Genomic DNA, 144,179 nt, shown 5'->3' with positions numbered 1-144,179 from the left:
TTCTTCATCTGAACTCTATTATCATTATTTCCATCTGAATCATAACCTGGGTAACACTGTAACAGTGGCGGCTCATTCTGCAGCAGTGAACTGTGGCTTTGGTCCCTTAAATAAACATCTACATCAGCACCCAGTGGAGCATGGTCACCTTTTATGACTGGGGTGTTGTTTCCCTGAGTGCCTCACACTCCAGGACACACACACACACACACAGCACTGCGCACTAATCGAGTCTTTACAGCTCAGAAAGTGACGGTCGGTAGTATCAGTATGTGTTTGAAGGACAGTCAGGTGCTCACCACAGAGGAGAGGAGAGATTGTAGCTGATTGTTAAAGCAACCGAAACTAAAAGGCTGAACATTCCAGTGGCATCTTTAAGCTGTTTATAGGGACAGTTAGAATGTTAACAGCTGAGGGAATGACAGCTAGAAGCACGTTGACCAAACACCCCAGTTGATTAAAAAAAACACAACATATATATATATATATGTATATATATGATGTGAAATGATGTGTAAGGAGGTTATGTTCAATAAGCTGCAGTTCCACCAGAGGGCAATATTTCAAGGGTCTAGGTGCAATTATGCAACAGAGCACTTCACTCATTTTCTATATTGGGTTTATATGTATATGTATGTATATATATATACATACATATACACATACATGTGTGTATATATATATATGTATATATCTATATACATATATATATATAAACATATATATATATGTGTATATTTATATATATACACATATATATGTATATATATATATATATATACATATACATATGTGTGTGTATATATATATATATATATGTGTGTATATATATATACATATATATATATGTATTTAACCTATGATGTTTTTGTCAAATTTTGGACGACATACTAAAGTATAACTTTTTTTGTCTATGTTTGGACGACATACTAAAGTATGACGTTTTTGTCACATTTTGGACAGCATACTATACTATGATGTTTTTGTCAAATTGTGGACCACATACTATACTATGACTTTTTTATTAAATTTTGGAAGACATACTATAGTAGGACGTTTTTTGTCAAATTTTGGACGACATACTATACTATGACCTTTCCAAAATTTGACAAAAACGTCATAGTATACTATGTTGTCCAAAATTTAAAATTTTCTGGAGAAAAAAACTTACTATGTCGTCCATAATTACAAAAAAAAAAAAATTTGGTCCAAAATTTGACAAAAAACATACTGTACTACGTCGTCCAAAATCCCAAGATGGAAGGCTGCCCCTTTCAGTTATTGCTGCATCTGTTGTTTTTGAATCCAATATTCATCTAAATGTAAGATCACGTGTGTCCACTGGAGGGCAGTTTCAACAGTTGAGCAGCCATGAATGATGTAATATCATGTTTGTCCACCGGAGGGCAGTTTCAACAGTTGAGCAGACATGAATGATGTAATATCACGTTTGTCCACCGGAGGGCAGTTTAGATAAATCCATTTGGAATCTTCCACTTCCTGTTTGCCATTTGGAGCCAGCAGGAGCAGGAGGAGACACATGGAGGTGGAGGAGCAGCGAGGACAAACATGTGGTAACTGCTGCTTAAAAATGATCTACACATTTCTTAGATGTTATGTTGACGCTCTGTTTACAACTGTTGTTAACATCCGACCTGAGTGATCTGATCACAGGTGTTCACATGCCACCACGTGCTGCTGCTAATGCTAATGCTACCTAACCCACTGCTCCACAGTAAACAAACACCTTTCATTTCATTTGTCTTCACATACAAATGATGTTGAAATCATCAGAGACAACATGATACGATTTATCACAAAAATCATATATTGCATTATACTGACAGTGCTAGTGAAAGTGAGCACTTGGCACCATCTAGTGGACTGAACTATTACACTTTACACTTCTGTTCAATATTGTCACAGTGTGTCTCCGACCACCTCCTGTCGTGGTTTGGCAGATCGGTTAGCAATCTGGTTTCTTGGTTTGTGGACAAAACAAGACATTTTAGAACATCATCATTTTAGATCAACATTTTCTGACATTTTATGGACCAAACCATGAATCCAGTATTTGTTTATGGAGCAGTAAATTAGGATTCACCTGTGATTTCATCACCTCAGACGGACGTTAACAGCACTTGTCAACAGAGCCTCTGTTTAATGTGTCTGCATTGATTTCCATTGTTAACATGTGACTTTAGTGAAAACCACATTCACCTGTTTGCTGCTTTTTCAGGCTGAAGCCAGTCCAAGTCAACTGCAGCTTAAGAGCTCTTCATTGTTGGGATGTTAACACAGAAACTTGATCAACACTATTATTTGTCCAAAATGAGTGTTGATCAAGTTTATGTGTGAACATCTCAACACTGAAGAGCTCCAAACAGCTGCAGTTGACTTGGACTGGCTTCAGCCTGAGAAAGCAGCAAACAGGTGAATGTGGTTTTCACTAAAGTCACATGTTAACATGTAAAAAATGATGTGCACACATTACTCACACAGAAGTCTAATTAATGTGTGGATGATTTTTAAGCAGCAGTTACTGGACACCTGGACCCCAACTGTCTGGTGGACTTTCCAGGGAGTGAACCCCTGTCATTTTTTTATGTTTTTTTTTATGAATTTTGGGGGAAAATGTGTGAAATAAAATGACATAACCCCCTCCTGTCATGTCTGTGAATTTCCGGGGGGACACAAGCCCAGCCCCGTTTCCCACCACCACACCAACACCAGTGAGTAATCTCTTGGGACTGCGAGGTGGAATCGAACCAGCCACCACCAGACTGATACAACCTTACGGTTGTGAATGAAACCACTACGCCACACATCCCTGTGAGATTTAGTAGCTCTTGGTGTACTTCAGTGTTCACTTTGGATGTGGACCCTTAAATGTTGGACTATAAGGGAATTGAACCCATAACCCCAGGATTTCAATGACTGCTCCTAAACCAGTTGAGCTAAGTCCACACTCTTTTTCCCATCATTCGAACTCCTATTTACTCTTTTTGGTTGAATAGTGTATTTAAAATGCAGTCCATGCAAGATTTGAACCCATGCTCACAAGAACCTCAGGAACTTGAGTCATTCTCTTAGTGCCGTGTGCTATCTGTCCTTGTGTGATTTTCCTAAAATTTGGAAGCATTCCAATAATAGAACCCATGACATCAACGTATTTAATTATTTTAAAACGTCCATCAGGCACATGCAGCCAAACAGCACTTGTCTTTGAACCAGGAGAGCCTGGTTCAATTCCCACTTGGAGCAAGCACCTTTATGCATGCACATTTTCTCCCCATGTGATTGACACAAACACTGAGGTCTGGTTGTATGACCATCAACACTAACTTTGCATACACACACAGTGATTAACTGGGGGGGAGTGGTGGTGTGGAGTCAACCAGACCTCAGTGTTTGTGTCAATCACATGGGGAGAAAATGTACTAAAGGTACTTGCTCCACGTGGGAGTCAAACCCAGGTCTCCTGCTTCAAAGACAAGTGTGTAAACCATTACACTACCTTATTGGATGCATGTACCGGACGGACGTTAATAAGTAGTACAAGACGTCGACGTCATGTTCCTTTATTGAAAGGCTTCCAAATTTTGGGAAAAGGCACATAAGTACAAACAGCTCACCTGGTAGAGCACTTGTGTAGCGTGTTACTACCTTGTCTTTGGACAGGGTTCAGATCCCGGTTGGAACATGGGCTTTCCTGCATGCTGTTTTGCATGTTCTCCCTGTGTTTGTGTATTACCCCCCTCACTGCCCCCACTTCCCCCCACTCCACACCACCACTCCCCCACAGTTAATCACTGTGTGTGGATGCAAAGTTAGTGTTGATGGTCATACAACCAGACTTCAGTGTGTGTGTCAATCACATGGGCAGAAAATGTGCATGCATAAAGGTGCTTGCTCCAAGTGGGAGTCAAACCCAGGTCTCCTGCTTCAAAGACAAGTGTGTAAACCATTACACTAACTGTGTGGCAGCATGTGCCGGACGGACGTCACTAAGTAGCACAATACGTCAACGTCAAGTTCCATTATTGAAAGTCTTCCAAATTTTGAAAACAACTCACAAGTACAATAGCTCACCTGGTTGAGCACACTTGTGTAGAGCGTTGCAACCTTGTCTTTGGACCAGGGTTCAAATCCCGGTTGGAACTTGGGCTTTCCTGCATGCCATTTTGCATGTTCTCCCTGTGTTTGTGTATTACCCCCACTCCGCCCCCACACCTCCCCCACTCCCCCACTCCCAAGCACCCAATTTCCCCCCACTCCCCACTCCAAACCACCACTCCCCCCCAGTTAATCACTGTGTGTGTATGCAAAGTTAGTGTTGATGGTCATACAACCAGACCTCAGTGTTTGTGTCAATCACATGGGGAGAAAATGTGCATGCATAAAGGTGCTTGCTCCAAGTGGGAATCGAACCCAGGTCTTCTGCTCCAAAGACAAGTGTGTAAACCATTACACTAACTGTTTGGCTGCATTTGCCAGACGGACGTTATTAAGTAGTACAATACGTCGGCGTCATGTTCCATTATTGAAAGGCTTCCAAATTTTAGGAAAAAGCACATAAGTACAAATAGCTCACCTGGTTGAGTACTTGTGTAGAGTGTTACTACCTTGTCTTTGGACAGGGTTCAGATCCCGGTTGGCACATGGACTTTCCTGCATGCTGTTTTGCATGTTCTCCCTGTGTTTGTGTATTACCCCCCACACTGCCCCCACTCCTGAGCACTCCACACCACCACTTCCCCCCACTGCACACCACCACTTCCCCCCACTCCACACCACCACTTCCCCCCACTCCACACCACCACTTCCCCCCACTCCACACCTCCACACTCCACACCACCACACCCCCACTCCCCCACAGTTAATCACTGTGTGTGTATGCAAAGTTAGTGTTGATGGTCATACAACCAGACCTCAGTGTTTGTGTCAATCACATGGGGAGAAAATGTGCATGCATAAAGGTGCTTGCTCCAAGTGGGAATCGAACCCTGGTCTTCTGCTCCAAAGACAAGTGTGTAAACCATTACACTAACTGTTTGGCTGCATCTGCCAGACGGACGTTATTAAGTAGTACAATACGTCGGCGTCATGTTCCATTATTGAAAGGCTTCCAAATTTTAGGAAAAGCACATAAGTACAAATAGCTCACCTGGTAGAGCACTTGTGTAGCTGATACTACATTGTCTTTGGACAGGGTTCAGATCCCGGTTGGAACATGGACTTTCCTGCATGCCATTTTGCATGTTCTCCCTGTGTTTGTGTATTACCCCCCACACTGCCCCCACTCCTGAGCACTCCACACCACCACTTCCCCCCACTCCACACCACCACTTCCCCCCACTCCACACCACCACTTCCCCCCACTCCACACCACCACTTCCCCCCACTCCACACCACCACTTCCCACCACTTCCCCCCACTCCACACCACCACTTCCCACCACTTCCCCCCACTCCACACCACCACTTCCCCCCACTCCACACCTCCACTTCTCCACACTCCACACCACCACACCCCCACTCCCCCACAGTTAATCACTGTGTGTGTATGCAAAGTTAGTGTTGATGGTCATACAACCAGACCTCAGTGTTTGTGTCAATCACATGGGGAGAAAATGTGCATGCATAAAGGTGCTTGCTCCAAGTGGGAATCGAACCCTGGTCTTCTGCTCCAAAGACAAGTGTGTAAACCATTACACTAACTGTTTGGCTGCATTTGCCAGACGGACGTTATTAAGTAGTACAATACGTCGGCGTCATGTTCCATTATTGAAAGGCTTCCAAATTTTAGGAAAAAGCACATAAGTTCAAATAGCTCACCTGGTAGAGCACTTGTGTAGCTGATACTACATTGTCTTTGGACAGGGTTCAGATCCCGGTTGGCACATGGACTTTCCTGCATGCCGTTTTGCATGTTCTCCCTGTGTTTGTGTATTACCCCCCACACTGCCCCAACTCCTGAGCACTCCACACCACCACTTCCCCCCACTCCACACCACCACTTCCCCCCCCTCCACACCACCACTTCCCCCCCCTCCACACCACCACTTCCCCCCCCTCCACACCACCACTTCCCCCCCCTCCACACCACCACTCCCCCCCCCTCCACACCACCACTTCCCCCCCCTCCACACCACCACTTCCCCCCCCTCCACACCACCACTTCCCCCCCCTCCACACCACCACTTCCCCCCCCTCCACACCACCACTTCCCCCCCCTCCACACCACCACTTCCCCCCACTCCACACCACCACTTCCCCCCACTCCACACCACCACTTCCCCCCACTCCACACCACCACTTCCCCCCACTCCACACCACCACTTCCCCCCACTCCACACCTCCACTTCCCCCCACTCCACACCTCCACACTTCCACACTCCACACCACCACACCCCCACTCCCCCACAGTTAATCACTGTGTGTGTATGCAAAGTTAGTGTTGATGGTCATACAACCAGACCTCAGTGTTTGTGTCAATCACATGGGGAGAAAATGTGCATGCATAAAGGTGCTTGCTCCAAGTGGGAATCGAACCCTGGTCTTCTGCTCCAAAGACAAGTGTGTAAACCATTACACTAACTGTTTGGCTGCATTAGCCAGACGGACGTTATTAAGTAGTACAATACGTCGGCGTCATGTTCCATTATTGAAAGGCTTCCAAATTTTAGGAAAAAGCACATAAGTACAAATAGCTCACCTGGTAGAGCACTTGTGTAGCTGATACTACATTGTCTTTGGACAGGGTTCAGATCCCGGTTGGCACATGGACTTTCCTGCATGCCGTTTTGCATGTTCTCCCTGTGTTTGTGTATTACCCCCCACACTGCCCCCACTCCTGAGCACTCCACACCACCACTTCCCCCCACTCCACACCACCACTTCCCCCCACTCCACACCCCCACTCCACACCCCCACTCCACACCACCACTTCCCCCCACTCCACACCACCACTTCCCCCCACTCCACACCTCCACTTCCCCCCACTCCACACCTCCACTTCCCCCCACTCCACACCACCACACCCCCACTCCCCCACAGTTAATCACTGTGTGTGTATGCAAAGTTAGTGTTGATGGTCATACAACCAGACCTCAGTGTTTGTGTCAATCACATGGGGAGAAAATGTGCATGCATAAAGGTACTTGCTCCAAGTGGGAATCGAACCCTGGTCTTCTGCTCCAAAGACAAGTGTGTAAACCATTACACTAACTGTTTGGCTGCATGTGCCTGACGGACGTCCTAAAATAATTAAATACGTTGATGTCATGAGTTCTATTATTGAAAGGCTTCCAAATGTTAGGAAAATCACACAAGGACAGATAGCACATGGCACTAAGAGAATGACTCAAGTTCCTGAGGTTCTTGTGAGCATGGGTTCAAATCTTGCATGGACTGCATTTTAAATACAATATTCAACCAAGAAGAGTAAATAGGAGTTCGAATGATGGGAAAAAGAGTGTGGACTTAGCTCAACTGGTTAAGGAGCAGTCATTGAGATCCTGGGATTATGGGTTCAATTCCCTTATAGTCCAACATTTAAGGGTCCACATCCAAAGTGAACACTGAAAAACACCAAGAGCTACTAAATCTCACAGGGATGTGTGGCGTAGTGGTTTCATTCACAACCGCAAGGTTGTATCAGTCCGGTGGTGGCTGGTTCGATTCCACCTCGCAGTCCCAAGAGATTACTCACTGGTGTTGGTGTGGTGGTGGGAAACGGGGCTGGGCTTGTGTCCCCCCGGAAATTCACAGACATGACAGGAGGGGGTTATGTCATTTTATTTCACACATTTTCCCCCAAAATTCATAAAAAAAAACCATAAAAAAATGACAGGGGTTCACTCCCTGGAAAGTCCACCAGACAGTTGGGGTCCAGGTGTCCAGTAACTGCTGCTTAAAAATCATCCACACATTAATTAGACTTCTGTGTGAGTAATGTGTGCACATCATTTTTTACATGTTAACATGTGACTTTAGTGAAAACCACATTCACCTGTTTGCTGCTTTCTCAGGCTGAAGCCAGTCCAAGTCAACTGCAGCTGTTTGGAGCTCTTCAGTGTTGAGATGTTCACACAGAAACTTGATCAACACTTATTTTGGACAAATAATAGTGTTGATCAAGTTCCTGTGTTAACATCCCAACAATGAAGAGCTCTTAAGCTGCAGTTGACTTGGACTGGCTTCAGCCTGAAAAAGCAGCAAACAGGTGAATGTGGTTTTCACTAAAGTCACATGTTAACAATGGAAATCAATGCAGACACATTAAACAGAGGCTCTGTTGACAAGTGCTGTTAACGTCCGTCTGAGGTGATGAAATCACAGGTGAATCCTAATTTACTGCTCCATAAACAAATACTGGATTCATGGTTTGGTCCATAAAATGTCAGAAAATGTTGATCTGAAAATGATGATGTTCTAAAATGTCTTGTTTTGTCCACAAACCAAGAAACCAGATTGCTAACCGATTTGCCAAACCACGACAGGAGGTGGTCGGAGACACACTGTGACAATATTGAACAGAAGTGTAAATGCAACTCTGAATTAATAGTTCAGTCCACTAGATGGTGCCAAGTGCTCACTTTCACTAGCACTGTCAGTATAACGCAATATATGATTTTTCAAATATCGTGATAAATCGTATCATGTTGTCTCTGATGATTTCAACATCATTTGTATGTAAAGACAAATGAAATGAAAGGTGTTTGTTTACTGTGGAGCAGTGACTTCACATTAGCATTAGCATTAGCAATAGCATTAGCAATAGCATTAGCAATAGCATTAGCATTAGCATTAGCAGCAGCATGTGAACACCTGTGATCAGATCACTCAGGTCAGATGTTAACAGTTGTAAACAGATCATCAACAGAACATCAGAGAAATGTGTAGATCATTTTTAAGCAGCAGTTACCACATGTTGGTTCCAGCTGCTCCTCGTCCTCCATGTGTCTCCTCCTGCTCCTGCTGGCTCCAAATGGCAAACAGGAAGTGGAAGATTCCAAATGGATTTATCTAAACTGCCCTCCGGTGGACAAACGTGATATTACATCATTCATGGCTGCTCAACTGTTGAAACTGCCCTCCGGTGGACAAACATAATATTACATCATTAATGGCAGCTCAACTGTTGAAACTGCCCTCCAGTGGACACACGTGATCTTACATTTAGATGAATATTGGATTCAAAAACAACAGATGCAGCAATAACTGAAAGGGGCAGCCTTCCATCTTGGGATTTTGAACGACGTAGTACAGTATGTTGTTTTTTGTCAAATTTTGGACCAAATATATATATTTTTTTTTTATTATGGACGACATAGTAAGTTGTTTTTGGTGAAATTTTGGAACAATTTTCTTTTCCAGAAAACTGTAAATTTTGGACAACATAGTATAGTAAGACGTTTTTGTCAAATTTTGGAAAAAGTTTTCTTTTCCAGAAAATTGTCAATTTTGGACGACATAGTATAGTATGTCGTCTAGAAATGGTCCAAAATGGTCCAAAAACGTCATAGTATATGTCATCCAAATTTGGTCAAAAACGTCATAGTATAGTATGTCTTCCAAAATTGGCCAAAAATGTCACAGTATAGTTTGTTGTCCAAAATTGGCCAAAAACGTCATAGTATAGTATGTCGTCCAAAATTGGTCAAAAACCTCATAGTATAGTATGTCGTCCATAATTGGTCAAAAACGTCATAGTATGTCGTCTAGAAATTGTCCAAATTTTTTTAAAAATGTCATAGTATAGTATGTCGTCTAGAAATTGTCCAAAATTGTTTAAAAATGTCATAGTATAGTATGTTGTCCAAAATTGGTCAAAAACATCATAGTTTAGTATGTTTTCCAAAATTGGTCAAAAACGTCATAGTATAGTATGTTTTCCAAAATTGGTCAAAAACGTCATAGTATAGTATTCACATAAAACTGTAGTAAATTGTTTAAGTAAACATCGGTTCAGCACACATATATAAACAAAAAGGAGAGAGAAATGACATTTATTTGGCAACTTCCTCCACAGAGACCTAACAACAAGTGCGTCAAAACCACATGGAAGCAGGTGACAGAAATATCACGTCCCAGTCGGTGATAGAATCAGACAGTATTTTACCACATGTATGTGTATATATATATACATACATACATATACATATATATAAACCCAACTTAGAAAATATAAAGTGCTCTGTTGCATAATTGCTTTATTGCACCTAGCCCCTTGAAATATTGCCCTCTGGTGGAACTGCAGCTTATTGAACATAACCTCCTTACACATCATTTCAGAGATTTATAGATGGTCTATATATATATATATATATACGTATATATATATATATATACATATATATATATATATTTTTTTTTACATCACAAGTCAAGCAGGGGTCACACAGGGGTGAAAAAAGCAACACCACAGGCAGAACAACGACTGACAATCGATAAATCCACTAACTTTAGTGTGATAGAAGCTTTAGATAATGATATGTGTTCTTCACATGGCCAAATGTTCTAGGATACCACATGACATTTAAGCTTTTTTTTTTTTTCATTTTTGCAGCATCATCTCCAGCACTGAGCAGTTTATACTCATTGCACTGCAGTTCACATTATTATCTCCATGTTTAATGTTTGTACTAGAGCTCTGTCTTTAGCGTTTGTTTACTGCTTTGTTATTTGCACAGTGGCTTCACAGGAAGGAAAAGGATTTTGGTGTTGGCTCAAATGAGCCTTTTGGGTTCATCAGCTGCTCTGCTTACTCAGCACACACACTCAATCACATGTGGTGCTCAGATCCACCAAAAAACAAAAAAGGATGGACAAATTATAAACCTATCCTTCAACTGGCATGAAGGCAATTTATTAGCCGAAATTGTAAATATGTCTCTCCATTTTCAGAAGAAGTTGGTTGTGTGAATTCAGTCTTATTGAAGTAAAAAAGAAAAAATGAAGTAAAGTATGTGTACTTTGTTTGTTTCACAGTGAGCTGTAATCAGATCTCAGGGAAATGGATTTGATCCAAGCACATGATGAGAATGACAGGAAACGGGCAGAAGAGAGAAATCAGTAGGTTTTTTAGACTATTTCCGCGAGGCCTCGTCCTCTCTGTCGTCATCACCGACTTTGGAAAGTGAACAAATTAATTTGTAACGATTAAATTGCATGTTGTCGCTGAGGCAACCCACCTGATTCAGGTCAAAGAGACAAGAAAAGATCCCAGGAAAGTGTTTGATTTCAAACAAAGTGCCAGCTATTGACATTTGAAAGACACTGATCCAGTCAAATAATCACATTAGACTCATTTTAACAAGATTAAATAGTGTCAGCATGACACTGGCTGTGGCATGCAATTTATTTTATTTATTATTATTATTATTATTATTATTTTTAGTGTTGTAAGAAAAAGAAATCCAAATGAAATAGAAAAACTATAGATTAGAGGTGTCAAACTTGCAGGCTGTGGTCATTTGGCCACCACTTTATAATGAAAGTCATGAAAGTGCCATGGCAAGACCCAGGATCAGAAAAGGGCCTTTCTGCATAAAGTTTGCATGTTCTCCCCGTGTGTGCGGTTCAACATTTTGCTGAAAATATCAGGAGGGTAGTAGTAGTAGTAGTACTTCATTGTCAGCAACAGCATCTGCCCCAGGGCCAAGCGGGGGATAAGCGTGGAGAAAGTGACCGACAGTGTACTAAACAAACCACGGAACAAAGAACAAGTGTATTTTCAAACAATAAAATACAATATTTCTGAATGATTTAACAGATATTTTATTTGCTTCTTAAAAAATTTGAAATATTGACACAAATAAAACCAGGTACGGCAAACAATAAGTGAGAATATGCGCCCAATAAGTCAGATTAATACAGATACAAATATTCTCAGCAAAAACTTGGCGTGAAGGCTAGAGGTTGTTCTTTCAAGTATTGAGGGGGATAATCAAAATGGGTTCATAAAGGGCAGGCAAGGGTTCCATAATGCAAGACGTGTCCTCAATATCATACATAACCAAAAAGGAGAAAAGGATACAGGCCTTTTATCATTGGATCCAGAAAAGGCCTTTGAAAAGGTCGAATGGCCCTATCTTTTTAAGGTAACAGATCGATTCGGATTTGGAGAAACTTTTTATAAGTGAATTAAATTACTACATCTAAACCCTATGGCTGAGGTGCTTAGTGGTGTCTAAATCCTTTAACATAAGATGATGTCCTCAAGGGTCACCTCTATCACCACTTCTTTTTATTCTAGCTAAAGAACCTTTAGCAATAGCAGTCAGGACTTACAAATACAGGGAAAATTGTTAAAGAACACAAAATAACTCTCTTTGCAAATGACGTAATTGTATTCTTTAAACATTTAGATACCTCTATACCTGCACTCTTAGACCTGATCAAAACATTTGGCAAAGCATCTGGATATAAAATAAATGCATCCAAGTCTTCACTTATGTTGCTTAATGAAGAGGAGAGTCAAGATCATGATCGATGTACGTCTGCCTTTAGGATTTCCAACACTTTTACATACTTGGCTATTTAACTCCATCATGGGTGGATATAGAGGCAAACTCCCTCCAGTTACCATTAAACTTGTATCTTTACTCAGCCAGTTTAAAACATCTACGAACTCACACCATCCTACCCCAACTTCATCCTATAGTGCTTTTATATATATATATATATATTTTTTTTTTTTTTTTACCGTCAATTTTCTTAACAGTTGAAGCAACAGACAAATACATACATATATAATAAAATAAATAAATACCTACATAAATAAAAAATAAGACATTTTGACACCTGTTTAAAAAGTACACACAAAGAGGCTTAACATAGTATCAGAATTAAATGGGAGTAACATTTCTGACGTTTATAAAGAAGGAGTTTTAATGTCATTTGAGAATTTATCCTTAATGTTTAATATTCCCGAGGAAGCATTTCTTTATTTCTTCTTCACAGAATCGGTCAATAACAATCCCGACTTTATCGTCGTGAGAAATTATGATCAAAAATTGTAGAAGCAACAGATTGACTTCATTAATAATTATTATACAACTGGCTTGTGTCTGGTTCTGGCGAATCAGCAATATCCAAACATGACGCATGGACGTTAGACCTTCAAGATGACATTTCAAACGACGAGTAGAACAAAGTGTGTAAGGAGGCTCAAACAAAAACAGCCAGCACAAATTAAAAGCTTCTTCAGTATCAATGGCTGATGAGGTCCTAAACCACAACAGTGAAATGGCATAAATATGCATAAATATACAGTAACATACCGGACGTGCGTTTTAAATGTGAAGGAAATCTAGGACCATGCATACACTGTATATGAGAATGCAATCAAATAAATGCATTCTGGAAGGAAGTGGCTAATAAAATAACATCTATAAATATCCCCAGTATAACTCAAACATTATACTGTTGCATCTATAGCTGGCAAAATGAAATGAAGAACCAGAGAATATAAATGTATTGACTTCACTACACTACTGGCAAAACGATTAATAGCTCTCAATTGGAAGAAAACTGTGGCCCCTACTATAGGTGTTTGGATTAATATTATGGCACAATGTAGGTCAATGGAGAGGATAACATACATTGTGAAAAATAAGTTGGATGTCTATGAGAGAATATGGAGACCGTTAAAATATATAAGTATAGTGGCCAGGAATTGATGAGAGCAGAATATGGAATTATATGTAACTTATGGTTTATGTATGTGTGAAATTGTAGATATATATGCTTGGATAGGCACAACATGTGTATCTTTGATTTGTATTTTCTTTGAGGTACCATTGTCTTGAAATATTCAACCATTTTAAAGGACTTGCAAGTGAGTTTTTAGAGAGAGCAAGGGATAGTTGGGGGTGGGTGAGGGGTTACAGTAAGTGTTTGTCCTTTTCTTTATATTGTATTTAAATATGTACTTCATTTGTTAAACTGCATATCTGACTATGCTTAAAATCAATAAATAATAATAATAATGATAATAATAATAATAAAAAATCACTCCCACATTTGCAACTCTCTCTTTCCCTCTTTAAATCCAGACTCAAAAACAAAATAGTTCACTCCCTGTAATTTCAATATTAATATGTGTATATGTATATATATGTGTGTTATATTGTTGATGTTGTTCCTTTTACTTTTTACTTTGACTAACAGTTTCCTATAGAAAGAGAAATATGTTGAACTACCATAACAGTTGAATGAAGACATCTGTCAAGACAGAGCCCACACACACACACACGAACAGAAAACGTCTCGGAAAGAATGAAGGTGTGAATGTGTGAAATGTTCACAGGTTCGGGACGACAGGACCGAGCTGACGATGTTCAAAGTGATGTCACAGCGTCATTACCACAGAAAAACCTTTGTCAGAGTTCCTACAATTTTCCATTTCAAAATTCCATACTTTTCCAGACTTCTTGGAGGATTTTTCAGTCAATATTAAACATCTGAATACCAATTGTTAGATGCTTATTATGTAAATAAATGGTTTTAAAACCCTTCACTAATTTTTCATGAAGCCAGCCCTTGCAAAACTTGCATCAACCGATGACACTGTCGCGGCTGACTATAGGTGTCTGGCTCCACGACACGTATTGGAAAATAATAAATAAATGACAATCACAGTCAGTAACAGTAACCATGGTAACTCGACACCATTCTACAGTCAGCTTGAGTAGTTTCATATCATCTACAGGTAGGCCATGTTGTGTTAGTAACTTGTTTTGATTTGTATATATTAATATATTTAATTTTAGAAAGTGAGATAGTATGGAAACTTTTTTCCCTTTTTCCATACTTATCCAGACCTGGAAATTACTCAAATGAAATTCCATACTTTTCCATGCTGCGTAAGAACCCCGCTTTGTCCTTCACATGATGTTTGTCCCTGATCTGCTGAAGCTGCGTCACAGAGCAGGACTCAGGATGAAGATCATCTTCACTTCCACCTGTTGAGAGAAGACAACAGAGGAGAAGAGTCAGAGTCAAAGCAGCAGAGACTTCAGTCCAGTTCAGAGCTGCTTCATGTTCATCACTTTACTTTACATTCACTCATTGTTGACATGATGTCATCATAAAGTAAGGTCAGAGTCTGGTCTGGCTTGTCTCGACCACGTGTGAAAATAACAGCTGTGGAGGAAAATGTCAGCAGATATTTAGCTGTGTTTCCATCATGGTACGGTTCAGTCCTGGGTCAGGCTTGTGTTTCCACTGAGAGCAGGACCTTTGGTTGGTAGGTTGGGGTGTGGCCTGTGCCAATCAGTTGAATGTCGAGGGTGGAGCCGGCTCCGCCCTGACCATTCGGTTGGGCCTGGTTATTTTGTCACTATTCCTAATGGAAAACTAACTAAAAAGCGGTGGAAACAACACGGTGGAGCAGCACTGTTGCCTTGCAGCAAGAAGGTTGGTATATTTTTTAAGTGTCCGTCACTCCGTCAAGGGACAACGGAGACGGCAAGAGCTGTGATTTGTCTGTGCCGGCTCACAGTGTGCACCGAGCGTCCACAGAGGTGCAGCTGTTAACCGCTGACAACGTCGCTGCCAAACTATAAATACGTCATATCTTAACACACACAGCACATGTTTAGACTCTAAATGGCCAATTTCTCGCCTCAAATTATGTTAAAACTGCATTCCGTGACACAGAAAAGTGGGAAACGTCCACTCTTTCAACAACAACAGTCTTTCTCTCTCGGACGCCATTGCTCACTGTAGCCAGAAGCACAACAACCTTGCGCAGCGACCCCTACTGATCGGGCAGGAAATTGCAGTGCGTATCCGTCACCAAGACGCAGAAGTATGAAGGCGCGAGGTGTCTCCGTGGTTACGCAGTCGGATAACGCATTACGCAGTCGGAGAAGTATAATGTGGCCTTAACTCTACTGACCTCACAGTCTCCAGTCTGTAGTCTGGACTCTGCACAAGATCACACAGAGGCTTCACTCCTGAATCCTGCAGATAGTTGTAGCTCAGGTCCAGTTCTCTCAGGTGGGAGGAGTTTGACTTCAGAGCTGAGACCAGAGAGGAACAGCTGATCTCTGACAATCTGCAGCCACCCAACCTGAATAAAGAATAAAAGATGAGACTTTAGACATCGACTGTGTGTGTGTGTGTTTCATTCATTCATCAAATGAGATTAATGCAGACTTGGGTGATATCAACATTAAATATCTGGATATTTGATTATTTGATGATATAAATAAAAAGTGTCATTTTGGATTATGTTTTTACAACCGTATGAAAAAGAACCATAGCTTTGACAAACTAGCAGGTTATATTATTTTATATTTGTGCTCCTAGTATTGTCAGTAAGCTGCTCGCAGTGCTGCTGGAAGTTTCCTCCCGAGCTGATGTTGTCAACACGGTGACCGTTCAATATTAGATATCGTAAAAAATATCAAATCTGACGGCAAATATCCTGATATACGATCATATCAAACATCTAAAGACTAGTTTAATGTTAATGAAGTGAAAGTTTAAAAAAAAACAACAGCAGCTTCAGTCAGTGAACTCACCCCAGAGTCTCCAGTCTACAATGTGGACTCTCCAGTCCAGAACACAGCAGCTTCACTCCTGAATCCTGCAGATCGTTGTTCAGACTCAGGTCCAGTTCTCTCAGGTGGGAGTTGGACTTCAGGGCTGAGGCCACAGAAGAACAGCTGATCCCTGACAAACTGCAGCCCTTCAACCTGAATAAAGAATAAAAGATGAGACAAAGACTGTGTGTGTGTGTGTGTGTGTGTGTGCGTGTGCGTGTGCGTGTGCGTGTGTGTGTGTGTGCGTGTGCGTGTGTGCGTGTGGGAGAGAGAGTGTGAGTGTTGTTGGCAGGATCTAGAAGTTGTAGAACCGGTTTTGTTCCTTATTATGAGGTCAAATTTAAAAACACTCTACATAGGCTGCTTAAAGAGTATTATAGATTGTTTTTGTCTCTGTTGTTTGAGTGATTTGATATCGTCAGTTGTTTGATTCATATCTTGTGTTTTTTGCTCGGCCCAAGACTAGTTTAATGTTAATGAAATGAACGTTTTAAAAAACAACAACAGCAGCTTCAGTCAGTGAACTCACCTCAGAGTCTCCAGTCTACAATGTGGACTCTCCAGTCCAGAACACAGCAGCTTCACTCCTGAATCCTGCAGTTTGTTGTAGCTCAGGTCCAGTTCTCTCAGGTGGGAGGAGTTTGACTCCATAGCTGAGGCCAAAGAAGAACAGCTGATCTTTGACAAACTGCAGCCCCTCAACCTGAGTAAAGAATAAAAGATGAGACTTTAGACAACAGCTGTGTGTGTGTGTGAATCAAATGAGTTTAATGTTAATGAAATGAAAGTTTAAAAAAACAACAGCAGCTTCAGTCAGCGAACTCACCTCAGAGTGCTCAGTTTACAATGTGGACTGTGCAGTCCAGAACACAGCAGCTTCACTACTAAATCCTTCAGATCATGGTTGTCACTCAGGTCCAGTTCTCTCAGGTGGGAGGGATTGGACTTCAGAGCTGAGACCACAGAAGAACAGCTGATCTCTGACAAACTGCAGCCCCTCAATCTGAATAAAGAATAAAATATGAAAAGTTGGTTGTGAAACCAAAAAGAATCCAAGTCACATGAAGAGAAAGTTAACAATGAAACATTAACAGTAACAGACGTTCAAAGCAAGAATCACACGCAGCTGATAAATCTGCATCATTTAAAACATGAAAAACAACACAGCTAACTCACAACTAGAATAATAGAATATTTGATCAACCATTACTGATTGATGATGTTATTGATCATGTCTGAACTTACTTGGCCTTCCTGCAGTTCCTCACAGCTGGAATCAGTCTGAGTTTTCCCTGGTATGATGATATCATGTACTTGTCCAGGTCCAACTCATCCAGAACCTCCTCAGACATCTGCAGCATGTAGGCCAGAGCTGAGCAGTGGATAGCAGAGAGCAACTGTCCTCTGTCCTTTGACTTCATGAACTCTTGTATCTTCTGATGCACCGATTGGTCGTTCATCTCTGTCAGACAGTGGAAGATGTTGATGCTTCTGTCAGGTGAGATGTTCTTTGTGTTCATCGTCTTCAGGTTCTCGATGACTCTCTGGACGATTTCTGGACTGTTCTGAGTCTGACCCAGCAGACCTCCCAAGAGACTCTGGTTGGACTTCAGACAGAGTCCATGAAGGAAGCGAACAAACAGGTCCAGGTGACCATTTTCACTTTGAAGTGATTTCTCCATGGCTACTTTCAGGAAGACATCCAGAGAAGTGTAATCATCATCATTATCATCGTTTTTTCTGAAGAAGTCCTGCAGTACCTCTATCTTCCTGTTGGTGAAACAGTGGAACATGTAGACTGCAGCCAGAAACTCCTGAACACTCAGATGAACGAAGCAGTAGACTGTTTTCTGGAAGATCACACTCTCTCTTCTGAAGATCTCTGTACAGACTCCTGAGTAAACCAAGGCCTCTGTCACACTGAGACCACACTGGTCCAGGTCTTCTTGGTAGAACATGATGTCTCCTTTCTGCAGATGTTCAAAGGCCAGCCTCCCCAGCTTCAGAACAACATCCCTGTCTGCCTCCATCAGCTCCTGTGGATTCGTCTCACGTCCTTCCTCGTACTTGTTCTTCTTCCTCTTTGTCTGAACCAGCAGGAAGTGTGAGTACAGGTCTGTCAGGGTCTTGGGCAGCTCTCCTCTCTGCTCTGTGGTTAACATGTGCTCCAGAACTTTAGCACTGATCCAGCAGAAGACTGGGATTTGACACATGATGTGGAGGCTCCTGGACGTCTTGATGTGTGAGATGATTCTACTGGACAGATCTTCAGTTCTGGATCTCTTCTTGAAGTACTCGTCCTTCTGGTCCTCAGTGAAGCCTCGTACTTCTGTTACCCTGTCAACACATGTAGGAGGGATCTGATTGGCCGCTGCAGGTCGAGAAGTTATCCAGATGAGAGCTGAGGGAAGCAGATTCCCCTGGATGAGGTTGGTCAGCAGCACGTTGACTGATGACCTGTGTGTGACGTCAGAAACCAGCGTCCTGCTGTTGAAGTCCAGTGAGAGTCTGCTTTCATCCAGGCCGTCAAAGATGAACAAAGGTTTACAGACAGCGAGCTTCTCTGCTCTGACCTTCTCTAATGTTGGATGGAAAACATGGAGCAGTGTGAGAAGACTGTGATGCTGATCTCTAATCAGGTTCAGCTCCCTAAATGAAAGCAGAATCAGCAGATTCACATCCTGGTTTTCCAAACCCTCGGCCCAGTCCAGAGTGAACTTCTGCACCGAGAAGGTTTTTCCAACACCAGCGACGCCGTTGGTCAGGACGACTCTGATGCGCCCCTGCTGGTCAGGTAAGGCTTTGAAGATGTCACAGCACTTGATGGGAGTATCCTGGAAGATCTTCTTCTTAGAGGTCGTCTCCAGCTGCATCACCTCATGTTGAGTATTGACCTCTTCACTCTGTCCCTCTGTGATGTAGAGCTCAGTGTATATTGTGTTCAGGGGCGTTCTACTTCCTCTTCCTTCAGTTCCTTCAGTCACATGTTCAAATCTCCTCCTCAGACTGATCTTATGTTCATCTAGAACCTCCTGCAGACCAACATCTGCTGGAAAACAAGAGACAGTCAGACTGAAGAAAGAATCTGAGCAGCTGAGGATTATTTTCATGTTTTTCTGTGACGTTTTCTGTGACGATGTTTTATGTTGTTTGTTGTCAAATGAAAAACTACATTTTCACTGTAATGACTTGAATAGAAAAGCAGGAAAATGAGGGTAAACCTTCATTTCTTAAATCTGCAGGGGGCAGCACAGAGTTAAACTCCATCATCTTCACGATCACGTGAGTAACATTTTTAACTTTTAAACATTTTTCTCCTGTTTTTCCATTTCTAAAGTCTGCTTGTGCATGTGATGGGAGCTGCTCTCCTTACGAGTCTTACCCTGTGGTCCACATCCAGTCCTGGGTCTTTTCCCAAACTGAGGACAGCAGGAGTCTCCCGGTGGATCAGACTGGTCCCAGTATGAGGAGATGCAGCGTCTGCAGAACCAGTGACCACAGCTGGTGGAGACTGGGTCCTTCAGGACGTCCTGACACAGAGGACAGCAGGACGTCTGCTCGCCCGCAGGAACAGCAAACTTGTCTCTGTGAAGACATTTCTTTATTATTAACATGTCAGGGACAGGTGGACATGTGTGGCTGATTCTGATCTGAGACACTTTATTGTCTTACAGTTTTGTCTCACTGTGTTGTTTGTGTGTCTTTGTGAGGACACAGAGGTTTGGTTGAGTACCTACACTTATAGTGACAATCTGTCTCTTACTTTGTCTCTGAGGCTCCAGGTTCATGACTGAAGACGAAAGGTTGTATCATAGACTGGTTACTCTTCACAGACAGACAGCTGGGTCCTGGAGTGTCTGCTCTGCGTCTCTGGTTGTGACCTCTGCAAACACAAAACAGGGTTTTATATAGTTTAACCTACACTTCCCTAACCCTCTTTTTGGAGTCCCTACTCACAAATGATATGCCCAAACTAAATAGAGTACATCTCTGCAGTTACAAGCTCTATGTGGATTATATTGGTATCAAAATAAAGAGGACACTTGTGAGATTCACTGTAGATGCCACAGTGTCCGAGTAAATGGATGGAACACAGCGTGACACAGAGGAGAGCAGGGCGTCTGCTCGTGCACAGGAACAGCAAACTTTGTCCCTGTGAAGACATTTCTTTATTACTAACATGTCAGGGACAGGTGGACGTGTGTGGCCGATTCTATCCAAGACACTTTATTGTCTTACAGTTTTGTCTCACCCTGTTGTGTGTGTGTGTCTTTGTGAGGACACTGAGGTTTGGTTGAGAACCTACACTTTTATGAGTCTGACTCCTTCACAGGACAAGTGTCTTACTTTGTCTCTGAGGCACCAGGTTCATGGCTGAAGACGAAAGGTTGTATCATAGACTGGTTACTCTTCACAGACAGACAGCTGGGTCCTGGAGACTCTCCTCTGTCCTTGACTTCCTCCACACAATCACTCATCTGCTGGACTTCAGTCATTCTGAGAGAGAAACAGACTGTGAGACACTTACAGAGCTTGTTTTACCCTTGTTTTCTCCCAAAGAACTTCATATTACTTGTGAATTAAGTGCTTAAAACTAAATTATTATTAATTTTTTTTCAATTAAATAATAACATTTTAATAATGCGTTTCATTTGAAATAATTATTCAATTTTAATCACAATGATCATTTATAATCGTTTGGATAATCTAATTTAATATTGTGTGTGGAAAAACAAATGACGACTGACTCAGTTATGATAGGCTGAAAATTCATTATAATCTGTCGGGATTAAGCAGTGTTTCAAGTACTTAAGTATAAAATACATGCGTTTGTACTTTCTTGCAACATTTACTTTGAAAACGTAAGTATATTTCATATCAGAAAATTACTTCTGATACTAAAGTACAGTAAATGTCATATAGGAGACTGGGGTAATTTGAGCCAAAGGGTAGTTTGAGTCACCCCTTGTTGCTAGGAAACGGTACAAAATAAACATTGATCATGTGACCAAATATTTAGGAGGAAGACATCATGGGGTCTGTGAAAGTAAGAACCACATGGGTTAGACATTTCCAAAAAATACATTTTTCACTCTTGAAAGTTAATTTATTCTATTATACGTTTCATGAGAATTGTGTTTAGACCAAAAATAGATACTTTATAAATGTTTTACATGTTTGTTTTTTTATATTTTATACATCAATTGTGGTATCTATGTGCTAAAACACAAGGTCATAAACCTAGCATAAAAATGCAACACTTTAGCTGTGGGGACTAATAAAGTCAAAATGCTAATATGCATACTAGGCATATGGCACTTTTCTGGACATGCTATATGTTATGAAGGGGTGCACAACATCCTGAAATACTAAATATATTAGTTAGCGACAAAGCTATGATTGCCTTGATTTAGTCATTATCCTAACTGTGCAAAATGGCTAATTTTACCCCAGTCTCCCCTAATTTCACGCTACCAAAGTCATTTCCTGGTCACATACTTGTACTTTAACTCAAGTATCGCTTTACGGTACTTCACACATGCACTAAATCATTATATAATCATTTATAATCACGTCAACACTCACCTTTCTGTCTTTGTGTTGCGCAGTTAAAAGGGTGACTCAAGCAAAGTCACAGTTTCACTTTCACTCACTGCTCCACCCTCTGGAGTACGCAGTTCAGTCATTAACAGCCTCTGAACGTGAGCTGGAGCTTCCTCTAGCTACCTAAGAAGTTGTGATGTTGGCTGAAGGCTGGTGAAGACAAACGAGGAGGTCAGGGTTCGTGTTCATGAAGCTTTGAGCCCTTTTGGAACCACCGGAGTAAAAATTGCGTCACTTCTCGAAGCTTCGTTCATTGCGCGTGGGCGACCTCTGCTGGCACGGTGGTGGTTGTACAGTTACTACCTTGTTATGACTTCTTGATATGATTTCATCGAGTAATCCAGGGTCAAAGTTCACTTTTGGCAACAATCAATTAAATATCATCATCATCTTTGAAGAGGTATAATCCATCATTTTTATTATGCAAATACAACACGTATTAAGTCTAAATCAGAACTGAAATCATAAACTACTACTAATTATTTTCAAATAAAATAAGACAATATAAGATATTCCTTTATTCCTCCGATATTTTTTGCAGTGTTACAGCAGCCAAAAATCACATGGTAGAAATAGAAAAAAAATATTAGTAGTATTAATAAACATATGCAAAGATGTGTTGGTCGCTGACTATGACTAAAGCTCCACTATATGCATTATTATACAGCTACATGTCATCACAATGAAATCATATCACTGTTTTCATGTATAATTTAAAGATCCATTATGTAATAAATCAAAAGCAACTGGCTGTAAAATCCTCCTAATATGTCACAGAGACTCAGGAATAATGTTCATATAACAAACTGAACTCACCAACAACAACAGTACAGACAAAATATTTGCCTTAAAAAAATATTTTGCAGACTCCAAATCATGTTTATGTTTTGAAATCATGTTTTTACATGTGGCGCCACCTACCGCCGTCTACCAATCGTTGCAGTCAGTAGAGTCTCAGCTGCCGAGCAACCACGGGTTGCCAGTTACGTCAGAAAACAAAACCTAAAAGACCTCGGTATTTTGAATTTGAATGTAGTAACCGTTTTTGGCCACATTCTTACATATGGCACCTTTAACATTTTTCTTTTCAGTAATAATGATAGGGCCGACTCAAGCATTTATGGGGAATTTGATTTGGAGGAGACCCTCCCACCATCTGAAATGTACCTCAATAAATTGCATCAACTATATTATAGTTGTGTTATTTATTTACTCTTTTGTTTCGGTTGTTTTTGCATGATGAAAACTGAAACAACCCTGCATACCTTTACTGCTTTACATGGGGACACTATATATCCTGAAACAACATCACCTCGTTCTCCTTTCCCCTGTTTAGGGAAATAAAATGCCCAGCATGCACTTGGGGACAGAGAATGTGGTCTCACCTGCATGTTGAGATGATCTTCATACGACTATAAGTGTGTGAGGGTAGAGAAAAAAAGAAAAAAAACCTAAATCACAATTGAAACAATTAAAATTACATATTCAAATGCAAAAAAATATTTTTTATTAAGTAAATTAAAATTTGTAAATATGCATTCCATTTTAAAAGTAATACATGCTACAACCATTTACATCTTAATATATGTATGTATATACATATATACATACATACGTATATATACATATATACATATGTATATACATACATACATATGTTATATATGTATGTATGTATACTGCACTTTAAACACTGTCATTTCAAATCATTTTACCTGATTTAACTTTGTCCAACCTGTGGCGTTTCCTTTAAAAAAATATTTTTTTATGAGTCCACACTGACCCCTGGTGGCTGTCCGTTGGAATTACACTTCTTGAAAGTTGTATTTTGATCGTTTCAAACGGAAGTCTTACTAGAGCCTCGCTGAAAGAGTTGCCATTAAAGGTTTACCGCCACCGAGTGGTCACAGTGAGTAACTGTACAGATTTAAACAGTTCATGAAAGGTTTCAAAAGGTGCAGTTACTTAACCCGATCGCTAGAGAAAGCTCTTGAAGCGCCAGGGACAGCACCGACACGGCGACTTCCGGTTTTAAAATAAAATAAAATAAAATAAAATAAAATAAAACATTTCCATAATTAATTAATTAATTAATTAAAAAGTGTGGGTTTTGAGAAAAATAATAGTCGTTTACCACATAAAAAATGTATGGTATGTATTTCTGATTCATTTAATGTTATATTAATTGAAAAAATATTATACATTTTCTAAGTGACCCCAACCTTTTGAACTGTAACAGTATCTGTATATGATAGTGTTGGTAGTCACACACACCTATGTGTGTTTGTTTTTTACTTCCTGGTTGTAAAATAGAATTGATTGACAGAACACAAGAGATTGAGGAACACTTGAATTCAATTGTTTCCAACCTTTTGAAAGATGATATTGCTGCTGCTTGTCTGTCCAGTTTGATGAATCACTGCACACAATCACTTGTGCACGTTGCATGTCTTTTTTGTTTTGTTTACCACACACATATGCATCATTTTCATATTCATGAATGATAAAATACATTTGTAAATCCATTTATTTGAAACTTTTATTTTATATATAGACAAACGGAATGAGAAATTGGCTTGTGACCAAAGGGTTGCCAGTTTGAGTGGCAGACAGGTAAAGGTACCCAATCCCCATTGCTCACATCTCATGTACTCCTTATGTCGGTCCCAAGTCCAGATAAATGGAGACGGGTGCATCAGGAAGCGCATCCAGCATAATCCTCTCTGCCATTTCAAATGTTCAGATCATCGGCTGTGGCGACACACAGAGAGAGTGCAGCTGAAAGACATATTATTACACATATTTTATTTTAGTCATTCTGATTGACTTTCATTGTTTTTTACTCATTATTTGGTCTAAATTTGAGTGAATTTTGATACTGTTACATTTTATTACACTCTTGTAGATCACACTCTTATTTTGACAGCTTGATCATTATTTATAGATTTTTTTTAGATATTAACAGTTTTCTCTGACTGATGATGGTGAAGCACTGTATGAAACGTGATTGATTGAATTATTCATCAGGGGCAGACACAATACGTTTAATTAATAATTATATTTGTTTGTGATCAATTTGTATATGATTGGTGATATGTTATATGATATTATATCATATTGATGATACAATATGATCTATGAAATGTTCTTTATCATTGGATTAAGAGGTTTTACATTTTGATATTTTACATTTCTATGAATAAAAACAGTTATTAAACTCCATCACATCACTGACATTTGAATAGAAAGAAAAGGAACAATTCCAAGTTGAAAATGATTTATTTTTATTATCATCATTATTATTATTCATTTTAAATTAACAAACACTGCTATACATATTGCTTTTTTTTTTTTTTTTTTTATTAATTTTGAATCATTTTGAACAGTTAAAGCGTTTGGAAAATAAAATATAAGTAATAGTAGCTGAAAACAGGCAACAGACAGTAGATGACATGTTCAGTAGAAGAAGATCTACAGTCAATGGCTTTCCTATGTGAGTCGAGGGGCTTCAGGAGATTTCCACAGATTTGCCCACGGTCATGTTTTTGGTTATCATTTCACCCTTCTTTTTTTTTTATTTCTTCACTCAGTCATCCTGCTGCCTGACTGATGCTGACGTCAGTGAAATAGAAATATCTGACAAGTAGCAGCAGCTTGAATCAAATTTCAGAAAGTCTGTTTTTCTGCATCCAGCGCAACAAACGTCTTCCAAGCACAACTTTGATAACGAGAAAGGGTTCAAAACATGACACCCACTTTCACCCCTGACATTATATTCATTAGGAATGTTTGAAGTAAAAAAAACAAAAAAACATATATATATATATATATATTTATCACTGTTGTGTCCTTCTCAGTGCACGGTCCCTCATCCCTTTTAAAGATACACACATGTACAAATAATGAAAAAAGAAGTGCTTCATAGAACTTCAGAATATTACATCTTGTCTTCAAGGTGTGTCCTCTTTCATGTCAGTCCAGCTGTAGAGAGAGTCTTCTTGTTTCCTTCCTTTAAAGTAAAAAAAAAAGTGGACTGCGTCAAGCCGACTCCGCTTCTGCCCAGTACCTCCACGTTAGCGTACGTTCATACACCCATAAATTAGCACATCTGACTTGAATTTAAACATCATTTCTTGACTAAAAGTGACAGATTTACAAACACAGTATAAACAGGGTTGACATCATTGGCAGTTGGCGACAGTCTAGACCACAGTGGCTTATTTGAAATCTGAGCAAAAAAAAAAAAAAAGAAAAAAGAAGAAAAAAAATCTCTCCTTTTCAGACAAAGACGGACAAATTACAGGATTACATGTGTCACACAAAGCTTTTTTTTTTGGCTTTTTGAAAACCTGAACCGCCCACAGAGGAGAGAGGCAGTGTTGGAAAACGAAAAAAAAAACTTAGAAATAAAGAAATACAGAATCCAGTGCAGGAGGGAGCGAACATATTGATCATCATCACCACCCCACCAGACCATAGACATGTACCGACAGTAGCCTGCAGTCCTGTGACGCTCTTAACCACAGGGGTTTGACTACACCAGAGACGAATCCCTGACATGAATGTAAATCACATACACAGGTTGTACAGTCCAGGTACAGAATCACTGAGGAAAAAGCACAGCAATACGACTATAAAGTCAAGCCACTATGGCAAAAAATAGAAGGTATATAGAGTATTAGATCGATTGAGAGTTGGCTCGTGTGGTTTTGTCCGTCGCCCTGTAGCTGACAAACACTCTGCAGAAAGTGAATCAGCACAGTCCAGAAATACAGTTTAAAAGATGGAGATGACAGCAGAAATGTGCACACACACACACACACATACACACACACACACACACACTCATGGTAGTGATCCCATCGAAGCAAAGACAAATCTAGATGGTAATAAAAAAAAAGACAAGAGGAAGTCTTTGCTCATTGTCTCCTTCTCTATTCAGAAAGACCTCGTTCAAAGATTTATTGATTCGTCTTGGCAGAGTGCAAGCGTCGGCATGGCTTTATTCAACAGGTTCAGAAAAATATATATTAATTCAGAACACACGCTCTGGTTTTTAAGTCACTTAACTCACAATTTCAGCTAGTCACAATTGTCTGGCCCCGGTAAACAAGTTGACACTTGAGTTTGAAATGGCGAAGGGATGACACGCTTCAGGATTGGTGCACGCACTTCTACAAATAATAAAAATAATAATATATAAAAAAAAAAAAACTTGTTTACACTGAAGCAGAACAAGAAGAAACACGTAGCCCTTGTGGGTCTCCCCCGCCGAGGGGGAAACGGCTCACATGGTCAGCTTGGTCTGGACTTTTTCAATGTGCCCTTCAGAAGAAACAGAAGGGGAGGCGAGCAGTCGCTCCGCCTACCGCAGTGTTCGTTTCTCAGCCGCGCATGAGTCGAGTCGAGCCTGGGCCCTCGCTCAGAGAGCTAGGAGTGTGGGGGAGTTGAGGGAGTCTGAGGACTGGTCGCCGCTGCTGCTGCTGCGCCGGTGAGCCTTTGAGCAGGACTCGGAGGAAGGCGACGGGCTCTCGGGCTCCAGCATGCTCGGGTAGGTGAAAATGAGGCTCGGGGCGTTGGGCGTGGCGGCCGGGGTGGACGCCGCCACCACTGGTGTGTTCAGGCTGTCGCCGTCTGTGCAGTATATCCCGCCACCGCCCAGGCAGATGGGTTTGATGACCGAGCGCTGAGGTTTACCCATGTCCCCCTCGTCGTCGCTGTCATCGTCGTCGTCGTCGTCCTCCGGCTCCTGCTTCACCACCACGTGGTTCATGCGGCTGACCATGTTGTGTCGCATGGTCAGAGGGAGTGGGTTGCACTGCTCCTGGTGATGTTGGTGTCCCGATGACTGGTGGCGATCCTCGATGGGCAGCTTGCACACGGGGTTGTGGGCAACAAGCATGAACTCCAGCTTGTCTTTCTCCTTCTGTAGGGTCTCAATCTCCTTCTGCAGGTCTGCCTTCTCCTCCTCCAGCTTCTCCGTCTCCTGTTCACACACAAAAAAATACAAGAAATGAGGGCATGTACTTCAGCTGAACTGTGAGCATGTTTTTTGCTAACTAAAGATGACCATGAGGGGGCATCTCATTTAAAAGGTATAGTTTGGATTTCATGAAGTGCGGTTGATACTGACTCAAAGTCAAAGAAGGCACTGGCAGAGGCGATTCTAGAGTCTATAGGGGCCCTAAGCAAAAATTCCCAGGGGGCCCTTCCTTCCAACCAGTGTTTATCACCATTATGTTATAAATAATCTGACACCAACGAAAAATGTATGATATTCAAAATATTTTTTTATAAATGTAAAGAACAATAAAATACTGTAAATAGCTTTTAAAAACTAACTTTGTAAAAAAAATACATTACACTTTAAAGAACCCACATTATAAAACAATATAAATATATAGAACAATAAAATACTGTAAATAACTGAAAAAAACATATATAAACTGAGTAAAAAAAGATATGTATTACACTGTAAATAATCCTCTTTATTTTCCAACTTGCAGAACGATAACTTCACACAGGTTAAAGTGAGGTGGGGCCCCTTTAGGGAGGTTTCCTACTGAGATGTCATTGCAAATCACCCATTGTTTTTTAAGGGGGACTGGGATGCAGCTGGTCACTGCACATTTCAGTAAAAACAGCCCTCAGGCTCCGAGTGTCGGGGCCCCCCTATCAGCTCGGGGCCCCCAAGCAGTTGCCTGCCTTGCCTGTTCACAAGCTGCGCCCCTGGGACACTCTATGAAACATGGCTGCCAGCAGGGACACAAGAAAAAAGTATTTAGCCAATGAACAAAAGGCTCACCTAATACATTCTTTGCCAGTGTATGTGTTTGCTGTCTTAAGAATATGATCGCAGCTTAATATCACTGTCACATGAGCTGCTTCCTCGTTGGTAGGTTTGTGTCACTTAGGCAAATCTGTATGAACAATTTGCCTTACAAGTTTGATGCAGGGAGTGAGTGATTTAAGCCACAGAAACTTGTGTTTCGAGTCAGAAAAGGCCATGCATTGCTGAGAAAAAGCAGCAAATGTATTGTGAATTTATCATAAACTTAACCAGGTGCAGATTTGATTAAATCATCAAGTTGAAAAGAGCCACTATCCAGTCAAATTTGAGGCAGGAACTCTGCAGATTAGTGTTGGGAACATGGTCATGTGCTTAAATGCATAACTTTGCGTCTGATTGTGCCCGCGTTTCTCTGTTAACAATGTTGTCAAACAGTGTGTGTGTGTTTATGTGTTGTTCCTCCAACGTGTCAAAAGAGGGCACTGTTTGTTTGCTGTGGTTTCAAGACAGTGGCACAAGCAGCACATTAAATCAAGAATTTGTCACGGGCCATTTAGACTAACAATGTGTAATCTCTGAGCCTTCTGCTTGAATTTGAGCTTTTACATAATGACTTCACTGCTTGTGTCTGTGAGAGATACAGGATCTGCAACAGCGCGTCATTATTAATGTGTCACATAAAAGAAAAAAAAAAGGACTGATCCCGTAAAAGCTGTTTGTCAGGCTCAGACACCGGGGCTGATAATGATAAGCTGACATGCTGTCTGAGAACTTTGACTCATGGGCAAAGGTATGAGGAAGTTCTTAAGAAGAAGCACAGGGAGGAGGAGGAGGAGTAAAGTGAGAAACATATGTATAAGAATGATATCAGTAAATCAAATAGGAGTGTTTTTTTGCAGGAAAAACTGCACTTCCTTCTTTGGATTTAAAAAAAAAAAAAGCTGGCATGTGAAGAAGGAAGGGGCTTTTTTTTTTCTCCAATGAGTGAAGGCGTATGTGTGTGCGTGCAAGCAGAATTTCTTCATGTGCGATTGTGAGACAAGCAATTTAGCCTTTTTATAAAAATGTCCTGCATTCATGGAGACAGCTGCCTGCAGCAAATTCCATTCCTGGGGTTTTTTAATGCCCGACAAGCTCAACCTCACTGTAATTCGGCTAATTAGTCCATTTAGATGCCGTTACTGTCTTCCAGGCAGGGCCAACGAGACAGCCCTACCTCTGTCTACAACTACCCGAGACAAAAAGCTTTTCATCGCCTCACTCAGATCTTGCACTCAAGCGACGCGGTGAGAGTCAAACCAGTAATGTGAGGTTGTAAATTTAGGTGTGGAGTTCAATCACTCATCAGAAATCTGGACTGCTGCCAGGCTTCTGAATAAACTCCAGCTCCTGAGAACTGTGAGAATAAAAAGAATCTTTTCATTTTAGTTCTTCTGAATTTCTGCGACAAAAGAGCTAATTTTGCCAAAGAAGAAAAAAGGGAAGCAGGGTGCAGGGAGTTTTTTGGAGACCCACTATTTAAAGATGACAACCCACTTGCTGCAGCCCACTTCACATTATAAAGTATTTTTATGGCCATGTTATTATTATTTTGAATTTGTAAACCAGGAGGACAAATTCCCTGACCATAAAAAACTTTATTCAGCAAACCACTCTGTGGGTCCTGATCCAGACTGTAGGACAGACTGCGCTAAAAGATAAATTTGTTTGAATTTATTGAGATTGAGATTTTGGACTCACCCCTTGCAGCATCTCTGTGAGCTCCCGTCTGCGGTTGCGGCATTTGGCGGCGGCTAACTTATTCCGCTCGCGCCTCACCCTCCTTTTTTCCTCTTCCTCTGGGGTGAGCTGAGGACAGGCAGAGAAAGAACACAGACAGGTGAGGAGGGTTGTTTTTGCAGACATAATATCGATTAAAACAAGAACAAGAATGTAAACAAGAGGTGGGTGATACTGCACAGAGAGAATAACCAAAACAAATAAGAATTTAACGGCAGGATCAAATAAAATCAATGATAAACAGATGCTGGTTTTTTTTACTGTCTCACCTGCTCATCCCTCTTGCGTCGGCCTCTGGTGTCCCCAATGGAGCGGATGACCCCGGGCCGGGCCAGTGTGTTGTGTCCCAGCAGCCCTGGCCCACTGGTCAGGTGATGGCCGTACGGGTGTGAGCGGGAGTAAGGGTTGGACATGGAGGTAATGACTGTGGGCTGCACCATCCACTGCAAGTCTTGGCTGGTTGTGATTGCATTAATGGTGGGTACGAAGGCACTGTTGGAGCCGGGCATGTCGACCCTGTACTTCTGCAGAAGAGAAGGTATAACCCGTGATGATTCACAATAACACAACAACAACAACGTCACTGCTGCTCCACTGTCTTAGACATCACGCGTTCTTAATAAATTCACACTTTTTCCACTTGTCAAGTTTACAGTCATGGTTCAGTCCACAGGGGCAGAAATGCTGTGTGTGTAAACCTATAGAGTGGAACGGTGACACATGCTGTGTGAATCATGTGGGAAAAGCCCAAAGTGTCCAGTGCATATTGCTCCACTACAATAACCAAAAGACATCAAAGGTGTTACACTCGTCTGGAATGGAAATGACAGAGTGGTTTAAATATTCCATATGGAATCATTAAAAAAAACAAACAAACAGGAAAAAGCACCTCGAGATTGCAGTTGAAGTTGACATTTTGTTTGCAAAAAAAGATCCTGAACCCAGATTTGAATGTTGATCATCACTAAAGTCTATAAATGTCATCCTTGGGTCATAACCTACATCCTCAAAATCAAATATGGCCTTTATTTTATGTTCTGCTGCTCACAGACAAACAAATAATAATCATTTAACTGCTACAATCAACTTTAACCTTTAAAACACACACAACATATTGTGATCTCAACTGATCCATACTGATATGTCATTTATATTATTTATACAGTATGTGTGTATACTGAGAGTTATATTGCCATATGTAACCAACGTGGTGATATTATTATCATTATTACTGCAACAACATAGTGCATATTTATCATCTGAAAAAGTAAAATGTTTGTGTATAGGATACAAATGCGCAGTTAGGACTGTAAAGTCACACATCCCTATAGCAATTCAACATATGTATGTATTTGTTTTACTAATTAAGTGAATCCATATGATTGTATATATGAGTGAGAATGACTATGGTGTCTCATTAGTATTACTTTAGGTCTCTGGGGTCCACACAGACAGACGGGTGTCTCTGCCTTTGTGCGTAATTTACGCACGTCCCCATATGCCCGTTATTCCCGACTTTCCGTCGGATATCCTAGCAGTCTATTGGAAGTTTTGTTTATCTGGTGAGTCATTGTGTATGGGATTTGTTAAGCACATGCGGAACGCAGTCAGTTCCAGTAAAGGGGGAAAGCAGCCAGCTGTAACAAGCCAGTTAACCAGAATTATGAGAGGAAGTTTCCTCATCTTTTTTTTTTGTCTTGGCTTCCATAAGCTAAGAATTTGTTGTGTACATGCATATAAGTTAAAACAATAAGTAATAAAAAGAGAGACCTTTTGACAATTATGGTCTAAGACAAATTCAATTGCTCCAGTAAAAGAAAAAAAAAAGAACGGAAAAGAAAAGAATGCCTTGTTTTGAAATGTCTCCATAAAACCTAACTAACACAGAGGTCATGTTCCAGGCGGCTGTAATGGGAAACATGCAGCCAGTCAGTGTGTGATTACAGGGAACCGGAGTAATAATGAAAGATACGAGCCAAGAGTCGTTTACTGTAAAAATGTTGCGTGAGCCTGACGCAGCTTTTCCACGGAATTTCTCTCTGCACGGACTCAGTTTTGCGGGGGAAGCAACGTAAACACCTCCACCCGGATTTATATCCTATTATCGATGAACATGAGGACACATAACCTCACAGAGTGACACACACACACACACACACACACACACACACACACACACACACACACACACACAGTGTTCGCTATGTCTCATTCCGAGTGTGTGAAAGCAACAGCTTGTGGTGAAATCGAGGGGAGGATTTTCAAGGAACTGAGTTTTTGTTTCTTTTTACGCAACGCCAAATTGTTGGCATGTTCTAGGCATGTGAAGAAATAGATAAATAAATGTGGCTTCAGATGTTGCGCGATCCGCACAACAGTGCCAAGTGCTGAGCAAACCATCCTAAAAATCTGTGAGTTTCATTTTGCAGCTGCACATGTCCAAAAAGCACAAATCCAAAAGAGCTTTCTTTGTCAAGCAGCGCATACCTGTTGCATTCAGCGCCATAAAAACTTTATCTCTGCTCACTTTACTATCAGACTAAAGTGTATCCGCTCATAAAATACGCTCTGTAGAGATGCATCGTCCTTATAAACCAGGCGCGTAAAAGCGCAGCTTAGCAAAAGTGTGGTACTTTTACGCACGCAGAGGAAAAGAAGGGAAAAGCCATAACAGATTATCGGGATGTGAAATTGTAATTTCAGTCTGTCGCTTTGCACATAGAACAACTCTGCGTATTTACGCACACTCCTGCTCCATGGTGGATGGAATCTGACTCTGTCAACCAGGCGTGCACGGTTTGCGCACGAGCTGTTGGTTTCAGTAAAACCTTCATAGGCTACTGTGTCGACTTACTACTGCACCCTGCGTGACGGAATGCACATGGTATATGAGTCCAGAAACACTTGTGCGGAGATCTAGTGGATCTTGCGTGTTTTTCTGACTCACTGTTTCTGTCTGTGTCAACGGGTTCATCCGTGTTTTCCCTCAATAAGTAAACTATTGTGTAACAAAAACGCGATATCATTGTAAAATGAACACACCCTGTACTTGAAATCAAATGCAACACATGAATAAGTTATTTATGAAGCAACGTGGCAGCGCTTCCTTAGTTGTTTGTACCTGGTAACTTGAGGTAGAGATCGGACTTCCGATCGTGCTGCTGCCGCTCGTGAAGGAGTCTGGCTGGGCCGGAGAGGTGCTGCTGCCGCGGGACGAGGTGTCGTAGTTTCCGGAGTAGTCCTGGTACATGATCCAGGAAAGAGGAAGAGTTCGGTGGATAGTTTGAGGTTTTTTAATTATTTTTTTTTCAAAAAAAAATCCTCGCCGATAAAAAGGCACGAACAGAAAAAATATATATATATAAAAAAAATCCCCTGACTTGAGACGCTGATAATTTGATCCAGAGAAGAGTTGGCAAAGACAAAGTGCAATTACGCTCCTTTCAGACTAAATTAAACCATGTTACAGATATTGCGACTTAAAATCGATATGTTGCTGTTTATTGTTATTGAGCCACAGGCGTTTAAAAAAAATTAAACTAAATTTAAAAAAAAAATGCTGAACTAAACTAAAGATCCTCTCAGGTTGCGCAAAGTTCAGGCAAAAGTCAGCAGCTTCACACCTTGAGCAGTCAAAATCCAGCCGAGACAAGTCAATGTGCAGTTACAGGAGTGAGTCAACCTCCGCTCTAAAGCCTGATGACACTCTCTCTCTCTGCTCTGTCTCTATCTGACGATCACGGAACAACAACTCGGACGTTTTTTATTTTTTTTCTCTCTCTCTCTCTCTCTCTCTCTCTCTCCCTCCTCTTCTTCTGCTTCTTTCCTCTTCTTTTCCTTTTCACCACTCCACCAACAGATGACTCACTTCAATGGCACTATGAAGAGAACTGCAACGGCTTTTCAACACCAACGACACGGGCCTACGTCACTGTCTGGGCGTTGCCACTTCCATGTAGGGGAGAGGGGGGGGTTCGTTTCTGAAGAAGGCAGAGGGAAATAAAAGCTCCTGCTCGCGAGCGCGCGTCGCTCAGCGGACACTGGCGATAAAGTGTCAGCGCGTGGAAACGGTCAAATCAGTTAAAACACACAACAACAAAAAAACGCGCGTGGAGAGGAGTATTTTTTGTTTTGTTCCGGACGTCAGCGCCTGCTGTGGACTTCACTGTTTGTCTCACTTGCTTCGGTCCATTGACGCATGTTTCCTGAAATGGGCAGTTGCGTCAGAGAGCGCGCGTGTGGGTTTCCTTGGTAAAGAGAGCGTCAGACACTGGAGGGATTCCCTCCCCTCGCGCCGCGAGCTGCTGTTCCGTCTTCACTTCTCCGAAATCGGAGCGCACGGTCCGGTTCAGTCGCCATTAGTGTATATGAGTGTTGTTTTTTTTTTATATAATGTATGGAAGTACTTTGACTCTGCATTGGACAACGTGACCTATATCCGTTTAATGTCAAACTGTATGTTAATCCTTTAGCCAGAGCCGCGTGAATAAGCTTGTCCCTCATTAGGACCAGGGTTAGGACAACTGGTCTAATATAACTGAATAAGTCAGTGTTTTTTACGAAAACAGGTCCTAAAGAATTCGCACAAACAACACTCACAGAACTTGGACGACTTGACCCGAATAAGTGCGTGTTTCTGCCATTATAGGTCCTCCACGACAGAGGATGTTCCATTTATTTCCTGTAGACTTCCTCTAACGTGGCGTCTGGTGATAAACAAAAAAAAAAACAATTTGGAAAAGAGAGAAAAAAAAGGAGACCCTAACCCTAACAGGTCTTGTATAACCCATGTCATAATTTACATTTGGGGGACTTGCATTTGTCCCCATAATGTGTAAACAGATTTAGGTCCCCACAACATGAGTTATACCTGGAACACACACACACACACAGAGAGAGAGAGAGATAGGCTTGCACATCTATTAACTCATTTGGACAGACTAAACACAGTCTACCACTAACCTTAACCATAACCAGTTCAGGTCTAACCCTAACCTTAACATAACCACAATATAATAATGAATACAGGGTTCCTTCACAGCATGGAAAAGTATGTAATTTAATTTGAGTAATTTCCAGGTCTGGATAAGTATGGAAAAAGGGAAAAAAGTATGGAAAAATGTTTGTGTTGTTTCCAGACTATTATCTCACTTTCTAAAATTAAATATATTTATAAATAACGCAACATAGCCTACCTGTAGCTGATATGAAACTAATCAAGCTTACTGTAGAATGGTGTTGAGTTACCATGGTTACTGTTACTGACTGCGATTCTCATTTGTTTATTACTTTCCATACGTGTAGTGGAGCCAGACACCTATTGTCGGCCGTGACAGTGTCATCGGGTCGATGCAAGTTTTCCGAGGGCTGGCTTCATGAAAAATGGGTGAAGGGTTTTAAAACCATTTATTTACATAATAAGCATCTAACAATTGGTATTCAGATGTTTAATATTGACTGAAAAATCCTCCAAGAAGTCTGGAAATTTGAGTCTGGAAAAGTTTGATGTCCTCCCTCATTTAGACCAGGTTTTGGTCTCTAACCCTAACGATAACCAGTTAATGCTTAACCTCGACCTTAACCTAACCACAAATTACATACATTTTAACCCTAGAACACTATATCTCAAATTCAAAACACCATCACTAACGCTGGGTGATTTTTACCCGAGAAAATAAATATATACTTGTCATCAAAATATATCAAAACATGACAATACATGACAAATTTGAGTAGTGTTCTTTTATTTTAAACTGTGTCATGTCTAACAAAATGAAAGAAAAGCATCATGAAGGGACCATATAAAAATGCTCCAAAATTACTGGAAAATTAAGAATCTGGGAACAAAAAATGTGTAAAAAAAATAAAATGATGAAGATGAAAACTTAGTTTTCATGAAAATCACATTCATTTATTTGCTCGGGTGAAAACCACGCGGCAATGGTGTTCTAGGGTTAACCAGCACCTCAGAAATGAGGTTCTATTTCATTAGGACCAGGCTTAAGTCTCTTTAATTGACCCGAAACAGTCAGTCAAGACAAAATGTCTCACACACAAAGGTTTGTGCATCTTTAAGCAAAGCCTCTATTAACGCTCTATTATCTCTCAATTCACAAGTAAATGCACTTCTGCTTCATTAGGACCAGGCTTCGGTCTGGCCAGGACTGCTGGACCTGAATAGGACAAGGCTATGTTGAGAGAGAAGGAGAGAGAGAGAGCATACAATTCATCTCTGGAAAGTTTCCAATCAAAATATTTTCCCCACATCTACACCTGTGCTCGGCTTGAAACCAGCAACACGTTGTCTGCTGCTCCTGCTAATGCATAAAAGCGCCCTAAATGATTGGAAGATTGGGCACGCGCCATTTGTGTGTGTGTGTGTGTGCGTGTGCTTGTTGCACAAATGATGTTGAACACATAAATCATGATCCAGAACAGTGGTTCAGTGGTTGTTGAGTGTCTCAGTGAAATGTGGGCTAATTGTAATTCGGACGCAGCTCACAAACAAGGGCGCAGCGCCCAGAATGTGACATGTTATGATATAAAATGGTGCATTTAATGTAATCCAATCATCCACGGCTCCTATTTTAATCTCCATCACCATAACCGGCTCTGCTGATTCTCCTAAAGCTGTTTGCCGCGCAGATCAGAGCCAGAGAGAGAGTGTCTCTGTCAGAAAGTTCCAGCAGCAGCAGCAGCAGCAAAGTGGTGACAGAGAAGTGGAGAAGAGAGGAAATCAGGTACAGACGTGGGGTTTTCTGAGGTGACCACTCATCGTTCCTTCCTGTGCTCGCTCATATCACACGGGGGCGTTCAAAGGGACTTCAGGGGCCACGTGCAGGCAAAAAGGGACCCGGGTGGCCCTACATCAAACTTTCCTTTTTCACTCCATGACTCATAAGACTTGCTTTTATATTTCACTGTAAGAGAGCAATATCAACAACGAACATCGATTGGCATAATATGCCAATCGATGTTTGTTTATAAATGAATATTATTCATTTATAAACAAACATATTAAAGCTGCAGTGTGTAACTCAGAAATGCTTTAAATCTCATGTCACCCAGAGACATTGACTAAAGGAAGCATAGTAAATAGTAATAATATTTATATAGCACCTTTTAAAACACAGTTACAAAATGCTGTACAATAATTAAAACTCAACAGAAAAATATAGAAGTGGGTTGACGGGATAATCACTGTGAGCAGCAGAACAGTATTTATTAAATTAAAAGAGCAATATCTAACAAAGTTTTATCTGTCAATAAGTAGAAATTGAAACACAAATACAACAAACAGTTGATAAGTATGTAAATATATGAAGAAAAGTGCCTTGAGCTAATGAATGTTGTGATTTGGATAAAACTGAATTGAACAGAAAAGTACAAAATCAAATCCACTCCTCTCAGCCTGGGGCCCCAGGTGATCATTTATTTCCCCCTTCACTGTTGCAGTGGCCCTAATATCATAATGAAGCTACACTGTAGGTTCACGCAGCCCCTCTAACCTTTGACCAGTCACTGATCTGCTGCTGCTCTGAGCTTCTGGTTTGCCCCCACAGGTGACAGATGTTCAATAAATCTTTATTTGAATGACATTAATTAACGATTAATGTTTATCATACGCCAGCGGCACAGCTTGTGAGCGGCGACGTGTTGCTAAGCGACACAGTTTAAAATTGCCTGAGGAAATCCAATCTGCCATAGTCCTATAATTAATGCAGCAATATAATTTGAGATGCACCCATTGGCGTCAATTTCGGGGGGGGGGGAGCAAGGTATGGCACCGTGACAGGCTCTGTTTCTGTGTTGGAGTCCAATTTTCGTCTTCAAGTGCAATGACATATCAAAGCAGAGAAATTGGAATGCACAACAAACAGTGTGATACGTGACGCCTGTCAGTCACACTCTGGTGCTCCCATAGAGCATGTATAAGAAACAGGCTTAGTCTTATGTTTGCGGAAAGGAAGTCTCATTTTAAAGCCTCGAGATTTGTGACTCGCTGAAATCACCAGCAACAACGAGGATTATCACACTTTATTTGATCACTTCTAAATGATGGTGCTTTTCCATTATGCAGTTCTAGCACTACTCGGCTCGACTTTACTCGTTTTCTTTGCTTTTCCATTAGGGATAATACCTGTTACCTGGTAATGTTTTTGATACCTACTCTGGCGAGGTACCTTCTGAGCCTATACTAAAATGTGACGTCAACAGACTGCCGGCCCCTGATTGGTCAGAGAGTGTCGTCACTCAAGGTGTCAAGAATCAATGTTGAACAGTTAAAAAGTCTTAAAAATCCTGAAAACATGCATAAATCTCTATTTTGTAAGCCAGCGATCGTGAGCCAAATCACGAACCAATCAATCAAATTGAATTGGTAATCAACAAAAAAAAACATATGTACAATAATTTCAACTAAAAGGTTCAGTATATTCAGCAAATTTGTTTTCAATACAATAGAAAAGCTGAAATCAGTGATTGAGATAATTAACGCCTTTCTTCAACAGTTCAACCAGTGGAGTCGCCCCCTGGTGGTAACTGCTAATTCCTTTGAACTGGAAGGCCACATCCATTTCTTAAGGCCCTGGTATATTTCCGCTAAAACGACCCACACGGACCCAACGTGCATCGTGTGCATGACTTGATTTGCGTCATCAATGCGCAGCATTGAACCAAATGCGTCCGTGGGAGCTGTAGCGTTGTTCTCTTCTTCTTCTGGTAGGAATGCGTCCTATTCCCGGCTTCCAGATTTGTACTGCCACCCGATGGTGAAGTCAGATACCACAAGACCCTGACGCGGGAGTATACCATGGTCCATGATATGCAACATGCACTGCAGTATAGCAGGGCCTTTATAATATATATAAATATATATGTCCCTCAGTCACACATCATAAGGAGTCAGCTGCATGTGTTGCATGTGTAGAACATCTCATCCAACCTGGTGTCAGTGCAGGTATTATGTTCACTGACAGACTCTGAGAAAGAGGCTTAAACCTGGCTGTGCTAGAGGTGAGTGTGATGCAAGAGGGACAGTGGCACTAATGCCCACATAAAGCTTTGGTCAATCATAATTTATAACCAAAGTAATGAACACATTCCACCGATTTTAAAACAACTTCACTGATCATTTTAGAAGTCAGATTCTGTGTAAATCTAAAGACATCAGGGGCCTCAATAGTGCTTGCATTGTCTGGTGTAGTGGTTGAATTTCAGTGGCGTCAGTGGCAGAGAGGTCCTCGGGGCCCTACATCATAGTAGGCCATAACCTTGCCCGTGGCCAAGTGGAAAGGGAACTTGGCTTGTAACTGGATGGCTGGTTTGAGTGCCAACCAAGTAAAAAAAAAAACCTATGTCGACAAAATCAAAAGAAATAGCCCAAAAATGACATGCAGTAGTTCTCTAGAACATTCACTTTTACCAGTTTCCTGTTCGCACATATGAAAAGAGTGGGATTGTCAAGGCCAGACAAAGATCAGATGGTGAGTATTAAGAGGTTCATTAATAATGAATAAATGAATTAATTATTACTCATCATTTGAGTCATTTGTTGGAGCAGTGACAGACTAAAACTTTTCCTCTCGGTGGAAACTTTTGAAATCACAATGAAATGTACAGGTGTTACATTTCGGTGTTTTGCCCTTGTCCTTCTGTCTTCCTCGCTGCAGTGTCACTCCGCTGTCTCGCTGTAATACTTTAACCTGGATAACAGCTCGACGCGATCATCGTGGCTAATCTCGCGGCTCAAGCGCTGCCTGCAGCAGGACACACGTAGGCACCGAAGTGCTGACGATGGAGGGTAGAGAGAAAGAGGGGGAGGCGTGAGCAGATTTGTTGTTGTGCTCGTGGCCTGTTAACACAGTCACCTTACGTTTATATCAAGGGACTTTTATTGGACCCACACGTAGATTTGTTTTGAACACTGATCATATAAGAACACTGACAGAGGAAATACACGTCGTAGGTGTACGAAATTAGTTTAAAGGTGCATTATGTAATAAATCTAAAGCAACTGGCCATAAAATCCTCCTAATATGTCACAGAGACTCAGGAATAATGTTCATATATCAAACTGAACTCACCAACAACAACAGTACAGACAAAATATTTGCATTAAAAAATATATTTTGCAGACTGCAAATCATGTTTATGTTTTGAAATCATGTTTTGGCATGTGGCGCCACCTACCGCCGACTACCGATTATTGCAGTCAGTAGAGTCTCAGCTGCCGAGCAACCACGGGTTGCCAGTTACGTCAGAAAAGGAAACCTAAAAGACCTTGGTATTTTGAATTTGAATGTAGTACCCGTTTTTGGCCACATTCTTACATATGGCACCTTTAATTTAATTTGTAAGCAGCAATGTAAAATAATACAGTATATAGGAGTACGATTAGGGAAGGTAGTGGGAAAAATATAGTATAAAAACTGTAGGAAATGCTACCCCAAAATACTAAGTATTATTACTTTATTAAATCAGACCTTTGCAAGTCTGGCTGCTTTTTCACCTTTTTTTCAACGGAGCACCCAATACAGTTACGGAGTAAGACACCACTGTCTATCGTCTATCACTCCTTCTCTTCCACTCTCCTGACCATGTACATTTGATTACAACAGAGCCGGTGAACACAAGCCATTTTGCACGCTTCTGTGTTTTTCAATTCCCGCCATTTACAAAAAAAAAAAAAAAAAAATCCAATGTTTACTCGTGTGTGTCCACTCGCTCGGTCAGACAGTCGTTTCCTCTTCCTCACTTGCTCAACGGCTCTGCCGTGTTGAACATCTAAAATAATGCGTTCACTGTCTTGATCTTAAAGCCGTTACCTGGCTAAGGTGTGTGCAGTGCTGAAAAGCAATTTGTGTTTCTTGTGAGACCCGAGATTTTGCGAGACTTCCTGAATCTGAGTACTCTGGGTTAGCGGCCCTCATCTTGTAAGGCTGCTTTTCCGCTAACAGACTGTAGGGGGAGTGGAGATAGCCCTAATCTCCCCGCATTAAGACATCTAACCATCACGGTGACTCTGAAGCTGTTAAATTAAGGTAAAAAATACTGCATAATTCTGCTTTAAAATACTTGCAGTGATACTTAACTGCCAGAATCACTTCACGGTACAAGAAGCTGGGTATATCCACCACTGATCCACACAAACCTTTGTCTCATTGTCACCAATTCCATGTAATCCATACCATATGACTTAGGTTGGTGTGAAAATGCAGTGCAAAACACTTGCTCCAGTGTATTGTGCAAATTGGACGTCCTTAAAAGAAATCTAATCAGCAGTTTAATCAGGACGCCCTCCTTTGTGCAGAAACATGGCTATAAAAAGAGGTTGGTGTACCAGACTGGCAGATAGCTCCAGTGAATTAAAGTAACCATCCTTCACTGATTTCATTTACCGGTTGCCTTGGCGACTCCTGTAAAGCAGTCAGGCACAACAGTGCAGAGGGATAATGTGATCTTTCTTGACCTCTTAAGTGTGGGATTGTTGTGAGAAGAATATGACTTCATTGGCTGCATATCCTCCAATAAGGCCATTAACAAACAGCTGGTTGCCATTTTCTCATTTTTGGTCCCATTCAAGTCAGATAGATGGCAAAGTTGTGGGGCCTCAGACTAAAAACTAGATCCTTTTTGCTATCAAGAGTATTTGTGTCTCTTAGTAAACTGCTCACTACCCACACCAAAGCCCATAGAGAAAATCAGTGATTTTACATAACGGCACTCAGGAGTTGTTGATCCACTGCTGCCTCCACCTGTAGATTAACGTGTTATTTTGCAACTTCAGAGTTTGAAATCCTTTTTTTTTACGTAAACCTCAGTGACACAAACTTATCACATGAAGAAGCACTAGACCAGCAGCTCCTGTGTCCCTGTGAGGATTTAAATTTACAAACTTCAGTTTCTACTTATATGTGTGGCCAGCCATGGCAAAACCGGGATCAAGTAGGCCGAGGGACATTTTTGAGTTATTTACAGATCCTGAAAGTGTGATTTCTAACCCTTCCAACAATGTCGAACACATGTAAGATAAGATAATATTTGAAGAAGATGTGGTCATTTGAATGTAGGCACTACTCAAACTGCTTTAGGGAGAATTTTAGCCTCAAACCCTTATTCCTAAGATGTTGTAGACTTAAATAGGTGTAGATTTTAAAAAGATGAGACTTTTGTTAAGGGGTTAAAATGTGTTTATCCTTGTGTCTCTGTTGGTACCATGTTTACAGTGACAGTGTGTGCCTGGATCTCAAGTCGTTTCTAAGCACAGAGCACTGACTGGGTCAGTATACATACAAGCACACAAAAGAAAAACAACAAAAAAAAGAAATGTAAATACTGACCAAAAGTGTGATTAGCGTTAATATCATTAATCATTAATATCATTAATATTTTTGGCATTTTTTTTAACCCATTTTGAATACCCTTATGCTTATTTGTATTAATATCTGTGTGTTTAAAATGAAATCACGAGCTCTAACTTAGCTTAGCCACAAGATGTCCAATTTCAAATAGTGAACTTTAAAGGGCTAGTGTGTAGAAATTAGGGAGGGAATGGTATACAATATTTAAATGATGTTTTCATTACTTTACAATGATCTGAAAATTAAGGTCAGTTGTGGTTTCATAACAGTAGAAATAGCTCTTTATGAAGACTACATTTATTATTAAGCTGGTTGCAATATGCAATTTTATACCAAGGTGCCACTAAATCCTACATACTGGTCCTTTAATTATTTTGTTTCCTTTTGATGGAGCAAGGTTAGCTCTCACTTTATTTTCCAGTCATTCTAGCATAAAAGAAGCTGGTTCACGATCAAGTACCTGTTCCAAAGAATGACTGAGAACAAGAATACCTACATATATGAAAATAAAAAACAAAGACACTTTTTCCCCACATACAGTAGCAGAAACAAATGTCTCCCTGAAATCTTATCAGTGATGCTAATATGCATATTTACATTGTATTCAAGCACTTAGGTGGGAGACCGATTGATTTTTCCACAAAGGGGCAGAGAAGAGGAGAGGTTTATTTTAATCACAGAGCTGGTTGCTAAATATGTCATGTTGCTGCAGCATATTGATTATGCTAAGAGGTTCTGCTCATTTAAATAACAGTCGACGTGGTTAAAAGAGAAGGTGGCGATCGAGAGAACTGCTCACTTTCCTGCAGGGCTCAAGTGTTGCAACCTGAAACCTGCCCACACATGAGGCCAGATATGAAGCTGCTGGATCCCCTTTGAAACTAATACACATAAATCTATTCCTTAACATGACTTGTTTGCCAAAGCTCACTGTGAGAAACAATAGCAGCAGTGAAGTTTGTTGGCAGAATCATCTGATTAAAAAATGATGTAGAAACACGGCGCTTTTTTATTATACCATTCAGTATCATACACAATGTTTTCCATGACTATAGTCATAGCATGGCTGTATGAAACTGCTGTGACGCTGTTTTATACATGAAACACACAAACTAGTGGTGAGCAAATCAGTTGTTTTTCTGAATCATCAGAATCAGTTTATTAAAAAAACATGAGTTAACTAAGTCGTTCACTACTTCCTGCATGACCGGAGCACAGACTCCGTCTGACACAGTCGCTGAAGTGAAATAAGTCTAGGACGGGTTGTGATGCACTCACGATCGCCAGCATCAGGCAGGGCTGTTGCTAAATACACAAAACACCACTGTTAAATACTGAGATTTTAGAAATGTCCTTGCAGTGGTGACCCTCACCAGAGAAGGTACCAAAAAAAGCACCAGGTACTATCATTAATTGAAAAAGAAACAAAAAAAAAAACGAGTAGAGTCGAGCTGTGTACAAAAGTGCAATCAATGTTGTGTTTCTTGTTTGCTGCTGATTAGGAATGGTTGTCAAGAAGTGATACATATGATTTGGCAGTATCAGCATCTCATTTCGCTAAATTAAGCGACTTTAGCGACGGCTGCCTCACTCGCTGCGCTGGGTGAGAGACGGTCTTAATCGCTTTTAATCTCATAAATCTGCGACTTTATTTTCTCGTATATTTGCCACTTTTAATCTCATAAATCGGCGAATCCGAGTCCGTGACGACTTCCGGTCCATTGAACTGTCACTCCAAAACTCAGTAACCAATCAGCAGACAGCTTCCTAAGGCCCGCCCACATACACACACAACAAAAAAAACAGTGCAAAGAACATGTTTGGGAGCACAAAGAACAAATGTATTTTCAAACAATAACATAATATATTTTTGAATGATTAAATCAATAATTTTTTTTGCTTCTGAAAAAGTGTTATTGACACAAATCAAATTACTTTTTGGACGACATACTAAAGTATGACTTTTTTGTCAAATTTTGGACAACATATTAAAATATGACTTTTTTGTCAAATTTTGGACAACATATTAAAATATGACTTTTTTGTCAAATTTTGGACCAAAAGGTTCCAAAAGGGTCCTTCTACAAGGGCTGCGGTTCTACCAGATAACCCTTTAAAACCCCTTTACTGAATAAAGGGTTTTAAAAGGGTCCTTGGCGTAACTTTTATAAAAAGGTTCTACCTGGAGCCAGAAAGGGTTCTCCTATGAGGACAAGCCGAATAACCTTATATGGTTCTACTTAGCACTTTTATTTCTAAGAGTGTACATGTCAGAACCTCATATAAATACATTTAATTTTTTAATGTGTTGCTAACCTCAGACACTGTAAACTATTTTTTTTAGGAAATTCTAAAGTGCCAAAGAAACATCATCTTTTCAATATCTTTTCATGTGATTTCAAGACATTTTTATAAGCTATTGTATTGATTTTTTGATGTTTTAAGTATTAATAAAACCCTTCAGATTCAGCAAAAATGTGTGTTCAAGTGTCTGTGTATAGGTCCAGCAGCTGGAGAATCTAAAATGCCGTTTGTCAAAGGAGATTAAAATGAGGGAAGGTTATTTATTCAGCAATTTACAGCCACATGAGGACACACACACACACACATTCTTGTACTTGCTGCATACTGAGGACTGGGTTGCTGACAAAGTGAGGACCAGCATTTCCACTTTATAAATCAACACAATTACAAATATCTACTTCAGAAATGACATCTATATAGAACTACTGGTTGCAGTACCATAACATGTCTGCAGGTAGAGCCCCAGAGCAAAAAGGGCTGGAAAACTTTTTTGATTTTTTTGAATTTTTGGTCCACAATTTGACAAAAACGTCATACTATACTATGTCGTGAAAAAATTGAAAAAAAAAAATTGACCCTAAATTTTTGTTCCAAAATTTGACAAAAACGTCATACTATACTATGTCGACCAACATTAAAAAAAGAAATTTGACCAAAAATTTTTGGTCCACAATTTGACAAAAACGTCATACTATACTATGTCGTGAAAAATTTGAAAACAAACATTTACCCAAAATTACCCAAATTTTTTTTTTGACAAATTGAGTAATTGAGTATAGCATGTTATAGCAACCTAAGGAAGTGATTTCAATGAAAACAAAGTGATTACCGGCCAAAATGTCCTCCCTCCGTAAAAAAAAGGACCTCACTTTGTTGGTTAAAAACCCTCACTGGTCCTCAGTATGCCGCAAGTACAAGAACACACACACACACACACACACACACGCACAAACCTGCTGTAAGCACACAGCACCTTCCAATCAACATGCCTGAGCGGCTTGACAGTAACTTCACAAGCTTTAAGGCATCAGTTCCTGATACAATGGAAGGAAGTGCGTCACCGACACGCTGTAGCTCAAGACAAAGAAGAATGGAACGCCGCTTGCGCAAAAAAACAGCAGAGAGAGAGAGAGAAGGGGAAATGTTGGAGCATGTGGTGGAAGAAGTGAACAAAACACAGGGTCGGAGAGGAGGAAAAAAAGCAAGAAGTTGAACTTCTGAGCAGGCGTTGGTGGAGTAGTCAACACAGCCACCTGCAGCTCGCAAACAAACAGGACCCTTAGCGTTCCTTCCACTTTGACTGGACTGCTTGTTTTCAGTTGTAGAACACAAAAGTCCCCTGCACGATAACAAGGAAACCAAGGAGAGGAAAATGCTGGCTGTGTAACAAAAAAATGTGCTTCATACTTTTGCTGCAAATGATTTTGTTTTGGTCCGTGTGAGTGTTGTTTTCTCCGTCGTTGGGACTGGAAGAGTCAAATGAAATAGTGTTTGTGAGACACGGCTCTGTGCGGCCCAGAGTGCACATACAATGGACAAGTTTATCTCACTCTGTCAACAAGGTTGCCAGCGTAATTTATGAGTATGCTGGTCTGAGAGCAGGCTGAGGGCTGTGCAGCTTGGAATGTTAATGGGTTTTGGTTGAGGAACAGAGTTTTTTTACTCCTGGTGGTTGACCCAACGAGCCATCGATGAACCAAGCGGATCTGACATCGAGGGCAAAAACAAGTAAACGAAAAAGAAGAAATAAAATTACATGTGAGATTTTTTAGTTCATGTGTTTGTGAATTTCATCACACTTCCCAGAACCTGTCAAAGAAAAGATGTAGGTGGCAGAGTGACATCATCTCACCGTTGCTTCAGAGGTGTCGATGTTTGACTTTCCTATATTTTTTGTTTTTGTTGAGCTACCTTTTCACCAGAGATCTGGAAACACAAACATTTGTTCACTTCCTGTTCACCATAAGAGTTTTCCTGGGAAGCGATTAAAGTGTTTCGATAAGTACAAAAATGTTTTGAAACTGGAAGTTGAGTCATGTCATTACTGTAAACGACAAACACACCTTCCTGGCACAAAAAATATGGATTTAAAATACTATAGTACACATACTACTGCTACTATTGCTTCAAATGATTTCATTAAAAGTGATATTTTTAATGTGACTGAATGAATGAAGTACATGGTTATGACTGTTCGACCAGGAACCAGATGAATACCTTCACTGATTCAGGGTCTGTTTTCTTACTGGCATCGATCCCAATCACTTTGTGGTGCCATGTTGCTCCGATTTTCAGTTTGCACTTTTACAACCTGTTGAAGGATAAGATTTTTTGATTTGTGACCAAATCAGACACATATACAAAAAAAAAAAAGACCATGCATTATGCTTAAATATATCCAGCAGTTTGGTCATAATGACAAAGAAAAATCAGGTCGTCTTTAAGTCAAATCCCAGGAGAAGGTGGAGAGTTAAATATTTACTCTGCTTCTCAGTAATTTAGCTCATCATTTAACCGTTGGGAAAATGACAGACTGTTCTGTAACAGACGTGGACATTGTGAGTAAAGAGAGACCAGAAGGTTCCATACAGACCAGTTTCATGAGCTTTGATGATGAGTCTTTCGTTTATTTCCTTGCTGTGTTGACTCCAGGGCAACTCTATTGTTGGTCTTTTTTTTGTCAAATATTATTATTTATTTATTTTTAACCCTTAGAAAACAGAGCAATTCGGCTACTTTTTTCCCATTACTATGTTTAAACGTACAGTATATGCAGAGGATACAATAATGTGCAATGAAGAGCGTCTTATATCCTTTTTGACTTATAGGCACTGTATATTTTTCATAATGTACATTTTTTAAGTGCAATATATTGTCATTTTTTATACTGTAGTTTTTCTAATCAGTGCAATATCCATATCCTTATTTCATATCCTTATTTAATAGCTCAACCTTGTTTCCTTGTACTGTAAATACCATGTGCATACTGTGTATATTCTGCAGACCAGTTGTAATGTACATTCTACATTCTATTTTGAAACTTATTTTTATAGTCACTGTTAATATCTTTATATATTGTACTTTATATATTGTATTTCTTTTTTGTAATGCATGTTTATTATTTATTATCCTTATATTTATTGTCTTGCTGCTGTAACACTGGAAATTTCCCCACTGTGGGACGAATAAAGGACTATCTTATCTTATCTTTTCTTATCTTATCTTATCTTATCTTATCTTAGGCAATCACCAACTATATAAACTCACCTGAGCAAAAAGTAGTCAAAATGTTTAAAATCGGACAGAATTTGGAAATACGTCACAGTTCAAAGTTCACTTGGCTCGTTTTTATGAACAAAAATAAAAAATAATAAAAGTATATTTTGTGACTTCTGCTACTTTATATCATTATTATTATCATAATTTTTTCAAAGCCTGAATATGTGGCCTATAAACACACACTCCCAGGATGTCCATATAAGGAGTTGTGTATTATTCCAACAGCAAGTGGGTGCATGGGTGCACCTGTGGCACAGAGCCATGCCATGTGAGCTCTAAGGGTTCAACCCCCCCATAAAAATCACATTTATATTCAAGGATTCATTTAAATGTCATTTTTAATGATGATGAGTGTTTTACTGAGTATCTTGTAACTCATGTCTCCTGTAAAACATATGGCAAATGTACATCCATATGTGTATATAAAACATCAGAGTGAAGAAGGAAATATTCTCTACTAGTAGTTAGCCAGTATCTTGTATATTTTTTTTGTTCATTTTATTTGGATCATAGCCACTTGTTGCATGTTCTCCTGCCAAAGCTCTCTCTAAACAATAGTTCCCATGATTCCGTGCTGCTTCACAACATGTTATTGTTTTGACTGAGCGACACCGAGCAGAACAAATGCCTTTAAAACATCTTCATGGAAGAACACATAAGTCATGTATTATTTGAGAGTCTAACAACAAAAAAAAAAAAAAGAGAGCAAATAGGTCGATAATCAGAGAAAAATTAGGAATTGTGTGGAAGAATGTGAAAGAAGGAGAAGGAAAGAGGCTGCGGCAGTGGGTGATCTTCTTCCTGGGGTCAACTCCTCCAGTGCGTCCATTACTTCCAGCTCGATGGAGGCTTAATGTGAGTGTGGAATAGTGGAAAATTTAATTAGGCTGCCAAGGGGGATTTGTGTCACTTGGCACGAGCCATCCCCCCCACCCTCATACTACCACCATCGTGTTGCTCCCTGCCTTTTTTTTCCTCCTCCTCCTCCTCCCACCCTCACTTGTCATTTGCTTCTTTCTCATTTGTTGCAACAGCCCCGGTGTGCGCCGCTCTCCTTTGTATTTTCACCCACAGCACATTTTTGCATGACCCATTGGGCCAAAGGAGCAGACAGAGGTCAACAGTTTTACAGCTGCACAGATGTTGTGAAGCAGCTGAGTCCTGAGGAGTCCAGGAGAGGAGGGCTGATCATCATCAACACCACCAATACTCCACATTTACCACTAGACCAAAATCTCATGTTTTAAGCTTTTGGAAAACAATATACATATGTACAGTATATATTGCATTCATATGTATATATTATGTATAATCACAGCGTATGTTTAAAATTAAACAAAATCTAATTGTGAAATTCTTCGCATTAACCGTGAATGGAGCAGCGTCAAGCGTCACCAAACTGCAGCGTATGTGTCTGTTTCGCTCACATCCTACATGTGGCAGAAGTTCCGAAAATTCAATTTAGCAATTCAAATGGCCGCAACGTAACTGCTGTGACGTCGTTTTATATGCGACACAAACTAGTGACGGGCAAAGCAGTCGTTTGTGGTGTACTTTATCATTAGAATCAGTCATTTAAAAGGATAAGTTCAGTTGTTCTTGCAAGACCGGAGCACAGACTCTGAACCAAACCACAACTGAACAGGTTGTGATTCGGCTCACAATTGCCGGCTTTCATTTCAGCAGTGCAGACTCATCTGTTTAATATTGAGATTTTACAAATGTCCTTGCTTAAAGCGAACATAGAGTGGTCCTGTTGCACATATATGTTAGTTATGAAGGTCTACTTACATACATTAACTTGTTTTTATGGTCAAAAACCTCCTAGTTGCTGTAAACGAGCCGATAGAAATATCTCCTTACTGACGCTGTCCTCAGCCGCGGTTTTCCAGTTTTTACATAACCAGAAGGGAGATCTCGCCCGAGATTACAACAAAACACAGCGTTCTCAGCAGTGGCTGAACTGTTTGTTTCGAAACTTCAGGGCTTTGTAAACAAGGTAATGACGCAGATACACAATAAAAAACAGCGTTAATTGGATTAGGTCTGCTTTAATGTTGGAGATTAACGCATATTTCTGGGATTTTCACATATTTTTAATAAGTGATCTACAGAGGACGAGCTCATGACGACCAGGTGACGACACTCTCTGACCAATCAGTGGAATCAGGTACTAGTTTGTATGTTTATGACGCGCATAAAATGACGTCACGGCTGTGCTATGACAACCCCGCCCACTTTGAGGAGGTATAGTAATGTCCAACGTCAAGCATTATCGCGACACGTACGTGCTAAGTCCAGCAAAGCAGATCATGTACCTTTAATCCATGAAGTAATTACAGAAACAGAAAATATGTTATTCATAATAAAACAGATTACAATGAGTTTCATGTAGACTATGTGTGTTCTTGCATGCATATTTTTACGAGGACCAAAAACATACAAATCATAGGGAGTGAGGACATTACTTTTGGGGGTTAAGGCCTAGTTTTAGGGTTAAGGTTAGAATAGGTAGTATTAAGGTATTAAGGTAAGGCATTTAGTTGTGATGGTTAAGATTTGCATAGGGTCTAAGGAATGCATCATGCATGAGAATGTGTGTGTGTGTGCAGAAAGAGCATTTAGACTGCAATTTGTCATGAAGCGATGCCTGGCCGTAGTTTTTACTGCATCACGTGGCTGAATCACATGGGCTCAGTTTCAAAAAGAAAACTTTCCCTCAATGTACTACCATGTACTTCTGATGCTTAGATATGTATTTGTATTTGTGGATGGGGGTTGGCTGGCAGCGTTAAGGTGGTGCTGGTGATGGAGGGAGAGTTTTGTCACGTTACATGTACCTGTCTGCGCATGTCTTCACGCACGGCTGTCATCCCACCCGACAGGTCTATCAGTGTCCACGGCTGTTTAGGATGCGTCTCTCGGTTTGACAGGCTGAACTGACAGCGCTGCCATCAAGACTGACAGCTCCTCCGGTCGCTGGTGGAGGGAAGGAGGGGAAAATAGAGAGGGAGGAAACTGGGCGAGAGTAAAAGAACACAAACACGGACATGCACATATAACAAAAGCAAGAAAACACTGAAATTATTCATTTAACATAACTTTATATTATTGCTGTTTTGAGAAATTGAGAAATATATGTAAAAAAAAATGTTTTTGAATTTTAAGCAGTTACTTCAATCCCCATATAATATATTGCATGAAGTAGGTTGCCAGATAAGCTGTGCTTATACCTGGTGTTACACTGTGGACATCCCACCATCTGTCTTATCATTTGTTTTCTTTCATCTTCTCTCTCTCGTGCTCGCCACATATTTGATTAAGCAGAAATACCCTTTTCTGAGCAACTCTCCCATTTATCTGGGCTTGGGACCAGGACTTAGAGTACACCGAATGTAGCCCAAATATATTGGTAGAAGGATGCTGGGGTTGGAACTGCCAGGCAGGAGGTCTAGAGGAAGACCAAAGAGATTTATGGATGTAGTGAAAGAGGACATGAAGTCAGTTGGTGTGAGAGAGGAGGACACAGAGAACAGGGTTAGATGGAGGAGGTTGATTCGCTGTGGCAACCCATGAAGGGAGCAGCCGAAAAGGAAAAGAAGAAGTGGAGAGCAATGGGAATTGGGACTTTTCTCAGAGTAAAACCAGAGCTTGACCTGTTGGAATTCAAACCGGCGAGTGGTCATCTTATCTCACCTTCTTATGTGGTTGAGATGCTCTTCAGAGGGGTACTGAGGCTTTTTAGATTCAGATTTTTGATTTTGCTATCAATTTGATTAAATTTTATTTGTATAGTGCAAAATCACAACAAACATTATCTCAAGTCACTGAACATAATAAGGCAAAAACCTTTACAGTATTATAGAGAGCAAAGAAACCAAACACATCACACAATGAGCAGACACTAGACAGATCAGTGGAGAGAGAGAAAAAAACTGTGTGGAAATTAACTGTTAAGCTATGAATTATCAATTTTCTACATAGAAAACACAGTTTAGGGAACTGTAAGCAAATTGAGACTCATGTTTTATGATGATTACACTGAACCGAGGCCAAAAACACCTGTGGGGAGTGTTTGAGTTAAGATGTTTAAATTATATTTATGATCACACCCTGGAGAGAAACTACACACACACACACACACACACACACACACACACACACACACACACACACACACACACACACACACACACACACACACACACACACACACACACACACACACACAAAGGCAGGCAAATCTGCCTTCATCTTGTCAAAAAGCCAAAAACAACAAGCCCATTAAAAAAGCCTTGATCACAGAAAAAACTGGAAAAGCAACATGATCCAGAGCAAAGACTCACTTGATCGGCTTAGTTATCTGTCCCCTGACTGCGAAGTGTACGAGGAGTAATTACCAATTAACAATCAGGGTTTAACTAGATCAAGTTATTATCTGTGAGCAAAAAGATCAAGACTTAGGAGCACATTAGAGTTCCCATGTTTCTAGAGTTTCTTATTGGGTGGAAAAAAAATAAAAAGACTTAAGAGTAGAAGTAATTCTCAGATTTTCCCGACATCTCTGGGCCATTTCTATTTTTTTTATATATATATATATATATAAATTCCCAGATCAAACAGGCTGTAACAAAAGGCCCCAAATCCCTCTCCACTCTCCTCCTGCTCTCTCTTTCCAAAATTAGTTAAGCCTCTCAGCTCCATCATCCTCAACACGGCTCACAAGCCGCTGCATTCACACACAGCCCACCCTTCTTAACACAGTGAAGATCGTAGTGTGTGTGTGTGTGGGGGGGGTTAGGGAAACTCTCCATATGTCACTCTGAATTCGTACTTACAGGGGGAAAAAAAGTACTCCACAGTCGGAGTTTATGCTTGCATGGTCTCCTCCCACTTTTCAACTTTTAGTCATCTTTTCTGGGATAAATTTTTTTATTTTAAAGTAAACCTAGTTCCCTGGTGTCCTAATGAACATGTCTGTGACATGCTTTGGTCAAAATACCTTAAGGATGAAGCACCACAGCAGTTCAATCACCCTGCCAAAACAGCCCTGTTAAGGACGCTAGGTTTAGTAGTATCTCTTTAGGTCCACCTTAAAAAAAAAGTAAAACTTAAGGGACAGGAAATGACATCAGCCACAGAGAGTTAACAGCAGTTAGCATTTGGAAAAGTGATCATTTGCAGGCTCTAGCAGGCACATTGCCGTCATATATAACATGTATCCACTGGACAGATAAATCCTCTGAGGCTGAAAGTTTGTGTAGAACTCTGTGCTGCACTGTGGAGCCAAGAATAGAATATTTCACGGACTTCCGGTTTTTCGGATACCGTTGCCCTCGCCAGTACTCTCGCGTGTTTTACGGACAAATCGCAGCTCCGCGAGACAACAATTCCGGGAATTTAGCGCATGGTGACGTCCCAATGAGTGCGAAAGTCAACATGGTGTGTTTCATCTCCTGCACGTAGACTGAGGAGGACCACAAAAACATGAGTGAGTCGTCTTTTTTCCACACTTTGCCGACTGATAGGGCCTCCAGAGTCCCAAATATAAGGATTTAAATGGTCAAAAAGTTGATTTTGCTTAAAATGTCCTATTGAAATGTTGGAGCTTGGAACAGATCGGGGTGATCTGGACACAGTAACTTCACAGTACACTGATGCTGAATTAAAGTGGAACTTCCATCCATCCCATCGTCGTTTTATCCTCACTATTGTAAAACTCACCACTGACGCTCCCCCCCTCTCTTCCCCTCTCCTGACCATGTTCATTTGTTTTCAACAGAGCTGGCGAACTCGAGCTGTTTGCCATGTCAGCTCATGAGGTGATGATTTAGGATTCTCACACGCTCGTCATCCTTTCTTCTTACTGCCGTTCCACTCACACTCCTGTCTCGTGTCAGTGCCTGCAGAACTTTGTCCACTTTACTTTTCAACAAAGTCTCTGGCGACGACGAGCCTGATTTCCGAGGTGCATCAGGGTGAGAGATGCCAAGAACTAACTCCATGGCTATAACGCAAGTAGGTGCTTGTTGCTCAGCTGGAAATGATCCTGTTTCACACACTTGTCAATTCTCCAGACTGGCAGATCCCTTACTGCCTCCAAGCTCGCAGCTTTTAGGGTTGTCACCAGAGCAGTTCATGTTAATCTAAACCTAAGATGCATGTTTGTCTGCTCCCTTCAAGCTAAGGACACCTGCTCCTGGCGTAGTCGGGCCTTCGAGTCATCTCATGTTTTATGTTGAAGTTGTAGTGGCTGAAACCTACCAAATGGGTTACATCATCAGTAGTTTCTCAAACGGAGTCCCAGTCGAGCAAAGTGTGAGTCCATTAACATTTAAAAAAAAATGATTTCTCATCCACAGATTCCAAACTAATTATTCTGTCCTTTAATGATTCCATCCGACTACTGTCGAGATCTCCTAAAGACGTCTGGATTAGTGGATTTGGAGTATTAGCTTAGAGTTGGCAGACCTCTGCACTGTGATCTTCAAAAGGTACCTTTAAGCAGCACCTTCCAAGGATCATTACGCTGGATAAATCCATGTTAAGTTGCTTAAACGCGTGTAAAGGTGAGCCATGTTTAGGTACAGCTACTTCTGAGTGAGGGGGCTAAGTAAATGTGACTTTAGTGTCGCAGTTTAAGACACTTTGGAATGAATTATTTACACATTTCTTAAAGTGCTTAATGTCAACTTGGGTCAATGTCAAAGGACAGAGGAAAACTTCAGGACTGACTACTTGTCTCCAGTACAAGTTTGCACACTGTTCACCGCAATGCCATGGTTTGCTTTCAGTGGGATCGTTTAAGCTCCACTTTAAGGTAATGATTCAATTACTTGTGTTCCACTAACCATCAATTCAGATTTGCCAGGTTTAGATTCACAAATCCACTGCTGTCGAAAATCAGTTGGTAAAGGCAAAGTTTGTTGGGTGTGATTGAGTCCTGGAATCGCGACGTGCTTCACTGGGACAATCTTAACTTTATCTTTGTTTCATCAAGAAATCTGGCACATCAACAACAACTGACCTCACTGGTTAATTTGTCAAACCCACAGTTTATTTTATATTTTATTATATCATCCTAAAGTATTTTGGCCCACGCATGAACAAATAAAGGGTGTATTTGATGGAGAAAATAACAGCAAAACATGGAAAAGATTATTGAAAGATGGAATTCTGTAATAGAACATTATGCATTTATCAAGATGACAAGGTAGATGAAATCAAATACGATGACTTAGGGTGCTTTCACATCTACAGCCTTTGGTGCGCACCAAACACAAACACGTTGGTCGGTTCGTTTGCGTAGTGTGAATGTAATCTCAGTCCTTTGGTCCCAAATAAACTGGTCCGAGACCTGCCTGAAGGGGTTATCTCGGACAGCTTTATACGTCCTACTTTGGTACGGTTCTCCTGGTGTGAAAGCAACCAAACCAAATGGGACAAAACGGTCTAGTTTAATGCATTATGAGTATGAGATACAGGCTCCGCGACCCTCTGGTGGAGGATAAAGCGGTAGATAATGGATGGATGTTTAAGAACAATACATTATTTGCACACATTTAACCCCATGACTTCAAGTCAAGGAATCAGCTGTTTGTGACTCCAATTTCTTCAATCTCCTCGATTTCAGTATTACCCCACACTTCTATAGACCCATGCCTATACTTTTGCTGATCTCAAAAAAATACAATGGGACTTAGTGCTGAGGTCAGATGATTTAAGGACAATTATAGGCCAATCCGACAGACTTATTGCAACATATCGACCCAGGAAAAAAATAGACTATTGTGTAATGCATATTGCTGATAGTAATCTATAAGCAATAAAAAAAAGCAGATCCCAAAAAACTATGTCTAGATTTGACTGTCAAGTTAAACTATCGTTTGCTCGTGCCTGTTAAAGATGCTTCCCATCATCCTCTGCTGCTGCTCCTCTGAACTTTTTCCCCTCTGCAACATTCCTGCTCGTCCCGCGGGTGACAACAGAGATGTTTTTGTAAGCAGGTCAGGAAAGGTTAGAGCAAAAAACATGGAACGGGGGCAGTGAAAAAGACAAAAACATTCTTGGTATTTTAATTATTTTATTAAGAGCCTTGATGCCGTTCAACGCCCCACATACATTCACCCTATAGTTCTCAATTAGACCTGACAGTTGCTGCATTACCAACAATAAAAATAGCAACGGGCTGTGCCTCAGGCCAAGAAGAACCCCTAACTATGACCCTCATATTTAATGATGAAAACAAGCGCGCACACACACACACAAACACACACTCAGTCTTGTTTAAGCACATGCTAGTGCACATCCATGCATGGGCAAGTACACCCATGTACACACATACCCTGCGTCTCTGTGCCGTGGCTCCACATCACACTTGACGTCAGGATCCTTCACAAACCGCCATCCGCCGACTGAAGCATTAAAGCATTGTGGCACATGTGCATGCATGTGAGCAAAGAACTGATTTTTAGCATACAAATTAAACTTCACTCCTCATCTACTCACCGATATGCTGATGGAGGGGAGCGCAATTCATATCAATCACTGTGGCCTGTCGTCAAAGTAGCTGCTCGTCATGCCAAAGTATCGCTTGGAAGTGTTTCCCATCCATCGGGAACTCCCGACAAAAACACTGAGTCTCCACAAGTTGTGTGCTGTTTCTTCTCTGTAGACGTTTCCACTAGAGATAGAATGCAAAATAGCAACTTGTGTCATAGAGCTCCGGGTGTCCAAGTTTCTCCTCCATTTTTCCCAAAGTTTGGCCACTGATTGGTCATCGCATCGTGGCGTCGATCCGATTCGTCGCCAAAGTTGAACATTTTCAACTCGAGTGTTGGAGCGTTTGGCGCATCACGCCGATCACAAATTCGTATCTGTCAAATTTGTATGTAAACTTGAAACGTATAAAATTTGTATCATGTCTGGTGTGAACACAGCATTTCAGCAAAAAAAGACCTGGCTTCTTGACCCAGTCTGACTGAGGGCCCACAGTCCAAAGTCATGCAGAGGTTAAGTGGACACTCTAGTTTGACCGTACGTGTGAATAATGATTGTTTGTCTCTGTGCTTTGGCCCTGTGATGAACTGGTGACCTGTGTCCACACGACCCTGAGGATAAAACCTTTGATAAAACCGTAGAAAATCAATCAATGAAAAGAAAACGGTGACCACTTCCTGTCGAATTGTGCACAAAAGCCATAGCTTTCAAATTTGAGACAAAAAAGGCACGATTTACACCATGTTATGAGTTTAAATATCAACAAAACACTTGCCCATTCACTGTGGATTACCCAGAGTTTTTCCTGCTCTGATCTCACGTGAGCTGACATGGACGTTATCCAGAGATAACATAAACACACACAGCTCCTCCAGACGATCTCTGGTCTGAATTTCAGTGCATAACTGGAAGCTGAAATGAATGCTGTCATTTTGCAAATGTCCAGTTGTTCTTTCCTACCGATACAGCAGCCAAACGAAACAAAAGCAGTGCGCACACACTGTCAGAGGAAACGCGTCTTTACTGGATAGACATTTTTGACAAAACACACAAATGTACAGTTCAACATGGAAGAAAACGCGCCAAATGAATTCATAAAACATGTTTACAAGTTGGAGACCGTATCCACGTATCTACTGTTAAGTCCAAGAGATACAGTGCAGTCGGCCACACGTCAAATTAAGTTCCTGTCAGTTTTCAAAATAAAGGCCTTTTAGTGCTCTATAGCAATGGTGATAATCAGAAATTGGTGCAGCCAGTACGGTGCCTGAATGACTACACTTCTCCAGCTAAGTACAGTAAAAATAATGTGAAGGGACTGAAAAGGTAATAACCTCCAAGGCCAAACAATATGGAATTCAGAGTCTGTGTGCAAATAAGCACACTGTCACTCTCACTCTACTCTTTAACTGTGCATACTCGCATACAGTTACACAGTGCAGACAAGCACACTCACAACAGACACACACTCCCACAGGTAACTCTCCAGGTACGTCATTAAGCTAGAGAGCACTACAGTTTCCCGTTGGCAAAGGCTCCCTCTTGGAACTGAGGGATGAAGCTCTTGAAGTACGCCCTGGGTGGGAGACAAAGAGAGAGAGTGGGGTGGTGTGGGTGGTGGTGGTGGTGGTGGTGGTGGTGGGCAGAAAATGAAATAGCACAATGTGACAATCGACAATTGTTCGTGCTGCTTCAAAAGCATCGAACAAACTCATAAGGTCAGGCCCATTTTCCGGTGCCTGTCAAACCTGGTATTAACACCCTTATTGTGCCGAGTACAGGTCTGAACACTCCCAATCTGTCCTGAATGCATCCTTAGATCTGATCACATATAAAGCACATTCTGAGGTGGTTTGAGGACTCGTGTGGAATACATTCCTGAGCTGCAATAACACGCTGTGTCCTCAGGAAGGATTAGAAATTGCCCCCTGGACTGACATCCTCTGATTTTTTTTTATACTGTGCTAACTTATTTGCAGCCACTGCTGGAATTTTAACACTGATCTGATACTGATACTCCGCTACTGAGTAGATATTTGATTCAGCTGAGCTACTCTCGTCTTTTGTCTCTAACTGAATCATTAGAATCAGGTCATGAAAAAGATTAGTTCAGTACTTCGCGGCTGAACAGGTTGTGATTTGGCTCAAGATCGGTGGCTTTCGGCAGTGCTGTCGCTAAATACACCAGTCTCCGCTGCTAAATATTGAGATTTTAGAAATGTCCGTGCTAAATGCTGGTTTTCAGGATTTTTTTGGAACTGTTCTACTGTTCGGAACTGATCGGACTCCGACACTCTCTGACCAATCGGTGGCCAGTACATTTTAGTATCGGCTCAGCTCACTTTGAACCGCGACAGGGCAGGTACCAAAAAACTCACGAGGTACCAGGTACTATCACTATCAAGTCGAGTCTAGAACTGTACAATGAAAAAAACCCGTTATACAGATTAAATGGTACAACTATGAAGTTTAATGCCGCAGATACTACTTACTTTGCCCTCTTAGCCATCTCGTTGCCGTCCCAGCGTGGGCTATAGGGATAAGACTTCTGCACTTGAGAGTACAGCTGGCCACTGCTGGTGAAGTGGTACACGGACTGGAAAGTGATTGTGGGCTGGTCCCTGGGGAAGTACAGCGGCAGATCCACTACCAGGAGGAGAGGAACAAGGGTTAACATGTGGATGTGATCAAGGCAGGATTGAGGAAAATACGACCCCGGTTTTTGTCGTTTTCTTACCATGCACTAGGAAGCAAAAGTCCTTCCACATGAGCAGAAGGGTGAGCTTCGTGAACCCTTCTGCATCGTACTCCACCACCCCCCTGCAAAACACACACCACACAATCATTTCAGCAAAGTGCCAGTGTGTCTCATTTTCAAAAAGAAAAAAAAAGAAGAAGAGGCACCAGTGACAAATGAATGGCCACTGAACATGTCCACTCACATTCCAAAGTGACTGAGGAAGGCAGCGATATACTCTCTCCTCTTGTGATAACCTAGGATAACATACTGCACCTAAAGAGAACACATTGGGAGGGTTAGTGCATACAAAGAAAAATAAACATGTACAGTGAGAAGATAAGGAGATCTGGAACTGAGATAATGAGGTTCACAAATGCAAATAATCCGCATGAAACGTTTTATTTCAGGTCACGATGAAAACACACCTACAAATGGGTTTTGTAGTGTAAATGCAAGCCTTTGACTGCGTTCATGAGTGAATCCATGAGTTCACAGAGTTCAGAGTACACCCAGAAAACATACAGTATTATGTGTCTTAGCTTGCACGTAAATGTGTTACAACATGCGTTTTTAACACAAAACATATAAAAGGATAATAACATAGGCAACATTTTTCTCAGCCTGAGTGCTCAGACAGTTTTTTTTTTTTTTTTCGAACTGGAAACGGCACTTTGTGTTGTTTTCTAAGCTGCTCACTGCACTAAAGTTCATACAGAGAATCAGCACATATACTGCTGCCTCCATCAGTGAGTTCAGATGTTTTTTTGTTTTTTAAAAAATAATTAATAAGTGTATATACACGTATATATATTTTCACTGAGAGTGTTTTTGGTATGTGAAAGTGGTGTCAATCAAATATGTGGCCATTCATGGCAAAACCGGGAACAACAAGGTCAAGGGAAATTGTGAGTTATTTACATATTCCCAAAGTGTAATCTGTAAGCTTTCCAACGACGTCTAACACAATAGATCAGATAATATTTGAAGAAGATGTGGTCATTTGAATGAAGGCACTCCTCAAATTGCTTTATGTTTGATAGATCAATGGCTAAAAAGGTAAACAAGGCTTTAATGTGTTGGCTACACACAGAAGAGGCGGAGCTGCTGCTGCTGCTGTTTGACGGCTGCGGCTAATGTGACAGAAATGCTAGAACGTAAAAACAACAGACACTTGATATAATGTCTGCAATAACCTTATTGCAGAAGTATCACAGAAGACCATGCATGTACCTGATATGATGCAGCGTTATTTATTTGTTTAATTTGCACTTTGCATTCTAGCAAAACTCTCAGATCTCAGTCGTTCTGTTATGCATACATCCTTATATATCTTAAAGGAGACATATTATACCCTATTTCTCCAAGTTAAACTAGTTCCCTGGTGTCCTAATGAACATGTCTGTGACATGCTTTGGTCAAAATACCATAAGGATGAAGCACCACAGCAGTTCAATCACTCTGCCAAAACAGCCCTGTTCAGAACACTCTGTTTAGTAGTATCTCTTTAGGTCCACCTTAAAAATAAGTAAAACGAAACTTAAGGGACAGGAAATGACATCAGCCACAGAGGCTAGTGGGAGCTAACAGCAGTTAGCATTTGGAAAAGTGATCATTTGCAGGCTCTAGCAGGCACATTGCCGTCATATATAACATGTATCCACTAGACAGATAAATCCTCTGAGGCTGGAAGTTTGTGTAGAACTCTGTGCTGCACTGTGGAGCCAAGAATAGAACTTTTATAGAACTCTGCTCGGACTTCGCAGACTTCAGGTTTTCACTTTGCCGACTGATAGGACCTCCAGAGTCCCAAATATAAGGATTTAAATGATTAAAAAGTTGATTTTGCATAATATGTCCCCATGTAGCCTCCTTTTTGGTGCCATGGAAATGGCCACCCTCGCTACTGTGCACATTATACCGGGAGGCTTCCTGACTGAAACTGCGCACACTGTAAACCATGATGTGTCTAGCAGAGAGAGAATTAAGAGAGGTTAAGAAGTTTTTCATGGTTGCTTTCACTTTAAAAGTGGTGAATTTGAATGCCACAAAAAGCTTTTTTAGCTCACCGCTTGACAACCAAATACACGTATCTTAAAAGTCTCTACCACAAAGTAGGTCTCATCTAAATGACAAAAGACTGTCTGCTCAAGCTGTTATTATTTTAACACAGTTTTCATCATTTCACTCTTCAGTTTTACATGGAGACTTGCTGCTTGAATGTTTTGCTCAAGTGCTTGAAGCTACGTGAATGTTTGGCGACCTTGTGCATTTACAATAAGAAGGAGGAAGAACAGTGTTGTGTTTGATTTAAGGTTGGACATCTCTACATCTTTGTAGTGTCTACACTGACGCTAACAGCCCAAAGCAAGTGCTACTCGTCTGCAGTGGTTGGTATCCAATCAGTTCCAACAAGGCCCCGTGCTGTAATACTCGCTATGAGGCAACAAGTTTTCAAGATCACATGAAAAACACAGAAAACACAGTGAGAGGTGATTTCGACAGGTGGAGACATATTCAAAATCCCCCTCCCCCTCTATCTTCAGTGTCTTAAGGCAGGTGTGATTAATGATTATCTAAAGCTCTGGGATTGCTTGACTGCTGAGTATCGTGGGCAGGTGAGACAGCCTGCAGTTAGCATGTCAACCATGACGTTGATTGGTTGTTCAGTCTTTACAATGGTGCTGTGTGACCTAAGCCCAGGGCTGATTATTAGCAAAAAGCCTGTAGACTTTCGCCAGAGGTTCACAAGTATTGTCAGCACTAACTTTGTTATTAAGTCTACACCTGTTCAGACTATATAAGTATCGTGCTGCTTCATCTTGCAGTTAGATAGGCTTTCTCTGACTGGAAACTGAATTTTACAAACTGTTCCCTCTCCTTACACCAAAGTAAATAGAGAAAACCAGCGTGTTTTAGCTCCTGGGGACACAGGAGCTGCTGGTCTACTGTTGCCTTGTTTGTGTCATCGAGGTAAATCGGTGGTAAGTCACAACATTTGAACTCTATAGACTGGTGTGCTTTACAAACATTTGTTTCAAACAGAAAAAGGGTGAGTGGTGAATATATTCTTAGGATATCATAGACTTTCGGCAGGTGTGGATTTTGTTCGCGGAGTCTTAAGGCGGAATTACACCAGGCGCGTTACAGCAGCGGAACTTCAGCGGCGCGGATTTGCTCCGTCCTCTACCCAGCGTCAATCCCCACCGGGCCGCGTTACGGCAGCGCAGCAGTGCCTTGGGAGCCAGCGGTATTCACGGAAGATCGCGCGGTAATCCTGAACGGACGCGAGTTTGCGAGATCTCGCGATAGTGTGTGTGTGTATAAAGGAAACAACAACAACACAGCTTCTTTCATTCTCTGACGTGGAAGAACTGTTGATCTAATTTAATTGTACATGTTTTCGCCGGAGTTTGTTTGTCTGTCTGTCTGTTAGCGACCAACATAACTTGAAAAGTCACAGATGGATTTGGATGAAATTTTCAGGAAATGTCCGCAATGGGACCAAGAACAAGTGATTAAATTTTGGCCATGATCCGTGACCCAGGCGCTCCAGCAGGGTGTATTTTGTAGGCACTGAGCTGCCTTGGTGGAGGTCTGCGCTCCCCGAATGCTTTTCTAGTTTTAAGTTGTATTAATGTGCAGCACCAGCAGATGTGCAGCTTCATCATAAAGAGTACAGGTATTTTATGGATATTCTTATGTAAAATGAAGCAGAAGCTCTGAGGAGGAGACATGCAACCAGTGTGAACTGCAGAGCTGGGTGTGACACAGCAGATCACTGCTGCTGCAGTCACGCACAGCACACATATCCAGTGTGAAGCCGCCTCAGGCTGTTCTCTGAAAAGTCAGTGGTCAGCTGGTCTATCACTTTAATAGCAGGTCTGACCAGAGCCATGGATATAGAGCTGAAGATAGTATTTTGATTTTTCTACTGCTACTGCATGCTCGTGGTTACTTCAAAAACCTGTCCGTTGGATAAAGCGCTCCTCATTGATTCACACACTTGTGTGCGTTTGACAGGTCTCGTCTCTGTAAGAGCTGCTGAGCGCAGACGCACACTATGACTCAGCCTCCCGTTGAGTTCGGTTGACACTGAACAGCGGAGATGGCAGTTCATTGTCCTGCAAATCAACAAGGCCACACATTCAATACGCTGTTTATTGAGTTACACTGACAGTGAGTGTTCCTGCTTCAAGGGAAGTGTGGATGACTGAACGTTCACACCCATACTGGGCAAGGCTTTCCCACCCCCCTCTCTGTCCCTGTGTCTCAAAACCAAGGCCTCCTATTGGCTGCCTGGAGGTTTGAGTGATGCAAGACAGGTGATGTTGCTATGCAGGTATTCAAACCTGTCCATACCCATTAATCCCTCCCTCGCTTGCCCATGTACCCATTTATTGTGTTGGTGCAAGTGTCTGTGGAGACTGTGATGCAATAGAGCTGAGAGTGCTTCCTGCTGCGTGATTAAGAAATCTCTCCTCTCGAGCTGTCACATACGCATTCATTCACACCACCCCCGGCTTTCATAAATATAAAGAGTGACTGGTCTGATATCTATTCATCAATTAATTTGAAAAGATCTGTGTCTCATGAGGATCTGAAGAGAACCTTCATATCAAACAAAATCACATGATATCTTTTAAAAACAATTTGGAGACATGGAAGACAGTATGTAATGACCAATTTTCAATGACAATTATTACATTTTATCAATAGAACTATAGCCTTATATCTGTCTGTCCATCCATTTACCTGCCAGTTTGTCTCTGTGTCCTCCAGCATTTGTAAAGGTGATAATTTGCAGGCTCTAGCAGGCACATTGCCGTTATATATAACATGTATCCACTGGACAGATTTGTGAGGCTGGAAGTTTGTGTAGAACTCTGTGCTGCACTGTGGAGCCGAGAATATAACTTTTATAGAACTCTGCTCGGACTTCGCAGACTTCAGGTTTTCACTTTGCCGACTGATAGGACCTCCAGAGTCCCAAATATAAGGATTAAAGGACTCTGTGCTGCACTGTGGAGCCAAGAATAGAACTTTTCGTGGAGTTCCGGTTTTCGGAAGTCGTTGCCCTAGCCAGCACTCTCCCGTGTTTTACGGACAAATTGGAGCTCTGGTAGACAACAATTCCAGGAATTTAGCGCTTTGTGACGTCCCAATGAGTGCGGAAGTCAACAGTCGCGTGTTTTATCTCCTGTACTTAGACTGAGGAGGACCACAAAAACATGAGTGAGTCATCTTTTTTCAATGGTCACTTTCGTGACTGGTAGGGCCTCCAGAGTCTCAAATATAAGGATTTAAATGATAAAAAGTTGAATTTGCACAATATGGGACCTTTAAATGAAATTGTTACACACAAACAAAACCACATTTTCTCCTCTGAACTGCAAGTTTTTTGGACCAACAGAATTGTATTATAGTGCTGTTTTGGCACATTTTCTTTGAAATCTTACTCAAATAATAGTTGTGTCTTTTGATTTGGATATTCCATTTGTCATATTGCGATTTTGATTATTTAGCAATTAATTATGCAGACCTAGTTCACCTTTTAACTCACATCTGACAAATGTGGAGCGTTGGCATCTAAAAAGCAACACTTTTCTTTCTTTTATTGAAAGGCATGTACAAAGGCAACAATAGTGACGTGATCTTGAAAAGAAATATTCTCTGAATTATCAGGATGAAAAGGATTTATAAATAATTATCTTAATTTTACAGCCTCGTGAAAAGCGAAATGTGTTTCACACATGTAAGTGAAGCGTTGAGCCGATTAGGAGGGAAGTGGTGGATGGAAGTCAGAGAGCAACCTGTCATACAACTTCAATTTTTTCTTTTTTCTTTTTTAAATCATCACTGATGACCTGTATGCTAAAAACTACAACACTCAATCCACATTGGCTGAATTCCTTGTCTGGTGTCATTTAATCACTAGTGTGTATATCACACAGATTCTCATGGGGCCTATTATCTTAACAGGCTGATTTCTGTGAGTAATTCCGCACAGATGCCAGGTGCTGCCCTCACCCAGCAGTCACAGTCACAGTCACAGTCACAGCCGAGGTATGCGGCTGCATAGTTGTGTCAAAACAAACGCGCCATCAAAAACAATTGGGAGGAAATGACTGATCGGACCCGACTGAAGATGATGAAACGCAAACGCAGCATTCCTTCACACACTATATATGTTTGAAGTTGCATCATGTGTGAAGAATTATGGAGGTACGGAGCTCCAGTGGCCTTTTCAAAATGTTTTAGGCGTGTCTAAAAATATGGCTCCATGACACACATGAGCCACAGTTAGCTCAACTCCTCCAGAAACACAGTGTCAACATAAAAACTCTCAGTGCCTTTAACTGCGGTCTCCTACTCACTCGTGAGTCACTGCACCTGCTCCTACTAGGATGGACACACGTCCAGATTCAGGGTGGACGGTCTGGATTTTAAATACTCTGTCCAACAATATAAAGCCTAGTGGCCTTACTTCTGCTTCTGTATTCCTGTTCTGATGACTCAAATCATTGTCTCTGATCAGTTTTATTTCCACACAAACCAATTAGTGAAACTCCTCCTTTTGACATTCTTCTTCCACTCAGCCATGGGCTGCCATAGATAAAAAATCTATATATCTATTACTGAATAATTCCTGTCAAATGCTAATTCTAAAGTTTACAATGACAATCGTTATTTCAGCTTAATTTTTCTAATTACTGAAAAAGTAAAAGTGATGAGTAACATTTTTTTTTAATTGTTTAATGAGGGCATTAATTATACACAGTGCAATGACTGCTTCAGTCTGAAACAGTGGTAATGATAACTGTAGATTGGGCACCTCCCTTTATTACCATGTGAAACACAATAGATTATATCCTCCATACATGATATATATCTTAAAGCTCACATAGAGTGGTCCTGTTGCACATATATGTTAGTTATGGAGGTCTACTTACATAAATTAACTTGTTTTTATGGTCAAAAAACTCATCTCTCACACCCAGAAAACAGACTGTGTTGTGATTGGCACTGTCGCTCGTGAAACACCTCCACAACGGACGTTATTCTTCTTCTGCGGTTCAATGTACGCAACCGGATGTGCCCAGACTAGAGCCCGGAGAAGGAGGATCTGCTCTTCAGGAGAACTGCTGTTTACGTAACCGGACCAGATTTTTTCAGAGATCTCGCTGAGCCCGAGATTTCAATAAAACACAGTGTTCTCAGCAATGGCTGAACTGTTTGTTTAGAACCTTCAGGGCTTCTCAAACAAGGTAATGACGCAGATACACACTAAAAAACAGCGTTAATTGGAACTTCCGGTCTAGGTCCGCTTTAAACTGTATATATATAGAGTCTCATACAAAATGTGTTTTCACATGTTGCTTCTCTCACTTGCTGCTTTGGATCATAGCTTCAGTTGCAGTGCCTCATTTTGGTGTCTGTCCCGTTACCTCAGCATAGAGCTTAGATCGGGACCAAAAAAATCGAGCCCGGCGTGCACGTTGTGTCCGAGCCCGGCCCGACACATTAAGTGTAATTACGAGCCCAAGCCCGGTTTAAACCTGTCAATTTTTTAATACGTGAGCCATTCACGTACGTACACGTCCTCCCCACAGCGGGAGCTTTGCAATTTACAACCATAACAGAGTCGCTGAGATCCGCTTCCATGAACGCATATGTTGCTAATGACGACACGCTTCCTGGTTTTCAAATGATGCGTTCACGGACGCAGGTTTTTACACCTTCACACAACACGACGTGCTATAACATACCACGCGAACACGACGAGGGAGAAAAAACACAAATGCTTGATCAAGAGCCTGACCTGGCTCGGCCCGAGGATAATGACGGGAAATATCAGGCCCGGGTCGGGCTCGGACAGAGAATCTAAACTCTACCTTAGCATCACCACATACTCTATTCGGCTATTTACTTAGTCTAAAAACAAAATAAACAGAATCCATCTAGCTAAATATTTTTCTCATTTATTCTGAATTTGAAAAACCATATTTTGGAACAGCAGCTACAGTTACAATGCTGATTGAAATCAATGTGGGAGTGATGAAGGACGTGCGTTGAAGCTTTTCAGGAGTAGTAGTACAGTTCTGAAAATGTTTCGTCATTGGTGAATGTTTCTTTTTTTTCCCTCACGGTGAAACCTTATTAAATGTTACAGCAGTTCGAGTAGAGCTGTGATCCACTCGAGCTGCTCATTTTGCCCTCCATCACTCGACACACGCAAAACACGCCGACTGCGGACACATCTGTACAGTCAGACCATTTTGGCAAACAGTTATGACGACAAACAGTCCTACTTAGTGCTATCCACATGCTAGCTCTCAGAAAAGCGGAGTCATTACTGGACAACCAGCAAGATGAAGGTCATCGTGTTCCAGACAGAATGTACTGGTCAGAGTCCAGGAGAAGAGGGAGAGATGGAGGGTATGCATGTGCAGCGAGTGTGTGTGTGTGCATAGTGACTGCGGGGGAGGGGTATTTCTCCTGAGGGATATGGCATCAGGTTGTGTCTACAATTCATATCTACCTGTCAGCCTGCGGAGGACAGGGAGAGCTCAGACAGCCGATGGAGGTCGGCCAGTACGCCCACAAAGGCAGATGCCAGAACACACATAAACATATTACCACACATATTCATCCATCCATCCATCCATCAGTGGATGCATGCTTTGCTGCACAGAGGATTACAAACATGGAATAATTGATTCATACACCTCACATACTGCGTATGAGAAGCAAGGAATACATTAAAATACAAAATAATGGAAACAAATGCAAACCATTGCTGTTTTTTTTATCCCTAGGTCCCCAACTACCGGGCCACGGAGCGGTAATTTGGCACCTGCCCATTTGTGAACATACCGGGCGAATCGTGCTTGAGATTGCAAATGACGATGGCCTGAAAAGTATGTTTCAGACAACAACTCTGCCGGTGTTCTGGATTAAGATTAAATCAGAATATTCTGAGATTACTAATAAGAGCACTGAACACCCTGCTTACATTTAACCACACTGTTATCATCTGACAACACTTACCTTGTTGGTGAGTAACTGACACACTTGAGGGACGTAGTCAATTAGGCAGCCACCACTAGGGAATGCTGGGATATGAAGTGCAGATGAGCCTCCAAGAGCACTGTGGGAGAATGGGGAAAGAAAAGACAATAGTTAGCCCTTAAGTTATCAGTCATATGTAATATTAAACTACTGCTTTTGTCAACTGGGTTTTTGCTGTGTTGTAGATGGACAGGGTTGTAGCTAATAATTATTAGTTGATTACTATTTTTTTTTTTTTTTAAATGTTAAAAATGCTCCTCTGTAATTTAATATATTTTGTTTTGTGGACACACCGTCATTGGGAGGGTTTGGGAAATATTGATCAACATTATGAACTCTCTTTTTTGACATTTTATGGACCAAACAAGTAATAAATTGATTGAAAAGTTTTTCAACATTTCCTACTCCAATCAAGTTTTCAATGAATATAAACTGATGGGTAAAATGTCAAACAATTATTAAGATTATCATGTTTAACATGGTCAAATCACTTGATATAGACAAGCATTGCTATATATGTCGTGCAACTTAAAGTGCAGAGCGTAAGAGGAAGTGACGTCTAATGGTGAACTCACAACATTGGTGTTCTTTGTATATTAAGAAGGATAGTATTCTCCTTTGTTTCAGTAATAAGCTTCAATTTCAAAATACAAAACACATGTTCTGCCTGATTTGTCCTATCTGGGCTACTGTAGAAACATGGCAGCGCAAGGTGGTGGCCTCCATAAAACAAGACCGTTGCCTAAAGTACATAATAAGGTTCTATTTTAAAGCTTTGGACACCAAACTATTTCTATTTTAAAATGATTATACACTTACGATACAAACATACTGTACATATGGTTTGTATATTCAGTTTTCTGCCAACAAACCCTGCTAAATATTACACACTGGACCTTTAAAGGTTGCTTTTGTGGAAGTGGAAGTTGAAGAAACCAGTTAAGTGTGTTTTTTAAACGTCTTGATGGCCAGCAAACATCACAGTGATTATATGTCCCTCAAAGTGTGTTTTGGCAAAGAATAAGCATTATATTAATATGGATTGAACTTTTGTTGCACTGATACTGAAGGAAATTCCATATTTAGTGTTACTGTGATATCACCCAGCCCTCGCTGCTGTGTACTGAAGTTGTGGAATTTCAAAAATGAAGGCGTGACTTATGCCTCTGGTATCATTTTATACTCCTTTAGTTTTTTTTTTTTTTTTCAAATGCATATGACGTCCTGATTCAGTCCTGCAGCACAGCTCCATTAGTGATTAGTACATGCTTGTTTAATCATGCTGCTGCAGTTCCCCGATGACTAACCAACCACAGTAGTCACTCCCTCATTTTTTTTCACTGATCTGGGGGAAAAACACTGGGAATACCCTGAGGACAGGTTAAAGGTCTTAAAGAACCGCTTATTGGCCTTTTAATGCTCCTTTTAAGACACACGGAAGAAGATTTCTGTGGCTGCTTTCTATTTTTATTTCATTCTTCATTATAACGATGCAGTCTCGGGACATCTAGACACGCGATTGTGTCATTTTAGAAATAATTCTTGAGTGGATGATGGGGTGTTTACCAGGTGAAGCGTGCATGATGGATGTAAATAGTATACTTCCTGTTTGATTATTCCAAATGTCAAAGAACACATATGTTGAGATACAGGCCCCCGAGGCGTGTTCTTTATTTGATCATAAAACCTACAATCTAAAATTGGTTATGTATGGAAACAGTAAAACATGACGTGTTGAGCAATGGACTAGAATTGATTTTCTTTTTCATATATTCATACCTCTGACCAACACACTTTCACTAATGATTGCTTGTTTGCATTGCATTTTTGCTTTTCCTAACAATTTTGAAATTATTTTATGATTTGAAATGTTTTCAGATAAAGTGATCATCCAACCACAGTCTCAAAGAACTCATTTTTTGTCTCTTGGTGTTAGAAAATAGTTTCCACATTTGGTCATTTTGACCAGCAACAGTCCAGAGAAATACACAATGACTTGTGGGAGTATTAAGAAAGAAGGTGGAGCACCTCCTGACATTTTTTTTACTGTCATCAACAAAAACCCACAAAGGTTTACAGGAATAATTATGTTGCAACAGGGGTCAGGTTATGGTCAAAAGTGGCTGAATAAGAAAAACAACATTTACCCAGCCACTGTGTTCTATTCAGTTTTGTGTTTAAAAATGCAAATATTTTACTCTGGATACATCTGTCATCCACACAACACTGGTGTTTTCAAGCTATAAAAGAGGATTATTTTTACTGATCATTAGTCTACATTGTATAATCTTATAAGCCTTTATGGGCGAGGCATTATTGACAAACTTAAATAAACAAATCAATGAATCAATCAAAGTATGGACACTAATCTCAGCTGACATAGGGCGATAGGCGGGGTACACCCTGGACAGTTCGGCAGTCTATCACAGGGAGACAAACAGTACTAGAGACAACCAACCATTCACTCTCACACTCACAGCTACGGTCAATTTACAGTGTCTAAACTGGACTAAACCATAAATACAGATGTCCTGGAAAGGAAGGTTCAAAGTCATCCCCTGCTGTGGAGACTAAGTAAATGGTAAATGGTTTTCTAGTCTTGATGACCACTCATAGCTGCTTTACACTACAGTGTTGCCATTCACCCATTCATACCCATACACTCACACTTACTCAGCTGTCATACCCATTCACACAGCCCTCAGGAGCAATGTGGGGTTAAGTGTCTTGCCCAAGGTCACATCGGCATGTAGACTAGCGAAACTGAGGACGCACAAACTTAAAGGTCCCATATTATGCAAAATCAAGTTTTAAATAATTTAAATCCTTATATTTGGGACCCTGGAGGGCCTACAAGTCGGCAAAGTGTGAAAAAAGATGACTCACTCATGTTTTTGTGGTCCTCCTCAGTCTAAGTACAGGAGATAAAACACGCAATGTTGACCTCCGCGCTCACTGGGACGTCACAATGCGCTAAATTCCTGGATAAATTCTCGCGGAGCTCCGCTTTGTCCGTAAAACACACGAGAGTGCTGGCGAGGCCAACAGTATCCGAAAACCGGATGTCCGCAAAAAGTTCTAGTCTTGGCTCCACGGTGCAGCACAGAGTCCTACACAAACGTCCAGCCTCAGAGGATTTATCTGTCCAGTGGATACATGCTATATATGATGGCAATGTGCCTGCTATCTCTAGCCTGCAAATTTCCAAATGCTAACTGCCGTTAGTTCCCAGCAGCCTCTCTGGCTGATGTCATTTCCTGTCCCTGTTTTGGCAGGGTGATTGAACTGCTGTGGTGCTTCATCCTTATGGTATTTTGACCAAAGCATGTCACAGACATCAGGGAACTAGTTTAACTTATAGAAATAGGATATAATATGAGTCCTTTAAAGTTGTAAAATGTCTCACTCTACCACTGAGCTACCATTACTCCTTTGGTGCATGCAGGGCATTTTTATGACACTATGGTGGTGTCTATAGTGTTCTATGCCATAGTTTGATGGAGCAGTGGATGTGCTGAATGGGACAGGAGGAGGCTGGATAAGCTGTTTAGGAGAGCCAGCTCTGTCCTGGACCGCCCTCTGGACTTCACTGCGGAATTGGGTGAGAGGAGGATCTTAGTGAATTGGACACACCCCTCACCCATACACAAAAACTGCTCTTTCAGCAGCTGACTTCTGTGCCCACAGTGTAGAACGGAGCATTTCCGCTGGTCATTCATCCCCACTGCCATCAGACTGTATAACACCAGCACTGTGTTAGTGCTCAATACATTCAATTCAAATGCAATCCAGCATGAAGCCATTTTGATTTGTCAAAACAGTTTACCAATAAACTCCACAGCCATCATCTACGGTACAGCTTCGTGCGACGCAATCAGCATTATCCCATGAATTTTGCTGTGCGCTGGGATACGGTCGATTGAAAATAGCTTACAGCAACGAGGAGAGAAGCCTTTGAAAATCTAAACGATGCCCCTCTATCCTCCCACAGATCTAAGAATAGCTCCATATCATTCAGATGGAAATGCGGACAGAGGCACAAAGTGGATGTCAGCGCGTTCGTCATTCATTTGTGTGGATGGCAGGCATGTGAACAAATGTGATGCACTTTACATTTCAGCGTGTTTGCCTCTGAAACACTAATTTGAAGGAAGACTGATTAGACACTGGGTGCTTGTGCTACAAGCAAACAAAAGGCCTTTCAACATCCAAAAACCTATCTGACAAGTTCTTACACTGCCTATAACTGGTCTACAGCCCAAAATATTCCAGTCAGGTCACACAGGCTAACATCCTGTCCTTCAGTGGATGCAGACCTAGGACCTTTGTGCTGTGGGAGGACAATGAACTATCCATTAATTTATATTCCACAAAATGAAAATGAAAAAAACAAAAAAACAAAAAAAAAACAAGGAGCAAACAGATTGCTAAAATAAATCCTGTAGAGAGAGTGCAATTGGCCTTACAGGCATCATTAAAACAAGAAAATCACTCAGGGCATTTTAGGCTAAACTTTTATAGACCCTTTCAAGCTAATAAAAATGTAATTAACCCAATATATAAAAACAACGCAATGACAAAAGCTGCAAAACAGAAAAATTAAGAGATAAAACAATATTTTCACTTAGCTGCTTTCAGATATGAACATGGAAAAATACCCTTAGAATTGGGACAGTATTTGCCCTTAATATTTTATTTTATTTAAGATTTATATTATTTTTTTTATTGTCATTCATGTAAGTGCCAAACTATCACTCTTGTGTTTACAACAAATGAAATTTCCTGAAAGTTTTTCAGTCAGCCAACCAAAGGAAATCAGCACAAATAGAGGGCAGTTTACTGAAAAAGGCGATTTGTTATATAAACAGTGCAGTAAAAGAGAAAGTCATTCATTTTCAAACTCATCAAATGCACACATCAGACACGATCTGTGTTCTTCTGTGTGGAAATGTTCTTGTATATATAACTGTGCACATACAGATTCTTGTCTTTTACTCAAATGATAGGTCACATTGTTGACAGCGTGTGAAATAGGCCACACATTTTTGTTATTAATAGAATGTATTGTGTATCATAACTATCTTGTATCATTCCAAATCAAAGCATGAAATTCTGTGAAATACCATCATGAATATCGTTATTGCGATGTCATGATGGAATATTACTACTATTAATACACAATGTTAAACTCATATTGCCAACCCCTAGTGAACAAATGTTTTTTTCTCAATTTCTTTCTCTTTCTCTTGACTGGCCCCCTTTGACCAGACTAGATGCTCATTGTGGGATTTTTTTTGTTCAACAATTCTGCGTGTGTGCTTTTGTTGCTCTGGATTATTCGACAAATTGTACAGGTTAAGCCAAAAAAAGGCCTTGAGCTCTGCGAGACAACAATTCCAGGAATTTAGCGCATTGTAACATCCCAATGAGTGCGGAAGTCAACGTCGCTCGTTTTATCTCCTGTACCACTAAAACATGAGTGAGTCATCTTTTTTCACACTTTGCCATGTTTCATTGCAGCAGACTCTAAAAATTGCACTGATGTGTCAACAATGAGAGTCAAACATTTGAGACATCACAGCTCGTTTCAAGGTCAAGCTGACAAGGAGAATGAATAAAAGATACAATAGGTTTTTGAGATGACAAATAACAAAAAAAAAAAAATGTAAATTCAGGTGTGCAAATATTAAACAACTTGCATAACCACTGCCCTGATACATAACAATGATACAAATTCAGTACACATTTGTTTTTCCAGATTCATAACATGAACTTGAAACATAGAAATTTGCCAAGTTTACCTTTAAGCCTTTCACATGAAGCACTATTGATCAATAATTCCACAATAACCCATTCAGTATGGTGTAAATCCAGTGATCTGAGGCAGAACTGTCTCCTCTTGGCTCTGTTTACAGCCTCATAACTAAGGCTGTCATGGCATTGCAAGACTGTGGTTAGGCTGTTTTGTCACACCACAACAGACACTTGGAAAAAAATCCGATGTACTCTCAAGGGAGATGATGGCAGTCCCCCTCGCTCAGTGGTTCACCACGGTAAATAACTGCTCCTTCATGCTTTTTTCTGCTTTTTTGTGGTACTTTTGTAGATAACAAGCCTTCGTTTGTAAGGATAGATTTTGTTTTTCAGCCACATTGGTATTGACGGCTCAGTGGAGAGGTTGGTTTGTTTTGTGTTGCTGTCAGATGTTTCTCTGCATTATAGTCTCCATGATCCATGATTTTTTTAATGATGTTTAAGAGTACACAAGTCTTCAGGAACAGGATTCTCCCTCTCTCACAGGTGCAATATATAACATGTATCCAATGGACAGATTAAATCCTCTGAGGCTGGAAGTTTGTGTAGGACTCTGTGCTGCACTGTGGAGCCAAGAATAGAACTTTTCGAGGACTTCGCAGACTTCCAGTTTTCGGATACTGTTGCCCTCGCCAGCACTCTCACATGTTTTTTTACGGACAAAGCGGAGCTCCGCGAGACAACAATTCCAGGAATTTTGGCGCATTGTGACATCACAATGAGTGCGGAAGTCAACATCGCGTGTTTTATCAAACATTGAGTCATCTTTTTTCACACTTTGGATTTAAATGATTAAATTTTGCATAATATGTCCCCTTCAAAGGTAATTTTCACTGCACGTCTGTAATAGGGGAATATGATGCAAGAGTGCACCAAAACACAGTGTAGCTTATGAACAGTAAATGGTGACTAGCACCATGATTTTAAAATTATCTTTGGCAAGAAAACAGAACAGTTACGGCCATATTCACAACAAAATCTGCAGTATCGCGGGAGGCTTTGATCAATCAATGGACAGATCAGAGAGAGAGCAGGTGCTTCTATTCCACTTTTATGCATACATATCCTCTCAGTGGAATGATCACTACAGATCCTCTCAGTGGAATGATCACTACAGATCCTCTCAGTGGAATGATCACTACTCCAACACCAGCAACAGCTCTCTATGCTTAGGGATGAGAATTTTAAGTAAATTCGAACATTTGATGGGATTATTCATGGAATATTTGATTATTCTAAACTCCAGGGCATGAGAGCAAGTGAAAGCACTGAAAGGTTCACAGTGTGTTGAGCTAATAAGAGTGGCTGACAAGATGCATTCAAAGACCCTGGTAAATTTAATTACAGTGTCATGTGGATAGTTTCAGACATGCAGAGATTGCCAGCTTTTGCATATAAAACGGTTCTGTTCGCGGTCACCTGATTAAGGGGCTCAAGACAGAGGTTTAATTCTAAAAATGTGAGTACTTTAATGAAAGGCAGCTGACACTCAGCACTTTATTTTTTCCTGCCTACAGCAGATTCTCGGCCACGTTTAGATACATGCAGAGTGACTTCCGTGCTCAAATCCCTGCACTTTCTGCACACTTCATTGTGTTGCAGTTTTTTATTTTTTTATGTATGAAAACTTCCCGTATGAGAATCAAACTGCTTTAAATTGAGCTTTCCGTGGGTGGGCTCAGAATCTAGACACAAGTGGCAACCTGAAGTGTCCGCGCTTCTGTCTCCATTGGTGACATAGCTCTCAACACTACCCACACACACACACACACACACATTCTGCAGTCATCATGCAGACATGCTGCCTAAGACAAGCCCTATGAGCAGCGTGACCTACTGTATGACATATTTACACTAGACGATGTACGTGCGACACATGTAAACAAAAACACACGTGTGCTAGTGCGGTGACAGGGGGCTGCCTGTGACTTCATCAAGCACAGGGATTAGCCGGCGTGACTCAGGTAACATGGTGACAAAGCTCTGTTTGTTTGTGTGTGGTTTGGCTCAAGTGTGTGTGTGTGTGTGTGTGTATGACAGTGCAGTGACAGCATGAGAGCAGAGAGAGGCAGGATAGAAAGAGGGCAGACATGGTTTCTTATCCAAGTGAAAGATAAGGCTAGGATAAGTAGAACTGTTGACAGCAAAAGTTGTCAGTAACCTCTGTATCCTGGTATAATAGTGCAAAATTCTGCTCTTTTATCCTTATTCATCACCCACTCAAAATAAATACAGGTGGCATAAATCAAGAAACTAGAAAACACATAACTTTGCTACTACAGATTACTGCGTTCACACCTTACAATAAAACACATATGTCCTGACTGACCTGATTCCCTATACTATTTGTGGAGGATTTTCATTTAGCTGTTTCAACTGAAATTAGCTTATGTCACACACTGTGAAGCTGTGACAGTGATGTGTTCAACCTCTCAGTTCTCTGCACATAACGATCACACATGCATCACATTTTAAGATAATAATAATAATTAATAATAAAAATATATAATAATTATTAAATAATTAATATTAATTTAATCAATTAAGTTAAAGATGATTTAGTTTCACCTTTTTCACACTTCTTTTTTGTATTCTTCATTTTCTAGTAACCTATTTTCTCTGCTTGTCCCTTTAATATTTTAATGAGATTCCTAGTGGTTAAACTGCTTTTGGAGCAAAAGAGCTGGATTTGAGGATTTTCTCCAATCCGGTGTAATATCTGCTCTGGAGTTTACATGTTGCATATATTGCATGTTTTCTCTGGGTTTCCTTTTCCTCCCACAGTCCAAAAACATGCAGCGGTTAATTAGATACATGCAGGTATGAGTGTGAGTGTGAATGGTTGGTTGTCTCTATATATTGGCCTTGTGATGGACTAGTGACCTGTACTGAGTTTATTATTCAGTTATTTTGCAAAATAAACAATAATGATATATGGAGAAGAGTGTGTTTGTAAAAAACAAAAAACAAAAGCAACAACACAAAAGTCAAAATGCAATGCAGACGTGTTCAAGGCAACGAGGAGGAGGAGGAGGAGGTAGGAAGTGGGTGTGAGCTGCTAAGTTGAAGTGTCTGTTCCGGCGGACTTCTCCTGACTGCAGTGTTAGTGGTGAATTTATTCAATCAGACTGATGATTTCTTACTGTGACAAGATGTTCACAAAACCTTGAAAAGCATTATTGCAAAGCAAGATTTTCAAAGACTATAAAACACCTCTACAGACCAGGGAGAAGGGACACACACACAAACTGTACACCCACACAGGCACTTGCATGCAGACACACATCAGCAGGCAGGCAGGCACACACACACTCATACATACCCATACAGTATATGCAAGCACCTGAAGCCAAATGCAGATACACAAACATTAGTGCACTGCAGCCTAAAACTGTCTCTCTGTGTTGATTTTTCTGAGCTCCTAAATCTGGTTTGGGGGCAGAGACAGTGCCCACTCGATTCTTTTATGCAATGCATGCAGGTTTTCTGGGGGAAGGAGAGACATATCCAACTCATCTCATGGACAAAGTACAATCAGGTAAACGAGAAGCAACAGTGAAAATAAAAGGATACAAAGAGTGTGGTTAAAAAAAAAAATAAAAAAAAATGTTTGGCGACAAACACAATGAAGATTAAATCAAAACTGCACATGTGGCTATGTAATATGACTGCAAATCAAAGGCTTAATTTCTCTGCAGCTGCTGCACAGACACGGTCGTTCACTTTTCACAAAAATTATGTGTGGCAAAAAAAAAAAAAAAAAATCACTGTTATTCATCACAGAAACAGCTATAGAAAACAATGTATAACATCAAAATGGGTCACAGGCTGAAATCACCCAAAACCAGGCTCCTATTGGACGATACCAGCTGTCAATCAGACTGGTGTCCACTCATTATGTGCCATGATTTATATTCTATTTTCCTCTCAATGGGAAATTCATTTATAAAAATGACATCATGCGCTATACTGTAAAAAAAAAGGACCACAACTACACTTTTAAAAATAAGGGTTCCAAAAAAGGGTCCTTCCACAAGGGCTGAGGATCTACCTGGAACCATTTGCTTCTGAATCTGCTTTTTCAAGTGTTCTTGGTAACACTAATGGTTCCAGTAAGAACGATTTTGAAGAACCCTTTAAAACCCCTTTCCTGAATAAAGGGTTTTAAAGGGGTTCTTGGTAACACTAAGGGTTCCAGGTGGAACTGTTATAAAAGGTTCTACCTGCAACCAAAAAGGGTTCTCCTATGAGGACAAGCCGGAGAACCTTATATGGTTCTACTTAGCACTTTTATTTCTTTTACTTTTATTTACAACATTTTCTGATTAAACTGACTGTTCAATTGTGAAAACATTCAAAAGATTAATTGTCAATAAAATGAACATTTGGAGCTTTAATAAGCATGGTGTCAACCAAACTGTCACTTTATTCAGGTTTTGGGTCAGGTGAACAGCTTTTGACATACAACTCAGTAATATGGAGTTGATTCCACCTTTTTGCTCCCGACTATTTAGAGAAACATTTCATGAATACACATTATATCTGTGTGTAATTAATTGTCGTAGTCGCAGGAGTCTTTTCTCGCTATTAACAGGGTGTTAATTAGGGTGTGAGTTTTTTTTCCTACACTGGATTTCATATCTCTGTCTAAAATATCTCAAACTGGAGTGTGTAGGGACCAAAGTTGGAGCACTCCCAACTGACTCCCACTTAATCCAAGTAAACCCATTATTGCCCTTCCTCATATCTAAGCCTGTACTCATAACACCCCTTATGAGTTAGTAAGACTAACCCTAACCCTAAAGATATCATTTGGCTTGCCAACAAATTCTACCCAAACATGCCTCCAAAACTAACCTTTTACTTACTCAATGATCTAAATAACTATTATAAGGAACTACACCATATTACAAGCAATGTTTATTTTACTCTAGGCAGCTGGGTAAAGCGTTATATAACGAATGAATGCTGTATCTTAAACAGGTGACTCTGTAAGCCAAGCGAGAAACTACCATTTGATCCCAGATAATCAATAATTTCCACGGAATAAGAAGCAAATAACAGCGGTACAGTTACAACAGTCAATGTAAACAGTACGTTATTGGTAAAAAATGTGGGTGTCTGTCTCTGTCAGGGTATTTCAGCATCATTTTTTTTTTGCTCCGTGAGGCAGAAAACATTACAGTGATGGTCCGTTTGAAGACACGGGAAGAAAAGTAACAGAGAGACAAAAGAAAAAGAGAGGAAGAGGGAATAGGAACAGAGGTAAAACACTGTAGCTCAGGGGGTTTGTGAGTCTCCGTTCAGAGCTTTCAGATCCGAGCCCCTGCTGAAGAGGAAAAGTGAGATATCAAACAGCTCAGGAGTGATGGGAGAGAGTAGTGGAGAGGTGGAGGAGAGAGAAAGAGGAGAGAGAGACAGAGCAAAGCTCTCCTCTGTGTGTGTGTTGTTTTTTTTCCCTTGCTGCGTTTCAGTCGAGCGAGGGACGACCTTGCTGGGTATAGCACAACGCTTCTCTCTCTTTCAAGTCCCACTCACTCTCTCTGTTCCCTTTGAGGATCAGCCAGAGGGATCGGCAGAGGGGAGAGAGCGATAGAAAAATGGAGAAAGATGGAGAGAGGAGAGACAAGCGGCAGACATATGAAAAAAAAAAAGGCAGAAGGTGTGTGTGGGGGGGGTGGGGGTGGTAGGAGCGATATGACAGAGAATACAAGAGTTAAAAACTGGTGGATGAAAAAAAAAAAAAACCTGTAATAATTTCAGGTAAGGTTGGAGGATGAATGATAAGGAGACCCAACAACGAAAATAAATGATGGAAGCAATGTTTCCACCAAGCGGGACAGTTTGGTTCAGTTTGATATGACACGCAACTGTGTTTGCATTTCTTTTGTAAAATGTTGAGAAGGGTACCAAAACAACCAATCTGTGGGTTCTAAGCATAGCAGTACACCTGCTTTAAGGGTGGAGGTACACTCTTAGAAATAAGGGTTCCAAGGGTGAATTCCAATTCCTTGCTTAACCCTCAATCTTAACCCTCAATCTCAAAAATGCACGCTCCCGCTAGTGCAAGTGCTGTCCCGATTCTCAGAAAAATGAAGTTGAGGGGCAAGTTTAAGGGCTGTATCACCCTCAATATTGAGATTTTCCAAGACCACCCTTGGGAGCAAGGGCTACCCAGAATGCATTGCGTGTTTTCACGTAAGAAAGATGGCGTTGAAAGCAGCGAAGCAAGTGCGATACAAATTAGGTATTTTCGTTGTTAATAGAGATATAAAAATTATGAAAACCATTGTATTATCTTAGTTTAGACCCATATTATGGATTACTGACGTCATTGTTGCGTAACATTTAATTTTATTTTATCTTTTGTCAATAGCCGGCCGGTGCGCACACTCGATCGTTTGCTATCGTTTACCCTTCAATAAGCCGTGGTGTGTGGTAACTGTCAGCTGAATATGTCCGTGGTTGTGGTATTTGTATGAGTATCATCTTATAACTGACTGACAACCTAATAACTTGACTGAAATAAAATAATAAATAAATACTCGTGACGTAAATGTGTTCTTCGTCTTCTTTTTTGGAGTTGACAGACTGGACGCAGCTTTCGCGTTATTCTGCCCCCCACAGTCTGAAGACGTATCTGCATTTAAGGGGTGTCCCATTTCTAAGTGACAAAATAACCCTCAACACTTGAGACACTTAACACTTTTATTTCTAAGAGTGTAGACACAGAGGATGGACACGGAACGTCAACGTCCACAACTTACAACTTCCACTAAAATATAAGTTAGCTCCTTAAGTTTCCTTAAGGGGAAACTTGTATGGAATTAGATTTGCATGAATATTTTCAACAGTCTTTAAGAAGCAAAAAAAATATTGATTTAATAATTCAAAAATATTGTATTTTATTTGAAAATACACTTTAAGCTCCCTGATCTGAGCTCAATGGACCGGATGTAGTCACGGGCTTGGAGTCTGGAACTTATAATTGTAAGTATCTAACATTTGTCAGATTATAAACGTTAGATACTTATAATTATTTTGTTGGATGTTGATGGGGAAAACTTGGGGAATGAGTTCGCTAAATGGAGATGGCCTGATTCAATATACAATATTGTATATAAGACTTAATTTCAAGGCCTGGAAATCAGTGACTTATCATTTACTCTTGGCTCTCTTTACATTGTTTTAGAGCTACAAATTGCAGTCAGTATAGATGTTAAAGTCACCTATTAGAATACTACCCAAGTAAGTCTTGAAGTACCTAAAATGTACGTATGAAAAGCAATTTGTGAATGAGTGTACTTTGTTTTCAAAGTAAAAGCACACGTTAGTGTGACAATTATGATGCATGAATGTAAAACACAACCAAGGTCTTCAAAGCCTTAAAGTTCCAGAGTGGAAAATGAGTGTCTATTACATTCAAGTCATTTCCAAATGAGTTCACACAACGCTGATTAAGGCTATTAGTTACCTTCTCTGTTTCTAAGTATAGCAGTGTTTTGTTCACCCTGCGACATTCCCATGCTGCACAGAGGAAGCAATTTATTTTATGCTGCGACTCACAGAGGCAAGACGGAAGCTACATTGCGCTCGTCAAGCAAGATGGCTGCACACAACTGGAGTATGGCTGAAAATGTGTGCCCATGAAACGTTTCCTAAGTAGATTAAGTAAGTTTTTTTTGGGGATAATTACTCAGAATTGACAATAGCTCTGCACTGGAGCTTAAATATTTTTTTGTTTTCAAACTGGTACCAGAGATCCCAGAACATCAGAACTCACTGCACTGCCGCATGCCCATCAACTGTTAAGATTTGTACGTTTTGGAAGTAGGGGACATTATACTTCTACAACTGCGTAATGCGTTATCCAACTGTGTAACTACGGAGACCCCTCATAGTTCTCCGTCGTAAGGCTGGATACGCACTGCAATTTCCCGCCCGATCAGTAGGGGTCGATACAAGGCTGTTGTGCTTCTGGCTACAGTGAGCAATGGCGTCTGAGAGAGAAAGACTGTTGTTGTTGTTGTTGCACCTGAAAAACGTTGAAACACAGATACTTTTGATACAAAAATAAAAAATGTGAAAGATCGAGGAGACGTGTCCAGAGGTGGTATGCCCGTCCTCTAAATGTACAGAGACTGATGGCAGGCGAATTTAACAGTCCGATTAGGACGAAGAAACCAACTTCAGGTACTTCTGAACGTCGCCTGGCAAATTTGATGAATTTCTACACCGCGTGCTGCCTCATATTAATCATCAGGGCAAATCAAAAGGGACATCATTTTTACCCATACCAGATATGCTTGTGATCACAAGCATCTCAAATGCCATCCAAATGTATCCACAATTACACCAGAAACCCCAAACCTGATTTGCTGTCTGTCTCGACCATAGTTCAGTGATCATTTGTAACGCCAAATTCCTTCCTTTTTTTTAAAAGTAACAATATAACAAAGATGCATGGGAAAAATGTATTGTAGTCAAAGTATGAAATGTATATACTGTAGTATTAGGGGAGTAAAAGTAAGTGTTACTAAGACTGTACTTTTAAGGACATGTAGCTACAGTACAGCACATTTAAAAAAGGTTTGAGTTGGTATTTTATGACCAATAATGGTTCCAATGGCATTGTATCTTCTAAATGTATGGTCTGATAAACAGGTTACAAAAATGTGAACTACAATTGTTTCAACTGAGGCCATACAAAGAGGCTCTTGTCTCTGGAAACACTGGAACAGATGACCATGAGGACTCATATTGTTTATCTCACTTTGTCATAATCATGTATTTATTTTTATATGTATATGAACCTATGTGTCTGTAATAAAATGGATTTTTGGATTACAATAAAGATAAGGGAGGGACAGAAGGATAGATAGATAAATAATTTAAAAATCAATGGAATACAATAAAACCCAGAACATTTTGACACTGAATAGATGGAGTTAATTAGACAACACTGGAATCCAGTGGTGTCAAAAATAAAGCTGAGCCAACTGCAGGTATCCACAGCTGTGACACCCACCGTTTCATAAAATCAAAACTGATTAAAACAATTCCACAACTGTTCTCATATGGAGGTTTTTCTTGGCATTTCAGGATATTGTGAACATTCGTGGTAGCTCAGATTAATGGAGACCCTCGTGAATGTTGCTGTCTGTGTCTCATGCAGAATTGTGCAGGCACACGATGCCACACATGAGTTTTCCTCTTCACTGGAGCCAATGCAGATATAATGGTCAGCTACACAAGACCAAAGGACTAACAAGGGTCAGCGAGGACATGAAGGAAAAACTAACAGGGTAACAGATCTGCGTAAACACGCATAACAAGAGGATGGCTCGCACACGTACGCATGCTAAATTAAGTGGCATCCGATAACGAATGCAACGCAGATGCGCCAATGCACGAACTCGCACACGCATGCATGCCATCGTTTGTCTTCAAACAATGGAAGGGAAGACAAGACATACATTCTCGCCCTGGGTCATGAATTAACACACTCCCACACAGCTGACAGAAAGGTGCACAAAAGCATGTAGAGGAGTACAGCACATTCATACTCTGGGTTGATATGCATAGGTGGAAACATCTTGAGAGAAAGAGACAATGTTTAACAGGAGAATTGGACTGGTAAATGAGAGCTGGGCTCAGTGCAGCACGGTTAATATACAACATTTTTTAGATTATTCTTTGAGGGTGTATGTGACAAGGGATTGTTTTATAGCCTCTCCTTCTTTATCACCCTTCCCCAGCACTGTAGCTTCAACAATTCCTGCGATTCCCTCTGCTGCCTTTAGCCACCATCTGTCTGTTCCACTCATGCAGCTGGCAGTGGAGAAGAGCCTCTAAAACCACTGCAACAGCTTCTCTTATTCACTGTGGTCTGTCAGTCCCTCTCACATACCTCTTTTGCACCAAAAGTAGGGGGGTATAAGTCATTTTTTAAATGTGGGCAAACTCATCCCATGCACAAGCGACACCAAACAGAATGCATCATGGCTGTATAACAATGGTTGCATTATCAATCAATCAATCAATCAATATATTTATTTGTCCCCAAGGGGTCGATTCGTTTTGCAGCAGTAAGAGAACACAAAGCACATATCACAAATATACACGCCAAGACAAGACAAGCTTCCCCACTGCTACCGGTACCTGCGTATCGACCGGTATATTACTTCACTCTTAAATTATGCCATGTTGGAAAAGGTGCAGGCCGGTACATAGTCTGCGACTAGATGGTCCAACTATTTATACAACTGTTTATATCCCTGCTGACTGGGAGCCAGGGCTGATAAAAACCTGCATTTGTTCCAGAGATATTTGACCTGGGAGTGAATGCTGATTGTATCTCCTCCCACTGCAAAAAAGCTAAATGTTAGCAGGTGTTAATGTTGTTTTTAAAACAGTGGAAACAGGGCTATGCACACATCCTCATCATAAAACATGCCTACTCTATCTCCCCGACGAGGATATATGGATGGTTATTTTTACGACTTTATTGATACAGATCAGGTCATATTGACACTGCCTATTGATAACGATACTTATCAATACTCTTTTTGATATTAGTATACAGTATTTGGTGCTGAGGATGCCTGGAGGTGCAGGATTGTGACACCCAGCTCTACAATAACAAGTGTTACTTTCAGTCCAATTTATTTTCGATTTGAGGCCAGGATGTGACACTTGTGTACTTGTAAGTGTTTCATTAAGTTGGTACAGGTAAGGACCCGTTTTCTCACAACTTACAAGTCACTACCAAAGTGAGTCGACACATTCAAGTGTTTGTCCGCCATGACGACGGGACAGTAAACAACACAGCGCAATGTCAAATGTATTTGCCTGAAAGCAGCAGCTTGGTCATTATTAGGGGAAGATTGGGAATTTGGAAATTCTTGCAAAGTTAGAATAAATTCAACATAAATATCAACAGCAGAACCTTTTGTCAGACGACTGGCAACAATGAACTGGCATGTGAGCCGCACACAACAAAAACACCACTGGAAAATAATACAGAAAGCTTGTGTATTTGCATTTAGGGCTGAAACCAATGATATAAAAATGATGCAACCACCTGGAGGTTGTGCTACACTGAGGTTAATGGCACTGTGTTTTTTTATATTATTGCTGTGATTTGCTCTTCCACATGCAGAGCACGGATAAAATGAGGAATATGTAGGCCATGCAGCAGGTAGGTGACCTTTCTGCTCTAGTGGAATTAGATATTTTTAGGGTTGCAGTTGCTGAATGGGGATTAGGTGTTGTCCTGGCTCATTTTAACATATTGCAGTGGGGAAGCATCTGTGTGCATGTATGTATCTCGTTAAGCAATTGACTTGGAGAAGGAGAGACAGGCAGATAGATGAATATGCATATAGTATGTACATAAAGTGCCAATTAAACCTTTAATGTGTATGAGAGATGATGTGGAAACAGGCAATGAAAATGGCAGAAAACTGAAGACATGAGCAATAATCTGAGTGAAAAAGAAGAAGGCAGGGCAAACATGGTGAGACAGGAGGGTAAGAAACATGGTGAGACAGGAGGGTAAGAGAGAGCCAGAAAGATTGGTGGTGTTTGGGGGGGGGGGGTAGGAGGTGGGGGGATTTCTCTTAACCTGGTGCGACGGAGCATGTGCTTGTAAATAAACATCAGCCTGAGATTATTCTGAGCACTAAAGCCAGACCATGGGGCCCTGGGGTCAGAGTGGGCCTGTACCTGGCTCTGTCTCTCTCTGTCTCTTACACACACACACACACACACACACACACACACACACACACACACACACACACACACACACACACACACACACACACACACACACACACACACACACACACACACACACACACACACACACACACACACACACACACACACACACACACACACACACAGGTTAGTGTAGCTATTCTTCTTAGGACACTGTATTGACTTCCACAGTCTAAACAAAGTGTTATCCCTACCCGTAACCTAAACACAATCCAAATCTTAGCCCCAAATTTAACCAGTACCTCTGATAAGGTAGGACCAGTTTTGGTCTGTGTGAGGAATATTCACAACTACTCTGTGAGGTCAGTGTTCATGAAGGTAGCAAATACAAGCACACACCCATATAAATGCGTCCACATCTATAGGAGACTGTGTGGAGTGAGGAAAGCCCCTTCAAATACTGGTGAGTGTACACAAATGCATAAAAACAGACTTGAATAAGTTAGACATGCACGCATGCACGCACACATGCACACAAAGTACTGTTAACACCCCAGATGTCTGCAGACATCCAGTCATCCCGAGCTCAGACGCTGTGCGTCATCCGTCTAATTTTTGCGTTCTTCCCTTATTGTTTTTTGAGGAACTGAGTGATGAGTCCAGACACCGGGATGTGGGATTATTCACAATGACATAATATGCTGCAAGATTCCCAGAACGCTCCCACTACCCCGTCAACTCCATCTTGCACCCATGAAATCAGGGGTGCAGTGTGGGCCCTGCATTACCTTTGGCTGACCTTCCCTGTCCTTCTCTTCTTCTTCACTGTGATTCTCAAGGTATTTACTTTTTATGCGTGAGTGAGTGCACAGAGTTGAAGACTTATTCTCCAGTCATCATACTTTTATTCAAGAGGCCGCCACACCCTTGTGCACGTCAAAGATGCACGCTGCACACCGATTGAAACAGCTGTACGCTGTGGTGAATGCAAGAAACTGTGCAAATAAGACCAATGGAATTTCTTGCATGTGGTGATGAACAAGATGCACGCACATTTTGCAGCACTTCTTATGTCAATTATGAGGTGTTGTGACTCTATGATAAACTAGAAAAGCACCCGGGAGCGCAGACCTCCGCCAAGGCAGCTCAGTGCTCAGTACAAAATACACCATGCCAGCGAGCAGCGTCTATGGATCACACCAAAATGGAATCCCATTGTGGACATTTCCTGAAAATTTCATCCAAATAAGTCTGTGACTTTTCAAGTTATGTTGCTAACAGACAGACAGACAAACTCCGGCGAAAACATATACCTCTTGGCGGAGGTCAAAAATAGTATTGACATTCATTTTTTTCAGGCTGGGATTCAAACAGGACTTGAGTTATTACAACTTCCAGTTTTATGTCAAAACCAGCAACAAACTAACCAACTGCAAGGGCAACACTGTAGTATAATAATCTATTAACAATAATCAGTTCATCTGATCAGCCTGTTAGAAGGAGCATATTTAAGTGTCAAAATGTCATTTCAGGTTGCCGGTAGGTGGTGAGTCAATATTGGCACATAATACTGCACCTCTGGGCAAGACTCTCTTGTTTATCATGTCAAGTTTGAGATAGACTAAACAATGTACACACAGGTTACATCCAAAAGAGGGTTATGCGACATCAGTATCGGCCGATATTGGCTTCAAAATGGATTATTGGATAGTGGCAAACGCACCTAGATCAACTTCTACTGACACCCTTCTACAGCTATTATTTTTTGTATTTATTCATTTTGCTCAATAAAGGAAATTAATATCTACATCTGCTGCAGCATGAGTTTGCTAAATATTATGTTAATGTCACTCTTGATATTGGCATATCTGATATCAGCAAATAGTTGAAAGTTAAAAAAAAATTCCTATTACAATTCATTTATAGTAGTTATAATATTACATATATTATATTATATCATCAGCCAATTTGATTGTCCCCCCTTATAAACATAATTATGTATTATCTTCATGAAAACAAAAGTTTACTGAATGAACTGAAAAATGGGAAATAGCTGAGAAGAATGACTGATGGTATGTCCTTACTGTTCAATGCTGGGGGAAAGGTAGAGTTTCGGAAAAACTTGAGTGGCCTCAGCGTCCTCAAAGCTCACAGATAGAAGGGCCACATCTTCTCCAGGGTCCAGAGCTGTGTCCTGAGAAAGGTAATAGCAGGCTGTTAATGTAATGCAGAGAGAATACAGCATGTTCATAAAATGCCATTTACATTTAGCGATGCTAGCTGTGAGAATGCTGTGTAATGCTATTTGGTCATTCCACAACTTTTGGCATAGGCAACTCACACAACCTAGAAAAGCAGTATGCAGCTAAACATCATAATATCTGCTCAGTGGATGGTTCCCAGAAAATAAAACTGAACATTTTCCTGACTGTAGGTTGAACATTTGTAGTTGTGCTCGAAATGTCTGGACACGTATTAGCAGCATCACCATTAAATATGGTTCAGACATTATGTTACCCTGAGGATGGTGTCATAACCTTGACCTTGGAGACCAGGAGAGGTTAAGGTCAAGGTCAGCACACGCTATCACAGTGCAGAGACAAACCATTCAGACAAGGCTTCATCTTTGTGTGGGAAGAAGCAAGTGCAAGCACTTAGGCTTGGGTCATACCATCCATGTTCCATGTGAGTATCAATGTCTTTCTGGCATTCAAAGCATGAGTACATCAATTTAAGCAATCGTTCATGTTTACTCAACTGTCTTCTTCATTGCCTCTTTTGACCAAAACAAGAGTGCACCACTAACTTGACTGGAAAGAGTGCTACAGGGAACATGCTCAGTCAGCTCATTATGGTCGGTTAAGGTCACAAAATGTGGAAGTGCTCAACGTTTTTCTATTTAGGGTCAACACGCAACTTGGTGGACTTGGTCATTTGGACCCTAGTGGACCTCTGTGAACATGTGGATGTGGAAAGTATAACCCAGGCCTTAGAACCTCATTCCTGACAGTGCTGACCCCTGCACCACCATGCCACCTTACAACCTGCATGATTATAAAACTGTAGAAAGACACACTTTCTAAGATCTGAAACAACCATGGGGATCACGCTCATCTATGTGTTCACAACAAGTCTACAAAATATTGAGAAGAAGAGAACACCAGAAGAAACATCTGCTTTGTTTCATGCCACATTAGCTTCAACAGCTGCACCATGAGGCTGAGCCGATGACTGGAAGCACCAATCAAGTCATGTGTGAGATGGAGGCAGAGGCCACCCGGAGCTGCTTGCTATAAACCTCATCTGTCTCTTCGAGGTTCTAATATCTCATTCTGTGATGGTTTTCCTAGAGCATGCCCACTTCAGAGGCACTGTCATTAGTGTGATTCCACATCAAGTACCATTCCGGGCCCTCTTTGCCAACAGAGGCTCGGCAGCGTTAATCAAATGTCTTACAGATGGTTTGAACTCATCCATTTGTTATAATTGCTGCCCACCATGGTGAGAGGAAATCTAACCACCATACATGATGGACAGAGACAGAATGGAACCGGTTTGCAGCTAAAACGTGTGATCAGTCCTATTTACTAATTACAAAAGCTTTGGTCTGTTAGTCACAAAACCAAAGGGACCGTAGGTTTGAGGAAAAATATGACTGAGTGGGTGGAAATGAAATTCCTTCAGTGAACAATTCAGCGTCAAGTGAAGCTGAATTAATATTCTCTGCATGTGATCTAATGATTTGATTACTAACTAAACACTGAGTAATAATTGGAATTAAAATTAAATTGAGTTAAAGGGTCAGGTGTATGACTGAATTCAGGAGCACAGGTGGCAATTAACAAGAGTCTTATGTTAAGTGCGTATCCTTAAGATTATTGGGTGTTTTTGGGTGGTAGACTAGGCTAGAGTCATATTGTCAACATCAATGTAAAATATAAAATGTAAAAGGACAATATACTTGATTTACTTGGTTTTGATTGTGGAATACAAGGGATGCCCTTGTTGTGAGGTGGTAATTCACTTCACTTCACTTCCCTTCGATTTTATTTGTAAAGTGCCAAATCACAACACACATTATCTCAAGGCACTGTATATAGACAACATCATCGAGAGCAGAGAAAGCCGACAATTCACACAATGAGCAAAAGCTAGGAGAGGAAAAAAACAGGAATAAATCTCTAACAGAACCAGACTCAAAGATGTGCAGCCATCTGCCTCGACTGGTTGGGGTGGAAGAAAAAATGGGGGGGGGGGGGTGGGACAAGAGGAAGTTGAGGTAGAAAGAGACCAGGAGCAGATATACAACAATTGTATCAAGTTATAAGTTTAGACAACAGTTCTGAGTCAGTGATGAGTAATGGGCTCTTTCTTGTTTCTTCCTTCTTCTTGTGGCTTCCCCCTTTAGGGGTCACTATAGTGGATCATTTGCCTCCATCTTTCCATATCCCTTGTGACCTCTTCTGTCACACCAACTGTACTCATGTTCTCCTTCACAACATCCATTTCCTCATTTCCTCCTGCTCCGCAGCTCCTTCAACATCCCTTTTCCAATATGGTCACTATGCCCCATCTGCATGTGACCAACCTTGACTTTTTTTCAAAACTGTTCAACGTCGGATATACTCATTTCTAATACTGTTCATCCTGGTCACTCCCAATGAAAATCTCAGCATTTTCATCTCTGCTACTACCAGCTCTGCTTCCTGTCTTTTAGACAGTGCCACTGTCTCCAACTAATAACTAACAGTAATACCTGAGCTTTTCCAGGTAAAACATGGCAAAATGTCTGCTGTACACATGGTCCATTTGTAGGCACTACAAATCTCACTCATAATTTTCTTTTACCACACATTTGCAAAGCTAGACGGGAAGCTTGTATAAATACTGGGTAATCTAATGAGGACAAAAACTGACCTTTTACCCTGCCTGCCTTGAATTTATTACTCTAATTGAAACACAGGAGCTTTTCCCTCTGTGAATAAAATCCCCCAAATGGCCATGAATGTTTCTGTGCACACATATATGTATTGTTAGCCCGTTTAATACAATGCACTTGAGGGCAACTGCTGCTCGGTTCGGTTAATAGTTAAGAATGAACATTCAAAGCCTTTGCTCCACAGGCCATAGTTGTGAACTTAATGAAGGGACTTCTCTTGCTAAGTAATGAGCACAGCTCCACCTGGGTTGGAGGACTGCAAGTCAAGGAGGGCCTCCAGCAGTGATGTTAGTTGGACAGGCTGAATTTACTACATGCCCTCAGAGAGAGTGACTCAAGTGCTCAGGATTAAAGAACAGCTAAGTGTGTTCAGCCATCAAGGTTAGCGAGTGCCTTCAAGTCAGGTCCTTTTCACGTGGCAACTACCCCGCGTCTTCATCGTCCTTTTACTTTCAGACATATGTGCGTAAGCACGCGCATACCCACAGACACTTTCCCTTGTGTCCGCTCTAGTGTCTCCTGATGCCCTGGCCTCCGGCGTATCCTCTCTGTCCCATGTGACAGGTTGGAGAAGTGACAGCTGTCCTTATGCCAGACCAAGTCCGGCCAAAGTCATGACACACACACACATAAACACACTCATCTGCAAATGCTATACAGGGGCTGGACTGCGGGGCTAGCACGGAGGAGGTGAGGGCACTTTGTGCGCCTTCTTCGCCAAACTTTAAATGTCATGTCCAACCATAATGGGGCAATTTGACTGACAGCGGGGTTGTTGTGCAAGGACAAGTCCAGCTTTGAGGCGAGCAGCTTTGAGTGCCCCTGTACAAATGCTGGAAACAGTCCTGCTTCACCTTTGAAAAACTGCACTGCAGATGCCAGTCAGGCATCTGCAGACAACAAATCCAGTCAGGATATGTTGAGGAACTGTAGTGCTACAAGATTCTGTCCTGTTTCACAAGACTCAACATGGCTAACAGTATTGCTGGACTCAAATTTGTGAAGAAATCTAGTTTTTACTATGGGCCTGTTGTCTGCTGCTAACTAGTTATCAGTATATATCAGTATATTCGTATACGGTGTATATAAATACAACAAAAAAAACAATCGTAAGAATATATCTGATACATGGATGCAGTGTTTCAAAGCATCCAAACAGTGTGCTCACAAAACTGCAACATGAAATAAGATTTTGATCATTAGAAAAAAAAAAAATGTTGATCAGGGTCAATTTTGCAGTACTGACTTTAAATAAATGAACACATGAGCCTAGACCACAGTAAAAAGGCTTCCAGTACAATGTAGAAAGTGCAGCAGGTCAATGGACATCAGCTTAGGGCATTGTCTGGAATGTGACCATATGTGTCCTCAAATCACGTACGACAGCAATCGCAACTGAGGACACATTCAAGATGGATTGGGTGTGCAAGAGAATAGGTAGCATGCACTGTAACATCGGAGCAACAAAGTGGTGAAAGTGTAGGCTAATATGAGGAAACCATTGTCAAAAACTGACAGTCACAGTTTAGAAAATCAGAGATAGACATTAGTATTATGGTGCAATTCTAGCAACAAGTGCAGTAGTAGCAGTTTTATTCATTTTTAACCATGCACATACATTGTGTGTATGGGTGTGTTTAGGGTCTAACAAACATGGAAACTAGGGTTTTGTTAAACAGTACATGTAATCTGCCAAAACTCAAAGATTAAAGAGTTCCCAGAGATCTCAACTACATGCTCTATCCTGTATGATTCACTTTGTGGTTTCTGGCAATGTAGCTTACCCATGTATAGTCTTTGATGTCCATTATTCAAACCTGACTATTGCTGAATTAATTCACATTTCTGTTATGACTGACAAAGCTTACAGCTTAATTTGTTTCCAAAACACTTTGGATTATTATTTCTTCCTATAAATCCTCTTCATGTCCAGACAGCCATCAATAAAAGTTAATCTAATGTAGGAGTGGGAGTGTGGAAAAGATTGCAACAGCTGCGAACGATACACCCCACCAGCACCTGCCTGCTCTCTTATCAAAGCCCCGCCTTCAAAACACACAAAACCTGCATTGCTTGAAGCTGAGTGGAGGAGAGAGCCATGATGACATCATGTCTGACTTACCTTGAAGAAAAGTAATAAAATGGAATCATGCCGGCAGGCAAGTTTGTTCATGACAGGTACATGGGCAAATCAATCTGTTAGGTCCAAACAAAATACTTTCTACAAATAAAATAAAACAAAAAAAGGTTAAGCGTTATATACAGATAAGTGTTAATGCATTTGCATTCATAAAAGCTCCAAAATTGTGAAAAAACTGTTTCATTTTGCATGGATAACTTCTTCCTTTCTTCTTTGTTGGAAATGAAATGTTTGTGTTCATTGTGAAGAGAAGAGAAAGTGTTGTCTGTGAATGCATGCCTGACACACACAGTTATCTGTTTGCGTCAGTCTTTTCACTTTAGAATTTGACTGACTTCAGCCATCTTTCTGTCAGAATGAGAAGCATAGGGGTCAAAGCGGGAGCAGACACAATTTCTTATTGCATGACATGTTCAGATTGAGATTGAGAGATAAGTTTATTGTTCCTAATGATGCGTCAGCCTTGCTGCTGCTTGTGTGTAGGGAGGGTGTAATCAAGGGGCAATGATGATCCTGCAACCGCAAGAACAAGTCAGCACTACCAAACTGGCACGCATGTCCAAGAGGACTTAGTGTCCTCTTCAAAAATATCAGCCCTGACCCTTATCCGTCTCTCTTTTTCTCCAACTCTCCCCCAAAACAAACTCTCAAGCAGCTCCTGCTCTACCTCAGGCTGACATCGGACAGGCATGGTGGATGATTAACCACGCAACTTTGTGTCGCCACATACTTGTACCCATGGACCAGGACTTAATGCTGTCATGAGGACAATTGACGAGAGATTATGTGGCATTCAGGCTCCACCTGGGACCGTATTGTTAGAACAGCACCCAAACACACACAAACACTGCCCTGTTGCCACAGTCAAAAGCCTTTGTTCATGGGGTGTGTGTGCAAACTGAAGAATAAGAGTGTGCTTATCCGTGTGCCTCTCTGTTGAGCATACAGGCCTTAAAGAAAGATGGGTGTGGTAGCAAAACACACTCTGTCGAGTTGTGAGAAATTTCCAGACCCAAAGTGTTTAGTACTTGACAAGTTATAGAATTAACTTAACACTGTCGATTAAAGGCCTTTGCATTTTAACTGTAACATGACAAAGCAAAAATTAGATCAACTTGAGGTGAATTTCAATACATTTTCGGTATTCGGATTACTTAATGTATATACTCTGTTGTGTATTTTATGTTAATAATATTAACAGTACCATATATATTGTACACTCAACAAAAATATAAACACACAAAGAAAAACTTTTGTTATTGTTATGTGACAAAACCGAGTAACTATCCAAAAATAACAGTACAACTTTATCAATAAAGTGGCTTTAATTTGCGAGCATTAGGATAAATTTCAAAACAAAAGTCCTGGAGTAATGGCAGGAAGAACACAATGGGGGGTCGATGATCCAAGTTCACAAACTTCAATAACGTGCGTGTCCACCATTAGCCTCACGCAGAGCAGTACGACGCATGGACATCACCAGGTTGTCAATCGTGGCCTGAGGGATGTATGTCCCATTCCTCCTGCAGAGCCACTTGAAGTTGGCGGCCGTTCTGGGGAACTGGAACCCGCTGGCGGACACGCCTATCCAGAACATCCCAAAGGTCTTCGATAGGTGACATGTCTGCTGAATACGGCGTCATTCAGTTGTGTTGCCACAGCTGTAAACGCTCAACCCAGCACTCAGCATGCCAATGACACGCTCCCTCATGATTTGTGACATCTGTGGCATATTGACAAGTGACAAAAGTCCACATTTTGGTGTGCCCTTTTATTGACCAGACCATAAGGAGTGTCTGTGTACTGGTCACGCATATTGACCACCACTCTGCCATGCTCCATGACTATCGTGAGTTGAAATACTAAATCTGAGATTGCAGTCAATAGGAGTTTGTAAATTTGAAAAAAATATATATTTTTAATGATATGTCATCAAACATGCATTCTGATTGGTCGTTTGAGTAGCAGTCAGAAGCAAAACTGTGAAAGCTCGAATTGACTGGATACAGGCTCAAAAACCTATTAATGTGCAAATAAATAAACATTATGTTGTTTGTCAAACCCAGAAACCAGAACATATTGACATTTAAGAAGCTGAAACAATGAGAAATCTTATACTTTCTCAGCAAAAAGCATAAGGACTGGACTGGACTGACTTTTCATTCATGTGATTTCCAAACGCCTATTATCAATATGCCACCACCTCCTTCAAGTATTTTTTTTTTTTTTTTGTATTTAAAATAATAAAGAGAACCAGGATAAAAATATCTGTAGCAATAACAGGTCGATGACCAAAAGATGTGTGGGGAACACGTGAGTCAAACGTGTGACTGACAGTGTGTCACTGATAGCATGCAATGCAATGATGTGGACTTCACTGTCCCATTTGTGTGAATCTTAAGTGTGTGATTCTCGGGCATGAGGCCACTGAGTGACTCAAGCATGTTTGGATATGGATAACTGCATGTCTGTGTGTTCCAAAGAATGAATGAATGCATGAACTGTATTCTTCTACTGATGACCCAACACAGAATGATCACCGAGTCAAATGTGAAATGCATTTCTTGACCAACAATATAATCAAAGGTAACAAACTGTATTTAAGTATGTATTTATGAAACAGGTAGGCTATAGGAATAACAAGTTTTATTTTAGAATATATAACTGTATTTACACTGTCCTGTGGGAGGCACAGACCTAAACAAACCAAACAACCAGTATCTAGCTTTATATCGAGATATGTCCTGTAGGAATGGGTCTTTTGTAGCGTAAAATATATTTTAATATTCACTGGGATTATTTGTCAAAGATTTGAATATTCTACACCCTAGCGCATGACACAGAGTGGAAGTAATGCAGGGATCACAGTGTGTTGAGCTAGCAGAAGCAGCTGACAGAATGCATTCAAATATCCTGGTAAATGTATTCACGTGTGCAGGATCTACCCATTTGACAAACTGCATACTAGTACCTGGGGCTTGAAAATATCGTTAGACATTTATGACCATGGTTTGCTGACGGGGGCAGATTCACTCTTCATCTTTACTACTTTGTGTAATACACAACTGTGTAATCTATGAAAACACAAGGGAGCCACAAAAACGTAAAAATATCCCACACAACTTCCTTATTGTTCCCCCAAGATGGTTTAAGTATCTGAATGGAATTAATAGGTGATGGAAAACAGTATCTTGTGTTTTCATTCATGGTTTACAATCATGAATGGAAGTAAATTGGATGCTTGATAGACTTAAATGAGTTGGGGGGGAAATATAAGACATCAGACAGAGTCAGGTTCAACTTCACTGTAGGAAGTCATTGATAAGCCAATGTTAAGCAAAGCCCAAGACTTACAAATGGCAATGGGCAACATATAGAGACACAATTTCACCCTGAAGCCACCAATGTGTTAATAAAAGAGCTACAGAAGGCAGACTGAGGTGCTACGATGAGGAATTGAAAACTATGGAATTACACCTGGGTTGAAGTGAGAAAAACAACCACACAAGAATTAGGAAGAAGGACGTGGAAGTGTTACGGAGAAACAATATATACAACGATATAACTTAATATAGAGTGAGGGCAGAAAGTAGGCCAGATGGAAGTAATGCCACAGAGGCGTGGAGAAAGTGAGGTGCGGGGGACGGAGGAAGGAGATTGAAGGGGGGGGGGTGCTGGAAACCTCTGATGCTCAGCTGGGGGTAGAAGCAGGTGGGTGGGAATCTTCGTTTGGAGATTCAGTGTGGGTGGTTATGGGGAAAGGAGGAGGTTGTTGGTAGATCTTGTGCTCGCCGAGGGAGAGGGGGAGGGCGTGACCTTTGGTATCAAGGATTCGTATTAGGGTCACTCACTCAATCACTCCTCCTCCTTCTCTTCTCCAACTCATCTTTCTCATCTCCTTTGACGTTTCATTCCACTCTTCAAAAAGGAGGGTGACCGAAGCTGCCAGTGTTAAACATCTTTTGAGAACCATGTGACATCTCATCACTTCCTCAGATTGAAGATGAGCACTTTATCTAGTTGTGTATGTACTCTTAGGGATGTAAAGAACATTAGTTAAATTAAATAGGGTAGGGAGAAATGTATAGAAGGAGTACCATTTCCACTGGTCAAAAAACCTATTTAACTCTACATTTAAATGGCGTTTGGACCAGTGGAAATCTTCACTTCGCAGAACAAATGACAGATTTTATTGGCTTGACTGGTGTAAGTGATAATGCAAGATCCATGTGAATATGCTATACTTTCTTCTTAGTCTGCTTCATTTTTGGCAGCGCAAGTTTGAACGAAGGATGAACGTAAAAGAACTTTAACTTAGTGACTGCGCTCCATTGCATTTCTTCTTTCTTCGACTTTGCAGCATGTTTGCAATGTTACATTTCACACACAGGTGATGCAGTCATAGTGGTAATGGTGTCAGTTGACTTTTTTTTTCTCCTGGGTGTACCAAAGTTTAGCGTGAAATCGGCTTAAGAAAACAAACAAAATGAAAAAGTAAAGCTGAAAAATAAAGAACAAAAATTGGTTTAATAAAGGCCTCAAGTGTCATCACCATCACAATGAGACATACTGAGTAAATACTGCATGCTTTATAACGGCATGTCATGAGGCGAGAAGTGACTAAGTTAGTGCTTGGAATAGTAAGTTGTTTATCATGTGCAAACGATTATCAATTCACTGGCGTCAGAGGACGTTCTGTGACATTAGTCACTGCATATGCTCCCACACCTTGTTGTGATATGATAGAGTGAGACTTAATAGGCCAAATGTGTGTCATCATCAATGGGATTTAAGGGCACTGAGCTTTCACCGATATATTTTCACCTCTGCTGAAGGATGACTAGCTTCAGCACTACATAAAATAAGATTTGAAATGTTGAAATGGAGGCAAATAAAACCGCAAAAGACAACAACAATTCAACAGAGTTAGTTTAAAGATCAAGAAGCTCTTGTTTTCCCTTGTTGTTACCACCTCCTCATCATGTGGCGAAGCCCTGGTGCCACTAGTCATGTGTCACAACAAGGAATGACGGAGAAAGCCTGACTCCGCCATCTCAGGGCATGACCTTTCTTACATTCTGGTCTGTCAGTGCTGCACCAGGGTTATCAGTGCAAGTGATCATGCTTTTTCTTCATAGTGTCATCATCTTCTCTATAAAAACACATCGTGACAGGTTCACAAGACATTGTGTCACATTGTTAAAGCTGCAATGCCCAACTTTACCCTGTTGCTGCTGCCCTGTTTGGTTTTTGTGACGAGAAATGACATAACATTATTTGTCAGCTGCATCCTTCATCTTAAACAGGCTCAAGCAATACTATCAGACCTGACTGAGGGAGCATTTTTGTGCATACAGCAGCAGCACAGAGGAGGGCAGCGACAAGAGGAATGTATCCTATCAATGTAAAATTCACTTCTTAAACTTGTTTGTGCTTTCAGTAATTCTCCACACTTCCTCCACACTGAATGAAACACTTCCTGTGTGGAGCAGGCAAATGTTGCTGGACGACACAAGACTTAAACACAGCTATCCTAAGAAACCCAGCATAGCCTTAGTATTGAGGGTATAAACACATCAGATTGTCATATAATCCATTATAACACACCGAGAAGTACAATTTAAATATTTTCTATTTTAGACTGTTAAAGCAAAGCAGCTTATGTCATGTTATTTCAAGTCCTGCCTGATTTTCCTGCTTAAGCTACCCGGCCCTCGCAGGTGAAACAAAACAGGAGAATGAGGAAGGTGTGTATCAGTAACAGCTGCATATGCCCACATAGTCTTCACACCTGATGTGAAATATGTGATCCTCTGCTCTTCTGCACGATCACATGTTCTGACCTGTAAATGGTTCTCAACACGTTCAAAACACTGTACATCTCTTGGTAGGTTCGCCTTCAGATGTTGCCATAGCCACCTCCTCAAAAAACTAAAAACAAGTTGAGTTCAGCAGATGGGTGCTACTGGAGTTCAACACTGTTATATCATGAGTTCAGATGTTTACATTTGGCTTCCTTGGTATTTCAGGGTGTAGGCATCACTCACCACAAATTGATATTTACAAGAACATGGATAAAATACTTTCTGGTTTCCACGGGCTTTCTATTTGTAGGATTATGGTGAAGCCTGCAGCCTATCCACCTGTCTACATGCTCAGTCATAGCTATTCCAGTCATACTGACTTTTGTCATACTGTCATCTCCTTTTAGATGGTTGACTGCTTGTTTAAGCAGAAGTATTCATATACACTACATCTCAGTAATCAATAACGGGCAAACATGTTGTGTCCACCAAGCGTTTCACACAAGCAAAGAAAAGCAAGACTTGTTTCTGTAATAAAACCCTAATAAATAAAAATAAAAATCCATGTAAAAGTATATACCAACTCAATCTCTACATACCAACACAGACATTTTATTTTCTCTGCATTTAAAACAAGTTGCAGATGAAAAAAGTTGAAATGCAAGTTGTAAATGCTGGAAAGCCTCAGAAGGTGTGGGTGCTGCACAGTATATAACAGTGTCATCGGTGCATTAATGGATAGTTGAGTATGAATAATGGCATGAGCAGGGATGAAATAACTTCAATCTTACCCATTCATTTTTTCTAAATAAGCAGGACACTTCCAGAGAAGCAGTATTTCCAGAGAACTCCTCTCTAGTTGCATAACTAGTGTCTAGTTAAAACTACAATATAACATTCAGACTAAGAGGCCAGCAGGATACAAAAAACTCTGCCTGTTGTATTTGAGTACTCACAAAGTACTAACAAAATCTAGATATTTGAGGGATACATTACTGCTGTAGAGTCAGCCCTTTTGCAGCTGCATTATGCATCAAATGTTACTCCAACAGGTGCTTTTTCATGGAGAGCTCAGAGATCAGATGCATTCACTAATGACTAAAAACATTAAATTGTGTGCATTACTCCTGAATATGACTTGTTTACACGCCACCTTGCAGGTGCCCTTTGATTTTTAAGGGGCGAGAGCCACAGTTTGTGTGTCCTCTTTCCGTGATAGTCTGAAACATGAGCAAGATGAAAGCACGTTACCATTAACAAGAGCAGCTTCATCCAGACTCCATTTAATTTTTTTTTTTCTCTGAAGGCTGAAAGCTTTGGAGAGCCAGATGTTGAACCACCTGGCACTCAGAAACACATCTGGACTCTCTCTACACAGAGCTGGTAAGCAACATGAGTAAGATACAAGGTTCTGGACGAGGAGGAAAAAAATAAGGAATAAATTCTGCAGGTACTTCTTAAATGTACAATAAGCAACACTCAGCCAAACAGGACACCAGCATACAAATCTATCTATAAAGCAAGTTGCGTCTGTGTGTCTGTCTGTGACAGGCATATCTCGCTGACCGTTAGTCAGATTTCCCTAAGACTTGTGCATCTTTGATTTAAAAAATTTTTGGAGAAATTTTAAACTTCACTGATTTATCATGTTGCACTTTCACGCTACACCAGGCAGGCAGCGGCTCATCAGCAGAAGCTGTGCTGTCTGGAGCGGGGGGTGGGAGTGAAGAGGCTGTCCTCACAGTGGGTGAGACATTTTCACACGATTCACCGCAGAACATGGTGTTATACTGAAACGACGAGGTGTCCATTCACCAATACGCTAGCATATATTTATTTTGCATTAGCATGCTACTACTTTGCGGCTAACTTGGAGAACCTGTTTCCAAAGATAAGCTAGCGAGGCTACGATTAGCATTAGCATAGGGCTAACATAATATAAACACTGTGATACCTCATAAGGCACAACGCAGATGTTTCAATTTTCAATTACCATTAGTGTAGCTAGATGTTGCGCCACTGGCGTGGCTGACAGTCACAAGACAGCTAGCTATGCTAATGCTAATCAAAAATGAAAACATTTGCGTTGTGCCTAATGAGGTTATTATGTTAGCCTTTAAGTTCCTTATCATGCATTACTATAACTGAAAAATCTTCTTCAGCTCCCACTATAGGAATACATACTTACTACGGGCACTGCACTAGTATCTCTAATTCACAATACTGTATCGTAGCATGCTTATGTCTTGGGCAGACACCACTCTGCCTGTTGCATTTGAGTTCTCTCTAAACTGTTGAACCCCGTATATAAACATGAAGCACTAGACATGGGTTGTTACCGCGTTATGGAAACGCCCATTTGCGCAAATAATATTCACCACATCATATTCACAACATGCTCAAGGTCCAGTTTGTCAGAATGATTACATGTTTGAACTTTTGGTGATTGAAGAATATCATGATTGACAATTTCATTTGAATATTAGTTAACACTTTAGATTAGGAAACACATTCACTATTAACTAGGTGCTTATAAGTAGCATACTAGCCCTTTATTAGTAATCATTAAGCACATATTAACACCTTATTCTACATAAGCTTATTCTACCTCTATTACCACATGAATTTAAAATTGTTTTCCCTTGTTGTTACCACCTCCTCATCATGTGGCGAAGCCCTGGTGCCACTAGTCATGTCATAACATGGAATGTTCATTCATAAAAAGTGTTACCGAATATTATACTATAACAATATTGATTATAACTAGATCACAAGACATTACATGCCAAACAGTTGCAGGCCACACATTGCATTGATCAATAATGGATTTTATAATTCTAATAAATGATTTGTTAAAATGCTAATAGAAATGAATGTCATAACAAATTGCAGTTATGATAAGCATTTTTTTGTTGATGTCCAGCACACATAATCTAAATCAGTGAGGCCCCTTGTCTTGTTGACCTTATATTAACGATTTCTTACACCAACAGCTCCTGTTTTGCAACTGCATCCAGCATCTTGCAACAGAGGAGTTTTAGTTCGCTGTGTCAGCAAAGTAAAAAGAGTTCCCTCTACTTTCCTGCAGTCACAGGACAACACGGAGAAAATATCACCCACATTCGTAACAATTTGACAATGTCATTAATTAGAAACTATTTGAAATAAAGATGATCTAGTCATAAAATCAGTCATTTCACTTTTGTTGTAACATTAATATATACATAAAAATATCATCTTGAGAATGTAAATGGACACTTTAATATTTTCTGCTTTTCTCTTTAAGAGCTGTTTCATTTGACATTTAAATTCATCTTCAAGAGCTTTAATACATCCAACGTTTAAAAAGCCACATAATTGTTTATCTGCGTGGAAGCACTGGCTGGCCTTTTCAGACTTCACTCGTACACTGCATTAGTGAAGCCCAAACTGGCAATTACTTGACAATGTCTTTTGGGCAACTTGCTTTCCGACTAAGTGCCACACTCGGCAACAGAACTTTCAAAATACACAATGAAAACAAAATGAATGCATTTTGACATAATGTGAATTCATTCAAAATCTACCTGAAGTTAAGCTATGAGTTGTGAACTCTACTTTTATGACTAATCCAACGATACATAGATAGGCATAAATAGCCTTTGTAAAGATGAGGAAACAACCACCTGCTCGAATATGCTCGACAAACACTGATGAATTTTGGTCTCATTTTGGACGGTATCCAACTCAGTTGGAGCCAACAGCTAAACTAAGGTGTGTCTGCAGATCTGTTACTTTGCCCTGAATGGTGAAGAACCAGGAATACTTCCATACAGACAATTCTTCTTCTTCTGATTGTCCACTCAGGAGGAGTTACATTTTCACTCAGGAGGAGTTACATTTTCACTCAGGAGGAGTTACATTTTCACAGTAAAAAAACATAATATTAATCTTCCGATTGACCAAGAAAGCATTCAAAATGTTTCCAAGGCCAAGCTAAGATCATAACACCCTGTATCTATTTCAGATGATCTGTTGCACTGCTAGGCTGTATATTTTGAACTTGTAAATATTTAAGGTTTGAATTTGAACTTCTCCAATTTCAAACTGCTTTCTGAATAAAAAGTGATCAGTCTATGCTCTAGTGCTGTTAACTCTGAGATGTACTAGTGTTCCAAGAAAGCAGTGATAGTGCTCTGTGGTCAGCCTCAAGATGTGTGTCTAGGTAAAGTACTGTTTATCTGTTAAACTGATACTTAACAGTTAAACAGTTAAATATGAAAATGAGCAAGGGTTATTTGCTTTAAAATGCATCAGCTATAATCCCGAAATGCCTGCATTCTATACTCCTCCTATATTTAAAGCCTCTGAAATGGAGAAGTATGAACATATAACTGCTTTTTCCTGTTTATAGCTATGGGGGAGCTAGAGCCAATCCAAGCTGCCATCAGGGAAAGACGGCTTGCACCGTGTGCCCCTAGCTGTTGCAATAGCAGTCATTAGAGCTTACATTCACACTACTAGGTGACTACAAGAAAGTATCGGAAACCCTCACAGACACACTACTATGATTTTGCTTTAAAACAAATCAACTCCGATCTTTATATGCCTCCCGGCAACACTAACAGACACACTGTTTGGCTGTGTTTTAATCTGGATGAGCAGAAATCGATGAAATATGAATGAAGATGAATGATGGTGAAACAGTCTGTTTTTGGTTCCTGATCGGTTCTTATCAGTCGCAACTCGACTATGATGGCGCTTTTCCATTATACAGTTCTAGCACTACTGGTCTCTACTGGTCTCGGTTTGGAAACAGTTGCTATAGTACCTCTTCAATGTGGACAGGGTCATCACAGCGTGGCTGCACTGAACTGCCATTACATCATTTTAAACGCAACACACACAAACTAGTGACGTGGTAAGCGGTGTCTCTCCCAGTTCCGTCTTGCGATGTAAATGGAACGCAGCATAACACTTTCTTTGTCTTCTGGGCCTCAAAAAAACAAATCATCCAGCCCTTAGAGCAAAGAAGAAGGTCCAAAGCTCTACTCGTCCAAAGCTCTACTCATCCTTCACCTACAGTGAGTCCTTTCATCGCTTCCCAGAAGATATAACCAACCGTTAACACTTGGCCGCAGCTGACATCAGTGACTCTTAACAACTGCTGGTGCACTAAAATTAACATTTGAACACTTTAATTAGAATTGATCTCCCAAGTGATTCCAACAGCCTTGACGACTCCACAGATGTTAAATACCTCCAAAGAAGTATCTTGAAAGAGAGGTGCCGCAATTTACAATTATCTATAAAACTATTAAACACAACTTAAAAGCAACACGCCAAATAGCCATGACAGAAAAGTATTATCAGAGTATTAACTTGGCAAGAAAACAAACAAAAAGGAGTTTTGCATGATATCAGGAGGAGTTGAACAACAATATAAGAAGAAACAGTTGAGGCAAAGTTAGGGGAAGGAGCAGCACACCACTCTGGGCATTATGGGAGTAACCTGCAATTATTTTATAGCTCTTAAGATTCCTGAGCTCTTAGTCAGTGTTTACCGTGCAAGGGCATGGCAAGGCCACAAATTACAACCACTTGCTTTGGCACCAAACGCTCAATAGTCACGCACAGGCCCAAGCTTTCTCTCCAAATAGTAGTAAAGCTAAGAATAGACAGACAAGATGGCAATGAATTGAATGTGACAATTAGGTGGAGGAATGGCATGATACCACTTGTGCTGTGTCCTATACGATAGCGTTATCGCATCCTTGAGTATCAACCGATAACGGATATCAGTCAGATATTTGAACCGTTTGAATCGATATATGTATGTATGTGTGTGTGCTGTAGGAGGTATGCGACGTTAGTGTACTACTGAGTATAGCGTGAGTGACGTCAGAGAGGCGCGTAGGTGAAGCAGGAAGTAATGTGTTTGTGTGTTTACATCAGAGAGCCGCAGGTGAATATCACCTGCAAACAGATGCCTCTAAATGGGTGCATGAATTACACCATATGTCATATTCCATTGAAAAAGACCTGAAACTAGCATCAGAGGCCATTCATTCTGTTTACTGATTCATTTGAGAGGCTAATACCTCCATGAACCTCCATTTAGGTGGCTATAACTGCAGATATCAGTAATTTACCACTTTTAAACAACTTAGCTGTTAATTAGATATTTGTGCTAACATATTTAACACGCACCTATAATAAGAAGCATGCTGCTTGATTATAATGGACCTTTTGCAATATATTCACAATTTATGGAACATATCGGATTTTAACAGTTTTTCTTTTTTCAATATCTCATCCACTGAGCTACTAGGTATCAGACAGATCCGTATCATATCGCATTGACCTATCCCTAATAAGGTGATTTCTTGAGATCAGAATCCGATTTAAAGCCATGTGGTTAAAAACCACTGCCAGTGGTCAAACCCAACAAAGTACAAATGCGCAGAAGAAAAAAAGTGCAATCACATTTTCTGCCTTGGTCATGACACAGCAACTGACAGAAGAAAGAGTATTGACAGCACAGCCAGCAAAAATTAGTGACTGACGGCCATTTTAATTATAGCCTAAATGGACCCTAAATGGTGGGTGCTGCAGTCACTCTCAATGACGTAAAAGCCACATTCACATGTTGCAATGGAAAAACATATGTGCATGGGTGAGATAACATGCCTATGTTGTGCGTTCATGTATGTGTGGGTGTTAATAGGGTGGCGACACGGTTGTTTTCCAGCTCTGTGTGCTGCGAGAATTGTGAAAGACCCATCTCGTGACGGCGCAGACTATCTTCAGCCACGACTTCTCCAAAATCTCAACTGCCACACGGAGGCTGGACGTAAGCTGGACAGAAAAACCGCAACAACGAAAGCCTCAGGAGCGGTTGAGAAAGGAGCAACAATTATGTGGCAACCGGGAAGCTAAGGTAACCACAGCTGCTGCAGCCTGGTGAGGTTTTTCAATGATCTCTTAGGATTCTGTTGTAGCACCAAACACATCCTCACGTAAAAAAGGTGCATTTTTAGAGGTGGTTATTCAGTGATGTAGGTCATTACTTAAAGAGGCCCACGCCATGTAACTCTACAGCGCTCATCTGTGTTTAGCAAGAGTATTTAGTAAAGTATGATTGTGTGAAGTGCTGACACACAGTCACCGCTAACTGTGCTGTCCCCGGACTCATTCCCTGCACAGGAGCTTGAGACATGGAGGCTTACCTTCACTGAAAACAGTGATGAAGGTGGAGGGATAAAATGTTTACCTCATACAATCTGCACCCGCTAAAGTCTATGACATCTTAATATATTTTTTTCTTTATTTTTTTTCTGACAGGAAAGTGATGTTTGCAAACCCCCTACTCTACCGCATCAAAGTCCATTGAGAAAATTAGCATTTTTTTTAAGCTTGCGGTGATACAGGAAGTTCTGGTCTACTGCTGCCTCACTTGGTAAGTTTGTGTCACTGAAGTAAATATTCACGAGATTTAAAACCCCAAAATCACAAATAACACATGTGAACTCACTGATGGAGGCAGCAATGGATCAACAACTCTTGTGAGCCATAGCCATAAAATCACTTATTTTCTCAATGGACTTTGGTGCAAGGAGTAGATTGAAATACAAAACATTGTGAGATTCACGAATCTGAACTGAGGGCTATAACGCTTTCCATGTGAATTCTATGTTGACCATGATTTGTCTGCTTCGCTCTAAACTCAGTCAAAATGTATTGCATATGTTCATCCACTTCATTGATAATGAGCTCATTAGTTGGCCATGACTGGGTGCTGCTAATGGTTTTGATCTATTTTAAAACATTACTTGGAGACAAACAACATCAATATCAGCCAATGAAGAAATACAAAGAGGTGAAGAGTGGGTTGGTAAAATCAGTTGCTATAAACAACACCCACTTAACCAGCCCTCTGAATTAATCAAATATGACCTCTCACTAACGCTGGCGGTTTGATCCCTGTTATGTGGGCAATAGGTTACAGGGATGTTTTTCTTTATTTAGAGGTGGAATTGTGTTAAGGGAAAAAAAATCACAGGGGTAAAGCTGCAGAAGCTTTAGTAGAGGTTAATCTTTCAAATTACATTTTAACTCTGATTTTACAAGCCCTAGAGGAGCTTGAATATCTATTTTAATATAAACATAACATAAGATTGCTATGTCTCCAATAGATCTGTTTAGTTGTGGTAAATGGGTAAAATAGTGGCCAAATCCTAGCCAATCCTACATTATTTGTACCTTTCTATTTTATCATTGGTCTATGTTTTCGCTTTGTTTTAAATGGTTATTCTGAAAAGTGTGTCCTTGGTTCTCCTGAAAGGTGCTTCCTCATTAATTAAAATCATAGGTTAGCACATTATATGATTAACCTAATCATAAAACATAAAAGTGCATAATTGTGCAATCACAAACAAATGCAAGGGAAATGAACATGGAAGTATATGCAAAAACATGACGAGATAGGGATTTTGCATCAGTCATGCTAGACAGCATGCAACGTGTAAATCACGAGAAGAAGCAACATTCACGTTATTTGCTTCAGTCACTCGATAACAGCATTATTCATTTTATCAAAAAGAAAACTAGCTTGGCTGAGGAATGTGATTCCTTCTCAATGCTAATTCCAACAGCTGATATTTGGTTGAAAGAGCACAAAAACATGACAAGAAATGAAAGCGAGGCACAGAAATAATCAAGTCACTGATGGCGCTGGCACCACAAATTAAAAGACGGACTGAAAGCCCGAGGCTCTGCTTCACCCTGACCCTCCTCCTGTCAGCTGCTGCCTGTGGAGCTTTTAAGGTTACTGTGTGTGTGTGTGTGTGTGTGTGTGTGTGTGTGTGTGTGTGTGTGTGTGTGTGTGTGTGTAATAATAATTAGAGTACAAATAATTAGATGTAAGTGCTCTTGTTGGAAACATGCACAGCTTAAACAGACAAAATTAAGTTACAGGGATGCCCAGGGCTCAATGCAGACTTCCCTCAGGCCAGTTCTGAAGGAAACAAAGACGACCTGAGGGAGTGGAATACCAGTTGCGAGAAAAAAAAAGACGTACAAATACAAACATAGTTAAATAAGAGATTAAGATTGAGATGAATTGAGAGTTTGGGAAACATTCCAAGGCAACATCTGTGTTCAATTGAAAACAGCATTTTTAATTATATAGTTCAGAATTCCAGGTCCTTAACAGAAGTAATCTGCATCAATACTAACTAGTGCGGGTTGCTTTTCTGTCTGTACAAACCAAAGGAGTCAGAGAGAATATTGATCAAACCCAACCCAAATCCTGTATTTTGTCCGACCCAATGCAGGTAGAGTAAGCTGAAGCATACTCTGACTGTAACGCTAGTGATTGTAGCTTTTATTAATGGCCCTTTCTCAATACCCAAGTATGTACTTGCATACTTGGGAAGTATGACTGGATTACATAGTTGTCAAGTTCGGGAGTACACGAGTACAATCTCTTCGATTGGAACGGCAGCGTTCAAATTCCAATCAAGTCACCACCCGATGCATACATACTGGTAAAATGGGCGGCGCGAGAACACTTCCGGGTATGAGAACCATACTCACTGCTCGTGTACTTGAGAAATGGAACAGAACTTGGACTGAGGACAAGTACGGACAAGTACGGATATTAAGAAAAGGCCTAGGTTATGGGATATGACATAAGTTATAGCTACTCTCAGGAGGAAGTAACTACTAGCTCCATAAACACATGTTGGAACATTCCAAAGATGAGAAAAAGTAGTAAATTACTTCAATAACCTGCATCCACACCTGCTTCATTTCAGGAGGTAGTACTATTGAACAACAACAATGGTGTGAAATAAATACAACAGAAGTGTTACTGATGGTAAAAGTAAGAGTGTTTGCAGGCATCTTGGAATCCCACATTGGGGTTGGTGAGGTTGATCAGTTCCAGAAGTTTCAGCGTTGGAAATCTGAAGTTCACGAATTTCCAAGTTCCGACTACAAATGGAACGCACCATTAGCCTGTGACTGAAAGGAACCAATCACTCAGCAGCTGTGGGTCGCTGTGTCATTCAAAGGTCTCTGTTTCTGCCCACCTAGACTAAAAAGCAGCCCTGGAGTTCATTCATTCATTTTCTACCACTTTATCCTCCACATGAGGGTCAAGGGGCAGCCCTGAATTTGTCTAAGGGAAATGGAGCCTGGGGGCATTTTCACACTTCTTTGATTTAGGGGCTCTAAAACACCAGTGTAGTGTGGATGTCAGGCATATCTAGAGCAGAGTGTGGATGTAGCCTTATTTGCTTTTTAAAAAGCTGTACTCAGCCAGTTTGCTTAGCTCAGCACAGAGGCTGGAAAAAGCAAAACTGTCTCTATTTAAAAAGAAAAAAAAAGAACAAATCAACCTGCCTAACTGTGCTGCTGAAGCATAATGTGCAGTTACAAAAGTGTAACCACAACGGAAATAATTTGCTGTTTTACAGGGAGTTGTGTGCCACACTATTTCTACGCTGGAAGCAGCATTGCTACATCCCGGATTCTACCGTGGAAAAATGGTGACGGCGCAGAACTGTTCCCAAGACTTCCAGTGTACAGTTGCAGCCCTAACAGTGTATGCCAGCTGTAGCACCTTACAACTTGGACACACTGGATGTGTGTGCAGTGTGATGGCGGCTGGGTTGATGATCTGCTGCAGATCTGTTGTTTTGTTTTACGCAGGACATTGCCATAAAAATTAGAGACCCAGGCCATTAAAAAAAGAAGTATCCAGAATATACCAAAGATTCTCAATGGGGTTAAAGTCTGGACTCTGTGACGGCCAGTCCATGTGTGAACATGATGACTCATGCTCCCTGAACCACTAATTCACAATGTGAGTCAGATGAGACCGAGCACTGTCATTTTGGAATTCCCTGAAAAAACGGGTATCTGTAGGTGTAATCAGATGACCTAATTTAAAGGGGTCATATTATATCTTATTTCTCCAAGTTAACCTAGTTCCCTGGTGTCCGAATGAACATGTCTGTGACATGCTTTGATCAAAATACATTAAGGATGAAGCACCACAGCAGTTCAATCACCCCTTTTTTCACACTTTGCCGAATGATAGGGCCTCCAGAGTCCCAAATATAAGGATTTAAATGATTAAAAAGTTGATTTTATGCACCTTTAAGGCTCTTTAAATCTGACCCATTGAAGTAACCATGATTGCTTATGATTTAGTTTTAATCCTTATCGTCTAGACCTAATTTCTAATAGTATGAAACACAATTGATTTACAAAAAAGAGTCTTATGTTTGTGACATATCTGACAGATATAGGTATAAGTATGCTCAAAGATCCTTTTCAGTGTCTATTTTTACTGTGGACCTGCACACAGCTTGAGGAGAAAACAGGTGAGTGCTCTGGACAAAAAGAGGGCAGTGTGACTCACTTACATGAGATGAGCTTCAGACACTGTTATCAGTAATCTCATACAGTGGCTGCCTAAATAAAAAAGCAAGATGTTCCCCGCACACGTGTTGCACCCGCATCCAATGTCGCCCACGTCTTGTACTTAAATACCCAGGTGCTATCAGCTTGATCCTATCAGCTTGATCCTATCAGCTAACTCCCAGCAAATGAGGCGAAATAAGCACATTTGGTTTCACATTTTTAACATGTGCTGCCATGGAGATCACGACAGACTTGCATGGATCAATCCATCATGGATCAGAAAAAGTCTTAGTCCCAAAAACCAGCAATGAGACACATACGCTGGAAGCAGCAGTGGAACATCAAGTGTGTGTTTTTTTTTTGTACAGCTTTAAAAGACACATAACATGGTGTTTATTGTGGTGTGGGTACACATGCATCAAGATCGGCATATGTATCGGTTCAGAATTTTCAGATTGACAACCTGAGGTACTACAGGACTTAGAAGACACTTGACGAGAGAGAGAGAGAGAGAGAGAGAGGGAAAGATGGAAATGGAAATCACTTTGGAGCTGGTGACATGGGTCAGCGCTTGTAGGGGAAACAAAGCTCAAGTGAAGCGAGAGACGAGGGTTCAGTCGTGAATGTGGCGTCACTCCACGCTGATCAGTGTAGACATTTAAAAACAAGCCGCCACTGCACATGTATTTTGTGCTCTACGGGGCGAGGATGAGGACAAAATGGCCACAAAAGGTCACGGTTTGTGATTAAAAAGGAAAATAAATATATCATTTCGATCCTGTTCTGCTGAAGTAGGGCTGAAGTGTTTGTTGATGTCAAACTGAAATTGCATATTTGAAACAGTGCAATTTGCAAATACCTCTTTGCTCAAGTGTTTGTTGTTGTTGTGACTGAATTTAAAAGCACAAATAAGCAAAACATAATTGTTAATTATTGTCGTTATTGTCATTAGGTTTTATTTTTGGCCATGTCACATATATACATATATGTATATATATATATATATATATACATATACATATACATATATATACATATATATATATATGTATATGTATATACACATACTTCCTATTACCTCCATGTCAACTGTAATGCACATAGCAAATGCGCAACCACATTTCCATACTACCGAATATGACAGCTATAACTTATGGGTAAAACCCTCTGCGAAACATCAGATTGAGGGGGGAAATAATAAGTAAGCCAGAGTGTTTCTCACAAAAAATCCAATAAGATGGTGTGCTCTGAGGTGTTCTCCATGATAAACTTGTTTTCAGCAACCACCAGCCGTATTATGAGACCAACAGATAAACATTCAAGTATGGGAGGTCAAAGACCATTGCTTAATGAGAGGGCAAGATTGAAGGCAACTTTAAACTGGTGACGATCCAAAGGTCAAGGTACAATCACTAAAACAGAGCCAGAGAGAACTACATGCCCTTGAATGGGGAAGAAAGCTGCCAACACGCATCTGTGTGCATTTCACTTCCCTTCATCTCTGCTCTCAGAGTCCTTCCCACTCTCATTTTGACTATGACTGCTCCCCTGTTCAAATAAATAAATAAATGAACGAACAAACAAACAAGCTCGAATTCCTCCCCCTCCCCGAGGCTGGGCAGTCCATGCAGGAAGGTAAACATGTCCACTGTGGTGAGCTCAGACATTGCGGACGCTTCGCTCCAGGTAACAGTCGTCCTCCACAGCTCTGCCTGCGCCCACCAGCAACATCTCAGCATTCACGAGCTGTGCTGTGCAGAGTAGCCGATGTCTGAACAGATTTCCACTTCAGTGCCAAACCCTCCCTCCTCAAGCAAGGACATCCATGGATTTGATGGGAGGTTGATTCAAATGAGGGTCAACAGTCTGACCTCTACCTACAGTACCTGGCTGACGGCTTAAACTCCATCAGCAGATAATCTTCTTTTTTCTTTTTTTTTACGTGTACAGCAGAGCAGCTTTTTAATAGGTTACAATATACTGTGAAGACAAATATATGATTTAGACCAAAAACACCCTTTCTTTGGTGTTGGGAAGTTGCTCTCTGTCAGTAAAGATGCTGAGGAACAGATCCATGAGTCTGGATCAGTTGGCAACTGGTCATAACGTCACCCATAAGAAGCTGAACTCCTGCTGCGAAGCATCCAGAATCATAATTTGCACAGTGTCATGTTGACACCAGCTGTCAATTGCACTGGTGTCCACTCCTATGTTACTTTCTTATGGTCCATTATCATATATTTCCCTCTGAATGGGAACAAAAACGACTAAAATTGACATAATGTACTACTGAAGAAGTTAAAACTAGTGATTGAGATTGAGACTTCAGGAAAATGTTTACTGAGATTATAAACTCATTTAACAAAACATTATTTAAATAGTTAAGCTTCTTTATCACATGACGGATATTAAAACTGTATGTTGTTTAACGTTTTTATTGCTGCAAAAAAATCTTCCTTCTTCAGCATTTTTCTCCCGTCTCTCACCGACCCGTGTGTCAGATATTTTTCACACATCATCGAAAAAATTTAACAGGCATGTAGTTCCAATGTTGCTTGACATAGTATATCGGTACGCATATGTGCCTACCCAGTCAGAAAGCATTGTAGGAGTAAATTAACTGCACATCAGTTGCTCTACAACAGCATGTGTATGAAACTACAAGTGAAGAAATGTGCCAAGGAAAAAAATAATAATAAAAAAAAAAAAAAAACAGTGCACAAGCAGAACTAATCGCACAACAACTGTCAAACTGAAAATTTAGGTCATGGATACGGCGTATAGAACATTGGTGTTATTAAGAGTCCAGCCTATACAGTATGCTGCATAATCCCATTCCTAATGCGTAGGTGGACAAGGTGTGGGCTCATGTTCATTACTTTCTTCTCTGCAAGTCGATACTCTTTCCTTAGTCTTCAAGCGCTGGCGCGGTGATACTATGTATACCCCAGCTGCCAAACTCAGCACAGTGCTGTGACTGAGTGTGTGTGTGTGTGTGTGTGTGTGTGAAGCGAAGAACACAATATGATCAGGGTGACAGGAATGCACACTGACATCCAAACTTCAGTAATGAAAAAAAAAACCGAAATATTAACAGTTCCTCTCCAGACAACATTGTGTCAGTGGCCGCACGCGGCTACCACCAGCCAAAGGTGTCAGTGCGTGTGCCTTGTTTTTGGAAAACCTTTGCATGGAAACCTACAGCAAGCGACAGCATGTTTGTTTGAAAAAATAAAAATAAAAAAATAAAATAAAATGTCACCACTCGTGCTTCTAATCAGGGCTGAGTCGAGAGACTTTCCTGCCTCTGGACACACAGGCAAAAAATACGAATTCTGTCATGAAATGAGGAGGCCGCTCAAAGAGGGAGAGAGAGAGAGAGAGAGAGAGAGAGAGAGAGAAAGAGAGAGAGAGGAGTCTCAGTGCCCCAGACGTGGGGACAAAGGCTGATGTGAGGCTGATGGTGGATGCTGTTTCCCTTATGTTTACCATCATTTCTCTTCACAAACAGCGGCAAGGCTGGAAAAGGCCAGAGAGCCACAGCCTCCAGCGTGTGCAGCAGTGATGGGGAGATTGAGAGAGAGAGAGAGAGGGGTATAGAGGCTGATGAGAGAGAGAGAGAGAGAGAGAGAGAGAGAGAGAGAGAGAGAGAGAGAGAGAGAGAGAGGGAGGTTTCGGCTAAGCTGCCTCCAGACACCACACGGCTCAGAGCAGATCGAGAGTGACGGCTTGCTGATTAGTCAACTCACAGCCCCCAAGACTGGATACTACACACACACACACACACACTCTAGTGCATGCACGCGCAAACACACTCTACTCTATTTAAATAAGCCCTGTTGTTACCACTGCACACAGACGCAAATTCACACACATGTAAACAGATAATATGTTATAATGCATGACAGAGGCATGTCATGATAAACGCTACCTTGATACTACTCCATTTCTGTTTAAATGGGTATAAATTCTGTCATTCACACTATGCCAGTGTTTTAACGCCCCAGAACTGTGATGTTTAAAATGCTCCAACTGCCAAATGCATTAAGTAGCAGTTAGAATAAGTTAGAATTAGTTTCATTTGCACACACACGCCAATTATAGTGATAGTGAATTTCGCCTCTGCATTTAACCCATCCTTATAACACACAAGTCATCAGGTGCAGGAGCAGGGGTCAGCACTTATTTTTTTTAATTTATTTATTTGGGCCCAGTAAGCAATGGGGATTGGATGCCTCGATATGTTGGCTAATTCCTAAGCCAACATTTGACTATATGTACGTTTTTTTTGGTTTTTTTTTAATAAGCCAGCCCGACTGCCTCTGGTAAGATATCAGTGAACAATCAAGAGATATTATGCAGTCAGTGTCTGAAGAAGTTACTAAGTGTGAGTGCAGAGCCCCTCTCTTGTCCCCTCATCGAATGACCGGAATTAAAGAAGGTGGCTTATATTTTAGCCGAACTTGTAAGTGATGTTTATAGTCAAATGCGGAGGAGAGTATCAATTTTCTGTTTACAACAGCATACGTCAGTCAGTGTCCTTGAATAGTCATATTTGAATAGACCCAGGTTGTTTTTAATCTGAAAACACGGTAGTAAGGATGTAGCCTATACCAAGTCTGCTACACTGTAGCAGATGTGAGGGAGGTGTGCAGAGCCTGATACTAAGTTCACATGTGTTTTCGTGTTACCTTGAGGAGATAGACAGGGATGTTGCTGAAGTCCACCGGGAGTTTAAGAAGGAAACGGGCTGAAAACTCTCCTGTCTGTAGAACAAGAAAAAGAGTAGTGTACAATATGAATGTCGTATATGAGGAGAAAACATTAAAAACCTCTGCCCTGAGAGATTTGATGTGTGTAGATGTCATTTTTTTGTGTGTCGTGTGTGTGTGAGTCTGTTTCTATATGTCTGAGGTGCAGAGATCACGCTACTGTGATAAGAAATAAGATTTAAGCCACAAAAAAGAAAAAAAAAGAGATGTTGATTAAAGTCAATATTGTGGCAATGGCGACACAATAATTGACAAATGCAAACATACAGGGGAAACTCAGTTATGAAAACAAGTAGGACATCATGTCCTTACCCAGCTGTTCTTGCGTCCAGCATAAATCTCCATGTTGCGGCCATAGTTTGGATCCTCCAGCAGGCTGTCGTACTCAAAGAGCAGCCTGGAGCTCTCATGCAAACGCTGGCACTGGTAAGTGTGGTACTGCTGGAGAAGCTCCTTCACCAGCTGGAGCAAACACTCAGGATTCCCTGCATCCCACTGGACCAGGTGCTGAAGAAAACAACAGAGAGGTCGTTTGAGAAGAAGAATTTTTGAGCGGTCAACCAGGATTTGAAAAACAATAAAATTAATTGGGAGGATGAGCTATATAATTTGGCATCAATTCAGTGTCTGTTAAAGTACATTTTGCTAGATATGGTGTAATAGGCACAGATGAAATATGTCTATATCACACCAACGTTCACAGTTTTGAGGTAGGTTTTTTTTGTCTTTAAAAAAAAACAAAAAAAAAACTGCTAAAGGTGACCGACTCACGTTTCCTGTAGAGGAGTTTGCTTTTCTGTGGTTTTCCTCTGGTGAGTTGAGTTCAGTGACACAAAGGTGCTGTTAATGGCGGTGGAGCAGAAGCTCAACACTCAACAAAGTAAAGTACAGTGGAGAGCAACGACAATGTTACAGTGGCTACACTTCAGTTCCACTTTAAAAATGAACAATTTTAGATCACTGCTTAAATGGCGTGTGTCATAACGCCACAGTGGGAAAAGGTGCGCACTCTTGGACTAGACTACTGAAAAAGAATTAATTAAAATACAAAAGTGGCACGTTCACCCTGGCATCATGTCAGCTTGTTTGAACGATGAAGTTAGATCGAATGTATAATGACCTGTGCTCTGTCTGAATAAATTAAAAACACAGGCCGCCTCCCCATGCTGGCCTCACTGCTGCCCTAAAACACTATAAAAATTACAGTTTTCATTACTTCATTAACCATTTTAATTTTAAGTGTTACCTTATTAACAGTGCTGCTAGCATTAGAATATTCATAACACTGAGACGAGGATGTTGCCCTGAACTGGAAATCACTGACCTTATGTAAACCCTGTGTGGACTCAAATGGGTATTTAAATTGGCGCTTATGAGATGGCAGCATTTGAATTTTAAGCAGGTGATCACAGTTTGAAGATGAACTTTACATATACACACCACATTCAAAATATTATTGGATTTCAAATAAAAAGTGACAGCCCTGGTTTTGCAAACGGGAGCTGATGAAAAGCAGATGAAATTCATGTCCACCGGAGAGTCAGTGTACTGGGAGTGAATGCCAATTGCGTCGATTTGCATTACAGACAAAAAGACAAGAACGTGGATCATTGAATTTCTCAGTATAACTGTGTTTAAATCACATAAAGTGATAAAGGAGTGAATTCTGCCGCTGTATACACAAAAATACTCCCTTAGTCAGGTCTGATAGTATTGCTGGACAGAGCACATTTTCAGATGACGTACGAAGTATACAAATAATGTTACTGTTAACGAAGCCCAAACAGAGGCAGAATAACATCACCTTAAAAGAAAATCACAAAAAGTTTTTTGTCTTCAAAGTGGGCTCAGTTGTTTTAGGATTTCTTTTATTGGCACACGTAGAAAATCATGCAATTTTATAAGTAGTATAGTATACGTAGTATAGGGATAGTTGATGATACTATTGTATGAGAAAATGGTTGAGTCTAGAAGAAAAATGTTTCAGCAATGGCTTAATCTGAGAAATGGTACTTCCCATGACCAGAACAGAAGGAAAAGGGTTGTGCTCAAGGATGTCCTGTTGCCACAGAGTGATTTAGGCTGAAATGGAAAATTACTGAACCTGATCTCGTCTTTGCGAAACACCTCTGACCTCCGCCACCGTACTGACTGATAGCTGAGGTGAAGTTCGCAGTATGCAGAGATACAAATACGTGTTTATATTTTTATCAGGAAAAGGCCACAAACAAAAATCACAAAATGGAGTCACAAAATGTCATCCAAGTAAACAACGGGCAGTCTGTTTTTTTTAATAGAAATAAAATATGTCATATGCATTTGGTGCTGGGCTGTACTGAAAAGTGGCTTTTCACTAGAAAGAGTATAAGAGAGCTCACAGCCTCTACAAGCTACATACCTCTTTTTTTTGCAGCTACTACTGCTTTTATACGAATCAAACAATTATAACTTGCACACACTGTAATTATGCCACAAGAACAGTCAAGTAGAGATTTTCACTAGCTATAAAGTGATTGCAGCTCCTGCCTCGAAAGCGAAAGGTTGTTTTAAAATTACTTGATTTCCTGTGCCTGCTGTCTGAGTGAGTGTTATTTTTGACGAGTTACAGCCCACTCAGTTTTTTTTTTTTTTTTTTTTTTATTAGTTGAAATAAAAAGTTACTGTCAAGCATGAGAAGGGAAAGAACACATTCAGGATGTGCACTCCCTTTATGGCAAATGAAAACCTATGTTTCACTGGTTGTATTTGCCCTTTACAGGTATTTCAACAGATGAAAAGGGAGATTAGTTTCAATCTAGGGAATAACATGAAGTAATGCAGAGACATCAGGATCATTGCACAGTGTCTGTGTTATTTGTGAAGTGTCAAAGGTATGCAGCTAGGCAGGTACATCAATGGGGCAATATAGCTTTAAGAGGCTGCACAGGCTCCTGCTAATGGTGATGGGTTTCTGGTGGACGATCACTTTTGAGAACACTGTTGGTAAATGCATATGACGTATTTTCTTCTCGTTAAAAGGCAGGCGGGGCATTCTTCCAATCAGAGACAGTAGGGAGGTTACTTCTCTTTCCTCAGAAGTTAGTGCAATTGTGTGTGTGTGTGTGGGTGCGTGCGTGCGTGCGTGCGTTTGGCATGGTTTTAAATACAGCTGCAAGAACAAGTATGTGAACCCTTTGGAATTATCTGGATTTCTGCATAAATTGGTCATAAAATGGGATCTGACCTTCATCCAAGTCACAGCAGCAGACAAACACAGTCTTCTTAAACTAATATCTCACCAACAATTATATTTTTTCATGATCACACAATGTAAACATTCACAGTGCAGGGTGGAAACGTTCTCTTTCCAGGCCAAAGATTCACTATGAAGTGGATGAACACACTATTACAAGACACGAAAGACTCATCCGTGGCTTGGCTTTCGGGTACAACACAAGTCTCTGTGCAGACCCAGAGAAGAAAAGTGAAAGCTATTATTTTGCCCTAACTGATTCTGAAAGTAAAATACTCCAGGCAAACAATACTCCAGAAAAAAAACAAGCTGTGGGACCTGATGACATAACTGCAATACCAAAGTAAGTGTGGAACTACAGTTTACCATTGTGTCTCGCTGCCTAGCTCCAAGCAGGTCATCTCAAAGGATGAGTAAATCGGAAAAGAGAGTCATTCTAGTGTGTACTGAGAGGGTTAGGGTGGGTGGATTCATAGGTAATGGATGCATTGTCAGCATAACTACCCACTGAACTGAGCTGTCAAAAAGCAGGATGTCTTTAACTTGCTTTAGCTTGTCCTGTCTTTTTCTCTGGCAGGTCATATCAGCCCAGTGGAGAAAGCTTCCATTGTTGGAAAGTAACACCCCCCCCCACTATGGAAGGGGGAGGTGGGGCGGTGGTGGTAGCAAGGGTAGGCTAAACAGAGACAGTGACCTCATCGTCCTGATCCACCACAGGTTACCAGCAATGCCGGGATTCCCGAAACGAGGAGGCGATGCAAACAAGGATGGGCATTGTCCAACAGAAGCAGTCAGTGCCAGGAGCAAAGTGAAACTGTGGAGACACTCAGAAAGTGCTGTGTCAGGACTGTGACACAGCATATCAGTGGAACTACACTGAGTACAAGGACAGGCAGGGAGGAGGTGGGAAGGAGGGGAATAAATTCAATCTAGAACTAAGTCAAGTAGGTCAATGACAATGAAAACCGTCTCAAGGGTTTGTGTTTGTGGCTTCATTGGTGGGACGTTAGTGATGTGATTTGAGCTTTGTCGTAAGACAACAGTTTCCCAGAAAGAGCACAGGCAGGACACAGGTTTATATGTTTTTCTGACAGTGGCACAACTTCCGTTTTTGGCATTTCTGGTCAGTAGTGGTGTAGCATTACAGCAGCAGGCAAGAAAACAACTTTGACAGCCAACATCGCTTCTAGAAAAGAGTCAGGGCTGTTGCTATAACGGCAACATATACCATATATACCCATATAACAAAATGTCCATGATTTAATTTCATTCATTCATTCAACCATGCTCACTGAGTGACATCACAATATAATATCCTCAAATTTTATATGAGGCTATTTCCTCATGTCTTCGCACTCAGTAATATTACACAGATGCGGAACTGACCTGTCATATCCGTTTGTTACAGATAGTGTGTACACGACATTGTGAGGAAAGCAAACTCACTGTGTTCACAGATTCATGAAAAGTGCTGAAACGAAACATGAAGTCAGACCCTCTGGTTACTTATATTGTACTGAATGTTCTGACTTTGCATTAACAAGGTGAAGCTTGAGTGATACAACAAAAAAATAAAAAAAACATACACCAAAGGGGGGAGCGGGCAGAGAAGCACTGAGCCAAAAAGCAATGTCCATGTGTTGCACACTTTGTTGATGTTTGTGTGTCGACATTCAAGTCTGTACAGAGCCTTCACTGAATTGATTTTATACGCTCTGCTGAAGGCTGTGCTAAAACACATCTACATGGTTTTGTCATGAATAGGATTAGCCCTGAGGGAAGGGTAAAGATTGGATCCAGAAGGAAAAATAAAAAACAAACATATAGTTGCAATCGACGCTATTTGAGAGCTGAGATTTAACATTCGATGAAATTAAATGGGGAGAAGTGGAAAGGAACATATTTCTTACAAATGCTTTAATCACAGGGGGTAGATATTGTAGCCTTCAATGAAACATGTTTTTTGTCACAACAAACTGGCTACATGTAAGTTAAATGATTAAGCCTAAACTTAGCTCATGATAAGACCTGTCACCTCCAGTAAATAAACCACTGATACATTTTTTTTTTTATTAAAGAAACTGGTTTATAATCATATTACACTGACATTAGACCTTAAAACCATAAAAAATATACACGTTTAAAATATGTTGGATTAGCATTAGGATTTATCAGTGTTGGTGTTAATGTAGCAGTGTGTCCAAGTCAGTGAACATAAATATTGAGATATGTTTATGGTTCTTCTTCTTTCGGCTTCTCCCTAAAGGCCAATTTATTTTTAGGTTATGATTCCTCCACACTCTTAGAATTGTGCTTTCCCGAAGAAAGGGTTTTTTCAAGGGTTCTTGGCAACACTAATGGTTTCAGTAAGAACCATTTTGAGCCAGAGAACCCTTTAAAACCCCTTTCCTGAATAAAGCGTTTTAAATGGGTTATTGGTGGAACCCTCCAAAAGGGAGCCAAAAAGGGTTCTCCTATGAGGACAAGCCGAAGAAGAACCTCATATGGTTCTACTTAGCACTTTTATTTCTAAGAGTGTAGAGTTTGTCCTCATCAGGAGTCAAATTATTACAACCAGTAAAACAATATGAAGCAATGACCTGTTACTAATTTCTTGATACTGTTTGATGAACAGTAGGAACTGTGCTTTGCCTATATCTCTGATAACTTAACATCTGATAAATCAATATTTTATCTGGTCATAAAAAAGAGCTGAAAGGTGAAAGGTGGGTTACACCCTGAACAAGTCCATCAAAGGTTTAAAGATGAACACAACCATTCATTCTCACATTCACACCTGGAGAAATTCAGAAAGCGCTGGCTTTAAGGTGCAGTTTTAACCAATTCTGATTTGATGTAATTTACTTGAGGACAAGGGGCAAACTCAGACATAACAGAAACATTGTTTTCATTTAAGATCAAAATGTGCACCTAAATTGGGAGTCTTCACACTGAATAGATGCAAGTTGACAGAATTATGTCATCCTGTGCCATCCGTCTGTACTGTCTTCGATCCAATATTTATCTTAGGCCAATGACAGAGAGTTTGGCATCTGAAAATGCAAGATAATTAAATAGGCCAAGAGAAAATATTTGTTTTTACGTCTTAAATGTGATTTTTATAGATGCTGGCAACCTGATCCAATAAATCGCGGAAGACTTGAAAGTGTGGGGCATTAAAAAAAACTCCAAGTATTAAATTAATCTCTGTTAGTCTCTAATTCAAGTGTGGGCTCACACCCTGTTTTGCCCCCGGAGAGTGCCAAGTCTAAGATCACGCTAAATTGCTCTTGTCATGTGTTGAAGGTACTTGGCATTCTCAGCCCTGGGTTTTTTCCCACTGTGATCTGAATGGTTTGTATCCAACGTGGTACAACTTATTGACAGAAATAGTACTTTTCTGACAACTTTACATGTGGCTCAGTAACTGCTTTAGCGTTCTCCAAATCCACAGTGGGATGATACTATTATCTCCTCTTAGAGTTGGCGCGCAAGTCTTGTTTTCTTCCTTCTATCAGCTGGTTTTAAGAAATTGCCAAGCCCCATTTCACCTAGCAAACAATAGCCTGTCCACTAAAAGCATTCCCAGACCTGTCAGTGAACACTGCCAATAATAAACTTTAATAAAAGCTGGAACATAGTATTCCCCAAAGCAGGAAGGAAACAGCAACAACAGTTGGTACACTATGCCCAGGTTGACATAATCGCGCTTTATGAGCCACCTGAGGTCCATTGTTAGAACAGTAACGGGGAATGAGCTGGAGCTGCAGATAGGAAGTGCTCTCCAGTGCTTTCGGGATTAGCAGTGGGTAATGTGAAGCCAGGAATGTTTTCTTTTTCTCAAAGGGAGAATACTTAAGTTGGCTTTACATCCCATTTTCTTAATGGAAGATGCCTCGGTGTCTAAATTGCATGCATTGTCTCTGTGCAAGACCCTAACCAACTCAAATCCAGGGAGATAACCAAAACTAACAATGCTTAAAATGATTTTTTCAACACTGTCAAACTTAGTTTACCAAAACACTGTCGATTACCAGTGAACATATTTTAAAGTAGGTCACAAATGCTTTTCATTTTTCCAATTACTTTCCAACTACTTTGGTAAAACATCTGGCCACTGTTGGATTTACTCAACATAACCAAAAACAAAAGTGAAAAGTGTATCTGACTAAATGTTTTAGAGAAGGACCTTTCTGGAGAACATTCCTAATATGTTTTCTTTGGTGGAACACTTGAAAATAAGAAACTTACATACTTCTGTTAACACAATTCTCACAATAATGGAATTCACCATGATCGATTTATTGTGAATGCTTTTCAGTATGGTAAATGATAAAATTGCATATTGCAGGTTTCAGAGTCCATTTTCTACTGCCTTTTTCAGACCTTTAATATAATCAAAAAATAAACTGCACAGCAGTAGAGCTATTAAGCATAGATTATCTTTAAACAAAAATAAAACTTTTAAAAAGCCAACCTTGTTCTTTAATTCTTGACTCTGTATGAAACTCAGTCAGTGCTGGCGAAATAAAACTAAACTACTCATTTCTTCCCCTCGTCCTCATAATTTATTGTGTTATGCAATTTATAAAGTTTCTTCACATCACGCTTGATGTGAATCATAATTTGCATCTGAATTATTTGCACTTACATCCCGCATATTTGCAACACGTCCGGTGTGCAAAGACCTTTACTCCACCCAAAGACCTGCTTTTGAAAAATGCCAAGAAGTGGGCTGAGAGCTGAGCTGGAGGAGTGAGGCATCGTAAGGAGCATGGTATTGAAATCTGACACCAAGTTGCAGCTGTGTGAGGTGCTCAGTGAGAGGAGCTTCGAAAATGCTCACATCACGTTTCAAGCGAGGGAGCGAGAAAGGGGAGGAGTCACTTGTTGATGAGGAGGGTCATGGAAAAGTGTGCCAGTGACACGAGTGAACTGGAAAAAAAGCCAAGGGCACAATTTGAATGTGGTAGCTGGTGTTTGACCAGGGAGGTAGTAAATGCACCATTTTTTATGAGAATATGTGTAATTTTAATACCAGGGGTATAAAACTCAAATGACCTTGGGGCCACCAGGGATCTAGTTTGGTCAGGAGTTGGCCAGTCAAGGGATAAAGGGTGGGCAATATGAAAACTATATTAAAACTATATTACAGTATATCATCATGAAAGGAAAAAAGATGATGATAGATATTTGTGTCTGTGTTGCTATGGAATAATATATAGTTCACAATGAAAATGTATTTATTATGCAAACTTCTACTTTACACTAGACTGTGAAGTTTGCACTTGGATCAGCAAATAACACAATTAATGATAACAAAAAAAAATGCTTCTGGGGTTTAGTTCCACTTTAAGTATAGGTTTGCAAATCTTAGAAGGAAAGATACATTTTAATAGTAAATACTAGGGTGCAATTTTCAAAGTGCAACAAAATGAGGGATAACTGAACACCATTACAGTTCAAGCTGAGGTAAAGGGGAGAGATAAGATCACTCAACAATCTAGACAGTAACTATTTCCATTATTGAATGTTATAAATACAGTATATATATTCATAGCAAAACTACATCTTATTAATTTATAATTTTTCACAAAAAACAGGTCAATAATTTAGACTGTGCGCACATCCTGCTTCTGTTCCACTGACAGCTGAGAAGTTTATGAAAGATAAGAGGGAACATGTTGATACTGTATCTGGAGAAGCCATCAGGTCTAACTTTACAACTCAGTCACATGTACATTGAGACTGGGGAACTCCCCAAAATGTTTAATGCCTGCAGGCAATCGCTGGACAAGTCCAGACCAGACAAATGATACGTTACACACAAAGACAGGGATGAAAAGTAGTATTCAAAAAAAAAAGAAGAGAGGTGCAATTACAAATAACTGGTCTCACGTACAGCACACATGCTATTAGGAGTTGGAGAATAAAATTATTCCATCTTTCATGGTTCTGATTTCTATTACATGGTTACGAATCTACGCAGAAATGTCAATAAGCACACATTGTAGAAGAAAACAGGTCACCTGTCTGTAACTATTTGTCTCATGCTCACTCATGCTGATGCTATGTTATAGTGTTAGAGTTAAGTACATGATGATAGACAATTTTAAATTGTGCATGGTGAATTTCTATGATAATTGTGTGTGAATGAAAAACATGCATATATCATGTGATTATTGCTATGCGCAGACACACAAAACAAAAGCATAGAAGGTGGTTTCAACCCCTTTAAGTCACATATTTGTCACATGGGCTTTGTTGCATATGTGCCCGCTATCAGTCTGATGAAATTATGTGGGAAATGGCGCTGTTAGAGGCACACTGTTGTTGCTTTTCCTTGTTTCCTTAGAAATTATGTCACTGCAGTTGACACATTTCTTCCATTTGACTGTTCTACACCCTCTGATGCAACGTCTTTCTGAGATCATATCTGTGCCTTGATGTCACCATGCATGAACTAGAGCTCTTGGCCTGTTTCAACAAATCATCTTTAGCATCTTTAGTGTTTTCTGTTTAAGAGGCCAATTTGCTCAATACCACCAAGAGGCAACTGGTCTTGGCGTCACCCATAAGAATCTGAATTTAGCTGGCGCCATGTGGAGGTTTTGCAAGTGGAAGTTCAGATACTGGTGTCCACACCTATGTTCTGTTCTTCAGCACCCAAGTTTTCCTCGAAACAGGACCGACATTTTACAAAAAATACATAATTCTCTGTTCTCTATCTAAATGTTTACTAATGCAAATCGATTAGTAGGGTCCGTTTTTCAAAGACCCCCTGGTGGCTATTCAGTATGTTGCTACCTCCAGGTTGGTTTAAGCACAGAAACTGTCTGTGTGTGTTTTTGTATGTATACACCTGCATGGATTCACTTTACTAATATTTATTTTCATTGTATTATTATTTACATGTGAACTGAATGTAGTACTTGCATATCTGTACAAAATGTGTAGTTCTTTCACCATTATTTATTGAATTGAGGCAGAAAAAAATACTGATGTGAAGCAACAGTGAATCTTCCACATAACAGTTAATGTTCTCCACCTTCCCTCCCTTCCTCTCACAGACTTTGTCATTTCCTGTTCTCTAGTCATTTTTCCCAGCAAGTCGTGGGTCGTACTGCGCTGTTGTATTACTGTCACTAAGTTCACTGCTGAATTTGAGCAGAATGGATGATCCTGGTTTGTACTTATGCATAGGATAAAGGCAGAGGTTACGCTATAAGGCACTTTATACTTGTAATGGTGTGACTCTGTTGACCAGCAGTTGTTGTTTGGGCTGTGGTTGAACTGGCTTGTCTCGTGAAGATGGTGAACGACCCAATATTATTGTAGTTTCAAGATACTAAATTGCATAAATTCAAGAAATTTGGTCTGTCTCACTAGTTTGGTGAATAAGATTGTAAATACACAATAGGTAATCAAACATCTAAATCAACAAACTCAAATGAACCGGGTGAAAAATAAACTTAGCAGCATTTATCGCAAGTCTAAGAATGTGAAAAATGTCATAAGTAATAAATTGTCAAAGCCCTGGCAGCTTCTCCCCCTCTGTCTCTTCATTTTTGACCCTCCTTTTTCTTCTCTCTCACACTGGATTCCCACAAACACGTCATGTCTGACACTTGGTGCTATGTGGAGGTTGCTATGGGAGGTTAGCAGGGCAGTATCTCAGGGTTTTCCCTGGGGTTCTTTTTTGGACCAAGGTGGCAAAGCCTGGAGAACCTGGGTGACGTGCATGGCGTGCAAAGTGTGTGAGCCCACCTTTAGAGCGTTGTGTATTAAGTGAAAATTCATGATTTGACAAATACATTTTTTTTTGAATTTTACACCAAGATGGATCAAAAATGGATTGTTTTTATTTTTAAAATACCATTATAATATTATATTATTTATTTTACCCCCCTGCACTGCTCCCCACTCTCCCTCCCTTCCCCTCTCCCTCATTCAGCTCTCAGTCCACATTTTTGGCGTTTTTCAAAATCAGGAATTGGATGGATTTAGCTTCAGAAGAGTGGGTTAAGTTACAGAAACAACTTCACTCTCTCTCTCCGTGTCATGTTCAAATGAAACCTTCTGTCAGCCTCAACATCTCATATAAAGAGAAATGAAACTGATGAGAAAGTGAGTTAACATGAGTGACAAGTCTTTCCAAAAGTGCGTTTCAAAGAAGTCTAAGGTGGGGAGCAGCCCTGGTGGCCGAATAGCCTCAGTCTGGTTGCCATTAAGAGATTTGCACTTCCCAGTGAACCCTTGAACTCATACAACAATGTAACATTGCATTTGTGACCGACTTTCTCAGGTTTCACAGCTCATTGAAACAAAGTGCTAGAAAAGCACTTTGTTTGTGGAACATCCAGCATTAGGAGCTTTAACATCTCTTTCATTCATCATGCATTGACACTTAAATGTTGAAAGAACTTAACTAAATAATTACTGTAGGTTTCACATTTTTACTGCTTTAGTATTTCATGACTTGAGATAAACTTTGATGCCAATGGTACTTGGTTTTTTTTTTAGAATTTTGGTCAATATTACAGACATCAATCATGTTATTTCTAATAATAGTATTACTATTGTGACTAATAATGTGGATTGTTATTGAAGATATGTACACCGCTGCAACTTTATGCAACTGCTTATTAATGCAACATTTTTTTATGAGCTAATCACATGGCAGTAAGTAAATGAAGACATGGTCGAGATGAGCTGCTGAAAGTCAAACTGAACATCAGAATGAGGAAAGTGATTTAAGTGACTTTGAAAGTGCCATGGTTGGTGGTCTGAGTACTTCACAAAATGATAATTAACACACAACCATCTCTGCAGTTTACAGAGGATGGTCTAAAAATATCTAGTGAGCAGCAGTTTTCTGGAAGAAAATGTCTTGATCAGTAGTGACCAGACTGGTTTGAAATGATGGAAAGGAAACATTATCTTGCAACAGTCGGTCAAATAACCACTCATTATAGCCAAGGTGTGCAGGAGATCATCTGTGAGTGCACAACATGTTGAATTTGTATAGGAGATGCATGGGCTACAGCAGCAGAGGACCACACAGGATGCCACTTTGGAAGGTGTACTGCATCTATCTATCTATCTATCTATCTATCTATCTATCTATCTATCTATCTATCTATCTATCTATCTGTCTGTCTGTCTGTCTGTCTGTCTGTCTGTCTGTCTGTCTGTCTGTCTGTCTGTCTGTCTGTCTGTCTGTCTGTCTGTCTGTCTATCTATCTATCTATAAAGCAAGTTGCATCTGTATGTCTGCCATTACCTCGTTTATGAAACTAATGCTGGATAGAAAATAATCAACATAATAATTATAATTACAACTTAGGCATTTTGACAAGTTAAAGTTCTGTTTTCTGTTCTGTACTGTTGCCGTCATGTTCAAATGTTTTAATAAAATAGTCTAGGTTTCAGGATATGGTAACCAGAATCATGCGTGTTCACTACATGCATATTTTTGTGCTGTCCCTTTTTTTCTGTCATGGATAAGAAACCTGCTCAAGGCCTGGTGACAGTGGGGAAAAACACATGTCTAAACAGAGAAGCTAATGATAGCCTTGGCTGGCTGTAAACAAGAGCAATGTGCTGCTGAGGCATCAGGAATTCAACCAGCCACGGACAGAGGATTCAGAATTAGCCCCAGCAAATAGATTAAAAAAATAAAATTAAAACAGCCTGCTAATTAACTATATGTTGATGTGACTTTTTATACATCACTGGTTTACAATATTACACTTGCCACTAACCATGAGGAATCATTTCAAATTGTTACTTCAAAAAAATATAGAGATAGGACTGCTCCATTAGTTGTAAAAAAGAATTCCTCACAGTCAGTGCTGATGGTAACAGTGTTCCGTGGAATATGTGTGCGTGTGTTGGTGGTGATGGGGGGGGGGGGGTTCTAAGTTATTGCTGGGAATTTAGACCTTTTAAAGGGGGATGTACAGGAAACCAGGAGAGAGTGGGTGAGAGTCTCAGACAGCGAGACAGCCGAAGGAGAATTACGAAAACCTTAACAGCAGAACACAGCTAGACCGTAAAGTGAGAAAATAAACAAGCAACAAGCTGCCAGGCACTGGCTCAGAAGAGGTACTTCCCCTCATGAGCACAGCTGGATTTATGAGAGGGTGAGCAATACTCCCCCTCTTTACTCCCAGACCCTGACACAAGCAGGGGAATTTAGCTTCTACGTGCTAGGCTGCTTCAAAAATAGCACTGGTTAACTGCATGGTACGAGCATAACAGCGACGACGACAACAACAAGGAAGTATTGTGTAGATCACTGGCAAGGCCTAGCAATCTCCTCAAGTCAAAATATATACTTAGTCAGTTTGTACAGTGTTTACATAAATACTGCGTAGTTGTAAGATCAACCAGTACTTGGTGCAGTGACAGCATTTCAGGTCAGACGGTCAGGATATTCCCACATAACTATATGCACGGTCACTTTCTGATTTTCAATAAGGCAGCCGGTAAGCTGTCAGCCAACAATGAAGAGATGTCCTTCAGTCAGTGTCTGCAGAAGTTAACAAGAGTACTTATAAATGGTGGGCCATTGCTTCTCCATTAATGAAGTACTTGTTTGATCTGTAAAATGTCAGAAAATCTTGAAAATGTTTGATCGGTGTTTACCAAACCTGGAAATGATGATGTTCTCGAATGTCTGTTTTGTTAAAGCTCCCATGGACCAGAAGTTCCAATTAACGCTGTTTTTTGGTGTGAATCTGTGCCATTACCTCGTTTATGAAGCCGCTGGGTTTTATTGTATTCTCAGGCTCTACAAGTGGACTGAAAAAGCCTGGAATCGTGACATAAGGATCACTGAACAGCAGATCCTCCTGCTCCGGGCACTAGTCCGGGCACATCAGGTTTCTACATTGAACCGCAGAAGAAGAAGAACGTGTGGAGGTGTTTCACTTGTGACGGTGTCTTCTGACTCTGTGTCCGACTCCGGGTCAAAGGCGTAAAAGGGACTGTGGTGGGGAGTCGTGACAAAGCTATTTCTTCCAGGTATTGGCCAATCACAAGACAGTTGGGAAAGCTCTCGTTGGCTGGCCAATCACAACAAACTCTGTCTTCTGGGGGTGAGATTTCAGTCTGAAACAGCGCGGCTGACGAGAGCTTCAGTGAGGAGAGATATCATTGGCTAGTTTACAGCAACGAGGAGGTTTTTGACCATAAAAACAAGTTAATGTATGTAAGTAGACCTCCATAACTCACATATGTGCGATAGAACCACTCTATGGGAGCTTTAAAAATGTAAATTATTTTAACTCATCAAGCACAAAATCAGTCTCCAAATCAGTCCAACAAATTTTCCTGAATTCAGCCTGAATCCAACTTTATTTATAAAGCACATTAAAAGAACCACAGTGGACCGAGGTTCTGGACAGAATAATACATACAAGGCATAAAACTGGTAAAAGTAACAGCCATACAATAAACAACAATAAAAACACACATCAAAAGTGTCAACGGCCAATGAGAAGAGATGTGTTTTAAGAAGAGATTTAAAAACAGACGAGGAAGAGGCCTGTCTAATGTGCAGATCATTCCACTGTTAAGGGGCCACAACAGCCAACACCCGGTGCCCTCTGAGCTTGAGTTTAGTTTTTAGCACACTAGGAGCAGTCGATCAGGTGACCTGAGTAAGCGGGTAGGTGTGTGAAGGTGCAGCAGCTCAGAGAGGTAGGGCAGGGCAAGGCCATTAAGGGATTTAAAAAGAATACAAGTAAAATCCTTACATGTATGGGCAGCCAGTGGAGTGACGCTAAAATGGGGAATGTGCTCATATTTATGGCAACTTTGCACCATCTGAGGATTGGCAATCCACTAATCCCCACATAAAGTGCATTACAGTGATCCAGCCGAGAGGTGACAAAGGCGTGGAATACCACTTCAAAGTGCTGCTGTGAGAGAATTGTCTTTTTTTTGGATAGCTGCCTCAATTGGAGATAGTCCCAAACTGACTGTTGAATTGAATGTTGAAAAAACTGAGTCCAATTTTACTGCTAGGTTATCGATGGTTGACTTGATATACTGGGCCAAGGGACCGAGATATGCAGCCATCCAGGCCTTTATTCACCAAGACACCTAAGAAATGATGGGATGGAATAGGATTTTTGTTTCTTTAAGGAGGCACATAAATCTGAAACTCATCTGCATAAGAGTGGAATGAAATGCCATGTCTCCTCAGTATTGAGCAATGTGGGAGCAAAACTGGGCCTAAAACTGAGCCCTGAGAGACGCCACACTAGAGAGGAGCAGAGGAGGATACAGTGTCCCCAAGGTTGACACAGAACATTTGATCTGCCAAGTAGGACATGAACCACTCCAGTATTGTATGGGTACAGTACAGCCCACCCACTGCTCTAAACGAGAATATGCGTTCACATGGTCAACTGTGTTAAAAGCAGCAATTACATCTAAAAGCACAAGAATAATACGGTCACCAGAGTCAGTAGCTAAATAGATATTATTAAAAGTTGATTCTATGCTGTGCAGATTGGAAAACCTTGAGAATGTTGTGCATTATATTTTAAAGTCCAAGTTTTTTTTTATTTTCTAATGTCATGTAAATGTAGTGATAGGGATTACATGTGCGATGTTGATATTCCTTGTATTTTGTAATTGCCAACATTTCCAAATAAAACAATATTAAGTGAGAAAAAAAATGGTTTTATTGTAGTACCGTAAATGATTACAAGCCACGGGAATTATTGCAAATTGCAAACATTTCGCCCAACAAAAACTGCAGGGCTGTTTTCAGTACATATGGTCATTAATTATAAATGAATTAGCTAATACCAACGTAATAGGAGGGATTTATTGTTGAAAAAGTTCACTTATAGCCCATCAAGACAAGATAAGATGATCCTTTAGTAGTCCTGCAATGGGGAATTTGCATTGTTACAGCAGGCTGTCCACAAATAAGCCCCCTGGTCAGTGGACAAATATTCTAAAGTCAATGATATACCAAATTAAAATAATAATAAAAAAATAATACATATTTTGAAACGAATGTTCGTGTTTGTGTGAGTCTTGCCCAGTACAACATAATGCAGTACTGTACTGACAGAAATCACACAGCATAATTTTGACTGATTGAAAATGAAATGTGGGTCAGGCTGAAATGAGCATACATATAATTCAGTAACAGCCTTGTTGTTATGATTGCAGAGATTTTATGACTTGGCCACAGAGAGTGAATTGCACATTGATCAGTATGAAAGTGCCTTTTGGAACTTCAAATTAAAGTTGTTTTTATGTATGCGTCAGCTGAACATTCCAACAGTAGCAACCTGAGGGCACATTGCAAGTTATCTTATATTGTAATGTTTAGTGAAATAAGGCATTGTGTATGGAACTGGGTGACTTTATTGACCCAGGATTAAGATTCCATTGGCCTAAACCTGATTATAACTTAACTTCATTTTCCACAATAACTTTTGTCTGACACTTAATAATTATGCCTCAATTATGCCAAACTCAACGGCAATCACTTAATAACTCATGATCCCAAAACACCAAGCTCAGACTGTCAGAGTGAAAACAAGAAGACTGCAGAATGAAACATGAACACAGCTCATCTGGAACGTATCATCTCGTTGGAGCTACTTTTTTTTCCTCAAGCAGCAACTTGTATCAGTATATAAACATTAAAACCACACCTTGTTGGAAACTTAACACTGCTGATGCAATCAGAGCCTGAAAACCAGTTCTCAAAGTTGCAAAGCCTGGATACGACTGACTCTGCACTTTCTGCTGAAAAGTTTTAGCACAATGCAGCACTGGAAACAAGATGTTAATGTTTAAAAGTTATGACTCCACAAATATAGGACAGACTAATGCCACAAATTTCCCTTCAAGGCACAATCTCCTCTAACAGTGCTGGGTAATATAGTTTGTTTTTATGATCAGCTCTACAGCACAATTCATCTGTTAGGAAAACGTCCTTGTGAATCATTGCTTCACAATTGAATTAATAGAAAATTACTTGATGAAATGCAAATGCTAATCATTACACCTTTGTTATTGCAGCTGTCTAACACCACATCCCTAAAGTTGTTAACACTTTTGTTTGCTTTGTCAAAGGGTGTGTGGCACTGCTTCATTCAGCTCCTCCCTCACTTGGATGTGTAAAGATATGATCATTAATATGAGGAATCTGACAGTTAGGATCACATAGAGCCGCCACTCAGTGGCACTTATCTGACAGGATCTGGCTTCAACGAGCAGAAAGGAATAAATGTGTTTTCATACAGTAATACGTATTGTACATAAAAAAAGCAATTAGCCTTTTAAATTCCTCCAGGGAATAAACAGCACCTAATACCAGTTTTCAGATTAAAACTAGTGCTGGGCACGTTAACACGTTAACGTCAGTTAACGGCGTGAATGGCATTAACACATATTAACGCATGCAACTGACTGGAAAAAGACGCGTGTGATGTCATGTTTACGCGACTCCCGATTGTTAAAATGAGTCTCTAAAGTAACGCTAAACTTGAAAAACAGAGGCACACATACGCAGTACACTGGCTGGTTACTTGTAGCGCTGCTTTTTCGTTTAATAAACAGACCACTCCAGTTCAACTGCAGACAACCAAGCGGCGCTAACGGAGCTAACTGGTAAACGGGGCCTGGACTTCGGTGCCGCGGCACGTAAACATGACATCACGCGCGTCTTTTTCCGGTCAGTCGTCATGGAAACGTGCCATGCGTTAATGTGCGTTAAAGGCGCCGTTACCTGCCGTTAACGTGGCCAGCACTAAAACAAATTTAAATTTACAGTTCCAAAAAGACATAAGAGATCATAGCCTAGCATTTTTGCTATAATGCTGCATTCGAGTTCTGTAGTCACTGTCACTGTTTGCCCTGTGCTGACTTGCAAATGATCTATTAAGCTTCCACACGCACGTGCTGCACTTCATTTATGAAGTAGTTCAGGCTTTTGTGTGTGGTAGTATAAGACAGTGGTGTGTAGTCAGGACTAACTGCACTGGGCGTGCCTCGACAACCAGCTCACTCTCACCATGTTGTAGCTTTTTTTTTTTTTAAAATAGGCTCACATTAGAGGTACACTCACATCATGATTTTCACCTTTTCTCTGATGTTAGCCTTTTCTGGCTTTACTCAGTAAAGTGTTCAGTCCCCAAAAGTCCATGGAGAAAATCACAGATTTTACAATATGACACACAGGAGTTGTTGATTCACTGCTGCCTCCATCAGGATGTTCTGTCTGTCATTTTGCTGTTTGAAATCCTTTCTTTTAGATTTACATTAGTGACACAAACTTACCAAATGAGACAGGTTTGTATAATAACAAATGCCTTTTTGTCGTATTAAATTTAGCCTTAAACAATAAATCAAGCAGCTAAAATTGGTTTTCCTTGTGTCCCAGCTACCATGTTTTCAGTAAGCATCTACAAAATATCCAGATGTGTGTGAAAGCAGCTTAAAATGTATTAGATAAGTCAAGATACTCACCAGTAGCTCTGAGGGTTCGGGGAGAAACTCGCCATCTTCACCAAAAATGAAGTCTGGAGGTAATTCTGGAAACTGTGCATTGAATATGATATCCCCTGTGGAGATAGAAAAAAAGACAATGAGCTGGTTGTTGACTGACATGTCCACCATCACTTCCAAAGTCTTACTTAGATTGCATTGGTACATGTCAATTTATACTGTAAGTGTGTACATCTCAATGTGTTGATTCTGTGGTGGGAACAGTTTGACATTGCCCATCTAGGTGGCAAAATAAGACATGAAAAGGCTTGTTATGGTTTTTTTCTTCTTCTTCTTTTTCTTAAATGACTGCAGTAATTAAATGGCATGCTTTTGAGCTCTGGGGTCTGAAAAAAATTAAGTAAAACATATTTGAACTTCAAAGCCATTCAGATCCTAAAAAACAGGTCTGTTGTGTAAAAACAAATGCCTTTGAATCTCGTATACTTAGTTTTGCTTTTTTTTCCACTATTAAAGTAATGCTGAATAAAAAGTATACCAATTAAAATAAGCTGGAAATGGCCCACACTGAGGCAAAGACAAAGAATCATAACACAATCAAATAACACACATTGGACTGGTTCACAGTGTTCTCTTATCATGTTACCCAATTCTATTTATGTCTGCAAGACTGTTCTGTTCTGCTTTTCTTTTCCTTTTTTCCCCTCATTGTTCTAGCGACAGCAAGAAGAGACAAACATACACATGTGGAAGTGTTTTCCCAGTGGAGAACAGTCAAACGAGGAGAGGATGAGCTGTAAATCTGTTAGAAACTACTGGAACTTTGTCAGATATGTACTGGCACAGATCCAGACAGACAAAAAAAAAACAAGGCTCCTCAGTACAACAGGTTAGAACATAAGACACCACTTTCTGTGTGCAGTCTGAGTGGCTCCATAGTCCACTGCATAACATGGCTTCTCAAAGTTTGTCTTCTACTCCAGTCAGAGACGTTATTGAAGACATGGGGTCAAATTTTTGTTTTGTTGAGCTCACTGTCTGTGCACGCCAGTGGGCAACCCAAGGCCCTCTTTTAAAGCTAGAAGAGGCATTTTTTTTGGCATTATTGATGCCATAATAACTAAGGCTGACTTCATGGACACCTTTAGCTGAGAGACAGAGATCATTGCTGCTAAGGTCACTGCTAGGCTACGACAACCACCATATTTGATTTTTTGTGGTAAGACAAAGTGGCAACCGGTCGAGACATCACTCAAAGGAATCCGAATTTCCATGTTTAAGCCTAGATTCACAATGTGGCTGGCGCTATGTTGACGTTTAGCAAACGGAAGCTCAGGCCGGCACAATACTACATTGTGCACCGTAATATATCAAAAAAGAAACTACATATTGAAACCATTAACTCCTCAGGAAAATATGAACTGATATTATGAAGCAAAAGAAAAAATAGAAGCTTACTTTCCCATAGACTTCTATTTAAATAGAGATATTTTAGTAACCAGCAGAGTTGCTCCCTGGTGGATATTACATTTATTACTATTTCCTGGTCGGAATCAGGAGGGAACTGTTATGAGATCTATTTTTAAGTTACAGTCTATGACAAGGAATTAGTTAGAGCGATTAACGATTTTTTTTTACTCTCATTTGTCAGGGCTTGGGACCAGCAATACGGGTACACTAACTTAACCCAATGGGGAGCAATGGGGATTGGGTACCTTGCTCAGAGGTACCCCATTACCAAACTAAATATTCACTATGTTATAGGTTGGAGCAAGATGGAGCATTACTATCAAAATGGTAACTATTACAGTCTAATACAAGGATCACTGTAAAAAAAAAAAAAAAAAAAAAAGTTTAGAAAACTTAAAATTTCAAGGCAACTTACTGCAATCGATGTTTGAGTTTACAGCCCAACAAAAAATCTCAAGTTTTTAAAAAGTTCCATTAACTAATAGTATTTTGTTAGACAAACTTGTAAGTTGAGTTGTGCCAACTCAAAATTCAAAATTAAAATTTGTATTTAATTTTGAAATTATCTGAACAACATTAGTTTGAAAACAGAATTTTGGCACAACTCCAAGTTTTGTCTAACAAAATAATATTATTTGATGGAACTATGTAAAAACTTGAGATCTTCTGTTGGGCTGTAAACTCAAAAATTGATTGCAGCAAGTTGCCTTGAAATTTAGAGTTATCTCAACTTTTTATTTTTACAGTGATGGGAAAATCAAGATTGTATCAAGATGAATTAAGGCTGCACCTATTATCCAATTATTTTCTCGATTTGTCAGTGAGTGTCCTCAAACCACTGATATTGAGTTCACAGTCAGAGAGAAGCCATTGAGTACAAATTTAAGTACAGCAGCTACAACAGATGTCTACTTTATCACCTCCAAGGTAAAGATAGTCTCAATGACTTGGCTCAATCACAACAAACAAAATCCAGTATTTATTTCCATTTTTCCTGGTAAATCCAACCACCCATTACTGTTCATGGGCTTTACAAGAACAACACTCAAGTGTTGAGGTAAAATAAGGACTGAAATCTCATCCTGTAATCACACCGATGTTTACGACCACTCTTACATGTCACTACATGACTGTGTTGCATTGCTTATTATTTACACCTGACATATACACATTCCTCAAGTCTGGCCACAACATCCTGAGATGGGTCACAACCATTTCTGCACAAATAGAGTTTTAGACAATTTTGCAAACTAAGTTAAACAGCTTCCTCTTAGAAACCGCAGGTCCTGCAGGTCATGTTTGAAGTCACAAATGTGCCGTAAAAACAACCAGGAGTGCAACACTCAATTGAAGAAAGCCACATACAGACACATTTGTATTGATGCATTCACCACCGATTCATTTCAAAGACATATTCTGCTTCCACAAAGAAGAAATAAACAGCCACAGCATGACGCTGTTAAAATGCTGCTGCTTCCGATTTATTTTCAAGTCTGTAAAAATTGACTCGTGCAATAAATAGGATGTTTAGATATCGGATTTAGCATTTTTCTCTTTCAAAAAAAAAGCATTACCACGTGACAACATCAAAACATTCACCACTTTTTATCCCATTGCAAAGATAATAACTCAAATATCAAACTGCATGACCAATGGACAAGAGGCTTATGTTGGCAAGATAGAAAGCATATTTCATAGAAAGCACAGAAAGCATATTTTAAGTTATTCGTGTGAAATATGTATAATTTACCCCCTTCACAATCATCCTGATAAAATAAATTGCATTTATTTTGATGTGCAAAAAAGTGGTATATTGTCTCATGAGACTGTTTGAACACTTACATTTATTGTTTACATCTGCACATTACTCAGAGAGTGTTCAAAGAACTTGTGAACTAGTTACTCATCATCCACAACAACCTAAATCACTTATCGAGCTGACAGATAATGGCATTCACTGCCAACTTCTTGAAGTGGCTTAAAAAATGGGGGAAGACAATGTCTTAAAGTGCAACTGACGACATAGCTTTATTATGAAAACCTTTTTTTTTTTGCATATGAGATACGTGAGCTTGAGTTCTGTAAAATGAGTAATTTCCAAATAATGCCAAAAAAAACAACTTTGTTTCCAAAGCCTTGCACTTACATGACAAATGAATTCCTTTGTAAAAGAAATGAGTATGTGTGTATGTGTGTGTGTACAGATTGGTCTCGTGAGTCACCACAGTTACAGTAATAGTAAGTAAAAATCAATCCAAGTCATGATTATAGTCACTTAACAAGTTGGGCACCTTTGAAGGCATGTTCACGAGGAAAAGTCTCTGATGTGGGAACTTGATTCAGAAGTGAGCAAGTGTTACGGTAAAAGTTCAGCGGTACAAACAGCAACATCATGTTACCGGTATAATTTCAGTGATTATTGCAGCGCCACCACCATCATCAGAAAATATGCTTGTTGTTGTAGTTTTGTCAGTTTGTCTTCCCAAAGAAAGGGTTTTTCAACGGTTCTTGGTAACACTAATGGTTCCAGTCAGAACCATTTTGATCCATTTTTGTTCTGTACAGTATACAGTTCTAGCACTCGACTCGACTGGACTCTGGCACTTTTTTGGTACCTGCTCTGGCGAGGTTCCAAGTGAGCTCAGCCGATACTAAAATGTGATTGGTCAGAGAGTGTCGTCACTGGAAGAGTGGAAGAGTCAGCATAGTGGTGTCTAACAAAAAGAATCAAACCGAACAATGCCGAACTGCAGATCAGTTAGGAAGACTTAAAAATTCCTGAAAACTTTTGATTATCGTTTACGTATGTGTTCATCTCCATTTAACATTTCAACATTTACCAAGGAAATTTCTAAAATCTCGAAAGCGAGAAAAATTAAAAGAGATCATGAGCCGAATCACAACCTGTGCTCCAGTCATGCAGGAAGTACTGAACGATTCGGTGAACAAATGAAACTTTTTAGTCCGTAAAACACACGAGAGTGCTGGTGAGGGCAACGGTATCCAAAATTTGGAAGTCTACGAAGTCAGCAAAACGTTCTATTCTTGGCTCCACAGTGCAGCACAGAGTCCTACACAAACTTCCAGCCTCAGAGGATTTATCTGTCCAGTGGATACATGTTATATATGACAGCAATGTGCCTGCTCGAGCCTTCAAATGATCACTTTTCCAAATGCTAACTGCTGTTAGCTCCCAGTAGCCTCTGTGGCTGATGTCATTTCCTGTCCCTTAAGTTTTATTTTACTCCTATGACTCCTTTAAATAAAAACATGGCTGCTCATGGGGACACAAGGCAAAACTGAATTTTAAAGGCTCACCTAATATTATCTACTGACAAGAAAGTTAAATTTGTATCGCCTTATGAAAATGTGCATTTTTGGCTTGTGGGGAAATGCGTTCCTGGTCTACCGCTGCCTCATTTAGTAAGTTTGTGTCACTCTGTAAATCTGAACAGAGGATTTCAAAGACTAAAGTCACAAAATAACACATTTAAACCTACTGATGCTGCAGAGGATAAATAACTATATTGTTATGTAATGTAAATTCCTGATGTGCTCTATAGATTTTGATGAACAGTTTACAATTCAAGTTTCAGATATAAAAGGCTGTCCAACAGCAAGGTGGTGGAGTGAGCGGATAAAATCAGTTTTTCCCCGGTGTACCCCTGGTACTTGGCATTCACTCAAGTCATAATTTGATATATGCCTCATACAACCACATTCCAAACATTGAACAAGCTCTTTAGATGATCATTAAATTATTTCTGCACCAGCCTGAAAAATTTATTCATATTCATATCTATATGACATCACAAGTATATGTTTATCTTCTTCAAAAAAATAAATATAAATAAAAAAACAGATCTGACATGGACTGACTGTCAATATAAATACCATGAAAACATTGTGTGCCACTTAAAAAGATAAATATCCACTTAACACATTGAAACATCAGAACATTTAAAGTAAGTACTTTATATGACCCCACCTCACAAAACACTGAATCACTTAAAACTCACCATGAATGAGACAGAAGTGGCTCTCTGCCCCTGAACAAGTAGTAGTAGTAGTGAAACTTTTCTTTTCATGAAAGCTTCTTTAGGTTTTCAGTACTCCAACCTGTGTGCAGCCGTGTAAATGTACTAGCTCAATGTTGCTGTTGCCTCTGTCTGTCTTCACATAAAACTAAACTTCCTGTGTGCAGTGCAGATATATCGCTGGGTGACATGACTTTATTTAACCAGCATTAAAAACGGAGAGTGAGAGAGTGCTCACTTACATTTTAGAGTTTCTCCGGCATACGGGATATGAAGTTTGAAGCGATCACAACAGGGTCCAGGGGTCAGAGATGTACATCTGAATATGAGGTAAATTAGGAAACGACAAAGAAAGGTCAGCAGTCAAACGTAATTATTCACAGCAAAAGTACAGTAGTATGAACATATGTATTTGTTTTTATTTTGTGTTTAGCTATTTCCCAAAAAAAACCAGCTACCCCTAACCCAGTTTTGAGGTCTGTGACACGGAGACAGTTGGTAGAGTCCAGTCCCACTCGGCCATTCCGCACTACGCTGCAGAGCAGGGGCCGCAGTTCAGGTGAGATGCGGTTCAGTGCAACCTCAGGCGAGATGTTATTCATTGTGTCCACTCTGAGGAATCTATGTAGATATAGAAACATGCAAATGCTTTAACATAACTTATCACAACCATTTTCACAAAACAGTCATGAAACAGTGCCATACTTTTGCTGATTTTGATTTACATTTAGCAGTCTGTGTATAGAGAAGCATGCGATATAAAGGATTTTTGGATTGTATAAGATTTTAGGTTTGTATCCATACGATATACAATCCAGTGATTTTGACCAGTATCAGACCAATACTGATCCTGAGTATCGTATCTGCTCATCCCTAGTGTACACATTGATTTTATTTTGTATGGAACAGATAAGAAACATCATGATAATGCAAGGATGTGTGCTATTTTGTTTTTATATGTTTTGTTTATGATTTAAGTTTGTCAATTCACAACGGTGTTCATGCTAGGTAGATGAAACCACATCTCTGTAAACGAGAAGAGTCAAGAGATATTTATGCTGATAATAAAATAGCCATTTCCTTTACGAGATAATCAAGTCGCTGCTCAATTTACCCAATTAACAGGCAATCAAGTCACTTTAATATGACTAATAAAGTCGACACAATGCCTTGAAAACGCATAATGTTACACCCCTACATGCTGATATTTAATACCTCAGTTATATCAATTCGCTTAAGAATCGTATGTTAGCCACTACCAGCCTGCCACAGGATGAGACAACACTTATCTCTCTTGAAAGATGACATGAAATATGACCTGAAAGTACCTGAAAGAGCAGGAAATAAAATAATTTCAGCGTTAAGTCCAATGTTTACTTCATTCTCTCACTATTTCCGGTTTCTGATGTTTGGGTCCTTTCAATGGACCCTTAGTTAGCTGTCTGTGATTATGCCTGTTGACAAAAGGAGTAATTTAATTCCCATAGACACATTTTTAAGTTATTTATCGTCACACATGAATGTATTGTCTTTTGATATAATGATATATTAATAATTTTCCAACAATCAGTGGGTACGTAAAGATTAAGTGAAAACAATGAGTCTGGCAATGGCTACTAAGTTACCCTGCTGATAAAACGTGAACTTCGATCTTCACTTGTGTTGTCAGTTCTCAGCAGTCTTCTCCTAAAGACCAAGTTATACTTTCAGGTAACTATTGTGTCTCATTTATCAAAAACACACTCAACACACTTCATTTGACATAAGCCTTCACATATTCCCTTTGAGTAGTTGGCATTTTCTTGCTTATTTTCAGAGTTAAATGAAAAAGACTCTTGTCTGACTAAAAACGAGCAGCTGTTCTAATTGCTGCTAATTGATATTGCGACGTTCAACTGTTTGAAACTGGATTTGTTACATGCACAAATAATTTACACACGAAAAGCATATTGTATGATTCATTTATATTAGCCATAAATGTAGGTTAGGGCCATTACTGGTTGTATCTCAAAGGTTAGCACATCAAAACAATTGCATTGTGTATGTTCTGTAAATACAGTAAATATGTAAGAACCCAGTTCATCCAATGTAGTGCTTGCTCAAACCTGGGTAAGTCAAGGTAACGTTGTTGTTACTGATCAGTAACTTAATAATACCCTGTTTGTGATAGGATCAAAAAGAGGCTTGACTTCTACAGTACACCTCCTCTTGGCTCTGGTCTCTGTGTTCAGCCTTTGGTAAATCTACTGTACTCTGAGACAGACCTGTTATTAATCTGTCATGTGAGATGGCTGCAAATAACTGCTGTTTTGATTATCAGCTAGTTATTGATTATTGAAACACTTAATGTATTTATCAATAATAAATTACTCAATGGAGCTAACCATCTTCTATCACATATGGGTCATGGGTGGCCCTGGCGCTGGTGCCAATCCCAGCTAACATCGGGCTAAAGGCAGGGTATATCCTTGACAGGTCGCCAGTCCATCACAGGGGCAAATAGAGACAAATCCATCCGCTCCCACACTCACACCTATGGTCAATTTACTTTTAACTGATATGCAGCCTAGATGCACCCAGGATGTTTGAAGAAGTACCAAGTTGTCCAGCAAAGGGCACTGTGAGTGTACCTTGTCCTGCATCAATGCTCTCTTTGCTCAGAAGAAGAAGGCACATCAAATTGTGCGGGTGATGGGTAGTAAGAGAGACTTAAGTCTGGAAGGGTTGAATGCATTGCATTAGGAACACAGCTGTTACATGAAATAAGATTTTAGCCATTTCAAGAAATCAGTGTTAATCACTACAAATAAATCAACAGAAAAGTGTGGAAATACAATGAAACTTAAAGGCGTCAGAGAGACATTAGCTGAGGAGTCTTAAATATGTAATAATCCACGTTTTTGTTATCCTGGCTACAGCAGCTTTAAGTATTAAAGTATGTGTAGATGCACATATCAGTACCAGCAGTCAGACCAGTGGTGTTTCAAATGAGAGCAGCTGGTCTGATTCACAACATGGAAATTCCAATTTTCTGTGGGTGAATCAGAATAACACGAAACAATAAAATATGTGAAGTTGATCTTTATCTAAGCAATGTTGGTTTAATGCAATCATGGGCATGAGGGTTTGACTTACAGTGTGTGTGTGTGTGTGTGTGTGTGTGTGTGTGTGTGTGTGTGTGTGTGTGTGTGTGTGTGTGTGTGTGTGTGTTCTTGTTTCTGTTACTTTACCTCTTTAGGGCCTTTTCTGGCATAAACGCTGACCTTATCAGGACTAGTAGTCCCCGTGGAATTGTGGTTAGGTTAAGGTTAGGGTTATGGATAAGGATATCCAACTGAATGGAAATCAATGCAGTGTCCAAGGAGGAATATCTGTGCAAACTTGTGTGTGTGTATGGTCATATAATTGTAATAATAATCCTAATTCAGGTAAGTTTTGACAGAATGGAAAAAATATATTTTGCCAACAATATTTGTTTCTTTTGAATTTCACTTTCTTTTTGCTTCCAGACCATGGTCGCTTTGCATTGTTATGTCTGACATTATTAGGTTATTTTAGAGCATTTTTAACAATTATTATTTTAACAAAATGTATACCAAGTGTTAAAGCAGTCAGCAGACACGTTGTTTGATGTCGTTGATCAATAATTCAATAATAACCTTTCAGCATAATGCAAATTAACTGATCTGAGAGAGAACAACACCTCTGCACCTCCTCTTGCCTCACAGAGCAGTTCAGAGACAGACAACACTCCTGTTGGCTGTTCTGCTACAGCTAATCTGCATACAGATCCCTTTGACAGCATGATTGGTACTCCAGCAACAACTCTCTAAGCTACAAAGAAAGCAAAAAAAAAAAAGAAATAGTCTAAAAGAGAGTCAGTAAAATGTGTCGGATTGGTAGAGAGGTTCAGAGATGCAGAGAGAGCTGCAATTTCAAAATGCTTGTATTTTAATAACCTACTAATCCACCATTGGAGCTGTGGTTAATGTGTAATGATTAAACACATTTTACATTACACTTGTTTAGGTCGATCAGCAACTGTTGCATAATAGTTCAGTTTCAAAGGGGAAACTTCCTGCTGTTCCAAATGGATGCACAATGCAGGACTGGTAATATTCTCCTTCTGTTGAAGAGTGGAGGGTTCGAGGCTAGTTTTTCATCCCTGCAGAGAAAAGACAATGTACTGTGAGATAGAAGAGAGAATTGAGCCATCCTACATTCCACACATCCTACAGCCAGCAGCCAGGCTTTTCAAGTCTTCCTCTGCCGAGGAAAAGATTTAAAGAGATTAACACACTAGCATTAGATACAAGCTGAGGATTGAATTAATTAAAGACTTTGCCGGGCTGCAGTGCGTTCATG

The 144,179-nt window shown here is 40.3% G+C and overlaps 3 protein-coding genes across 3 annotated transcripts; all 3 read right to left on the bottom strand.

Annotated features, from left to right (window-relative positions):
* Positions 1–11,811: 11,811 nt before the first annotated feature.
* On the bottom strand, positions 11,812–22,310 carry LOC310942798 (NACHT, LRR and PYD domains-containing protein 12-like). The gene is made up of 10 exons (XM_083908236.1): positions 22,145–22,310; positions 20,906–21,055; positions 20,322–20,441; positions 19,941–20,143; positions 17,804–19,604; positions 17,385–17,561; positions 17,088–17,261; positions 16,538–16,711; positions 15,910–16,083; positions 11,812–14,971 (listed from the first exon to the last, which is right to left on the bottom strand). The coding sequence occupies exons 2-10, from the start codon at positions 21,052–21,054 to the stop codon at positions 14,962–14,964; spliced, it is 2,982 nt and encodes a 993-aa protein (XP_083764362.1). The 5' UTR covers position 21,055; positions 22,145–22,310; the 3' UTR covers positions 11,812–14,961.
* Positions 22,311–27,422: 5,112 nt separating this feature from the next.
* fosl2 (FOS like 2, AP-1 transcription factor subunit) lies at positions 27,423–33,981 on the bottom strand (the record flags this gene model as incomplete). Its single annotated transcript, XM_083907978.1, has 4 exons — positions 27,423–28,148; positions 30,693–30,800; positions 31,001–31,255; positions 33,853–33,981. 4 exons carry the CDS (start codon positions 33,979–33,981, stop codon positions 27,585–27,587), a joined length of 1,056 nt encoding a protein of 351 aa, XP_083764104.1. The 3' UTR covers positions 27,423–27,584.
* Positions 33,982–58,388: 24,407 nt separating this feature from the next.
* Positions 58,389–141,202, bottom strand: babam2 (BRISC and BRCA1 A complex member 2). The gene is made up of 12 exons (XM_083907430.1): positions 141,143–141,202; positions 140,280–140,435; positions 140,057–140,133; positions 134,329–134,423; positions 115,902–116,096; positions 115,509–115,583; positions 88,607–88,716; positions 68,964–69,063; positions 60,118–60,188; positions 59,913–59,995; positions 59,668–59,821; positions 58,389–58,751 (listed from the first exon to the last, which is right to left on the bottom strand). The coding sequence occupies exons 2-12, from the start codon at positions 140,414–140,416 to the stop codon at positions 58,688–58,690; spliced, it is 1,161 nt and encodes a 386-aa protein (XP_083763556.1). The 5' UTR covers positions 140,417–140,435; positions 141,143–141,202; the 3' UTR covers positions 58,389–58,687.
* Between the last annotated feature and the right edge of the window lie 2,977 nt (positions 141,203–144,179).

The sequence above is a fragment of the Microchirus variegatus genome (assembly GCF_963457635.1).
Source record: "Microchirus variegatus genome assembly, chromosome: 21".
Lineage (NCBI taxonomy): Eukaryota > Metazoa > Chordata > Actinopteri > Pleuronectiformes > Soleidae > Microchirus > Microchirus variegatus.
Note: the sequence above shows the minus strand (reverse complement) of the source record. Positions and strands in the feature narration are given on the sequence as shown.

Bases quoted from the DNA above. Each gene is read 5' to 3' on its own strand.
- LOC310942798 (XM_083908236.1), bottom strand. From the start codon at position 21,054: ATGACTGAAGTCCAGCAGATGAGTGATTGTGTGGAGGAAGTCAAGGAC. The intron at 17,262-17,384 runs GTGAGTTCGCTG...TTCTTTACTCAG, and splicing joins TGTAAACTGAGCACTCTGAG to GTTGAGGGGCTGCAGTTTGT. The intron at 16,084-16,537 runs GTGAGTTCACTG...TTCTTTATTCAG, and splicing joins TGTAGACTGGAGACTCTGGG to GTTGGGTGGCTGCAGATTGT.
- babam2 (XM_083907430.1), bottom strand. From the start codon at position 140,416: ATGAATAACATCTCGCCTGAGGTTGCACTGAACCGCATCTCACCTGAA. The intron at 116,097-134,328 runs GTGAGTATCTTG...TGTTTTCTTCAG, and splicing joins CCGAACCCTCAGAGCTACTG to CACCTGGTCCAGTGGGATGC. The intron at 59,822-59,912 runs GTAAGAAAACGA...TCCTCCTGGTAG, and splicing joins CTTTTGCTTCCTAGTGCATG to TGGATCTGCCGCTGTACTTC.